General features: G+C 45.6%; 1 protein-coding gene across 1 annotated transcript; it reads left to right on the top strand.

Moving 5' to 3' along the window:
* Positions 1–50,567: 50,567 nt before the first annotated feature.
* On the top strand, positions 50,568–116,731 carry BARX2 (BARX homeobox 2). Its single transcript, XM_060251496.1, has 4 exons — positions 50,568–50,766; positions 99,668–99,965; positions 113,467–113,551; positions 114,710–116,731. Exons 1-4 carry the CDS (start codon positions 50,595–50,597, stop codon positions 114,956–114,958), a joined length of 804 nt encoding a protein of 267 aa, XP_060107479.1. The 5' UTR covers positions 50,568–50,594; the 3' UTR covers positions 114,959–116,731.
* Positions 116,732–144,179: the final 27,448 nt, after the last annotated feature.

Raw genomic sequence — 144,179 nt, 5'->3', positions numbered from 1 at the left:
GTTCACCTTTCTCAGTAGGCATTCTGCCTCCAACAAAAATGCCAAACCATCTGTCTGAGCTAACTCTTCCATAGTATAGAAGGGCATTCAGAGATAAAGATACACAAACTTCCTTGTGTGTGGCAAGATTTGTGGCGGCTGTTGTTAAGCTACATGATAACTTTTGTAGTAATTTTTAGGATCTCCTTTTGTGGGGTGAGGGTTTGCTGTTTGTGACTCTGGTTGTGAAAACAGGAATCAAGAAGTAAGTAAATAAGGCTGTTTTTGGACTTTTAATGGGGTTTGAGCTGCAGACATTATCTTGGGGAGGCAGAGTAATTTTTTATTGTATTATCTGTTGTTTTAAGGAGGGCTTTTTTTGATCAGGAATGCACAGGAACACAGTTCTGGCTGGCTTGGCATCAAGGGTTTGGCCTAATATGCAAATGAGTTCCTGCTGGACTTTTTCTACCAAAAAAAAGGCCCTGGTTTTAACTTAGAATTGTAAGCCATCTTGATTCTGAAGGGAAAAGTGGGATATGCTTTATGCCATGAGGCAAGGGATCTCAATCTTTTTGAGCCTGCAGGTACCTTTGGAACTCTAACACACAGCAGTGGGCAGAATCACAAAATGGCTTCCACAGGAGATGGAGCCATTCACAAAATGTCTGCCACAGAAGGTGGCACCAACCACAAAATGTCAGGGAGTGCGGCTATATATGACTGTAATAGTACGTCTTCAGCTTTTCAGGTACAACCTCTGTTTAATAGGATGCCTTTTAATCTGCAAGGCCAATCTTCACCTAGCCCTGCCCGCTTTCTAAAAGTAATTGGCAGGTGCCAGTAAAGGCATCAGCAGGCACACTGGTACCCATGGGCACCACATTGCAGACCCTTGTCATAAGGATGAGAAGCTTGGCTTTAAAAAAAAAAGAAAAAAGGTAAAAGACACAGAAAAGCAGATTCCCACGACCAGTACATATCTGGGCCTTTTCTCTACATTCCTCAGCATTGCAGCGTCTGGCCATGCCTTTGTTACTCCTGAGCTCTTTGATAGCTGGGGGAGAGACAAATGCGCTCATCTGACCGGTCAGCGCACTGGAACGAGCTGGCTTCCGTTCCGCACAGAGTGAATGAACAAAGACAAATTTCCAGTGGCAAAGGCCATCGCAGATGGACACAGCCTGATTAAATAATTGTGGTTTCCTCTAACGCTCTCTAACAGCTTCCAGATGCTGCCGTAAATAGTCTCAGATGTGTTCTTCCGGCACCATGGGCTGAGCTGAGCATCTGTACTTTGGAAGGGAAAGAAAAATATCCTGATCATCACCCGGCATGTTCTCCTTCAGGTGTCCCGCATCACCAGGGTCTCTGTCTTAGTGATGGTGTGGGAGGGGTAGGGCTACCAACCCTGGTTTGAGAAATTCCTGGAGATTTGGAGGCAGAGTTTGGGAAGGGGAGGGAGCTCAGCAGGGATTTGATGCCATAGAGCAGGGGGTGGCCAAACTGTGGCTCGAGAGCCATATGTGACTCTTTCACACATATTTAGTGGCTCTCGAAACTCCCACTGCCCCATTGGCCAGCTTGGAGAAGGCATTTGTTTCTTGAAATCACTTTGAGCCAAGCCAGCTGGCAGCTTGGAGAATGCATTTAAAGTTAAAGTTGCTTTCTTTCTGCCTCCTTCTCCCATCTATTTGCCTTCCACCCTCCCCCCCAGCATCTGACATTCATGTCTTGTGGCTCTCAAACATCTGACATTTATTCTATGTAGCTCTTGCATTAAGCAAGTTTGGCCACCCCTGCCATAGAGTCTACCTTCTGATGCTGCCATTTTCTTCAAGAAAACTGGTTCATGTAGTCTGGAGATCAGCTGTAATGCTGGGAAGACACCAGTCCCCACCTGGAGGTTGGTAACCCTAGGTGAGGGGAGAAATGACTCCGTCTAATTTGTAGCAGGCCAAATGTACACAACAACACCTGAAAGACTAACAGCATTTGTTTTGGTCTGAGCTTTCAGGAATCAGAGTGCCTGCTCATCTGTCATTTTTATGACAACATGGTTCTCTCTGTGGAAATATAACGAGGCCGTTCTCAGAGGGTGTGCTTATGGGAGCCTGTTGACATGAACGGTGTCACTTGCGAGGAAATCCTGGCTTGTTTGCAGCGAGCTTGGGTTGTTGGGGAGATTAAATCAAATACGTTGGGGTTTTTTTTCTTTTTTAAAAATTAAAACTATCCATCTCTATGGCTATGCAATTGCAGAGCACTTCATTCTGGAATTAAAGAGCGTCTCTCCTCCCTAAGGCGGAGGAGCATCGTTGCAGAGGGCTTAATTTGAGATAAGGCTCTTCAGGGCTTAGTTTTCAGTGCCGGGAACATGATCAGAGTTCGGAAACATGAAATAATGAAAGGAAAGCTCTGAGGACATAGGAATCATTTTCATTTCCTCTTCTCACTGAGCAGCCAGCCCAAAAATGTTTAGGTTTCCCTGTGAACATATAAAGCTGCCTCAAATGCGGGTTTCTGTATGCGTTCATAAAGCTGCTTTGAAACCAGTTTATGTTATTTGCTCCTATAAGACCAGTTCTGCCCAGTCTGATTGGCCTTCATGCTGTAAGCCCGTCCCTGCTGTCTCATTACTAAATTTCCAGCAAGTGCAGCTGGGATCTTCTGCTTGCTAGATCTTCTGCAACTTCTGCATGGAAGATCTTTGTCACCTTCTGCATGCAAGATCTTCTGCAACTTCTGCATGGAACAGAAGATCTTTGGCATCTTCTGCATGCAAGATCTTCTGCATCCCCTTCCAGAGCAGAGATCTGGAGTTCCTAGCAGAAACGAACCATCAGCAATTCCCAACTTTGAAAACTAAGAATGTGACACTGTTGCACCCAAGGCCCATTAGAAAGGACTGCTTTGTGCAGCAAGAGGCACCACTCTGTTGTGAGCTCTCCCATCTCGGTTTAAAACAATGTATTAATAACATATGGTAACAATGTCAAATTATATTGTTACAATCCCTAACCCATATGATATTTTTCTAATTCCCCCTCCCTCCTTTTCTAGACTTCCGCCGATGTTATATACTTAAGTTCACTTATTTTTATTTATTTATTTTTTTATTTATCTAAGATTTATATCCCGCCCTTCCCACCAGGTGGCTCAGGGCGGCTTACAACATGTAAAACTAACATAAAAATATAAAATTAAGCATTAAAAATTAACATTTCATAATTTATAGTTAAAATCTAGGCATTTGTTATGTACATAAACGTTAAAATCATACAGCGGTCTTAAAGCTACAATCAATTCAAATTCAATTTCAGGTTCAGTATTCGGTGTTCAGTGTTCAGTGTTCAGTGTTCAGTGCCGGTTAGTTGTGGGCCAGCCGGAAGAGGGCTGTCTTACAGGCCCTGCGGAATTGGGTAAGGTCCCGCAGGGCCCTTACCTCTTCCGGCAGCTGGTTCCACCAGGATGGGGCCATTACGGAGAAGGCCCTGTCCCTTGTAGCTTTCAAACGGGCTTCCTTTGGCCCGGGGACAACCAGAAGGTTTTGAGTTCCCAATCTCAGTGCTCTCTGGGGAATGTGTGGGAAGAGACGGTCCCTCAGGTAGGCAGGTCCTAGGCCATATAGGGCTTTAAAGGTAATAACCAGCACCTTGTACCGAACTCGGTAGAGTATTGGCAGCCAGTGCAGAGCCCGAAGTCCCGGCTGAATGTGCAGAGCCCGAAGGTACCCTTAACCCATCAAAGTTCAATTTCCCTTTTTCTTAAATTTTATTTATTTATTTATTTATTCGGAATTTGTATCCCGCCCTTCCCACGAGTGGCTCAGGGCGGCTTCCAACAGTTAACAATTTAACAATTTAAATATAAACAATTAAATACTTCACATTTAAACATTAAAACCAATACATTTCAATTCATAAAACAATGCAGCTTAAAACCAATAACATGTCATTTTATATAAACAGATGGCAGGCCAGTTACGTCAGGTTCCATCCCGGCTAGGTGTAAGCTAGCCGGAAGAGGGTCGTCTTACAGGCCCTGCGGAATTGAGCCAAGTCCCGCAGGGCCCTCACCTCTTCCGGCAGCTGATTCCACCAAGTGGGGGCCATAACGGAGAAAGCCCTATCTCGAGTGACTTTCAGGCGGGCTTCTTTTGGCCCGGGGATAGAGAGGAGATTTTGTGTTCCTGACCTCAGTGCTCTCTGGGGAACGTATGGGGAGAGACGGTCCTTCAGGTAGGCAGGTCCCAGGCCATATAGGGATTTAAAGGTGATAACCAGCACCTTGTACCGGACTCGATACATCACTGGAAGCCAGTGCAGAGTCCGAAGACCCGGCCGAACGTGTCCCCACTTTGGGAGACCCAATAACAGCCGGGCCGCGGCATTCTGCACCAGCTGCAGCTTTCGAGTCCGGGACAGGGGCAGCCCCATGTAGAGGGCATTGCAGTAGTCCAACCTCGAGGTGACTGTAGCATGGATCACTGTTGCTAGGTCGTTGCGCTCCAGGAAGGGGGCCAGCTGCCTTGCCCGCCTAAGATGAAAAAATGCGGACTTGGCAGCGGCTGCTATCTGAGCCTCCATCTTTAAGGAGGGCTCCAACAGCACCCCCAAGCTCCTGACTCTGTCCGCCGCCATCAGCGGCGCACCGTCAAAAGCTGGCAGCCGAGGAGCCGAGCCACGAGTCTGAACTGTGAGCCGAGGAGATAGTAACAACGCTGGGCGAGCTGTGCGTTTTATCCCCCTTACCCCCCCCCCTCTTTCCTACGCGGGAGTGGGCTTTGATCGGGGAGAGTGCGGCATTGACTGGTGACCGAAGGGTCTTGAAGAACACTGGAAGGGGCCGAATCGAGTTGCTGACGGGCGGATTAGGGCGGAGGCTGTGTGACGAAAGGGACGCGGGGGGCTTATACCCCCCGAGCCCCCCGAGTCTGCACGGGGCGTTGTCCGAGTCTGCCGGTCGGCCAGTCGGCCATACAAGTAATATAAGAACATTTCAATGACCCTTACCCAGCTATCTACCTCTCGGCATTCCCCCCCCCCCTCATCACCCTACAAGAAGCAAGCTCCATATGGATATCAGTACGCCAGAAGATAAAGATAAGGACACGGCAAAAATGAGAACATTGCACCCATAGGCACTAGCACTTTAAAATCATAGCACTTTACTCAACTGTTTACATTCCCTGTCTTATCCCCCGCCCATCAGATCTAAACTGCCAATTGAGTGACATTATTTATTATTGGTTGTGATTTATAGGCTATTTAAATTAATTAGAGATCGTCATTGGCTAAAGTGAGAGTTGGAATTATAGCAAATTAATTAAGGAAGAAGTTATTGGGAGGGTTTTTTATGATTAATGAGCTTTTGAAATTAATAATTGACTTGTGGCAAATTAACTAAGGAGGGATAATCATTGGGAGGGTTTTACAGTTAATAAGCTTTTAGATTATACTAATTTAAATTTAGCTAACAATTGGTGGGAAGTTTGGAGGAGATCTAGTTAAATAGCTGATTAGTAATTGGCAGATTGGATTAAAATAGATAGATTAGCTGGGAGGAGGGGGTGGAGGAGGGGGTAGTTTTGACGGCTCCATCAAATCGAGGTGGCATTAACAGGAGATGATTGGCCTGGGGATTCCAGTGCTCCTGGGGAGGGGAAGATATGACGGTGGGACGAGGCAGAATTATAAGGGAAGGAGGTTGAGACATAATAGCGCTCGACCCCCTTCCAGCCTTCGCCCCATCCCGAAGGTGACAGGTAGCGGGGCCAGGCTGAATCACCCGCCTCCGTCACTGGTGTTATGCAATGCCAGGTCCATTAATAATAAGACCTCTGTCCTACAGGAGTTCCTGACCGAACAGGACATGGACCTGGCTTGCGTGACCGAGACCTGGGTGCGTGAAGGGGAGACGGTAGCTCTCTCTCAGACCGTTCCCCCAGGATACTCGGTCTTTCATCAGTCACGGACTAGCGGGCGGGGGGGTGGGGTGGCACTTTTCATACGAGAGGCTTACTCCTTTAGGGCACTTCCGGCTCCAGAGATTCCGGGCGTTGAATGTGTTGGCCTGATGTGGGATGTTGGGGAGGGGTTGGCGATCTGGCTGGTGTACCGACCGCCTAACGCACCGGCCGGCGCCTTACCATCCCTGGTGGAGGCCGCGGCGGGCTGGGCGCTGGAGCACCCAAGGCTTTTGGTCTTGGGTGACTTCAATGTCCATGCCGACGACGCGGCGTCCAGCCAGGCGATGGACCTGGTGTCATCCATGGCGACACTAGGACTCTCCCAGGTTGTTACAACACCCACTCATCAGGCGGGACACATGTTAGACCTGGTCTTTGTGGCCGGAATATCAGTGACTGATATTGCAACGGAAGCAGTGCCATGGTCAGATCACTTTGCCCTTAAGGCCCGTATGGAGGTGTCACCCAAAACCTGTTTAGGCGGAGAGCGTATTTTAGCTCACCCGCGGAGCCTGATGGACCCGGAACGGTTCCTAACGGCTCTACGGGATACCTGGCCCGCTGGCGATTCCCTGGATGATCTGGTAGAGTCCTGGAACAATGGGCTCTCCAGGGCCATTGAGGAGATCGCACCCAGGCGCCCTCTGCGCCCCCGCCCGAAACCGTCGCCTTGGTTTAACCGGGAGCTGCGGCAACAAAAGCGGGGGCTCAGACGACTAGAGAGGCAATGGCGGCGTACTCGAGACGAAGTGACCCGAACATCTTATAGAGAGAGTTTGAAGGCCTATGAGATGGCAATCAAATCCGCAAAGAGAGTATTCTTTGCGGCTAAGATTGCGTCCGCAACTTCGCGCCCGGCACAATTATTTGATATAATTAGAGGACTTACAACGCTGCCACAAGGCAGGTTAAATTCTATTGAATTGGAAATCGGCTGTGAGGCTTTTGCGAAATTTTTTGCGGATAAAATCGCGTCACTCCGCCCCGACCCCCCTGCCAGTTTGGAGACAGTTAGCGAACCTGAGGCCCCGAGCCTGTCTTCGGATTATACTCTGGATGGCTTTAGACCCCTCAGCCTGGAGGAAGTTGACAGGATTCTCTTATTGGCTCGCCCAACAACTTGTAAATTGGACCCATGCCCTTCCTGGCTTATTAAATCTTGCCAGGGGGATCTTAGATATCCTGTGCGGGATATCATAAATAGATCCCTAACGGAAGGGCACTTTCCAACGCCACTCAAAGAGGCCGTGGTCCGTCCCCTCCTAAAAAAACCATCCTTAGATCCGGCCCAATTGGCACATTATCGGCCGGTTTCTAATTTGCCCTTTTTGGGTAAACTTATTGAGAGGGCAGTGGCGATGCAATTACAGAATTTCCTGGAGGACGCTTCCATCCTTGACCCATTTCAGTCCGGCTTTCGCCCGGGACATGGGACGGAGACAGTGTTGGTCGCCCTAGTAGATGACCTTCAACGGCATCTGGATCGGGGTGGCTCGGCGGTGCTGATGCTGTTAGACCTGTCGGCGGCGTTCGACACGGTCGACCATCGGCTACTGATGTGCCGCCTCGCCGACGCGGGGATTCAGGGGTTGGCCTTACAGTGGCTTTCCTCTTTCCTGGAAGGTCGGGGACAAAAGGTTGCAGTAGGGGGGGAGCTATCCCAGAGGCGCACACTTGATTGTGGTGTGCCCCAGGGGGCGGTTCTCTCCCCGATGTTATTCAATATCTACATGCGGCCTCTTGCCCAGATAGCCCGAAGGTATGGGCTGGGGTGTCACCAGTATGCTGATGACACCCAGCTCTATCTACTGATGGACGGCTGGCCGGTCTGCGCCCCGGAAAATCTTGACCGGGCATTACAGGCCGTGGCTGAGTGGCTCAGACTGAGTGGGCTGAAGCTAAATCCTACGAAGACAGAGGTCCTTTGCTTGGGTCGCTGAGTGGGCTGAAGCTAAATCCTACGAAGACAGAGGTCCTTTGCTTTAATCATTGTTAAAAGATTGCCCAATGTCCTTTCAAATGCCACTCTTTTTCTATATATCCTCTAAATTTCTTCCATTCCCTCTTAAACACTTCCAAATCATAGACTCTTAAAATTCTTGTTAGTTTATCCATCTCACTCCATGATAAAACTTTCACAATCCAGTCTCATTTCTCTGGTATTTTTTCTTGTTTCCATAACTGCGCATATAATGTCCTAGCAGCTGAGAGCAAGTACCAAATTAAAGTTCTATCTTCTTTTGGAAATTTTTCCATTTGTAGTCCCAATAAAAAAGTCTCTGCTACTTTCTTAAAATCATATCCCAAAATTTGCAATATTTCTTGTTGTATCATCTGCCAAAACTTTTTCGCTTTTCCACAAGTCCACCACATATGGTAAAAAGAACCTTCATGTTTCTTACATTTCCAACATCTATCCGACATCTTTTTTCGGAGTTTTTCGGAGTTATATTCCACCTATACATCATCTTGAAACAGTTCTTTTTAATACTCTGACATGTTGATATTTTCATCGAGTTCTTCCAAAGATATTCCCATGTATCCATTTGTATTTCCTTGTTTATATTAATTGCCCATTTAATCATTTGAGATTTTACTACTTCTTCTGTAGACCATTTCAACAATAATTTATATATTTTCGATATTAATTTTTCATTATCTCCAAGCAGAACCCTTTCCAATTCCGTTTGCTCACGTCTAATTCCAACAGATTTAATATCATTTTCCATCAAGCTTTTTATTTGTTGCATTTGAAACCAGTCATACTTGTTGTTTAACTCTTCTGCAGATTTTAATTCAACTTTATCACCTTGAATCTTTAGCAGTTGGTTATATGACATCCCTCTCTCTTCATCAGATTCAGCTGTTATTTTTATTACTTTTGCTGGCACTATCCAAAGCGGCTTTCTTTCATCACCATATTTCTTATATTTTATCCATGTATTTAGTAAATTATTTCTAATATAATGCTGAGAAAAAAGACTGTCCATCTTATTTTTCCCATAGTACATATAAGCATGCCAGCTGAATTTGTTCCCATGAGCTTCTAACAATAAAAGTTTTTTATTTAACAGCATTATCCAATCCTTTATCCATGTCAAACAAACTGCATCATGGTACAGTCTTAAATCTGGAAGTTGAAAACCTCCCCTCTCCTTAGCATCTGTTAAAATTTTCATCTTAATCCTTGGTTTCTTCCCAGCCCATACAAATTCAGAAATCTTCCTTTGCCATTTGTTAAATTGTTTGCTATGTTTCACAATCGGAATAGTTTGGAACAAATACATTATTCTTGGCAAAATATTCATCTTAATTGCAGCAATCCTACCCAACAAAGACAAATTAAATCTATTCCATTTCATCATATCTTTGTCCATCTTGCACCATAACTTTTCATAATTGTTTTTATACAAATCGATATTCTTCATAGTTATTTCTAGACCTAAATATTTAACTTTAGGAGTAACTTCACATCCCATCAAAATCTGCAATTCTTTCTGTCTATTTGGTTGCATATTTTTGCATAAAAATTTCGACTTCTCTTTATTTATATATAGTCCTACCATTTCTCCGTATTCCTTTATCTTCGCTATCAACAAAGGTATCACTTGGATCGGATTCTCAGTTATGAACACAATGTCATCTGCAAATGCTTTATATTTATAAGAAAATCCTCTAATTTTCAATCCTTCTATCTCTTTGTCATCTTGTATTTGCCTTAACAAAATTTCAAGAGTCATTATAAACAACAATGGTGAAAGCAGACATCCTTGTCTTATACCTTTGCTCACCTTCATTTCTTTTGTAAGGTCTGCATTTATACACAATTTTGCGTGAGCTCCCCAATCTCATCAGTGAAAGGTAAAAGAACTGGTTACATGTCTCACCCAGATCACATGGGTATGTCCAATGGTAGTTTCAGTGACCCCGATGGAGGCTGGGCATCCCAGAAGATCTGTACTTTAGCAGATGTGTCCTGGGAACTGAAATGTGTTAGCAATAGGGTTGCCAAGACCAATTCAAGAAATATCTGGGGAATTTGGGGGTGGAGCCAGAAGACTTTGAGGTGCAGCCAGAAGCAAGGTTGTGACAAGTATAACTGAACTCCAAAGGGAGTGCTGGCCGTAACATTTAAAGGAACTGCACACCTTCCCTCCACTGGAAATAATGAAGAATAGGGGCACCTTTTGGGGGGCTCATAGAATTGGACCCCCTGGTCCAATCTTTTTGATACTTGGAGGGTCTTTTGAGGAGAGGCATTGGATTCTATGCTGCAAATTTAGTGCCTCTACCTAAACAAACAGCCCCCCCGAGCCCCAAATACTTGGAAATCAATTTTCCATTATACCCTATGGGAATTGGTCTCCATAGGGAATAATAGAGTGCCCAGCAGACAGTTCCCTCCCCCCGCCTGTTTTCTAATGACCCTGAAGTGGGGGGAGGGCTTCCAAACCAGGGAATCCCCTGCCCCCACCTGGGGATTGGCAACCCTAGTTATCAACCAAGTGGCAGAAGCATTGTGTAAACCTGACCAGGGAAGTGAGAGTGTAAGGGGGGGGGGGGAGTAGAGATTAGCAGAACATCAGGCAGGACTATAAGTAGGTTTAAAACCAGGAGTGGGGGTGTAATTTGTCTAGGGAATGCATATGCCACTTCTCCAGAGTCCTGCTTCAGATGATTAAAAACATAGATTATCAGCATAAAAACAAGCCATCCAAAGCCAGGATTTTAAAAGTCAGGGACCTTTTTAAAAGGTTTGGGGGCATACTTTTCCATCCACTGTGGGGCCTGCCATTTCTCAGAAGCTTCCTGGGGTTGGGGCAAAAGCTGGAGGCTCTGACGGTGGCCAAGTCAAGACAGTCAACCGTAAAACTTTGGAGTCCAGGAGGGACTGCACCTTGCGTGCAAGCAGGGGGGGTGTAGTGGTTAAGTGTGCGGACTCTTATCTGGGAAAACCAGGTTTGATTCCCCACTCCTCCACTTGCAGCTGCTGGAATGGCCATGGGTCAGCCATAGCTCTCACAGAGTTGTCCTTGAAAGGGCAGCTTCTGGAAGAGCTCTCTCATCCCCACCTACCTCACAGGTGTCTGTTGTTTGTGTGTGTGTGTGTGGGGGGGGAAAGGTAAAGGAGATTGTGAGCCACTCTGAGATTCAGAGTATAGGGCGGGATATAAATCCAATGTCATTGTCGTCTTCTTCTTCCTTCCACCTCCCTCTCCCCCACCCCAGCACTTTGCAGCCAGCAGCTCCATCCGCCCCCCCCCTCCCTGGCCCATTCCATGTGGCTTCCTCTGCCTCCCTCCTCTCCGCCTGCTGCTTTTGCTGCTGCAGTGCCCTGTGCCCTGCTCAGCTCTCCTGGCTCTGGCTGCCACTGGTGATGCTTCACTGGCTCAGCCATGGCAAAAAAGAAGAAGAAAAGCAGGCTGCATCCTGGAGGCACCCTTGGAAGCTGGAAGTCAGGGGGCAAACCCTCCACGGCTAGAGGCCTGTCCAAAACCATCCAGGGCCATAAAAACACCACAAACAACCATTCAATGTGTGTGTGTGAAGAGCCATCAAGCCTCTTCTGACTTCTGGCAGTGGCAACCCTATGCATTTACATTTCCCCCCCACCTCCCATTGTTAACAGTAGGTGTCGAGTCCTCCCTGGCCGCTGGTGGGGGTGGAGTTGCCAGATCCAGGTTGGGAAACTCCTAGAGATTTGGGGATGGAGTCTGGGGAAGACAGGGGCCACAGTGGGGTACAATGCCAGAAAGTCCACCCTCCAAAGCATCCCTTTACCCCAGGAAAAATGATTCTGTGGTCTGGAGATGAGCTGTAATTCCAGGGGATCACCTGGAGGCTGGCATCCCTAGTTAGCAGCCTTGTTCAGATCTTGCAAACTGAAGGCTGAGGCTTCCTTGACTGAGTCAATCCATCTCCTGTTGGGTCTTCATCAGAAGGCTGCTATCTGCTGGGCAACCTAGGGGATCTGCACTTTAGCAGATGTGTCCTGGGAACAGAAGTAGTTTTGTGTGGCTTCCTTGGCTGGGGCAACCCATCTCATGTTGGGTCTTCCTCTTGTTCTGCTGCCTTCAACTTTTCGTAGCATGATTGTCAGTGCCCTTAAAAGAAGGTGGGAAAAGAAAACCAGAAGTGGGCCATAAAGCTGCTAAAAAAAAGGTTGAACCCCTTTGGTTAAAAACCGAAGTTAAAAAATGTTTTGGCCTGGCACCTGGAAACATTTTGGTAAGCACCAGGTGAACCTCAAGGTATGGGGGATTGGTTATCCTTTCTTAGGGACTGCTGAGACTCCAGCCATTACAATGATACAATCTGTTGGTAGATCCAGGTGGGCGGCTATGTTCGTCTGAAGCAGGAGTGGCCAAACTTGCTTAACGCAAGAGCCGCATAGAAAAAATGTCAGATGTTTGAGAGCCACAAGACAGGGAGTGAGGGAAATAGTTGGGGGAGGGGAGGTGGAAAGAAAGCAACTTTAACTTTATATGCCTTCTCCAGGCTGCCAGCTGGCTTGGCTTTGTTAAGTGATTTAAAGAGAAAAATGCCTTCTCCAAGCCGGCTGACAGGGCAGTGGGGGCTTCAAGAGCCACACAATATGTATGAACGAGCCACATGTGGTTCCTGAGCCACAGTTTGGCTACCCCTGGTCTGAAGCAATAGAACAAAATTGGATTCCAGTGGCACCTTTAATCAAGCTTTGACGACAAAGCTTTAATCAAGGGAGCTTTTATGTGCATGCACACTTCCTCAGACACATTGAAGTGGAGGTTAACAGTTCATATATATGATCTTAAAGGCACCACTGGAGTTCCACCATCTATTGATGACATTTCAGATAATAATCTTTCTTTGCCATAACTGATGAGATTGCATGCATGTATGTTGAAGAATCAGGAAGAGGGGGGGGGGGTCTGTATAACAAGTTTCTTAAGTTTCCAGTTAACAAGTTTCTTTATTTCTCCCCAAAGAAATAATGCCCAGGCTCTGCTTACAATTAAATCCTTCTTGAACCCTCACCCTACCGTATTTGAAGATGCATTCACAGTTCAGGGTTTTCAAAGGAATCTTCCGTGGTCCCCGCTGGCAGCTCATCTCCAGACCACAGAAATCAGTTTTCCTGGGGAAAAGGGATGCTTTGGAGGGTGGACTTTTGGCATTGTACCCCACTGTGGCCCCTGTCTTCCCCAGACTCCATCCCCAACTTTATATCTTCCTTCTTTTTTACTGGGCAGCCGCTCCATCTTTCCTGAGGCATTGCGAGTTTCTCCCTCTGATACACTGCCACCTGGTGGCTCTTTTCAACCCCAGGAAGCAATTTCCACAATTTGCAAAGAATTCCTTATTTTTGTAAGCATTCCTTATTTTGGAATTAGGAATCCTTACCAAAGAAGGAAGGATTATTTTGGAAGGATTCTTTATTTTGTACCTTCATGGAGAACAGCGATGTCAAAAATGTAGAGGGCCCGCATTTTTCTTGGTCAGTTTCCTCTCCGGGGATGAGTGTTGTGAAGCCCTGAAGAAAGATTCTGAAAGGAGTGGGGCAGGGTGGGGTTACAGGGCCAACTTAAGAGGAAGGTGGGGACAGAAAAATCAGGATGTTGGGGCCAGAGGTCTGGATTCCTTGGGAGGTGGGATTTGCTTGTGGCATCAGTGAAAGGGAGAACTGGATCTCTGTGCTTCTTTTGTGGAGAAGAAAGCAGCTATTACTTTCGTCTCCCCTGAGGAGCAAACTGTAAAAAAAGGTAAAGGTAGCCCCCTGTGCAAGCACCAGTAATTTCTGACTCTGAGGTGACGTTACTTTCACGTTTTCATGGCAGACTTTTTACGGAGTGGTTTGCCATTGCCTTCCCCAGTCATCTACACTTCCTGCCACCCCCCTTCCCCCACAACAAGCAGGGTACTCATTTTACCGACCTCAGAAGGATGAAAGGCTGAGTCAACCTCGAGCTGGCTACCTGAACCCAGCTTCCATCAGGATCAAACTCAGGTTGTGAGCAGAGTTTAGGACTGAAGTACTGCCGCTTTACCACTCTGTGCCATGGGCTCTTGTGGAACAAACTGTACTTGCTCCTAAAATTCGCTTTTCTATGTAACTACTTAAAAGTTCAGGCTCTCCCATCTTCTTCTAAATCTGAAGACTTTGTAGAGGCTGGCAACCGCAGAATGCATCTAGGGTTGCCAGCCTCCAGGTGGGGCCTGGAGATCTCCTGCCTTTTCAACTGATCTCCAGCTGTTAGAGATCAGCTCCCCTGGAGAAAATGGCATTTTGCCCTGCTGAACTCCCACCCATCTCCAAACCCACCTTCCTTGGTCTCCCCCTCCAAAAACTCCAGGCATTTCCCACCTAGGGTTTGGCAAAGCTATAATCTGACCATGCTTATCCACACAGAAAGCTCCATTTTGGGCAAGAAGAAAGTGATAGCACTTGATATAACTGAGTCGTGACATCTGATGTTGGCCTGAGGGAAAGCAAAGCATGTAGACTCAAGAGCAGTGTTGCCAACTGACCAGGACAAAAATTGCCCAACCTGAACTTTTTAGACAGCAGTTAAGAATGTCAGACTAGTATCTAGGCAAGCCAACTTTGGATCTCCACTTGTACTATAGAAACCGGCTGGGTGACCTGGGGCCAGTCACACCCTCTCAGCTTAATCTACCTCACAGGGTTGTTGTGAGGATAAAAAGGAGGAGAGGGGAAATGATGTGAGCCACCAGGGGCCCCCGCTGGGAAGAAAAGTGGGATGCAATGGAACTTTTCAAACTTTTCACAGCTTGAAGGTAAACATTATAACTTACCTTATATCAATTAATTCCAAAACTGGGGTTAGAGTTAGCTCTGTCACAACTGTGCTGCTTTACCTTGGATACTCATCTTTCTGGAAAGTGTTTCTCTGCTCTCAAAGTTTAATAGCCCCAATGTCATGTGACAAAAGTGGCTAGACTAGTCTCTAGGGCAGGGGTCCCCAACCACTGGTCCGTGGACCAGTACCAGTCCTTGGCCTGCTAGCAACCGGGCTGCGGAACAAGACAGAGGCGATGTACTGACCCCACCCATGTGTGACCTGGGCAGACGAAAGAGGCAGTGCCGCCTCGGGCAGGAGTCTTTAAATGGGAGGGGGAGGCAGATTGGCCATCTAGTGGGAACGCAGCAGAAACAACCCCGGTCTCTCCCCCACCCCCGCATTTAAAGACCCCTATGGGGGACAGGGATGAGGTGCTGGGGCAGAAAAACCCCCAGCACCACCTCTCCACTGGTCCATGGGAAAATTGTCTTCCATGAAACTGGTCCCTGGTGCCGAAAAGGTTGGGAGCCACTGCTCTAGGGGACCCACATTCAAAGTCTGCTAGGTGACCTTCAGCCGGTTACTCTTGCTCTCCAAGGTGGTTGTGACGATAAAGTCAGGAAGGTAGAAGCACATACACTACCTTATCTTTTTGGAGAGAAGGTGAGATAAAGCTGCACTGGACAGATAGAGGCAAAAGGCTCATAGCAAGTTTGTGAATCATGCTCTCTTTCTCCCTGTGTATTTATAGTGAAAGGACAGCTTGAAACAGGGTGTCAACAGCGACGCCGGGCACATTGCATGGACCCAAGACGAGATGGAAAAGGGCACAGAAGGATCTGTTCATTGCCCAAACTGCTCTTGGCAAGACATAAGCATCTCTTTTCAAGGAGCGATCCTTTTGTTACAAAAGGTTCATCAGCAGAGGGCGCTGGGGCTCCATCTTCAGAAGGAATCGGAAAATGCGGCTGGAAGGGTGTCCTGTGAGACTCTCAGTAGCATTTGTCACATGGAGTATTTTGGAGTTTGTTGCTTTCTGGACAAGGCTGGATCTTGCCATTCTCTGCAAGAGAGTCACTCTTGATTCAAAGAGAATCTGAATCAGCCACTTAAGGAGGCAATTTCTGGTAGCTTTATGCACTTTTCAATTTACACTGTATGCAGCCTCAGGAGTGTATAAGAAGAGTCCTGTAAGAACAAGCCATCTAGTCCAGCTTCAGCCTTTCCTCATAAGGAACGTGCACCAACTTTGATGATGTAGAATGCCTCCCCTGTTCCTTTTCTGTCCTAGCAAACTATTGATATTGTAGATTGGAGTCCGGTAGTACTTTAGAGACCAACAAGATGTTTTGAATATAAGCTTTCAAGAACCAAAGCTCCCTTCATCAGATATGAATATGCTGATATCATTTTCCTCTCCTGCATGCCTTTAGAATTGTAGGCAGGGCTTTTTTTGGTAGAAAAAGTCCAACATGAACCTATTTGCATGATAGGCCACCCCCCCCCCCCGAGATCACTATTGTTTCACACAGGTCTCTAAACAAAAAAACTCAGCAGGAACTCATTTGCATATTAGACCACACCCTCTGACATCACCATTGTTTCACACAGGGGTGGTTTTTTTGTAGAAAAAGCTCAGCAGGGACTCATTTGCCTATTAGGCCCCACCCCCTGACACCAAGCCAACCGGAACTGTGTTCCTGTGCGTTCCCTCTATAGAAAAGCCTCGATTGTAGGAAAACAATAATTGCTGCATGGACTTTTGAGCAGATTGTAGGACACAGCTTTAGTTGGGATGCTATGATACATTTTTACAGGTCTTCTGTCTTCAACAGAAGCCCAGTGCACTGGATTTTATTGTCAAAACTCTTCCTGGCTCTTATTTAGGACATCACATTCATGTACAATCCAACATTTTGCCGGAGAGGGCATCTTAACTCTCAGATAGTTCATTTATTGAGAAATGTGTCTTCTCTCCTTGAGAAGCATTGTGCTCGAGGAGAAGCAAAATAGTACAAAAGTCTGGGTTTTATTTTAATTTTGACTTAGCATATGTTTACAATGAGATGTGTTACCTGCCTCGAAGACCCCTATGGGTTAAAAGGGTATTATATAAGCATTCTAAATAAATACATTCCTTTGTCTCCTCAGATGTGCAATATTTCGATCTTTGAAGCAAAAAGTGTGCATGTGTGAATTAGCCTAAAGTTAGTACCTTGCAGGGGGGTTTTGGTAGAAAAATCCCAACAGGAACTCATTTGCATATTAGGCCACACCCATGACATCACCATTGTTTCAAACAGGGCTTTTGTAGAAAAAGCCCAGCATGAACTCATTTGCATATTAGGCCACACACCCCTGGTGCCAAGCCAACTGGAACTGCGTTCCTGGGCATTCCTGTTAAAAAAAAAAAGCCCTAGCGCCTTGTATCCTACTGGTCTGCTAAGCAGAGCTTCAAACCGTCACATGGACACATGAAGCTGCTTTATACAGAACCAGATCATGGGTCCATCAAGGTCAATATTGCCTACTCAGACTGGTAGCAGTTCTCCAGCATCTCATGCTGAGGTCTTTCGCATCACTTACTGCCTGATATCTTTTAACTGGAGATACTGGGGATTGAACCTGGGGCCTTCTGCATGCCGAGCAGATGCTCTGCCACTCAGCCACCGGCCTCTCCCCAAGCCCGCACACAACTTCAGTGGCTCCTTTTGCAGTTCTAGTGGTTATGATGCTGCTTCCATAGAACCCTGACTGTTCTATGGAATGTCAGATGCTGAAGCTGAAGTTCAAATACTTTGGTCACCAAGTGAGAAGGGAGCATTCCCTGGAGAAGACCCTGATGCTGGGAAAGACAGAAGGCATAAGAAGAAGGGAATGGCAAAAGATGAGAAGCCTGGACAGTGTTACTGATATAACTAGCATGAATTTGAGCAGACTTCACAGGATGGTGGAAGACAGGAGAGCCTGGCATGACTAGGTCCCTGGGGTTGCAAAGAGTCGGACTTGACTGTGTGACTGAACAACAACAAATTTATTGGATATCTTTTAGATTCTGCTGTGATCTGCCCAGAACCCGCTTGCAGGGAGGGTGGAATATAAATTGAAACAAACAAATAAATAAAAATTAAAGTAAGGATTAAATTAGGACTTTCCAAATGCAAACCAGATGCTCTGCCATTGAGCCACAGCATCACACACACACACACACACACACACACACACACCCAAAATTAAACCATTCTCCTCCACTGTTTTTCCATCCTCAAATGTCTCCCTGGTGCTGTATTCCTCATTGGTAGACATGTGGATTGCCCTTAGGTTTTCTCCCAAAGGATAAATTGCAGCTCTGGAGGTCCATTTAACAATGGGTCCCTTTCAGGATAACTCTGGAGAAAAGGGTTAAACCTCTTTCCCCTCTGAGCAATTGCCCCATGTATTTGGTCCAGTATGGCCTTTAAATACCTCCCAATGGTCAGGAAGGAGCTGTGGTTTAGTGTAAGAGCATCTGCTTGGTATGCAGAAAGTCCCAGGTTCAGTCCCTGGTATCACCATTTAAAAGGACCAAGCAGTCGGTGATGTATAACACTCCTTGGAGAGCTGCTGCCAGTCTGAGCAGACAATACTGATCTTGATGGACCAAGGGTCAGATTCAGTGTAAGGAACCCTTTTGATTGTAAAAATTGTTTACCTCCAGTTTTGCTTCATAAAATAATATATGAGAGCTGCCAGAAGTGTAGGCAGCTTTAGATTATGAGTCCAAAAATAGTGTGAATCATATATGACTTTCTGGACCTGATATTTCCCCCCCTTCTGTCTCCATTGGCTGAACAGATGACCCACAAGGAAGATTCTCACCTTAAATGTAATGGAAACATTTGCTAACGAACAAGCCCTCATTACAACTGTTACGAGGAAATGCTTAATTCACAATAGGCACCAGATAACTGAGTTTAATTAATAAATCTGGGTGGCGTCTCCTAAACCACAGGAAGGGATTACTGGGAGTTAAGGCATCTGTCTGGCGGACTTTTATGGAAGAATTTTGCAGCCTGCCTTCACACTTCATTCAGGCATTTGCAAACGGGTGGGTCAATTGGTTACAAAAACACAAGATGCCCTTCTGAAGGTCTTATTCTGGACACCCCAAAACCGACTCTGACATCACTCACTAGTTGGTCAGGATGTTCAGACAACCTCCCTCATGGATGAATTGGTAAGTTGTCTGCAATATAATAGGTCCCAAATCACTCCAGTGTATTCACATTCACATCAAAACTCCATAGTAAACAACCTGTGCTTGATGTGAATGTGAATACACTGGAGTGATTTGGGACCTATTACATTGTGGACAATAAACACCAATCCCTACATGAGGAAGGTTGTCTGAAACATCCTGACCAGCTAGCGAGCAATGTCTGAGGCAATTTTGGGGTGTCCAGTATAAGACTTTGGTATTGGACATCAATTATAAATGAGAGATGACATTGCCCAAGCACTTCATTAAACTGGATGAGTTTATTTATCAATATACAGGAAACCATTATGTCAATTGTATGAGCTGGCTATTGATACATCATTAACTTTGTATAAAGTGATTGCCTATTTCAAATATATTGTATAAAATCTGTTAGTTATCTTACCATGGCCCATTTTCACCACTGCACGGAGGTTAAAAAAACAAATTATCTTGTTAGGAAGTGATTTCTGGGAGTTCAGCTCTTCCTGAGAGATATTGGCTGAAAACATTCCACCAGTATATATATGCCATTGTGAATATAAAATCTGAAGTTGTCCTCACTGCAAGAATTCAAGACAGAGTGAATAGTTATCCAGTTGCATAGCAACGCAACACTCGCAAGGGTAGCTATTTTTCATTACAACGATGCTTCCTTAACAAAGGAAGACCATCTCTTTCTCCCTCTGTCTTGGTCTCTCTCTCTTCTGCCAAAGGAATTATTATGGTTCTGTACAGCAGTCCTTTGATTTCTCTAGTTTCCTAAAATGCAGAGTTACAAACATATCACTGCATGACACATACATTGCTGTAATTTCATTGCAGGCTTTAAGTAGGCAAATTCCAGGCCAAGCACCCGTGTTCCCCACTCAATGGACTGGCAGGGGGGTGGGGTGGCATCCAGTGATGCCAAACATCATTTCTAGCTGAGTAACTGAAAGTGACATTAGCGCGCCACTAGGTGCACTAGTATTTCCCTGAAACTCTATGGTTTTACCAGAAGTTACATCACTGCATTGCTAAATGTTCTAGCATTCCCCTGAAATTCAATGGTTTTCAGGGAAATGCTAGAGCATCTAGAAATGCAGTGACATCATTTCTTAAGGGAAGGGTGGGATATAAATTGAATAATAATAAAAAAAATACATTTCTGTTTCTGCAGCTGGAAATGATGTGAAGCACAGCTGAATGTCATTCATGTGAGTCTCCCCCTCCCCCCCCCCAGATTGCCAGGAATTTCCAGCGAAGGGCTGGTGACCAGACTTTTCTTACTTACTTCATTTATACCCCACCTTTCTCCCCAGTGGGGACCCAAAGTGGCTTACATCATTCTCCTCTCTTCCATGTTATCCTCACAACAATCACCCTGTGGGGTAGGTTAGGCTGAGAGAGTATAACTGGCCCAACGTCACCCAGTGAGCTTCCATGGCACAAGTAGGAATTTAAACCTGGGTCTCCCAGATAACAGTCCAACACTCTTAACCACTACTACACTCTTGCACATACTCCCTCCCTTCCTATCTTGTCTGTATTTTGAGACACCTATTATTGATTTGATTGAAAGGTCAATCAACTAAAACCAGGGGTGTCAAACGTGCAGCCTGAAGCCAGATCAGGCCCCTGGAGGGCTCTTATCAAGCCCATGAGCAACTCACTGTCATCTGCTTCCTTCTCTTTCTCTTGCTTCCTTCTGCATCACAGCTTGTTTGCCAGGCTTGCTCAGTCAAACTACAGTGCAAAGCTTTTATTTTCTGATTGACTGACCAGCACATAAAGCAACATATGTACAAAAGTTCACAATGCCCAGCAATTTCATGTTTCCCCCTGGGTCTTAGGCTCAAAGCATTGACTGTGACATTTGTGTAATGAATATCAATAAATCAAAAATAGGTCTGCAATTTACAGACACAAACCTGAACAGCATACTCAGGATTGCTACAGCACAGACATTGTCTCCAGATTTTGATGCAATAATTTAGAGCAAGAGGTGCCAGTTATCAGAAACTGTTAAAAAAGCAAAATATTGCAAGAGTGCTAATCTTTTAAGCATATTTTAAGCTGTTAAAAAAAACTTAAATTGTGTTTGTCTGTGTCTTTTACAAAGTTTATATCTCCACTACCTGGCGTTACATTTTATGACACATGTGGACTGGCCCGACAAGGTCTCATTTATGTCAGATCCGGCCCTCATTACAAATGAGTTTGACACCCCTGGCTAAAACTGCATTTCAATACTATGCAATGTTGGGGGAAGGGGAACTGTGTCAGAGGGACTCCTCAATGCGTCAGAGGGACTCCTCCTAAAAACCTGCAGCAGTCCTGCCTGCATTGGTGAACCAGTGTGCACGCTGACCTCAAATCATTGTGGTTGAGATGGAAAGGCCTCCTACCTTTTGAAGAAGACTGCAGATTTATATCCTGCCCTTCTGTCTGAATCAGGGACTCAGAGCGGCTTACAACCTCCTTATCTTCTCCCCTCTCAACAGATACCCTGTGAGGTGGGTGGGGCTGAGAGGGCTCTCCCAGAAGCTGCCCTTTCAAGGACAACTCCTAGGAGGGCTATGGCTGACCCAAGGCCATTCCAGCAGCTGTGAATAAAAGAGTGAGTAATTGAACCCGGTTCTCCCAGATAAGAGTCCACACACTTAACCACTACACCAAACTGGCTCTCTACACCAAACTGATCCATATCACTACCAAAGTGATCCATATTGACTCTGCTTTATTCCTGTTCATGGGAACGAAAAAAGAAAATCCCTCCACTGGCCTGTTCTCAAGGGCTGACCCTGTTCGGAGGCAACTGCCCAAGTTGGCATTTTTTGGTCTGCTGTTAACAACTGGAAAGTTGCCTGTTGCTAATATAGATGAATGTAGGCAGTCTTTGAGCGTTCCCTCCCAGGTGCCAAAATGTCTATTCTAGTACTAATAATCACAAAAGTTATCCTTCGCTTCCTTCAGTGCCTCTAAAAAGTATCTGAGTTGTGTTTGCCATGGTATGTGCATTTAAATAAACTTAATAGGCTAATCAGCCACAGATCTTTAATCAGCGGGTAGCCCTAATATTTCATGTTATGTTATACACGCTAGCAGTTTCCGGAGATGAAATTGAGGAAGTGTTTGCCTCATTACTAACTCAGGATCTCTCTTTCCCCTATACTTATTCATTCTACTTAACCCAGTGATTGCTTGGTTCACAATTAGTGTTGATTGGTATAGATTACTTAGGAAACCATAACATTCTATCCAGGGTAGAATATATATATAGAGAGAGAAGCAATATATATAGAGAGAGAAGCAATAATTTTCATATCCTGTTTTATAACTTCTGAGATCTGGAGGTAGAGGGGCAGATTGGATGAGAGATGGTACTTTCTCCTGAGATTTGGCTGAGATTGGAAAGAAAAGCAGGCCAGAATCAGAAACTTTATAGGAGCAAGAAAAATCCTGTTGGCTCCGATTGTCATCTGGCCGAGTGGAGCTACTAGCTGCAGTACCACCTTTTGGCCATCTTCTATGGTAGTGCTAGAGCATAACAGAAAGCAGGCATAAGAACATGAGAAAAGCCATGTTGGATCAGGCCAATGGCCCATCCAGTCCAACACTCTGGGTCACATAAGAACATAAGAGAAGCCATGTTGGATCAGGCCAACGGCCCATCCAGTCCAACACTCTGTGTCACACAGTGGCCAAAAAACCCAGGTGCCACCCGGAGGTCCATCAATGGGGCCAGGACACTAGAAGTCCTCACACTGTTGTCCCTCCCAAGCACCAAACAGTTCCTTGGAAAGCTGCCCACGAGTAAGATGCTTAGCAGACCTACTGCCAGAATCCTTGTCTCAATTTACTTATTTTACTTCATTTATACCTGTTATACACTTCTCCCCAACAGGGATCCGTGACACCTTACAGTGTTCTCTTTGCCCTCCTTGCATCTCCACAACAACCCTGTGATGTAAGTTAGGCTGAGAGAAAGCAACTAGCCCAAGGTCACCCAGCAAGCTTCCATGGCAGAGTGGGGATTTGAACCTGGGTCTCCCAGAACTCCAAGCACCACACCACATTCAAGATCTCCCAGTACTGCGCTGCTTACTCTATAGAAGGACATCATGAGTTTTCTTTTCGCTGTCAAGCTAAGCTGCTTTATGGTCACCCTATGGGGTTTGCAAAGCAAGAGATGTTCAGCTGTGGTTTGGCATTGCCTGCCTTTGCAGCACAACTCTGCAAAACTTCTGAGATCTGATGAGATCAGGCTAGCCAACTGAAATAAAGCACAGGTCTTGGAAGGTATAATATTTGGGTGTAATTTGGGAGGAGGACATTCAGACAGGGAGAATGCCAACACTGCAGAAACGGAATGCACATTAAACAATTGAATGAAAATAAAAGGGGCAGAGAACAATTTTAGAGGATGCACTTTAAACACACGGGAGCTTAGACAGTTGTTGTGTGTAATACTCCAAGGGTTAGCTCAGCATAATGCCGTAAAACTCTCCGGCTTAACCAATGGCACCAGAACTCAAATAAGTGCCTTTACATCTACATCTGTTTTAATTTTGTAATTATCCTCAGTGACAATTGAATTAGTCTTCTCACTGATAACGTGCATTCTTTCTCTGAAAGAGCCCAGAGCGAGGGGGAGACAGCGGAAACAACATGGGACGGCATTAAATTGGGATGAAAACATTCTTCATCTGAGAATACATATGAGAATACTTTCTGTGGGGGACAGGCTGATTAACAATAGAGCCAACTCTTTTTTTGTAGATTCTTGCTCTGCATAGAAGCTGGGTTCAGGTAGCTCAATCGGAGTAAACACTCTCATGGCAAACTACCCCATAAAAAGTCTGCTGTGAAAATGTCATGATGCGACGTCACCCCAGAGTCAGAAATGGCTGGTGCTTGCACAGGGGACCAACTTTACTTTACCCCCCCCCCTTCTGATATGTTTTATTTTGAGGTATAGATATTCAAGTACAATACACATAATTCGGTTTTTCAAATTTACACCTTGATTTTCTGGCCATCTAGCCCAGGCTAGCTCAATCTCATCAGATCTTGGAAACTAAGCAGGGTCAGTCCTCATTGGTATTGACACAGAAGCAGGTGATGGCAAACCACCTCTAGCTGGGGTCAAGTGTGGATGACTAAGGAAAGTAATGGCCAACCGCCCTGTTAAAAGTCTGCCAAGAAAATGTTGTGATGTGACATCACCCCATGGGTTGGTAATGACTTGGTGCAAGTACAGGGGACTTCCTTTACCTCTGCATAGAAATGTACTGGGTTGCAAACTCTGAATGGGGACATTGCTGGAGAATTGGGGCTGGAGCCTGTTCTGATGAGATCTGATGAGATTAGGCTAGCCTAGGCCTTCTAGGTAAATATAGAAGTGGGAGAGACGAAGGGGAAGAGAGAAGGAAGGGCAAAGGAAGATAAATATGTGCTGATGGAACTATACCCAGCTATGATTTGGTTCAATTGGAAGTGAGGACTAAAGGAAGAGGAGACCGAAGGCCTCACAGAAGAGGTGGGTTTTGCATGTGTGAAGAAAAAGAAACAAAGAAGTGAAATTCAGGAGTTCAAGGCATAGGGGATAGAGAGAGAGAGCAAAAAGGGAGCTTTACTAAGGATGAGGAGATCTGGGGCTTGTTGAAGGTGGTAGAGTTGGAGGAAAGCCATGGGAAGGAACAGATGGTTCTCCTCAACCTACTGGTGGACATCCATACATATGTAGCTGCCTTATACTGAATTAGTCCATTAAGGACAATATTGCCTACTCAGGCTGGCAGCAGCTGTCCAAGGACTCAAACAGAAGCCTTTCACATCACCTACTGCCCGGTGTTTTAAACTAGAGATGCCAGGGATTAAACCTTCTGCATGCCAAGCAGATGTTCTACCAGTGAGCCACAAGCTTTGCTGATAGGCTGTCTCTGTGGGCGTCTTCTGCCAACACGTGCCTGAGCAGCTGCTGAATGTACCCAGCATGTGCCTGCTTGGCTGGCACATTCAGATGCCTGTCCAGAAACCAGTTATAAAAACTGATGTCGGAGGGTGTTGGTTAAACCTCTCTGGGCTGCTTCTCGTTGACAGAAGGAGTGGCAGACTGTCAAACACCACTTCAGCTTTTGAGATGCCACCTGCTCAAACACTATAAATAGATTTCTTGTGAAAATCCAAGGACAGGGCAGGTCTCTCTCTGGATATCAGGGACAAGCCGATGGACCCTCTGACTCTCCAAAAGCCACAATAAAGTGAATGGCAGGCCTTTGGCAATGAGAACAGCAGACACCTGATCTTTTCTGTACTGAAGATATTGGATTTATAGCCTGCCCTACACTTTGAATCTTGGGCTGAAACCAGATGGCTGGTTTGGAGCAGCTTGCAGCTGCCCCAAAGAAAGCTGGCCGGAAGGAGAGCGCCCCGGAGCTTCTGGATGGCACTGGAAGAAGGGATGGGCCTTGGGCGGCCGGGGAGCATCTGTAATGCTCACGCATTCTGCTTGTAAGGTGCTCTCCAGGCGCTCGTAAGGTGCCCTCCAGCCTTCCGGATGGTCAGGCGCCGTCTGGGAGCCGCCCCAGTGAAAAGGGACCACCTTCCAAGTGGTGCCTTTTTGAGGTGGTTGGACCATCCTTGAGGATGGGGTAAGTGCAGGACAGAGTCGGGCGGCAGATGTTGCTGTCTGGACGGATTTTTTGGGTCGACTTCAGAGGTGTCTGTGAGTCGACCCAAAGTGCTGGTCTGTAATCAGCCTTGGAGTCTCAAAGTATCACAACCTCCTTTACCTCCCCCACCCCCACAACAGATACCCTGTGAGGTAGGTGGAGCTGAGAGAGCTCTCACAGAAGCTGCCCTTTCAAGGCTATAGCTATGGCTAACCCAAGGCCATTCCAGCAGCTGCAAGTGGAGGAGTGGGGTATCAAACCCGGTTCTCCCAGATAAGAGTCCACACACTTAACCACTACACCAAACTGGCTCTCTGGGGTTCAGATAGCCTGTAGCTGGTATCATGACAGAAGTATGGAGGCCATATTAGAAAATATTCTACTCAGAATGATACTGAAGAGGACTCCGTAAATAATTTAAAGTAAGCCATAGGTTACAAAAAAAACTAAAATAGGAACTTACCTTAGGTGACCTATTGATGCAATTATTGGTTCACTGATGAAGACATAATTGAAACAGGATATATCTAGAATTCCTATGTGAACTCTGAACTTGAACCATTGGGTTTAAAATTTAATTTTGATTGAAATTATATAGTTGGAATTTATTTTTCTGATTGAACTTATACTTTCAGAATGAATGATTATTGGAATTGTGGAAATAAATATTGAATACTGTGTCTGTGAACCCAACTGATTATTGTATTGTAAATGGGATTTCTTATTGCTTTTGTATTATAATTTATCTCTGGGAATTGAAAAGAAAGAAATAAGAAATAGAGAACAGGAAATTGGTAGGCCTATCCGTCTGCTTTCCAAATGTAAAATTAATGGCTTAGCCAGTCACAGATTACAAAGGTTTAAAGATCTAACTGCTTCACTGACTCCTCTGCTTTTATCAAGATATTTCCAGCATCCTAAAGATTTGAATTTGTAGTACAGACTCTGATCTGGTTATCTTCAGCTTACCGAAACCATAGGCTTTGTGATGTCAAGCAAGCTTTTCCTGCAGTTCCAGATTAGTTCAAGTTGATCGTTCAGGCTGCAGAGGAAGGCAGGATGTCATTCTTCTGCTCTGGAGACTCACCAAAGCCTGAGCCTGTGCATCTTCCAACAGCACTGCAAGACATTTTGGTCTGAGTGATCAGCAACACAAAGGGATAGAATAAAATGCAGTTAACCTGCCATCTCAACTCCTTGGCGGTAAGAATGAGACCGATTCCCCTCTAGCCTTATGCCGCGCTCACACTCCTCTTCTCTGCGGGGCTTCCATCGGATTTTACACTATCTGCCTTGGGGCCAGGCCCGTAGCCACAGAGGGGCCAGTGGGGGCACTGCCCCTTGACTTCCAGGCAGGGCCCCCTGGCTCCCATGAGCCCTCTGGGGTACAGCCTGCTTTCTTTTTCTTTTAGCCATGACTGAGCTGGCAAAGCGTTAGCAGCAGCACCCAGACCTGGGAGAGCTTAGCTGGGCACAGTGCACTGCAGCAGCAAAGCAGCAGGCGGAGAGGAGGAAGGCAGAGGAGCAGAAGGCATAGGCATGGGCTGGGGAGAGGGGGATAGATGGAACAGCTGGCTGCAAAGCACCAGGGTGGGGGAGAGGGCGGTGGAAGGAAACCCCCACTTCTTGCACGGAAGGTTTTAGGATTGGCTGCCTCAACCTGGCTGCATTCAGAGCCTCCAGCTTTTGCCCCTACCCAGAAAGCTTCTGAGAAGCGTCAGGTCTTGCAGTGGGTTGGAAAGGGTGCCCCCTGACTTTTCAAAAAGCCCCCCATCTTTTAAAATCCTGGCTTTGGCCCTGCCCGGGGCTGCAACTCACTTCACCTTTTTCACACAGCAAAGAGAAATTGGGTTTTAGAGGACCTTGTTTGTTGCACAGAAGAGGTGGAGCTAGTTGCAGCCCAGGGCAGATAGTGTGAAATCTGACAGAAGCCCCGCGGAGAAGAGCAGAGTGAATGCGGCATAAGGCTAGAGGGGAATCGGTTTGAGTTTAATCTTGAGTAAAGAAGAGCCAGGCGATGTCATATGTTGTGATGTTGCTCTTCTGTATGCACAAATATACTTACTGAAATATTCAGGAAGACAAAAAAAAAAGGTACAAATTCAATTCCAGCAGTGAAGAGGAGGAGGCGAAGAAGAAGAAGAGGAGGAGGAAGAGATTGGATGTATACTTTGCCCTTCACTTGGAGTCTCAGAATGGCTTACAATCTCCTTCCCTTCCTCTCCCCACAACAGATACCCTGTGAGGTAAGTGAGGCTGAGAGAGTTCTCCAAGAACTGCTCTTGAGCAGAACAGCTCTGTGAGAACTTGTGGCTGACCCAAGGTCACCCAGCAACTGTATGTGGAAGAGTGGGGAATCAAGCCCAGTTCTCCAGATTAGAGTCCACTGCTCTTCACCACTATACCACACTGGCTCTAACCACTACATCAAACTACACCAGAGTCATCACACGGAGGCAGGCAATGGCAAACCACCTCTGAATGTCTCTTGCCTCGAAAACCCTATGGTGTAGCCATAAGTCAGCTGTGATTCAATGGCAAAAACAACCACCACCACAAAGCACCCTACGAACCAAGGAAGTTTTCCAGATACCATAAGAATTGGTATCAAATGAAATAGCTTTGAAGCATGAAAACTTATACAATGGAAAATTTTATTGATTACCAAAGTGCTACTGTACTGGACTCAGATTTTGTTCTTGCTGATATAAACTGGCATGTCTGTTCACCTGAAACCAGAACACAATAACAACAAAAACACCTGTGTTCAAGCGTGCTCTAAAACAAGAAAAAAACCATACAAACAACGGGGGGGGGGGAAGCAATGCAAACAAACAGAAAGCTCAATGGATTTAGACTGGATTAAACTCTGCATAGAATTGCACTGATGGAGAGTTAGAAATGAGGACCCTGCAACTTTGTGGGAATGCAGAAACAGGGTAAAGGTCCGGCCAGGTTCATATTCTGCACCCTCCAATTCCAAATATCATTGCTAGACCTGCCTTTCATTTTTGTCACTGCACCATCTGGTTGGTTGGTGAGTCAAAATCAAATTCGGTTTCCCTTCTGTGTCCCTTCCCCAAGACCTTGTGTGATATCAGAGTGATTCCATTTTAGCCATTACTAACATGGCCTCTTTGTACATGCACACACTTTAAAATAAGTGTGGGTTGTCAAACTGTAACCTTCTCATGGTGATCGCAGGACCTAGGGGCTTTTAAGGCAAAAATTTGTTTGCTGTGGTCTAGCTCTGTGTAGCAACCCAGGTCTTCCTTTGGGGTGAATGCCTAGCAAGGAGACCTCTGGGAAACTTCTCTACACATGCCTCCTCAAGTTCCATCATCAAAGAAAAGCAGAATCTAAAATGTAACAAACCAATACATAAAGGTTCTCCAGATCTCTCACGAGCCGAGCTTTACAGCTAAGAAAAAGAATCTTGAAGTCTGTCAATTCAGTGAACCTCCTGACTCCATACTTGGCAAATAAAAAGACAAATTCTGCCTGCTGATTTATTTTGGAGACCCCAAAGCAGCAACTGCATTATTGGAAAGCACATCTTGTGCGCACCCAGCTGCGCAACGCCCTGATGGAGCCATGAGGCTGCTGCCGTTGCAGAAATGTCCTCCAGGGCAGGGTTGGCATCTAAGGACTGGCCATGTCTGACCCTGCTTAGCTTCCCAGCTCCAATGAGATCAGTCTAGTCTAGGCAATGAGGCTTTAGGAGAGGCTTCATGAATTCTTGAGTCCAAAGCGGAGTGAGACGGCGCACAGTCAATTGTACAGTTGGAAAGTGTTCATTACGGTAATTAGGTCTTTCTGATGACGCTGATTTATGGAGCTGCTGCCTGCCTCCATTTTCTGATATGATAAGGAGTCAAACCTGCACAGCAAGTGGCTGATCTGGATCTCCCTCATTCACAGCAGCTCTAAACCACTCATTAATTCCACAAAAATCTTGAACAACCTCCATCAGGGGTCAGAGCAGGACAAGGTGCCAGGCGACAGCAACCCCAACAAGTGCCGCTTAGAATGAACCTCCAACTGTGACATTCCAGCCCAAAGCTGCCATTGGGCTATTTTAAACCCATCAGTGTCACTGGGGAATGATTTTTTTTTTTAAAGTCATTCTCTACTGCTTTTCTGCCATATTATTATTTTCAAACTCTTTATCCTGCCTTTCTAAGGGCTACAAGTGCAGCTAATGATTTACAACATGTAAGATAAAATTAGACGATTAAGAAGAAGACCACAGATTTATACCCCACCCTTCTCTCTGAATCAGAGTCTCAGAGTGGCTTACAATCTCTTTTATCTTCTTCCCCCACAACAAACATCCTGTGAGGTAGGTGGGGCTGAGAGAGCTCTCTCAGAAGCTGCCCTTTCAAGGACAACTCTGCAAGAGCTGTGACCATTCCAACAGCTGGAAGTGGAGGAGTGGGGAATCAAACCTGGTTCTTCCAGATAAAAGCCCGCACACTTAACCACTACACCAAACTGGCTCTCAAATTTAAGCATTAAAATCAACCTCCCTCCCAAACATACTTCGTTAAAGCAATTTTAGAGGGTGAAAAAACAGAGTTAAAATACATACAAGAACATAAAAATGGTGGTAAGGAAGGAGGGAACATTGAAGGAATGCCAAATGAAAAAACAAACAAAAAAGGTTTCATCTAATGGAAGAAGACAGCAACAGAAGAGGAAAGATGAAAACCTGCTGGGGAAGAGACTTGCAGAACCAAGAAAGCCTCCTCCTGATCTCTGCTTACACTCCCAAGTTGTTTCCATATATTTTGGGTCCCAAAAGCATTGAAACCCCCAACTACAGGTTCTTCGTCAGCACAAGGAGGAGGAGGTGGAGGAGGAGCTGGTTTTATACTCTGCGCTTCGCTACCTGGAGTCTCAAAATGGCTTACAATCTGCAGAGGAAGGCAATGGCAACGCACCTCTGCTTCTCACTTGCCATGAAAGCCCCTTGCTGGGGTCACCATGAATGACTTGTGACTAGACTTGATAGCACTTTTATACACACACCAATTTCTAGTCTTTATGGCTGCAAAGATGTGCATGCAAGTGAATGGGAAATATCTGCTGACATCTCTGAACCAGATTCCTTGTGGCCGTGGACAGAGCATCAATGATCTACAGAGCTCCTTGCCTCCCTCCCTTTAGCAAACCCATCATTATGCAAATTAAGGTAAATTATGCAAATATATACACAACTTGGAGACTTCCCTTGACATGGTATTTGAATAACCCAGGCATAACCTCCTGGTTATAACTAATTAATTGTTAGCTAACCCTTCTTTTAAGGAGCTTAGGCTGACATCCATGGGTAGATTAGGCTCAGAAAGAGTGACTGATGATTACCGTAATTCTATAACTTGCAGTTGCCAGAAAGAGAGGACTCGTCACCTCACAGTTCTAAGTACAAGAAGAAGAACATGCTGTCCATTCACAACCAACTCAGGGATGACCCAGGCAACAGACACACAGAGGGGGTTTGCCATTGCCTTTCTTGGAGTATCAGAGAGGTAAAGCTGCAGTACTGGTAGAGCTGCAGCTCAGGACCTGAGTTCGATCCTGGTGGAAGCTGGGATCAGGTAGCTGGCTCAAGTTGACTCAGCCTTCCATCCTTCCAAGGTCAGTAAAATGAGTATCCAGCTTGCTGGGGGGAAAGCATAGATGACTGGCAAAGGCAATGGCAAACCATCCCGTAAAAAAGTCTGCCGTGAAAAAGTCGTGATGCGACATCACCCCAGAGTTGGAAATGACTGGTGCTTGCACAGGGGACTACTCTTTTTCCCCCCTTGGAGTATCAACCTCAGTCATCTCCCATCCACATACAGACCAGAGCCAACCCAGTTTAGCTTCTGAGATCTGAAAGGCTTGGGGTAGCCTGGGCTATTCAGGCTGCATGCAGTTCTAAAGGAGAGTGGGAAATCCCTCCTATTATAGAATTCAACAAAATACATGCTATTTCAAGGACTTTTTTTTTTTGAGCAGGAATGCACAGGAATGCAGTTCTGGCCAACTTGGCATCAGGGGTGTGGCCTAATATGCAAATGAGCTCCTGCTGGGCTTTTTCTACCAAAAAAGCCCTGTGTATTTCACTCCCTAACAAGATGTTGCTTGAGAACGTGTGCTGCTAAACAGTAACTTTTTGGTGCTGTACCAGGAAAATGTCACTTCTTTTCTCCTTCCTTACATTCTTACTCTCCTGTTTTGTTGAGATTCAGAATCTTCCACTTCTATTTTCTATGCTTCATTTATACTTCACCTTTCTCTCTAATGGAGACCCAAGGGGGCTCACATCTTTCCCCTTTCCTTCATTTTATCCTCATAACAACCCTGGGAGATAGGTTGGGCTGAGAATATATGACTAATTCAGGGACATCCAGCAAGCTTCCATTGCAGAGTGGGATTTCAAACCTGGGTCTCCCAAATCCTAGTAGGACACTCTAATCACTCATGGTGACCATATTTCCTATGCTCCTAACCCTAGGGTTGCCAATCTCCAGGTGGATCCTGGAGATCTCCTAGAATTACAACTGACCACCAAACTACAGAGATCAGTCCCCCTGGAGAAAAAGGCTGCTTTGAAGGACAGAATCTGTGGTTTTATACCCAAATGAGAACCCTCCCCTCCAAATCTCCAAGAATTTTTCAGCCTAGACTTGGCAACTGTTGGGAAATGCATATAAAATTCAGAGGTGTGGAGATGGCAATAAATGGAGACGAGACTTATAAAAACAAAGTTTACTAGAACAAAACATTAGGAAAGGTACTTGGGATAAAAGAAATAAAACTTAGCTTTCTAGCATGACTATCTACGTCTTATCTGCTACATGGCTACTTTACAACTTTCTATTAGCTGGCTTCTTGCTCCCAGAGAACTTTGAGACAGGAAGTTTCAGGCACAAGGTGCCAACTGACCAATACAGTGTTTACATTTTCCCCATATTTAGAAAAGCCAGGACCTAATCAGGTTTAAGCTACAATATATCACTTCCTCTTTTAGGTAAAAAACAACAGTTAACTCTATAATGGCTGGAATGTAAATAATTTGTATTCCAACAGCAACCCCATAATGGTAAGCACAAAAGGTACTGAGTACCAGAGGTCTCACAAAAGGAGAAGGCACCCTTTAATGGTGCCTGTTGACAGCTATGAGTTTTAGCATCCTTTTCATTGTTGTTGCAATTCAAGAGTTCACTGCGGGTCCCAGCTCAGCATTATTTAAAGTTCCCAGGAGCATGAGAAATTGGATAAACTAGAATTGCAAATTGGACTGATTGGAGCAAGAACACTGGCATACCTGAAAAATATTTAGAGAAGATGTTGCTGGGGCGGAGCACCCTTTTTCCGATGGGCGTTTCTGCTGTGCGGCTGCATATTCCTGACTCCCTGCCAAGAAAGGTCATCTCCCTTTGGCAGGTGCAAATTAGATTCTTTTTTTTCTCACACTGCGGAGGAGGTGGTGAAGAGTTCCAGCAAGCAGAGACAAACGAGAACACAAGCACTTTTATGGCAATGCGGGAATTAGAACTGACAAAGTGGTACCCATTGTCAAACAGAGCCATAACTGCCGCGTCAGCCCACATCGTGCATCAGGATGAAAAGCACCTGGCAAAGAAAGCTGCTTGCATGAACAATCTCCTGTAAGACAGCTGCTCCTTTGTCCTCCTCCCCCACAATAGCTCTTGCCACCCTATTTATGGTGTGAAAGTGGAGAGCATGAAGCAAGCAGAGTTGCAGATTTTTGGCAACATTCGCTTCATCTTTAGAGATTGCCACACTCATGCCCTGTCAGCAGCTTTGGACTTTTAGACAGGGTTCCCCAACTACTGGTCCATGGATCTGTACCAGTCCATGGCCTGTTAGCAACCAGGCTGTGAATTGTATCATTATTTCATTATATATTACAATGTAAGAAGAAGAAGACAACATTGGATTTATATCGAGCCCTCCACTCCAAATCTCAGAGTGGCTTACAATCTCCTTTACCTTCCTCCCTCACAACAGACACCCTGTGAGGTAGATGGGGCTGAGAGTGCTCTCACAGAAACTGCCCTTACAAGGACAGCTCTGCAAGAGTTATGACTAACCCAAGGCCATTCCAGCAGCTGCAAGTGGAGGAGTGGGGCATCAAACCGGTTTCTCCCAGATAACAGTCTGTTAACCACTACACCAAACTAATAGAAATAAAGGGCACAATTGTATCATCTCAAAACCATCATGCTCCTCCCCGCCCCCCCCGGGTCAGTGGAAAAATTGTCTTCCACAAAACCGGTCCCTGGTGCCAAAAAGGTTGGGGACCACTATTTTAGACCACTGTACCACTATTTTACCATGGGCACAAAGACCAGAAGGCAAAGTCAAGAGCTATCCAAGCAGTTTCTTCACCTGCAGAGTGAAGCTGGGCATGCTGTTTGCATGTTGGTGGTGGAAAGGCCTGTTGAGTTACAGCTGACTTAGGCGACCTAGCAGGGTTCTCAGGCCAAGAGACCTTCAGAGGTGGTTTGTGTTGGATATTCTTAGAGGAAAATATTATTTAGCAAAGTTTGAAATTAGCAGCGCAGCAAAGAATATGCAGAGAACATGTGTGTGTTTAAAACAGGGGTGGCCAAACTGTGACTCGGGAGCCACATGTGGCTCTTTCACACATATTGTGTAGCTCTCAAAGCTCCCATTGCCCCATCGGCCAGCTTGGAGAAGGCATTTCTCTCTTTAAATCACTTCTCCAAGCCAAGTCAGATGGTGGCTTGGACTGCATTTAAAGTTGCTTTATTTCCACCTCTCCTTTCCTCCCCATCCATTTTCTTTCCTTCTTTCCGTCTTTCCTTCTTTCCTTCCTTCCTTCCTTCCTTCCTTCCTTCCTTCCTTCCTTCCTTCCTTCCTTCCTTCCTTCCTTCCTTCCTTCCTTCCTTCCTTCCTTCCTTCCTTCCTCTGATGTTGATGTCATGTGGCTCTCAAATATCTGACATTTATTCTCTGTGGCTCTTATGTTAAGCAAGTTTGGCCACTCCTAGTTTAAAAGAATATGATTGCTTTGCTTGAAACTACAAGGGAAGGGTAAACTGGGAAGAAAATATCAGACACTAAGATTTACATCTTTGCAGCTAGAGAACAAAACTAGGAATGGCTTCTCTTTTCCAAACATAGACAAAGAGGGAAAGAGAACTATAAAATGCAGAATAGGCAATACATTGATTTCCAATCACAACACTCAATTCCAGGTGATTTAACTAAGACCTACAGACATTCACGGGCTTTCTTTTTGGACTGGATCTACATGTTTTTTGAGGGGGGGGGGCAAAATTAAAAAATGATGCCCCCTTATGGGTGATTCTATCTTATGGTCCCATAGAATACAATGGACTCCATACCCAATTTAGCGCCCCTCCTTCGTCAGCACCTGGGGCAAGCACCCCCCTCTGCCCCCCTTAGATCCGGCCCTGTTTTTAGCTAACAGATTGGTTACAGTAAATACATGTGACTTCCTGTTGATTAACAAAGTTAACTCTAGAATTATTAAAGTGTTGCTAACCTGTTAATTCCAACAGTTTTTATCCTCTGTTGGCATGACTCTGGACTTCACTGGAGATCTCCCATCCAAGTCCTAAAGAGGGCCAACCCTGCTTAGCTTGCAAGATCTTGACAAAATCAGACTAGCCTAGGCCATCCAGTACAGCTGTACATTCCCAGCTACCATTCTCAGTCTGTTGGATCAGCTTTGTCCCACCCATCAGGCAACAAGCAGGTTGTCCACTTTTCAAAAATCAGCCCGTATACATACCTGTCCCTTATTTACCTTACCCCAAATCCCAACTATTTACAGAACAATTGTGATGCTGTTCTGGATATTAGGGCAGGAGAGTTTTGGTGATGTTACAGATACTGGCCAATAGGTGTTCTCCTTAGCCAGTTTTCCTAGTTCAGGCTGATGAAACTGGGAATTTTGCTGAGCTGGTTTTTCAGAGCCTGCCCTGGGAGGGGGTAAGAAGCATTTGGATTCAACAGAAAAGTGCTTCCAGACTCACCTCTGCTCTGAAAATGTTACCCCTCTCTTAGCTTTTACAGTTAGATCTTGAAAACCAACAAATTTTAAATGCCAGTTCTGATATAAAAGGAGCCCCATGGCACAGAGTGGTAAGCTGCAGTATTGCAGTCCAAGCTCTGCTCGTGACCTGTGGAGAGCCAGTTTGGTGTAGTCGTTAAGTGTGCGGACTCTTATCTGGGAGAACCGGGTTTGATTCCCCACTCCTCCACTTGCACCTGCTGAAATGGCCTTGGGTCAGCCATAGCTCTGGCAGAGGTTGTCCTTGAAAGGGCAGCTGCTGTGAGAGCCCTCTCCAGCCCCACCTACCTCACAGGGTGTCTGTTGTGGGGGAGGAAGGTAAAGGAGATTGTGAGCCGCTCTGAGACTCTTCGGAGTGGAGGGCGGGATATAAATCCAATATCTTCTTCTTCTTCTTCAATCCTGGCAGAAGCTGGGTTCAGGTAGCCGGCTCAAGGTCGACTCAACCTTCCATCCTTCTGAGGTTGGTAAATGAGCACCCAGCTTGCTGGGGGAGGGGAGTGTAGATGACTGGGGAAGGCAATGGCAAACCACCCCGTAAAATGCCTGCTGTCAAAACGTGATGCGATGTCACCCCAGAGTTGGAAACGACTGGTGCTTGCACAGGGGACTACCTTTACCTTTTTTTCCCTGATATGTTTTATTTTGAGGTATAGATACTCAAGTACAATACATGTAATTAGGTTTTTCAAATGTACACCTTGATTTTCTGGCCGTCATGCCCAGGCTAGCCCAATCTCGTCAGAACTTGGAAGCTAAGCAGGGTCAGTCCCCATCAGTATTTGCATGGGAGAGCACCAAGGAATGGCAGGGTTGTGACACAAAAGCAGGTGATGGCAAACCACCTCTGAATGCCTTTTGCCTTGAAAACCCAATGGCATTGCCATGCCAGCTGTGACTTAGGAGGACCCCCAAAGTGGCTTATCCAACCAAACCCCCTTAAGCATATTTTGAAGTTCAATCCCAGATTCATTTAGAGCAGGGGTGTCAAACATGCGACCTGGGGGTCAAATCAGGCCCCCGGAGGGCTCCTATGAGGACCTCGAGCCACTGGCTGTCGTCTGCTTCCTTCTCCCTATCTCCTGCTTCCTTCTGCATAACAGCTTGCTTTGTAAGGCTTGCTCAATCACACAGGAGCCACAGAGCAAAAACTCTATTTTCTCAATTGGCTGAAGCTCCTCCCTTGGGAAGGAAGAGGGGAAGGCAGAGTTGCTTTTCCTGGCTTTCTCAATCACACAGCAGAGGTACTGAGCCAAGCCTCTCTTCCTTCTATTGGCTGATGCTCCTCCCCCTCCTGGTCCCCTGGAGAATGAAGGAAAGAGCCAGAGCTTCCTTGGCCAAGTTCCCTGGATCCCATGGGAGAGATACAAAGAAAGCACCTTTAAGACCAACCAGTGCTAATGTTTTATGCATGTTTTATGCATGTTTTAAGTTGGGTTTCTAAAAAAAATTAATTGTGTTTGTCTGTGTACTTTATAAAGTTTATATTTCTGCTACCTAATCTTCAATTGGTACACACATGGCCTGGCCCAACATGGCCTGGCCCAACTTGACCTGGCCCGGCCCAACAAGGTCTTATTTATGTCAGATCCGGCCCTCATAACAAATGAGTTTGACACCCTTGATTTAGAGCAAGCTCAGCAAGCAAGCAAGAAAATAAGAAGATGGGGGCAAGATCTGCACCTTAAACTAGCTTCCACCCTGCCTCAAAAGCCAGGCAAAATTGTCTATTAACTTTCTTTTAAAAATACAATAAAAAAAATTAAGAATTTTTACAAAGCGGTGCCTTTACAAATAGACAGCCAGATGGATCCAGGTGGGCAGGCATGTTGGTCAGAAACAGCAAAACAAAGCTCTAGTCCAGCAGCACCTTTAAGACCCATCAAGCTTTATTTGAGGTATAAGTTTTCATGTGTATGCCCACTTCTTCAGATACATTGAAATGGAAATTACCCATCCATACATAGAGGCAGCAAATTAGCATAAGCAGCAAATTAGCATAAGCATAATAAATGGAATTTAGCAGAAGAAAGGACCAAACTGGAATAACAAGCTTGGTTTATATGGTCACCATTTGTTGGGGTTTAATGCCAGGGGGAAACATAGTGAGGAGAATAAATATATCAGAACCAGAGGTTTCCCCGTCCCCGTATCTCATGTTGCAGAAGAAATCCTGTGATATGTTTTACCAGACAGGGAGGCCTTTGGTGACTCCGGCAGCTGTACAAGATTTTGAGACCTCTTGGCAGATGTTTGCTATTCAAGCCACTTCATTACCCTTGGAAACAAATCCTCTGATTCTTCCTGACCAAAGAGGACTCTGCTTGATTGACAGCCGGTGTGTGTTTTATGCAACATAAACTGTATTATTACACAAGGATTTTTTTAAAAAACACTATCTCCCTATTATTCTTAGAAACTTTTACAGCATATTAAATTTCTGTGTGCGTGCAACTGAACTCCCCCCCTCCTTTCTCCATTTCTAAAAGGCTGGCTGAAGAAGACTTCAAACGGAGTGTGCGGGGCTCAAAGCTTAAAATATGTGTTAGCTACAGATCTCTCAGAAAAGTTCCATCAAACCATCTGCCCTGCTGGCTCTAGTCCTGATTTCAGAAGTGCAAGAGCTTGCTGCCATTACTCTGAGGAAATGTACATACACATAGGAAACCACCGCAGATGGATTGAACAACACGGATTACTGGTGAAATAGTCTTAAAGACAACTTAAATCCTTTGCAAACCAAATTCTATCCTATTCATAGAACACATCAAAAGAGCATGTTATGCTTCTCATATATTACATTCATTTTTCATATCATTGCATAATCACATAATCTACTGCCTCATCACAACAACCCTGTGAGGTAGGTTAAGCTAAGAGCATGCGACTGGCCCAAGATCAATCAGCAAGCTTCCATGGCATGTGTGAGGATTTGAACATGGATATCCCAGACTATAGCTGGACCCGCTAACCGCTATCACTCCTTGGTCATTCGTAGAGCACATTTACTGAACGTGCAATAGTGACATCAGAAACTGCTACACTGAATGTGGGGGTTTTTTTTGGTATGTTCAAAAGCTTTTACCTTCTCTAGCTATCTTCTTTAAATAAAGAACTTTTAAAAACACCTTATTCTGACTTTTAATGACCCTACCAATTTCAGAGCCACAGAAACTAAAGTGATCCACCCTCCATATTGCATAATGTAATGACCCTGAAAAATACACACTGAGTCCAGGGGAATTCTCCAAAGCGCGGTGGATCAGATGAATAAAATCTGAATGTAAGAAAATCTCTGCTGGGATCAGACCAATGGTTCAGCTGGTCCATGTAGTCCTGTCTCACACAGTGGACAGCCAGTTCCTCTGGACAACCAACAACAGGCATAGAGGCTGAGGCCTTCCCTTGATGTTGCCTCCTGGCATTGGGGTGTCTGAATGTGGAGGATCCCTTCAACCCCCAGGACTAGCAGCCATAGATAGATTTGTCCTCCATGAACCTATCTAATCCCCTTTTAAAGCAGTTATTCCCATGGCCATCACTACATCCTCTGACACTGGCAGTGAATTCCACATTTTAGTCATGAACCTATCGCCCATCAGTTTCATTGGATGCTCTCAGGTTCTGGCATTTTGGAAGAAAGTGAAAAATTTATCTTTGTCAGCTCTCTCCACCTCGTGCATCATTTTATACACATCTATTCTGTCCACCCCTGACCACCTCTTTTCTAAACTTTCCAGCCTTTCTTCATAGGGAAGGTGCTCCAAACCCCTAATCATCTTGGTTGCCCTCCCCTGCACTTTTCCCAGCTCTGCGACGTTCTTTCTGAGATACGTGGATCAGGACTGTACACAGTATAATAGTCCTGAAGCCCCGTCACTCCTGCAAAGAGGGAAAGGGCATCTGGCACCGTTGATTTAAAACAAGAGAATGCAGAACATTTTCTATGCTAGAATCTTTCTTTCTTTCTTTCTTTCTCTTTCTTTCTTTCTTTCTTTCTTTCTTTCTTTCTTTCTTTCTTTCTTTCTTTCTTTCTTTCTTTCTTTCTTTCTTTCTTTCTTTCTTTCTTTCTTTCTTTCTTTCTTTCTTTCTTTCTTTCTTTCTTTCTTTCTTTCTTTCTGTAAATTAACATTAAATCATGAAACAGTACAATTATAACTTATAAATAAAACATGAATAGGCTGATATCGTCTACATGTCTGCCAAAATATATGTATGCACACACACACACTCATATATATACATATAACATGTACTTCAAAAGAAGGTTTTTGTTCTTGTTCAGTTGCACAGTCGAGTCCGACTCTTTGCGACCTCGTGGACAAAGTCACGCCAGGCCCTCCTGTCTTCCACCATCCTCTGAAGTCTGCTCAAATTCGTGTTTGTTACATCAGTAATGCTGTCCAGCCATCTCATCTTTTGCTGTCTCCTTCTTTTGCCTTCTGTCTTTCCCAGCATCAGGGTCTTCTCCAGGGAGGGCTCTCTTCTCATTTGGTGTATTTGAGCTTCAGCTTCAGCATCTGACCTTCCAGGGAACAGTCTGGGTTGATTTAAATAAACAGACAGTGCCGACATTCTACCACAGGTGTAAATCATTAACAATTTTAGGGATTTCTTGTTGAGCAGTTAGATATTCTAGTACAGGAAATCATGTAGTATTAAAATTGGAAGGTGTTTCACAGCCATCAATTGAATTAAGATTGTCAGTCAATTTTTGCCATCGTATAAAACTCCCAGATTTTGTTACTAGCTCTCATTCTTGACACATCAGCTGCCCTGTTACAAACTGAAAAGCCTTTTTTAAAAATCAAGGTAGGCTGGCACAACCGTCTCAGCACAAATGAATCCTTGAGAACCCTGCATTTGCACAGGCAAGGTCTGAACTGTTCCTTCATGTGCAAGAGGAAGCGGAAACTATGTTTTAATAATAATTCTCATATATGATCTCCATAATGCAGCTAACAGCGCTTTAAGGTAGGCCGGTGCTAATCACACCCGTATTGTAGTGGGGGAAGACCGGCCTTGAGAAAGGGCAGCTTCTGAACGCGTTCATTGTGGAGGAATTATAAGAACTCGGCACACTTGTTGAAGGGAGACATTTGTAAGGAGAAAGGACATTCTGGTCAAGCCAAGGTTTTACACTTGCATGGCCAAAAGTGTTTTGAGAATGCATGCCTGCAAAGGCAAACGGTGAAAGATTTGTCAGCTGTAAGTGGACTCAGATGCAAGGAAGCTCCAATATGCAGCAGTCTGACAAACCAGCTGGTGTCTGGGCCCTTCAACGCAACCCCTTTATCAGTTGCATGAGGCTCCAGATCAATGATATGGTAAATCATTGATACAAAGCCTGTTTCTATGATTGTCTACACTGTAGACCAGGGGAATCAAACATGCAGTCTGGAAGCTGAATCAGGCCCCCAGAGGGCTCCTATCAGGCCCCCAAGCAACTGGCTGTCATCTGCTTCCTTTCCCCTCTCTCTTGCTTCCTTCTGCATCACAGCTTGCTTTGCAAGGCTTGCTTAATTGCACAGCAGAGCTACTGAGCCAAGCCTCTCTTCCTTCTATTGGCTGAGGCTCCTTACCCCCTCTCAGTCCCCTGGGGAAGGAAGGAAAGAGCCAGAGTTTCCTTTGCCCAGTTCCCTGGATCCTATGGGAAAAATACAAGAAAGCACTCTTAAGAACAAGTGCTAACGTTTTAAGCATGTTTTAAGTTTTTAAAAATATATATTTAATTGTGACCTTTTAAAAGTTCATATATCTGCTACCTAATCTTAAACAGGTACATGGCCTGGCCCAACAAGGTCTCAGCTATGTCAGAGTCGGCCCTCATAACAAATGAGTTTGACACCCCCGCTGTAGACTATACATTACTCCGGGTGACAACAGCTCCCCAGGTCTCAGGCAGTCGTCTTTCCCATCATTTACCACGCCTGATCTGGAGATGCCGGGGAATGAGCCTAGGACCTTCTGCATAGAAAACCATCACAATAAATTGATGCCACCCGCCCTGAGTACAGGTGGGGGGGACGGGAGAGAAGAGTGGAAGAAGGAAAAAAGGAATAAACAACAAATAAAGGCTCATGAGAGCCCGGCAGTCTTCCCCACTGCATTCTGTTTCAGTTTTTGCTAGAGCGGATATTAGCTCCCATGCAATTGACAAGCCGGCCAATTGAGGCTTGTCAATTTCATGCGGCGGTCCTCCCCCTCTTCCTCTGCCGCCGCCGAAGTACCTCCGCAAAACAGAGCTAGAACCAAACACGAGAATCACTCGGAGATCCATCCAGGCAGCCGCCGATTTATGGCACCCCCTCCCCCCAATCGGGTTTTCAAAGCAAAAGACGTCCAGAGATGGTTTGCCGTGTCTTGCCTCTGCGTCACAACCCGAGATCTCTTTCCTCGCGGTCTCCCATCCAAACAGATCCAGGTGGGCAGGTAGCCGTCTGGGCCTGAAGCAGTAGAACAGATTAGGAGTCCAGGAGACCTTTAAGACCAACGAAGTTTTATTCAGCATGTAAGCCTTCGTGTGTAGGCACACTTCTGCAGGCAATGGCATGGGGTATTTTACATCCCATCCAAACACAAACCAGAGCCGACCCTACTTAGCAGTCCGAGATCTGTAGAGAATGTAGCCCAGGTCTCTCTCTTCAACCTATTCCTTGGCTATATTTCCAACGAACTGGGCGCGGGGCTCGAGTCGCCGCGACCCTCGGAGCAATGGGTTGATATTTGATCCCCCCACCAGGCCCGTCCTTCAAGAAAACCAGTCCCGCTTCTTGGGCATTTCACCGCCTTGGACCCAATGGGACTCCAACAGAAGTATAAACCAGCAGCGTCTGCTTTTACTGTGCCGCCTCGAGGCGTTTGATCAGGCGGAGAATTCTTAGGGAACAATTTGCAGAGAAGTTTTCTTCTCCTCGTAAGAGCCCCGTGGCGCAGAGTGTTAAAGCTACAGTACTGCAGTCTTAAGCTCTGCTCACGACCTGAGTTCGATCCTCGGTGGAAGCTGGGTTTTCAGATAGCCGGCTTGAGGTTCACTCAACCTTCCATCCTTCCGAGGTCGGTAAAATGAGTACCCAGCTTGTTGGGGATGGGGGGGGGGGAGAGTGTAGATGACTGGGAAAGGCAATGGCAAACTACCCCGTAAAAAGTCTGCCGTGAAAACGTTGTGAAAGCAACGTCACACCAGAGTCGGAAACGACCGGTGCTTGCACAGGGGACCTTTCCTTTCCTTCTCTTCTCCTATGGATTTCATTCCTTCGTCCCCTGCCTTTCTCCCCAGCGGGGAAGAAGACCGCAGATTTATACCCCGCCCTTCTCTCTGAATCAGACTCCAAGCGGCTCACAATCTCCTATATCTTCTCCCCCCCACCCTCCCCCCACAACAGACACCCTGTGGAGCTAAGAGAGCTCACAGAGAACTCTGTGGCTGACCCAAGGCCATGCCAGCAGGTGCAAGAGGAGGAGTGGAGAATCAGACCCGGTTCTCCCAGATAAGAGTCCCCACACTTAACCACTACACCAACCTGGACCCAAGCCGCCTTAACACTGTTCTCCTCTCCTCCGTGTTATCCTCACAACAACCCTGCGAGGGAGGGTTGAGAGAGTGTGACTCACCCCAAAGTCACCCAGCCGGCTTCTATGGCACGAACGAGGATTCGAACCCGGGTCTACCCCTTAGAACCACTGTAACACGCAGACTCAGTCCCGCTTGACGCGATTCTTTCCAACCGGATCTATGCTGCAGCCTGCAGAACTTTTAAAATGTGTTCCCCACGATATCCTCGGGTGCTGGAATACCGGGAGGGGGGACGCCCCCGCTCCCAACGCACTGAGGACTCCAACCTGCTGCCTTTGCGGCTCCGGTGGCTTGCAATCCGATCCTTCATGGCTCATTAACAATCTCGCGTGGACTTTAATTAATCTTAGCTGCAGTTTCGCAGCCGGAGGAATTGCCCAGATAAGAGAGAATGCACGCTTTGCCCTTGAACTGCGCTGCTGCAAACAACCTCCGCTTCGGTTGTCACAAAACTCGCCTCCAGTGGCTTCCTCGGGATGGAATCGATAATAGGTTCGGAGGCTAAACGGAGAGGCGGACCTCACTCGGATTCATTTGGACTTGTATTCGCTGCCTGGCTCTCTTTTTCGAAGGCGCTGGAGGGTACTCAACCAAAGCAACGCTTCATCAAAGCAACTAAGTATAGTACTATGTATAGTAAATTAGCTGGTAAAGAACATCACTAGGAAATACACGTCCTTTTGTTTTACCTAGATTTTCAGCAACAGCAATTAAAAGGCAACTTTTATTACCTTTTATTGCTCTCCGGACCAAACGGTCTTCCAATTTATTACACTATTTCGCCATTTGATTCTAACTGCGTAGCAGTTTACACTCTTAACCCACCAGCTACGTGCATTTCTGCCCACTGTCCCCTGTGCCCTCGTCTGAAGAAGAAGTAGGCATGCACACGAAAGCGCACATTCTGAATAAAACTTTGTTGGTCTTAAAGGTGCCACTTGACTCCTACTTCGTTCTACTGCTGCAGACCAACGCGGCTGCCCGCCTGGATCGATGTATGATACGCGCAGCAGGGAAACTTGAGAGTGGGGCAGGCTTCCCCTCCGATTTCCCCAGATACAACGGGGTTGCAACCGGCATCCAACGGCTCCGAAAGATGCCTTGGCAAAGGTCAAAACGGGCAGCCGGCTTAGTCTGACTTTAACGGCAGAAATTGTCGCGGGGCGAGGACAGTCCCCAGCCCCTGACTAGCTGTGTCTGAAGAAAGGCCCAGGCGGGCAGCCCTGTCGGTCTGAAGCAACACAACAAAGGCCGTGATCACACACTAAACGATGCACTTTCGATCCACTTTCAACGCACTTTCCAGTTGGATTTTTCTGCGTTGAACTGGCAAAATTCCGTTGGGAAGTGCATTGAATGCGGATCGAAAGTGCATCGTTTAGTGTGCCCGACCGCAGCCAAAGTTCGAGTCCAGGGGCACTTTTAAGACTAACAGACCTCGAATAAAACTTTGCTGGTCTTAACGGAGCCGCTGGACTCGAACTTCGTTCTAGCGCTTCAGACCGACACGGCTGCCCCCCCCCCCTCCACTCTTGCTTCAGATGCAGCTAGGCAGGGGTTGGGGACTATCCTACTATGTACAGTAGACCTATCTGTTGCCCTATGTAGGGTTCTGTTATGTAATCTCAGCATCGTTTAACCTGTTATGTTAATGCTGAGGCTTTGTTTCAGCTTCCTGCAATCCTATTGCACCCGAGACCGACTGCCCCATCCTATTACTCACGCGAGACTCACCCTGTGCGCAATCCGCCCAGTCTCGCGGAGAAAGGCGGGAGATAAAGAACGTAAATCCATGCAGTGCATAACACTTGTGAGTAAGTCATATCGATCTCACTAGACCTTCGGTCCAAGTCACTGCGCTTCTGGAGAAGTTAGTTCAACGCTGGTTAGTTCCAAGTAAACACAACACACTTTCACACTAGACCTTTAATCCTGATTTAACTCTGTCCCCAAACTGACGTACACTAGAATCAGAGAATCAGAGAAACCATCTCTATGATTCTATCATTTTAGTGTAGAATGTCAGTTTGGGGACACCGCTAAACCGGGATTAAAAATCTAGTGAGATTTTAACCTGGACTTTATTGCAAGTTTTGTGTGCCTCTCCTGTGAGATTTGATAGCGTCATTATAGTACAACTGCAGTTCTTTTAAAAAAAAAAATAATGCACGTGACATGGTTCCTCAGGAATCAAAGGGGGGGGTCAGTTCAGGAAAAAAAAGGTTACTCGACGCTTTGAAATCAGCGAGATACACACACACACACACACACACACACACAAATAATATAGGATCACAATCCTGTGCGCATTTATTGGGAAGTAGATCCTGTCTGATTTTTAATGCCTTTAACGATGCTTCGTTTCGGGCACATCTTTCACGCTTCATTTTGTCGGTTCCAAAAAAGGTTTGGTTGAGGTTCGTTTCTGCTGGATTTCACTCCGTCTTCTGGTTTGCCCGCTCATCCTTCGTATCTTGCATAGTATTTTATGACCCTCTTTGCATTTTAGTTGCAGAACAGAGGTAGTCTCGAGCTAGTAACGGTGCATTTGTAAAAGCTGGGGCGGCGGGGGATAAAATCAAAACGGGTTTGCATTGGAAGAAACAGGATCAGTCCCGAACTAGTTCAAGTATAGTATCTTTAACAATCGTCCTCCTCCCCGCCCGCCAGGTTCCTTTTTGTTTGATGGGGGTTCCAGGAGGGGGTGGGGGGGAAGGAAGGAAGGAAAGAAAGAAAGAAAGAAAGAAAGAAAGAAAGAAAGAAAGAAAGAAAGAAAGAAAGAAAGAAAGAAAGAAAGAAAGAAAGAAAGAAAGAAAGAAAGCTTCAGGAGTGAATGGGAACTAACTATTGGCCGAATTGAAAAAAAGGCTGTATGGGATTTAGGATTAAGGATTAGGGAATATGCCATGAACAATCTTTTCTGTAAACCAACGAATCTGTGAAGATTCAGCTCCTCTAAACCACCACCAGTGAAGAAAATCGCAACCAATCTAGTATCCAACGGCTGCTGAATCCTCCCCCCACGCGCTAAAAATGTAAAGTCAATATGGATTTTTTAAAACTATACTTTACAAAGTATAGTATCTGGTTCTTTGCAGACAGATCAAGATGGGTCCTCGTATTAGTCTGTCTGTAGCGAAAGGAGCAAGAATCCAGGAGCAGTGAAAGACTCGACACAATTCGTGGCAGGAGAGGGGCTTTCGGGACCCACGGCTGCTCACTCACTTCCTCAGATACTTCTTCCAGTCCTTGAGGAGAAATTTAATATAATCGTCTCATTCAGAAATACACCGGCGCCCTGCTTTAATTAATGCATCTGCTTAATGAACTTATTTCACTGACTTGTTGCGTCTGGAGAGCTCAGCGTTGTGCTACAGACAGACATCTACTGCTGACCTGGCTCGGGGACTTCCCTAAACCAAGCCGACACATTCCAGCCAGGTAGTCATGCAGTCCTATGCAGAGTTGCTCCAGTCGAAGCCCGTTCAAGTCAACTGCGCTGGAAACCTGTTGGCTCAAAAAGGCCTCTTGTGGCGTTTTACAATCCGATTTTTTTTTCTTTTTCAGTTTTCCTCATTTATTGTCCACCTTTCTCACACGGACGCAAGGCGGGTAACAATAGAATCGACAGGGCGGGACATTCAGTAAACAGATTGTAGAACCTTTCAGATGTCTAAAAGCAGAACTGAAGGCAGCAAAACATGAATCTTAACATGAGCCGTTAATGATATAAACATTGCATAGTAAGATCCTCGATTCAGGCATTGGTCTAAAGCAGCAGAACAAAATTGGAGTCCTGTAGCACCAACATTGCGCATGCACACTTCCCTCAGAGACATCAGAATTCCTCAGAGTATTCCTCAGAGTAAAACTTCATTGATCTTAAAGATGCCCCTTATAGTAGGATCCTAGTTTCAGTACGCTACACACAGTAGTATCGACCACAGGCCTATCCATACAAGCTTATACATTTATCGAAGTAACTTTTTGAATACTATAGTTCAGAAGGAGTCTTTAGCCTGCATGGAAAAAGCTCTCTTGAATAATTCAGTTTTGTATAGTTTTGCACACCCTTTATTTCAAAGTCAAAATCCCTACACGAGCCCTCCGAGAACTTATTGTAGGGGGCTCGCTTCGGCCTCAAAGCGCAAAGGATTCGGGACTGTAAATGGAGGAGAAAAGAAAGCAAATGAGTGGAGGATAATATTCCAGAGATCCATGATTTAATTTAATATAATTGTTGAATTTATATCCCGCCCTATCCCGCAAGCGGACTCAGGCCGGCTTACAACATTTAAAATGGGATGAAGGAGCTTATTTCTCCTCCTCCCGGGGAAAGGTGGATCAGAACGAAAAGGAGGCGGCACGCGATGCGTTTAATGTAGAGCCAGTTCACTCTTCCTTGGGAGGATGAAGGCTTCCATACGCCAAGGAAGACGGAATTGGCTCTGCAGGAGCAACAGGACTTATGGGGTCGTTTGGCACCTGCAGAGAACAGGGCTGGGCCCGCTGTTGGCCCTGGAGAAATCCCAAGGAAAAAGTAACAGCCCAACCTTGGTGTGTGTGTGTGTGTGTGTGTTTGCGCGTGTGATCTCAGGAGTGAAGAGAATTTCTCAAGGTTATTTATTTATTTTGGGGGGGGGGGGAGGATAAACAAAGCCGTGATAGAAGCAATTGAAAGCGAAGAGTAAGTAGAGAACCAGGTGCGGTTCGCAAGCCGAGGAGCGCTGAACCGGAAAAGGACGCGGCAGCGAAGAGATTCAGAGAATCTGCTGCGGACAAGATTTTTTTTTTTTAAAAAAAAAGTTCTCGAGCTAGTCTGCAAATCAGGTGAATTGCCAGACAGTCCCAGCAGGCCTTCGGCGCGATTCGGTTTTCTTGAGGGGGATGGGGTGGGGTGCGCGCTTGTGAACACCTTCTTCCCCCTTCAAACAAACCCAAAGGGCTCCAGCGGCGCCCCCAAGGAAGAAATCCGAAAAGTTCAAACAGGTTTGACAAATGGTTTTAAAGACTGCCGCCGAAAAGCGGGCCAAGGAGCTTCGCCCGCGTTACCAAAGGAAGGAAGAGAGGAATGGATGAACCGGAGCTGTTCAACACGCAGGGCGCAGACTCAAGCAGAGAGACGCCCTTCCAAACCCATCGACTGCGACAGATTTAGAACGACGTAGCTCTGTCTGGGATTGCAGCCGCCAGTCTGCCCTCCAGGAAGGCTGGGTGTGCGTGTGTGTGTGTGTGTGGAAAGGTCGGTTTTCGGCAACTGGGAACGTCCCTTGCCCAAATGAAAGCACTGCGCTTCAGACAGTGAGAGATGGCTAAACTGCGAGGGCGAAATGCGATTGAGAGTTTTTGTTTCTTATTCTAAATTGGGGCTTTGGGGGTCCCTTAAAAATCGGGGTGGGGGGGGGAGAGGGCAGCTATCTTTGGGGACCCTCCCGAAAACGGAGCTGACTGTCCCCAGGGAATCGCTGCAGCCAACATCTGGCTGTGAGCGAACGCACCTTGCTACAGATGCGAGAGAGCACATCCCGGCCCTGCCCTGCTCTCCGCAGAAGCAGAGGTCACCACCGGGGCCTCCTTTCTTTCAGGCCAGGTTTCCACACCCTGCAGCTGAACCCCATGGATTTCAGCAGGGGGGATTCTAGACATAAATCCGGCGTGGAGTTTTAGGCGCTCACCCGGTGAGACTTACTCCAGAGGAGGCGCGCTTAGGAGCGGCCTGTCTGAGAGACCCTTGAGAGCGCTTCTCTTTGGCCGGCTCGAGTCGGCGCCCCCGCTTGTTATTCTTCACAGAGCTGGTTTCTCTGATTCTCGTGTCGAATGCCAGCATGGCGACAGGGCTGAACCAGGATTAAAGGTCTAGCGCGAAATTGGTCTGGGACGAGCGACTGGCTTCGTTCGGGATGAAACCCCAGCTTTGCGTTCTTTCGGGTGAACATTCGGATGCAACAGTGGGAGGGGAGGGGCGGAAGGGCTCCTCAGACTTTTGCTGCCGCAGACCCCACGAAAGCTATTCCGTCTGGGATTCACCCTGATTTCCGTAGGGGTGAAACCTCCCCTTCGTTATTTCCGGGGGGAGGGGGGGATTCGGACGACTTCCTACACTGAGAGAGCCCCAAGTCTTGAGTCCCACCAAGTCTTATTCAAGGTCTAAGCTTTGGTGAGCAGGCACGCAACTTCTTCCAGATCCCTTGCCCAAGAAAGCTCATACTCAGAATCAAACTTGGTGGGTCTTCAACGGGCCCCTGTTGGACTCGAACCTTTGTCCTGTCGCTTCAGAGACCAACACGGCTGTATCCACTGAACAGATCTCAGTCCAGCAGGAGTACCAGTCCCCCTGCTGCAGCCTCCCCTCTGAAACGTCCCCCAGGGAGTCCAGCGAGGACCCCTTTCGCTCCCTGTCTCCTCCCCGTCTAGAAGGCCTCCAGAAGTTCTCTAGAACTTGTTGATGCGGCAGCTTTGCGGGGGAGACTCCCATCTCAGCCCCCCGACGCCACTCCGGAGGAGAAGGGCAAGAGGAGGCGGGGAAGGAATGGCTTCGTTCCCCAAACCTCAAACTCTTATGGGGAGAAGAAGATGATGTTGGATTTATATCCCGCCCTCTACTCCGAATTTCAGAGTCTCAGAGCGGCTCCCAATCTCCTTCACCTTCCCTCCCCCACAACAGATACCGTGGGAGGTAGGTGGGGCTGAGAGAGCTCTCACAGCAGCTGCCCTTTCAAGGACAGCCTCTGCCAGAGCTATGGCTGACCCAAGGCCATTCCAGCAGGTGCAAGTGGAGGAGTGGGGAATCAAACCCGGTTCTCCCAGAGAAGCGACCGCTCACTTAATCACTACACCAAACCGCCCCCACCCCGCAGCCCCGATCCGGCGCGCCCTTCCTTCTTTCCTTCCCTCCCCGGGCCTGGCTGCCTTCCAGAGGCCAACCTGCGCCCCGCCAGGAGTTGGCAAGAGCGCCCCCGCGCGGGCTTCAGCAGCCTCCTCCGGGGAACGGGGTGCGGGGAGGATGAGCGCTTGATTGACAGGCGCCGGAGCCTCAAAAGGGCCGGGCGCCGCGCCACCGCCGGGCGGTTCAGCTGGAGACAGGCAGGCAGGGAAGGAAGGCAGGAACGGCGAAGCGCACAGCCCCGCAGACGGGCAGGCAGGCGGGCGGGCGGGCGGGCGAGCAGCGCACTGCACTGCACTGCACTGCACGGGGGAAGGGGGGTCCGTGGCCTGGCTGAGCAGCCTCTGGCGGATCTCCCCCGGGCAGCCTCTCCCCCTCCGCGGGGTGCCCGTGCGCCCCCCTCCCCAGCCCGGCCGGCTCCTCCGGCCATGCACTGCCAAGGCGAGATGCGGCAGCTGAAGGCAGCCAGGCGGCGCTACAAGACCTTCATGATCGACGAGATCCTCTCCCGGGAGACCTGCGACTACTTCGAGAAGCTCTCCCTCTACTCCGTCTGCCCCTCGCTCGTCGTCCGGCCCAAACCGCTCCACTCCTGCACCGGTAAGCCCTTCGCAGCGGAGGGGCCGGGAGCGGGGGAGGGTGTCTCTCCCTCTCCCCCGCCCCCGCTTCTCAAGCTCTTCGAGGTTCCCAAAAACACCCCCCTCCCCGGAGATTCTCTGCTGGGACCAAAGAACCGAATCCGTCGGGTGTTGGAAACGTGAGAAACCGAAGGCTGGCCTCCCCCGAGGAAGGAAGGAAGGAAGGAAGGAAGGAAGGAAGGAAGGAAGGAAGGAAGGAAGGAAGGAAGGAAGGAAGGAAGGAAGGAAGGAAAGGAAGGAAGGAAGGAGGCCAGGGGTGTGGTGTATCAGGGATCAGGGCCAAATCCAGACCCGGATCGAGTGCCATTAAACCTCCTTCTCATGTTTATGTGAACCCAGATGCAAGGGAGGGTGTGCTGACTCCAAGGCAGGCAAGGGGACCTGCTGGCTGAGACAGCCCAGCAGCGCCTCTGCCTCCACAAACGGCCTTCCAGTAAAAATGGTGACTGACGAGGGTCGCAGTGCAATCCTGACTTTCTGGTGGCCTTCATTTCTTAGCACCTTAGGCAAACAGTTGGTTGTCCAACTAACATTTGCCCCTAGAACCAGAATGTCCCTCTGGGGGCATAAAGCAAGCCTCAGAGTAAGTTTAACATAACATACCAATTCCACACTTAGCACCTGCCTCCCTTCTGTGCGGGGTCCTCAGGGTGGCTCCCCCCCCCCTCCCTGGATTCTGCGTTGGCATCTCTGGAGCGGGGCTGAGTGTTCCCTGCTTGCTTCCTGCCCTGCACAAACCCAAGAACCGAGAATGAGACCGGGACAAAGGCTAATGCGGAATTGGTCTATAGACACGTCTGAGACTTCAGAATGCATATCCAAGTGCAGTTTTGCCCAGCCGATCTCCTGCTTCTTGTCTCATATCAACAACACAAACATTGGGAAATATGATGAACTTTTACAAGGGGTAAAAGACACCCTACACACTCAGGAAGGAAAGGAGGTGATCAGAGAGTCATATCGATCCATCTCCTTTGCAGAGTTCCAGGATGAATGGTTGAAAGCCTTCCTGCACACACACATGCACGCACGCACACAAATTGGCTAGAAAATGACTTGGGGGTTGATTCCGTCCTGCGCGGGCAATTGTTAGAAGAGGGCAGAAATTATCCTGGAGTAAAATGATCAGGTGACGCGTGTGCATATACATGGAGGATTTAACCGTGAGTGGAGCGGGCTGTGTGGAAAGAACTCTCCACTGGGAAGTGTTGTTGGAGGTGGGACAAATCACTGTGTTTAATAAGGAGGATCAAGCGGTGTTGCCTTCCCAGGGCCATCTTCTAAGTCTTTTCTAGTAAACACTCCCTTTCCTGATCCTAAACCTTGAGAATGTGTCTCTTCCCATTTTTGAGATGTGTGTGTTGGTGTGGTTTGGAATAAGGTCCTTAGTACCAGAATTAAGTTGGCCTAGGATGGGCAGAGACTTTCTTTGAACATGGCTTCAGAAATTCCAGTACTTCTGTTCTAGTGGATTCTTGATTTTGGCGTAGAGTCTTAGAATGCTGCACTTGCAATAGGGAAGCCGAAAGTGAAATTCCCACTGAGCTGGCTGGTTGATCTTGGGGAAATCATTATCTCACACAGTTGCTCTGGAGCTAAAATGAGATAACCCCTATCATGCCTCTGGCAGAAAGACCAATAATAATAAAGTGTCCCTCAGGATTCCATACAACCCAAGAGAATGGAGCCTATTGCCTTGTTAGGAAAGTTCCCCTGTGATTCCATCAAGTAAAAGAGCTGTCAAGGGTTTTCAGCTTTAAATACTCCTGTTCACTAATGCAAAAGCGTGTACAGTTAAGGTCTGTGAATGAAGGCTTCTTGGATATAAATGGAGTATTCTCTGGAAGCAGCAAAACACACACTGGAGTCTTAAGCATGTTGGATTGCACAGGAATTGTGATTCACCACTGAGGAATATCCTGGTAGGTCAGTCTCTGTGAACTTTGCAGGACGGAGATTTTAAAAATCTTGTGATCCATTTTTGTTGCACTAAAACATCTTACAGAGACGTGTGTGTGAGAGAGTGTATATGTACATACTGATATACATACAGAAGTCCAGCTCTGATTGAATTAAAATATTTTTTTCTAAAAAATAAGATGCAACCTGATCAGAATTAAATTATAAAGTTACTGCTATGATACGTTATTAGGGATTGTGGCCTATACTACTGTGTTTAGCTTACTGAAACTAGGATATTATTATTATTATTATTATTATTATTATTATTATTATTATTATTATTATTATTATTATTATTATTATTATTATTATTATTATTATTATTATTATTATTATTTTCACCCCATCCCAGCTTGCACAAGGCTCTGATCAATGTACAGGGCATTATTTTATTTCTATATCATTCGGTTGTATCATGTTAAGACTTATGCTTTCCTTCCATTTTGTTTTTAGATTTCTAATTTGTTCTATGACCCTAATCCTCCGGTACAGTTCATTGAGTACCCCATCCAGTGGATTGTATTGACTCCCTTTGCCTTGAGTCCAAGTGAGAAAGGCAGACTATAAATGACATAAAATCAAATAAAAGAATTAAGCACTGGGGAGTCCAATGGGTGTGAGAGATATGTGTCTTTAGAAGTGATGAACTCGGCTGGTTAATACTTGCAGAGGGCTTATTGTTTGTACAGGGGATTCCCATTCAAAATGTTCATTTGCCCACAACACGGTCTGCGAATGTGGCTATTGACACATTTGTTTAGTTGGGAATTATCGAGGATTTCTGCTGAAGTAAAACAAGGATGGTAGTAAATTGTAGACCCCCTTCTTCCCACAGCCCACAGATTCTTAAATTGGTACCAGGTACTATTCTAGTCGCAGAGACATGTCACGCTAGGTGAGGAGAACGGTCTGTCCCTCTGAGATCTTTTTGAATTCACTCCTTTTCATAGCATTGATAGCCCATTTTATGATTTCTGATGCATGATCTGTGTGCATGATTTATCACTGTTGTAGAAGACAATAGCTGAGCATTTTGTTCATATGGGTTTGCTACTAATTTCAGGATGTTGGTTTTTATGGGATCGATGATATCATGGTTACTCAGCTGTGCTCTGTTTCTTGGATAGACTCTGACGTTTAACTCTTCATGATTTTAAAAAAATTCACCACAAACAATGTGATACTGGACAAAGTCACTGACCTTAAAGTGAAGATGAACTGTCTGAACGATGGGGTTGGATAACTGAGCAGATAGCCCATGCCTGGCATTCCTCCCCCCTCCTCCTCCAGGCAGCTTCTAGCTTCTAAATTCAGCCTTCTTATAGAAATTAGTACCTTGATCTGGATAGCTGGGCTAGCCCTATCTCATCAGTTTTTGGCTGCTAAGCAGGGTCAGTCCTATTAATATTTAGGTTTGCTGTAAGTTGGCTGTGATTTGGTGGCAGAAAGGAAGGGAAGGGAAGGGAAAGGAAGGGAAGGGAAAGGAGAAGGGAGGGAGGGAGGAAAAAAAAGAAAGAAAGAAAGAAAGAAAAAAAGAAAGAAAGAAAGAAAGAAAGAAAGAAAGAAAGAAAGAAAGAAAGAAAGAAAGAAAGAAATTAGTAGCAAAAGTCTAATTGATTTCATTTAGAGGAAACATTGTGTCTTTTATCCCAGTATTATAAAGCTGGTGTTTTGCTGCTTGGGACAACCAACTTTCTTATTTTTCTAAATAGTTAAAAAGCAGCAATTCAACAGAAAGACATGTTGCCATTTCAAGTCCTGAGAGCTCTGTTAGGCCAATGTTTTATTTAGTTTTACAATTAAGGAAACAAAATCCTTCTGCAATCCCAGTTGCCTAAGAAACAAATGTGATGGCTGTTACATTAATCTGTTGAATTAATATGGACTTGTGTAACTGTACACAAAAATTAGGCACCATTCATTTGCATGAAACATCACAGGGCTTGAACTATATTCCTTTGAAAATAGAAAAAAAGGGGTTTTGGTGGTTTATTAAGTGGTATCATCAAATCCTGTTGTGGCTTTACCGGAAACCCATCTGTGCATCTTTCCATTGATCTGCAACATTTGCTTTACTTGATTCTGACTGATGGATAGTGGCCAGAAAGGGAAAGGGATATGTGCGGATCAAAACTGAAGGCCCATTAAAATAAAATATTCCAGAGCGTGCTGAGTTCATTTCCAAGCAGAAGTCCTAAACCTCCTGGCAAAACTTTCCCCAAATCTTGCTTACACTGTACAAAGACAAATGGTCCCTTATAATGGCATTCTAAGCAGAGTCACACCCTTATTAGCCCATTGACTTCAATGGATGCAGAAGGGTGTCACTGTTTGGGACTGCATTGTTAGAGAAGGCATTTGTTCTTTGTTCTCTTTCTACTTTGTGTGGACCCCTTGTCCCCTATCCAGGAGGGTCAAAGGGGAATCATGGCAGCAATCTGATTGAACTCTGTCTAATCTGTCCCCAAACATATTCACACACACCTATTCCATATGAGTAATTTGAAAAAAGATCCACAGAGGTGCGGTAGAAATACAATCTTTATGCTGTCACTTTTTTGGGTGTGTGTGTGTGTGTATGGAATCTTTAAATAAAAAGGAATATTTTAATGAGTTCTGCCAAATATCACAAAGCTCCTTCATGATCATCCTTGCTCCATGGGCTACCCACGTCAGTTTTGCAAGCATGAGGTCGTTTTGTAGTAAAATGAGATGATTCACTTGACGCTCGTGGATGGTGCTATTATGAACGCTTACACATTTCTGTTTGCTCAAGCCCTAATTCAGCTGGTGCTCAAAAAAAAACAATAAATCAGTATTCCTCAGAAGTTGTTCCAGTAACCTCAGTTATTCTTCCCCCTAGGTTGCTCTGGCCGAATTAGCTGTGGATTGGCAGCTGGTAGAATATAATTCTTAGAGCTGTCTGCAATACGAAAACTGTGGACTTGCTGGTGGGATTTGTAAACAACTCCTCACTGAATCACTAGCATTATTTTATACAAGGACACTCATGTACATCCATTTCATGCATAAGCCTAAGAAACAAAGACCAATTCTCTGTGTCCACGAGCTTGTAATCTAAAGTTTGTGCAGAGAAAAGAGACTGGCATGGAAAAGTAAAGAAGTGTGAATGCAAGAAAGATGGGGATGCAGTTAAATGAGGCCTTTGCAAAAGGGTGGATGTATTTTAAAAACTATGCATTGGAACATTTCAAAACAATATATAAGCAAGAACAATATGGTCAAATCGTAATAAAAGGGAGAGGTGACAGAAGGCATGGGGAAGGAGAATGAGGTTGGTGTAATATTACATTATATAATATATAATAGCCCTGACTGATTTCATAAAGGAGAGACAAAATCTTGGAAAGAGCAATTGTAATTTAACTACATTCCTAGAATGTTTTGAAATTGTTTTAATGATCTGCTTTTGGGAAGGGGGGGTGCTTTTAATGGCTTTATAATGTGATTTGATCACGTATGTTTTAAATTCTCAGCCATTGTACAGGAAGAAAAGCAAGATGCATATTTTGTAAATAATTATAGTAATATAATAGAATGGTAGAACAGTGATTTGGAAAGCATTGGCTATAAGGACAAACAATTGGATACCAAACGCTGGAAAAATAATCTGCCTTCCCTTGACATATCTGGGGGATAGTTTTGTTCCTGAAAGCATAGTCCCAGATTCTAGTCTGGATTCAAAAAGAGGTTTTTAAAGGAGTGGAAAGGGGGGAGTGAACATGGGTTTTGAGGGGGGTGTTTCAGGTCAAAGGTGCAACTCAGCTACATAGTCCGCACCATTGCAAAGTCAAAGGTTTGGGCAAAAGTTTAAGCTTCACAGTTAAAGCTTGACCCTGGCTTTTGCCTTGATTCATGCCTGCTTTCTAAAGAAACTAACAAGGCCTTTTTTTGTAATTAGAGCTGAATTCCCCAATGGTCCTACATTCCTAAGAAGGCACTGAGAAATTCACACCAGTGGTGCCAAAAATGAGTACGGCATCAAATTAATTTTTTTTAAAAGCCTCCATATTTTACAACAGCAAATAGTCTGCATGATTTTTTCACTTCCAGAACTTAAATTATCTCCTTTGATCTCTCCCCCCCCCTTCACTGGAAGCTGCAAGATTGGGGATGAAGGCCCACCATAACACTACCCAAGCATGACCGCCCTTAATTGAGACTGTGCAAAATTTGCCCAGATATGACAGGAGAGGCGGCTTCTCGAGCGCTTGAAATAATAATCTTCAAAATTAATCTCTCCATCTTTGCAGCTGTGTCGTTACAACGGATCTTTTCTCGTGGCGGGACTAAAATCTCCTTGTATTTGTGTTGGCCGGAGTGGCGACCGTCTTTTTTGTTTAATCTTGGGAGTCTTAGGGTCAAATGTGCCTATCAAATATTCTCAGCGATCCCGTTGCAGCTGGATCGAGATAAGACCTAAACAGCCCAGCAATCTAATACCATCCCTTTATGAAAGAGTAGAAATGTTAAAAGGCACAGGCTGCTCAGATTGCCAAGTCTCTTGACACCATTTTGCATCTTCCAAGTGTTTGCCACAGACTCCTAAGTGTTTCTGTATTAGTTTTACCTCTGTGGTGTTCAGACTTTGACTCATCCTAGCCTTGAGGGTTTGCATAGCAAAACATGAGAATATGTCTTTGGCATTTAAGAGCCCATGCGCTGTAGTAAGTAAGAGTGGTAGACTAGTATCTGGGAGATCCAAGTTGCAATCCCTGCTCACGGCTTGGGTGCTCACTGGGTGACCTTCGGCCAGTCACAATCTCTCAGCGTAGCCTACATCACAAGTTTGTTATGAGGTTAAAACATTGGAAAATTACATAAGCCACTTGGGATCCCCCTTGGGGAGAATGATGGGACATAAAAGCAATAAATTAATAAATTTAATAATCAGCAGTGGTGTCACTGTTCATCAATTGTCCTTTCCCATGCTGCTGCTGGTTTTCTAGGTGCTAATGCCCATTGTTTGCATGGCTGAGCTGAGGGACTCTTACAGAACTAGCTTGTAGCACCACAAGGGATACTCGACTTAGATTGTTCTAGAGCCATCTTACTTCCCAGTCGGCTCATGCTAGCAAAGAAGATATATATTAAGGTAGAGGATGATTCTTCTAAACTAGGGGTGTTGAACTCATTTGTTATGAGGGCCGGATCTGACATAAATGAGACCTTGTGGGGCTGGGCCATGTGTGTCATAAAATGTAAGGCTAGGTAGTAGAGACATAAACTTTATAAAGGGCACAGACAAACACAATTAAAGTCTTTTTAAAAAAAAGCTTTAAATAAAACATGCTTAAAAGATTAGCACCTTTGTAATATTTTGTTTAACAATTTCCATTAACTGAAGGAAGCATGAGAGAGGGAGAAGGAAGAAGACTTGCGGGCCTGATAGGAACTCTCCAGGGGCTTGATTTGGCCCTCAGGCCGCATGTTTGACACCCATGTACTAAACATTCTTATAGACGGATTCATCACTAGGTTGGGTTGCAATATGAAAATTTCAGTTGATTTGGTGCCACACTGATACTGATGGGAATAAATGGATTAAAAACTTGGGTTGATATTTTCAAACACAGAGCCTCAGTGTCTTTCCTATGTCCATTTTTCTTTGGATACTGAGTAGAATAAGAAAGGCATATTTCTACAGTTTGTAGATATCGGTTTGGTTTTCTTGCCCTCAATTCACAGATGATTTAGAGCAAACCTGAGGTGTTTTCAAGGCAAGAGATGTTCGGAGCTGGTTTGCCATTGCCCACCACCACATCCTGATCCCGGAATTCCTTGGTGGGCTTCCATCCAAAAACTGACCCAGGGCCAACCCTGCTTAACTTCCAAGATCTGGCAAGATCAGGCTAGCCTGAGCTATTTAGGTCAGGGCAAGTAACAGGTAGCAGCTATACATATTCCCCCCTCTCCCAAAATGTTATTTGTTACAGACACTTGAAAAAGTTTCACATTAGGAAAGGGTAGACGGTTACACTGAATGCACATACAAGCAGATGTTTCTGGTCACTGGCACAGAACCCAAATGAAGGTTTTTCGGCTCAACATTAGGAAGAACTTCCTGACAGAGCAGTTCCTCAGTGGAACAGGCTTCCTTGGGAGGTGGTGGGCTCTCCTTCCATGGAGGTTTTTAAACAGAGGCTAGATGGCCATCTGACAGCAATGAGGATCCTGTGAATTGAGGGGGAGGCATTTGTGCATTCCTGCATTGTGCAGGAGGTTGGACTAGATGACCCTGGGGCGTCCTTCCAGCGCTATGATTCTATGAAACTGATTACCCTAACATCTAGGGGTATATTTATAATGTTAAAGTCATGAAATAAACATAGATTTAATTGCCCTGATGATTTACATTGCTGATTTATATCTTCAATTTCAGTTAATTTAGGAGATCAGATGATATGAACAATGAATTTTTTTTTTCATTCTTCAGATTTTGCAGAATACCACAAGTACACTCTCTTCCAACCACAGCTGGTGGATGGGGAGTTTTGAATGAGAAGAACAAACATTGCAAGCTCACAAATCTACACATTACACAGGGGAAGAAAACAGGGGCCAAACAAGCAATCAGCCCTTCATGCATGTAATCAAGCATGTGATTTAACTATACATAGATCCATATGCAATGAGGGTAGAAATTACCATGTTGTATCTATTCTGTGCTTAAGTAAGCTTCAGTAATCCAGTTTCTCTAAGTGCTAACTCGGAACAAGAAGGAAGGGAAGACTCCATATTACCTCTCAGGTGTGGGTTGTCTCCCCAATTCATACACGAGAACAGCATACTTAATTGCATCTTCTTTTTCTATAATCTGCAAACAGTTTTCTGTCCCATGATCTGGATGCCAATGTATAACCCCAGCACCCTATGAAATCCTACATATGGACTGTTGCATGTGTTTTTCTGGATCAAACCCATTCTGGGATTTCAGGTCTTAATTCTTTGTCGGCATGTTCCACTGAAGCTACTGGGACATACTTGCGCGTGAATGCATACAGGGTCGAGTTGCTAGTTTGTCAGAGTCAGTCTTCTTGGCATTTTTGACGTATTCATGATAATGCACTTCAGAGGTTCTCCACTTATAACTTTACAATTGCTTACTAAGTCTCTTAGGAACTCTTACTTTTTGATCTCAACAATATTTTCTCTGTATATCTGAGTCTGCTTTTCGAACCAGTTTCTACCTGTGATATCACATTTGAAGTCATATTTTCTAGAAATAATAACAATTAGCTTTATAGACTTCTTAGAGCATTATAAAGGTGCTTCACATACATTGTCCATCTCCTTCTGTACATCCTGGTGTGTCAACTATGGTTAGCTGGCAGTATCCACTGGCTACCCCAACTACAAGGTGGTCTATCTGGCATTGACAAGAGCCTGGGCCCTTTCACTGCAGTTCCAGCTCTGTGGAATGGACTACATGAAGAGGTGGGGAAGGGAAGCCTCCTCAGAGATCTTCAGGAGGTACTGCAAGGGCCACATGTTTGCCAGAGTTTTTGAGGGAACTTAAATGGCAAGTATCTTGAGAGCCAGTTTGGTGTAGCGGTTAAGTGCGCAGACTCTTATCTGAGTGAACTGGGTTTGATTCCCCACTCCCCCATTTGCAGCTGCTGGAATGGCCGTGGGTCAGCCATAGCTCTCTCAGGAGTTGTCCTTGAAAGGGCAGCTGCGGTAAGAGCTCTTTCAGCCCCACCTACCTCACAGGGTGTTTGTTGTGAGGGGAGGGGAGAAGGTAAAGGAGATTGTAAGCCACTCTGAGACACTGAGATTCATAGTGAAGGGCAGGATATAAATCCAATATCTTCTTCTTCCAAGGAGGGAAAGAGAGAAGGGACAGATTTGGGATTTGCTAGTTTATTTTTGATTTTAACTGAAAATGTTTTTAACTACTATTGTAAGTCTCCCTGAACCATGGGAAAAGTGGAGAAGAAAGAAAGAAATCATGAGTCAACCTGACAAGAGCCTCGTCAGTATTACTACCCTCGTGCTCACAAATGTAGCATCGATACTGAACAACCACTGCCAATTTTCCAGCATGCGCAACCAATCACAGTGATCCCCACCCACCATATCCTGTCCTTTTTAGCTGCCAGGAGTCAGGCTGGCCCCACCTAGCAGGCAGATCAGATAGAGATGGATGCATTTCTCAAATCCAACTGGAAACCCAGTTGGCAGTTGGGTGTGTGTTTTTCTCGCACATCTCTGTGCTCGTTCCCACACTCTGCATCCAAACTTCGCTCTGAATCTCAAAGCCAGATGTCATTGGGAGAAGCCCAGTCAGGTGGGGGTAACTACAAGCACTTGTGTGTGTGTGTGTGGGGGGGGTTTAAACCACAATGCAGCAGAAATGTTTTCTGGTGCAACACTATCATAAGCTGTCACCCTGTGCACATGGCCATGTTATAGATGCCATTTTGAGGAGATAAGATCACCTAAAGACTTCATCACACAGGTGCAATTTGAACCTGGGACCTCCTGGCTCGCAGCTTAGCCTTTCAGCCTCTGCAGTGCAGTGAGGGGCCCATAAATACACCAACCTGTCAGGCAGCAGGGCCCTTGTATCTTATGTGAAACTTCCAATTATTACCTTTCCCCTCTTCATTTTAAAAATGACACACCAAAACAAATGGGGTTTTAGAGACACGGAAATAAATCGGCATGCATCCTCCAGGAACCTGCGACCCAGAAAACCCCTCACTTCACTTTGTAGTAAGGTTGGGCCCAATTTATTAGCTATGTTGTATGTTACCGCTTCAAAAGCAAAAAGGGGAGAAGCATCCTCTTATCTATGTCCCTTCTGCGCAGGGACCACAACAACAAGTGCTTCGTAGACAGAACTGCAACAGCCTTTGAAAATGTAGACACTTATGAGAGGTTATGAGGTTATACAATAGAAATGTGAGCTTTGATACTTCCAAGCTCAATGAGGCCTGTCAGTTCTGTGAAAAACAAGGAGAGGAAACTGATTTATGGTATTATAAAACAGTCCAGTTGTTATATTGGTGACCCCACAGCACCACATGGAATTCCTTGCGGGGGGGATGCGGACGAAAGAGTCCCAGTATGGAATATCTAGCTCCATTTTAAATTTGATCTGAGACGTTCTTCCAAATCTGGGTGGAAACCATTTCTGCTGGGAAATATTTAGCCGGATCCTTTCCTCCTTTTAATTGAAGGGATACAGTTACGGCATTCCTGAGGGACAGCCTGGAGTGGTGGGAAAGGAGGAGGGGACTGGATAGAGCGAATATCAAAGTCTGGAGGAATACAAGATACCCTTCTGTCCAGAGCTTATTATCTGAAACGTAACAGCTGTATTAATCCAGTTAAGCCAAACAAACACAATATTGCGGGTAATACCTTTTATCTGGCTAATTTACACTTGAATCCTGGAAGGTTGTGTCTTGCCAGTCACATATTGAACTGCTGTTGGGTTGAGGGCTAGAAATGCAGTTTCCTTCACAAAGTATATTTGTTTGGAGCAAAAATCGGACAGCATTTCACATTTTTAAAATTAGAATTTAAGATGGAACGATACACTGATCTCTTTCTGGAACATAACCAGTTGAGAACTTATTGACAGGCATCTTTAATGATTTTTTTTTAAAAAAATAGGTTTTAGTAGTGCTATTTATTTATTCTATATTAATTATGTGAATTCTATTGTAAAGAAGAAAAGTGCAAAGGTCATTCAGAACAGTGGCAGTTGGTTTAGGGCCAATAGGAGTCTGCCACCAAAAACAAAACTAGTTCTGTACCAGCTTCTCCTTTCTCTGCCTTAGCATCTTTGCATCTTCTCAGCTCACGCTGTGAATTTTATCTTCTACGCTCAGTGCCAATGGCTGCCACATGTGGAAACCCACAGTATGGTGATTCCATATCCTGCATATCTCTAGACATCGCAAGGGACAGGGTAGTGGATGAAATATGGGGCTGCCATTTTCCACAGCACCTCTGTGGTGATCTGATTTTCCCAATATACCTTCTGGTGAATACAGTGCATTTGTCTGGCAGTCCACTCTGGCAATGGTTTAGTCCAGTCTGGCAGTGGTTTAGTCCTGTCCGATGTCGTGTTCCAGTTCCAGGTTTTGTGAGGCTAAATTTAGAACCGTCGTATGTACTCATCTTAAATCCAAAAATCCCAGAATAGATACTACCCAGAGACACTTAGAGGAATGTTTTGCAGCTCCTTCCTTCTTAGAAACCTCTCCTCCTCTGCTTTTAACCAAGGTTTTAAATCTTTTTTTGTTGTTTTCATTAATCCAATTGTCCATATTTCCACCTACTCACAGTTAGTCAGAAATGCAAAGAAGCCATCTGCTATGAGGATTACAGGTTATGTGTGAGACGGAATCAGGAGAAGAATACAACATTGACTATAGCAGCGGTTTAGTAATGATGAAGCAATGTCCTGGATCCAACAGCATTACAAAAATTAACATGCACTTAAGTTTTCTTAAGAAAGGGGTGACAATCACTGCAGTGCAGTTCTCTCACTGAAGGTCCACTGATACCCCCCTGCTCCCCTCCCCACCCCCACCCCCCAATACTCCCTCTAAGCTGTGGAGTCTTGTGAGCAAAAACTCTGCTTTGTGAGCTACTGGCATTAAAGTTGTGAGCTACTGCATAAATTAGTTTACTCTGAGCAGGGCTGCTTTTTGTAGAAAAAGCCCTGCAGGAACTCATTTGCATATTAGGCCACACCCCCTGATGCCAAGTCAGCCAGAACTGTATTCCTGTGCATTCCTGCTAAAAAAAACCAAAACCCTGGCTCTGGGGCCATTTTTCCTGAGTTAAGACAAAAATGTGTGAGCCAGAGGCTAAAGAATGGTGAGCTAGCTCACACTAATTCAGCTTAGAGGGAATACTGCCCCCAACACAATTTCAGGGTTCTAAGCGGGTTGTGTGGGGCAGGAGGCATCTGTGCAATTCCCCACCTCCTCTTAAGACAATTTAAGGGCACTTAAGTTTCCTTAATTGTGTGGCTGGATCCAGGCCAAAGTGTGGGAGGCGCATAACATAGTTTCTTCATTTACGTTGTAAAAAAACAAGCAGAGATATTGCGGTTAGATTTGAAAAAGAAAAACATTAGAACAATTGTAAGGAAAGGAAAATAGCCCGAATGAATCATGCATGAGCTTATAGAAAGGTGTTGAGAGCTCTGTGTCATAGAATAAATCTAACATGCTGGTTTTTAAAAATTATCCATCCAGTATGAGACATGCAGACAAATGCTGTGCTTGTTACCAGAAGTAAATCCCACTCAATTCCATAGACCTCGGTGAGAGTGAAGAGTGATAAGATTGCTGTTAATAATCACCAGTGTTTATTATGCAAACAGCATGTCACTGAGATACACAGTAACGCTTGTAAAAAAAAAAAATCAAATTTGCACAGATGTGTACATCCAAACAGAATGCTCGATGCTGTAACTCTTCACATCTTTTATAAATCACGCTATTCTAAATCTATGGAAGTCAATGGGCTTAGAGGAACATTTATTTATTTCCAGTTCCAGTAGGGTTGCCAAGTCCAATTCAAGAAATTTCTAGGGACTTTGGGGTCGGAGCCAGGAGACTTTGGGGGTGGAGCCAGGAGACATTGGAGGCAGAGCAAGGGTGTGACAAGCATTATTGAACTCCAAGGGAGTTCTGGCCATCACTTTTAAAGGGACAGCACACCTTTTTAAATGCCTTCCTTCCATAGGAAATCATGAAGGATAGGGGCACCTTCTTTTGTGGCTCATAATCATGAAGGATAGGGGCACCTTCTTTTGTGGCTTATTAGACCCCCCTGGTCTAATATTTTTGAAACCTGGGGGGTATTTTGGGGAGAGGCACTGGATGCTGTACTGCAAATTTGGTGCCTCAAATTTGATGACCCTGAAGTGGGGGGAGGGCCTCCAAACCGGGGGATCCCTTGCACCCACCTGGGGATTGTGCAGTCCACAAAGAGAATCAATTATAGGCAGAGAAATCCAAAGCACAAGGCTTTCCGTGAAAACCAGCCTCCGTACAACCAACTAACTCACCCAACAATTCAACGATTACAAAATATTAGTTCATGATAGACCGTACAATTAGTCCTTAGCAAAATAGGGAACGTGTTCACCAAGAATCAATCCAGTCTTTATAGCAATCATTGCTCAGTTCATTCCAAGGAATCCTGGTGAAATAGTTGTGCAATTGATCAATGTCTCTCAATATATGCAGCCAGCAATCCGAAAGGTTGAAAAGAACAAGGTCGTACTGGAGCCCTTGTTTCCCACAGGCTTCTTCGAGCTGCAAAAATCCTTTTTACAACATTTTCATATCCTGGTCAAAAAACGCCATTCCATTACAACATTGAAAGGCACTTGAATAGTGAGTTTGTTGGTTGTACGGAGGCTGGTTGTCACGGAAAGCCTTGTGCTTTGGATTTCTCTGCTCGCCTGGGGATTGGCAACCCTAAGTTCCAGCAACCTTTAATGGCATAGATTTATTTATTTATTATTTAAAACATTTACATGCTGCCTTTCCACCCAAGTAGGGTTCCCAAAGTGACAACCATCAAAACATCAAGAGGGGAAAAAGCACATAAAATACAACTACATAAAAAATAATGAAACCTGTGTGCAAAGTGTGTGTCAAGTCGTGGCCGACTTATGGTGTCTACAGCAAGAGGCTTTTAAGGCCTGAGAGAAACAGAGGCAGTTTGCCATGGCCTTCCTCTTCAGAGCCTTCCTTGGGGGACTCCTAGCCAAGTGCTAACCCTACTTAGCTTCAGAGATCTGATGAGATCAGGCTATGCCAGGAGTGACCAAACTTGCTTAACGTAAGAGCCCCATAGAATAAACAACAGATGTTTGAAAGCTACAAGACAAGAATGTTGGGTGTTTGAGAGCCACAAGACAGGAACGCAGGCAGGCAAACAGATGGGGGAGGGAGGAGGGAGAGGTGGAAAGAAAGCAACTTTAACTTTAAATGCATTCTGCAAGCCACCAGCTGGCTTGGCTTGAAGAAGTGATTTAAATGCTTTCACCCAGCTGGCCAATGGGGCGGTGGGAGCTTTGAGAGCCACACAGTATGTGTGAAAGAGCAGCATGTGCCTCCCGAGCTGTGGTTTGGCCACCCCTGGGCTATACTATGCCAATATTTATTCTCTCCTAAAATAAATAATAAAAACATATACGTGTGCAGAACAACACAGACAGGAGATCTCCTGGAATTACAACTCATGTCTAGACAACAGAGTTCAGTTTCCCTGGAGAAAATGGCTGCTGTAATATAGTGGGTTCAATGGATCGATGAGGCGAGGTGGTAGTGAAACAGTAAGGCTAAGCATAAGATTGAAGACTGGGCCATCAGGGCCAACTATATATACACATCAAGGTTCCCGTGCAAGCATTCTATTGGTCCATTCAGACCAGCTAGGGGCCCGTGATCGGAGCGAGGCAGCAGGGATTAGGATCCTGCTGCCCATTGTTACCAAGTCCCCAAGCTCTGGTCGTCTGGCTCCAATGAGCCAGGCAAGAACACCCAATTCAGTTCTCCCTTGAGTCCACATACATAACAAGACAACAGAGTTCAGTTTCCCTGGAGAAAATGGCTGCTTTGGAAGGAGGGCTCTATGGCACTATATCCTGCAGAGCTCCCCAACTTCCCCATACCCACCCTCTTCAGGCTCCACCCCCAAAATCTCACATGACCAGCCTTCATCACTTGACATATCTCTTTCAGTTTAGTTTTGTAATCCTGCCCGACCAATTAGGGTGGATGCAGTGAAGATGTGTTGAGTCAGCAGCAGCCCTCGTGCCTTCCTGGTGGCCCATGGAGAAGGTGGTCTAGCTGCAGAAATGGACACTGCCCAGGGCTCTTCTTTTTTTTAGCAGGAATGCACAGGAACGCAGTTCTGGCTTGCTTGGCATCAGGGTGTGTGGCCAAATATGCAAATAAGGTCCTGCTGGGCCTTTTCCACAAAAGGCCAATGTGCAACAATAATGACACCAGGGGGTGTGGCTTAAAATGCAAATGAATTCCTGCTGGGCCTTTTCTAAAAAAAATGCCCTGTGCAAAAAATGGTGACATCAGGGGGTGAGGCCTAATATGCAAATGAGTTCCTGTTGGGCTTTTTCTTAAAAAAAAAAAGCCCTGACATTGCCTCTTCACAAGGAGGCAGAGGCTGCCCTGGTGCCTGAACCACTCCTCTTTAAAAAAAAAATTCCCATTTTTTTTTAATTTCTTACTTTATTAAAGAAACATATAAACAGTACAAAAGAAAGTTTACCCAAAAGGTAAATAGGTAAGTATACATTTTTGGCAGCTTACTCAAATCGAAGATACATAAAAAGTAAAAGATAACTTAATATTAGTTAAAAATATAACATTTTAGCATAAAGAGGATTTTTTGGAATTGTGCCGCATGATGCTGAATATTCTACTATGGGAAACCAGATAGGTACAAAATATTTTTCATATTTATCTACTGAAGAAATAACCATTGTGTTAGAAATTTTAGCCATAATAAATTTTATTGATGGTTAAAGGCATATTCAATATAAGTTTTTTAAACAAGTCTTAAGAATGGATATTACATAAAGAACAGAAATCTCAGTCTAATGTTCTAGCTAGACTAGTAAGTTAAATACGATGTGCAATAAAAGATTCAACAATAGATAAACATTTTAAAGATATAATTAGAATTTTTGGTATCGGTTATATATTCAGAGTGAATAATACAACCTTCCGCCATCCCACGCCTAGAAGCGATAAAGAAAAAGGGAAAGAGCAGAGGACGTTGGAGAAGACTAATGAAAATAGGACTAGAATAAGAGAAATTTTTGGTAAGTCGTGTTGCATTTTAGGAAGAAAGATGTAGTTCTTGGATATATTTCAGATGAAGAAATTTGATCTGCCATTTTTTTCAAGAGGCTGCACTGGTGTCTGAACCACTCCTCTTGCAAGCAAGAAGGGTTGGCCGATTCCTCCCTCTTTCTGAAGATGCCCAAGAACAGGCATGGAGGTTCCTCTGTCCCTCCAGTTTCTCAGGCGGCAGTAGTGGCTCACTTGTTACGTTTTCAGCACTGCTCCCAGCCAGGTCTGAGTCAGCAGCCCTTGTAGGGCAGCATTGTAGGAACTGCTTGGCTTGTATCTGGCCAGAGTTGGCTCAGGAGGATAGAAGACATGAGCCAGTTCTGTCACTGCAGGCTGGATCTGAACCACACAGCCCTAGTGGTACAATGCAGCTTGGGTTAAGTTCAGGTTGCCTCCAGATGGAGCCTTAAAGTTCCTCCAGAATTACAACTGATCTCCAGACTACAGAGATCAGTTCCCTGGAGGAAATGGTATCAGCTGCCCTTGCTAAACTGCACCCATCCCAGGCTTGCTAAACTGCACCCATCCCCCAACCCCACCCCTCCGATCTCTAGGAATTTCCCAACCTGGATCTGGCAACTCTAGTAGCTTGCCAGAAGAGAAACTTGCTAGGCACTTTCCCAGTTAGCTAAAGGGCTGGTCTGCCTGAATGGGAACCATGGTCTGATCAAAATTAATATTAGACAAGTAGATTGATGCGGAGCAATGTCAGGGTGATAGACTTGGGAAACACATTGGTCGTTTTCGCACTCACCTTAATCAGCAGCGACGACCCTCTTCACCGCGCAGGATCTGCGCGGATTTCGCACTAATTGCCGTGGAGCACCCAGAAGAGCCGGAAAGTCCCGGCGCTTTTGCGGCGCAAACGGAAACTGGTTTTTGGCGGTTTCCGTTTGCGCCGCAAAAGCGCCGGGACTTTCCGGCTCTTCTGGGTGCTCCGCAGCAATTAGTGCGAAATCCGCGCAGATCCTGCGCGGTGAAGAGGGTCGTCGCTGCTGATTAAGGTGAGTGCGAAAACGACCATTCTCTCTGCTCCTGACCTCTGCTCCTTTCTGAAGTGCTCGTTATTGGGATATTTAGTTAATAGGGTTGCCAAGTCCAATTCAAGAAATATCTGGGGACTTTGGGGGTGGAGCCAGGAGACATGGGGGTGGAGTCAGGAGAAAGGTTGTGACAAGCATAAGTGAACCCCAAGGGGAATTCTGGCCACCACATTTAAAGGAACTGTGCTCCTTTTAAATGCCTTCTCTCCATTGGAAATAATAAAGGCTAGGGGCACCTTTTTGGGGGGCTCATAGAATTGGACCCCTGGGTCTAATCTTTTTGAAACTTGGAAGATCTTTTGAGGAAAGGCACTGGATGCTATGCTGCAAATTTCGTGCCTCTACTTCAACAAACAGCCCCCCCCCCAGAGCCCCAGATACCTGCAGATCAATTTTCTGTTAATCCCTATGGGAATTGGTCTCCATAGGGCAGGGGTGGGGAACTTTTTTTTTTGCCAAGGGCCATATGGATATTTATAACATCATTCACAGGCCATAAAAATTATCAACTTAAAAAACAGTGCTCCACTGAGGGAGAATGATTCAGGCCAGCAAAATTAATGCAAATAATTGTTTTTCCATTTGAAGTCATGTGGGGAGAGCCTAATCTGGCACACACACAAACACACACACCCAGCCCGCTGCCCTAGGCAAATGACTAGGCCCAGGCCTTTTTTGTAGAAAAAGCCCAGCCGGAACTCAGTAGAATATTAGGCCACATCCCCTAATATTAGCATATTAGGCCACACCATCTGGGATGATCAAGTGCAAACTGAACCGTGGCAGTAACTTTTCCAGGCCCTGCAGCAATTCTGGCCGGCCAGCCAGGCCCCAAGGAGGCTGCCACACGGTACATCTGGGCCATGTGATCCCTGCCTGGCCCTGAGGAGACTGCTGCACAGCGCGACTGGGCCCCATGATCCTCGCTGGCCAGCCAGGCCCCAGAGAGGCTGCCACGTGGCTCAGTTTGACCCAATAATCCCCAAGAGCCACACCAAGTAACCTCGAGGGCTGTATACGGCCCTTGGGATGGAGGTTCCCCACCCCTGCCATAGGGAATAATGGAGTGCCCTGCAGACATTTCCCTCCCCGCCCCCGCTTTCTGATGATCCTGAAGTGGGGGGAAGGTCTCCAAACCATTATAGAAGCATGATACTAAGTGCAATAAATAAATCTCCCAATAAGTATATTGCAAAAAAGCTAAACTTACATTTATTCATGTAGACCCAGTTCACATTCAGGTTGCATGAAAGAAGCCTAACCTAAAGAGTTTTTTCATCACAAATTGCCTGCTTGTCTGTAGGGTTCCCATTCCCCCACCTGGGGGCGGGGTTCCCCTCAATTTTGGGCCCCCAACCCTACACTATGGAACTGGCCAGTGGGGGGAGTCCCACCCCCAAAGAGCACCAGCCCAGCACAATAATGTCACCTGCAAGTGATGTCATCATGCAGGGCACGTTGCACTGGCAACACTCTAGGATTTGTGGTAAATACTCTATGGTACCATGGTACATCATGTGACAATGGGGCTCTTTGTGGGCGGGGATCCCCCCAGCAGCCTGCTGTGTGATGGCGGGTTGGGTGCCCCCAAATAGGTGGATCCCTCTTTCTCAGTGGGAACTTGGCAGCCCTACAGGCTGCTGGAGAGTAAAAGGAAAAAGCCCCTTCAGGGAGTTGGGAACCCCCTAGGAGGGCAGGGTGGAATGGGGCCTGAAGGCCAGAGCAGGCATGTTCTGCCACAGTCCCCAACATGGTGACCACGCCAATATCTTTAATGTTGCTCACCGAATGTTTTTAGGAAGTGGGTGGGGCCCCAGTTGGGCGCTTTACCCAGCATGGCTTCTGTTCTGACTGGCCACTAGTGATCCAATAGACTGAGCATATTAAAATAACACTATTTCAGTGGCTACTATCTACACATGTGTTGGTTTTATTCCCAGGGATGAGGATGAGAGGAGGATCCTTCTTCTCCCCTGCTCTTATGCTTCCACAGTGTGGTTGGCTCAAACACCCAAAATCTTCTCGTTATCCCCGGGCCAAAGGAAGCCCGCCTGCAATCTACCAGGGATAGGGCTTTCTCTGTAATGGCCCCTTCCTGGTGGAACCAGCTGCCAGAAGAGGTGAGGGCCCTGCAGGACCCTGCTCAGTTCTGCAGGGCCTGTAAGACAACCCTCTTCCGGCTGGCCTGTAACTAACCAGCATAGGAAACTAAGTGTAGCTCTATTAGACTTCTGCTTTGTTTTAATGTTTTTATATTTTAAATGTTTTTAATTGTGTAAATGCCTAAACTTAATATTGTTATGTTGGATTTCATGTGTTGTGAGCCGCCCTGAGCCACCTTGGTGGGAAGGGCGGCATACAAATCATAAATAAAATAAAATAAAATAAATAAACACCTGCAGCAGTTATTTTGTGGTTGAGTCCACCACCCTGTATCAGAATTCCGAAGGTTCTTACAGGGTCATAAATGTTGGCAAGCCTTTGCTCCAAAAGAGAGCTAGTTTGGTGTAGTGGTTAACTGTGTGGAGTTTTATCTGGGAAAACCAGGTTTGATTCCCCACTCCTCTTCATACACCTGCTGATGTGACCTTGAGTCAGCCACAAGTTCTCCCACAGCTGTTCTCTCAAGAGCAGTTTCTGTCACAGCCTTCTCAGCCCCACCTACCTCACAGGATGTCTGTTGTGGGGAGGGGAAGGGAAAAGAGATTGTAAGTTGCTCTGAGACTCCTTCGGGTAGTGAAGGTTGGGGTATAAATCCAGTCTCTTCTTTTCTTCTTAAAAAGTGTTTAGTTCTCCAAGTGCAGAAAAGATGGCGAAAGAGGTAGGAAAAGGGCCCTGTTTTCTTATAAACCTATCACCTCTTGTTGAACACCTGTAATAAAGTAGGTAGAGTCTACTTCAAGGAAAACTATTTAGATGTAGCGATTGGATGAGGCCATTTATTGGTGTACTATATCAGTCATTTATCAGGGCAGTTCTGACAATATGTTAATGTCTCAACAACCTGTTTATTTCATAATTAAATGATTAAATGAAAGACGATCAGCACAGGGACTGAAGCAGTCGAAAACAGATTCCTTGTTTTGCTCCTCTGATCACAAAAAGGATCAAATTATTATGATGCCTTAGGAGGGGAATATGCTTGTTTCTAGTTTTAAAGCTAGTGGAAAAAATTGCATATAGGTAACATGGTGGCAACAAAATGAATCTTATGCAATTAGTTAAAAAATCCAATCTGCTTTTCACAGTTGAGGATGAACAATAAAAACAATACATAACAATGTTAATACTAATAGTTTTGAGTTCAGCTTGTGTCGCCGGGTCTGCCTCGGCCACTGGCAGGGAGGGAATGGGGAAGAGGGTGGTCAGCTTGAAACTGGAAAATGCCTGGAGATATGGGGGCAGAGCCTGGGAAAGCCAGGGACTTGAGTGAGGTACTAACCCATTTTCTAAAAACACTTGGCGGGCACCAGCAGGGCTTTTTTTGTAGCAGGAACTCCTTTGCATATTAGGCCACAACCCCCTGATGTAGCCAATCCTCCAAGAGCTTTCAGTAGGCCCTGGAATAAGAGCCCAGTAAACTCCAGGAGGATTGGCTACATCAGGGGTTTGTGGCCTAATATGCAAAAGAGTTCCTGCTACAAAAAAAAGCTCTGGGCACCAGGAAATGTGTGGATGGGTGCCTGTTGGAGACCCCTGGCTTGTACCCCCGGAGACCTTGTTATTTAGGGTGCTGGTGGACTTGAGTCTTGCCCTGGTATATGTGCAATTTCATGAACAAAAGTTACCCTCCCACCAGACCCTTCGGATACATTGGGATGGTCTGTGTATATTTTGTGCATGGAAGGGAGACTTTTCTGCCTCTCATCTTCCACTGAAGCTCAAAATACCCCCTGGAATGCTGCTCTTGTGCATCAGGGCCCCCCACCCCGACAGGAACAGCATTCAGGGAAGCTGGCAACAGTCGCTCCACACCCTTGCACACAGTGAGCTTTTTGACAGGACCCAACCCATTGTTTTTTCAGTGGTGGCAGTTCACGTGTACAGCCGTGAGTCAGCGGTTACAAGGTGTTGGAGGGACAACCCATTGATGGGAATCAGTCCTTACTTGCTGATTCAGCTACATATGGTTTACTAAGTGATGAGCCTTCTTTTCTAAAGGAATTAATGCTGAATGCTCTTGGAGGTTCATCATGAACACTGTGTGGAAACTGGCTGGAATGGAATCTAAACTGTAATGGATTTATGGCAGGGGCCCTCAACCTTTTTGAGCCTGCGGGCACCTTTGGAATTCAGTCAGGGCTGCAAAATGGCTGCCATGGGAGGTGGAGCTAGCCACAAAATGGCGGTGGCTGCTGCTTACCTTCAGTTGGAGATCTGATTGGCCACTGGGGATCTGACTGGTGGTGCTTTACGGTTGCCAGGTCTGTGTTGGAAAATACCTGGAGACTTTAGGGGTGGGTCCAGGCGTGGGTGGAATTTGGGGAGGGGAGGGGCCTTAGCATGGCACAAGGCCACAGAATCCACTCTTCAAAGCAGCCATTTTCTCCAGGGGAGCTGATCTCTGTCAGATGGAGATCAGATATAAAGGCAGATCTCCAGGCCCCACCTGGAGGCTACAACAAGGACTACAGTACACAGAATGTACAAATTCAGAAGGAAAATTACCATAATAGCACTCAGTAATTCAACCTATATATTACAAAAAATTCATAGAGTAATATATGCAAAAGACTCAAAATCCAACCCTATGCGATGCATACAAATATAATGTCTATGATACATGCTGCATTAATCCACAAGTCAAAGTGCACACACAATGAAAATTCACAATAAAGTGTAGCCTTCATAATTTGCATATGTCAGAAGAATCAAGACAAGAATTCTGGAGGGTCGGTTCTCCTCAAATGATTCTTCTGACATATGCAAATTATGAAGACTACACTCTATTGCGAATTTTCATTGTATACACTTTGACTTATGGATTAATGCAGCGTGTAGAGTTGGATTTAGAGCAGCTATGTCTTTTGCACATATTACTCCATTAATTTTTTTGTAATTTTTTAATATATGGATTGAATTATTGGGTACTATTCCAGTAATTTTTCATGTGAGCTTTTAGTCACCTGGAGGCTGGCAACCCTACTGTGCATATTATGCTGCCATCACAGTGTTGGTTTTATTCTCTCTCACATTTCTCTCTCCCAGTGTATTTTTTAAAAAGTTACTCATCTCGTCCCCTGCACATGAGCTTCATTTGTGTACCGTGGGAAGGGGCTGTGCCTTCTGTACTGGCCATTCTGTGGTTGGCTCCACCACCTCTTGTGGCCATTTTGTGGTTGGCTCCACCTCCTCTTGTGGCCATTTTGTGGTTGGCTCCACCTCCTCTTGTGGCCATTTTGTGGTTGGCTCCACCTCCTCTTGTGGCCATTTTGTGGTTGCATCCACCCATCCTGTATCAGAATCCCAAAGGTGTCCATAGTCTCAAAAAGGTTGGGGACCCCTCATTTAGGTCAGCCATAGGTTGAGGAACGCTTAATGGAAAGTGTTTTAGAGCTCTAAAGATCACTACCTTCCTTTGTGCAGGTATTCAGAATGCTAGCTCTCTTGAACACTTGGAGTTGGTGTGCCACATTGGAGCTGGTGCTGCATTTGAACAAGCAAGCCCAGACTCAAATCTTTGCATAGCTATACATCTACCTGCTATTATCACTTAATTGTCCAATTTCCTTGTAATGTTGTGTTCAGGATAATTATGGAACATCTCAATGCAAGGCCATAAAAGTTTAAGGTAAATATGAAATGTAGGAGTGAGACCCTTGGTCCATCCAGTTCAGTGTTGTATGTTATGCCCAGCAGGGGCTCTCCGAGATTCCAGTCTGGGAAAGAGCTGCGATAAAGTATTGTGGAGGACTTTGTGCGCTTGAAAACTGCTACACAAATGATGTGATTTTTCTTGATAGAGATGCAGTGAAAAGCTAAAAGAAGCAAGAAAAAATTGACGAGACATGAGCCAGATAAAAATATTTCCAGAGAGGCTCAAGTTGTTAGCTTTTTAATTAGGGTGCAAATGCATGACCTCTTTGGACCATCTTGATCTGTAATTATCATGGACTTGTGAAACACAGTGAGTGAAACACATGATTAGCATGCATAAATTGCTAGATGCAATCTCTAGCATCGACAGTTACAGGATCTCAGATGACAAGAAAGATCTTTTTCTGCTTGCGATCCCGGAGAACTACCAGTCGAAGTAGTTAGATCACCCAATGGTTTGAGTCCATAGCTATCTCATACACTGATGCTTTTTGCAGTGTCCTGCCCTTCCATAATGACTCTCAGCAAAGCACTGATCAAGTAATTCAATTACAGCAACACTTGCCCAAGAGCATGCTGCAAGATTCAGGGCTGAGCCAAGATTTAAGCCAATTCCATCAGTTGTTGAGTACGTGCTTTGACACATGTCTAAACCCCAGTGTTGCAAGTGTTATTGATTGAACACTAAATGGGTTATCCAGGGGTGTGTAACAGAGTAACAGAGTGATGGGCTATGTTCCAGGTGGTGACATGTTGACTCGATAGGATCAGGTGTGCACGTGCTCTCTCACACACACAAACGCAGTTCCTCAACATCAAGCGTAGATAAGTCCCAATTTCATCCTTGTGCATTCATGCAAATAGTGTCTGTGGTCATCATGTGTCTCTGCAAAAGGAGTTGTATAAGAATGAACTTGCATGACCAGCTGGCCCAACATGTACATTGCTGGAGAGAGATGGGGCATAGCAAATTGTGAATATTAAAATAGCAGTCAGAAGGCTCTGACATGTCAAAGACAATCGGTGCACTTTGCAGACTGTAACAAAGACTAACACTTCAGTACAGGGTACATATTTGGTTGCATATTTGCAGGGATGGAATTCTAGCAGGAGCTCCTTTGCATATTAGGCCAATTCTCCAAGAGCTTACAAAAAAAGAGCCTTGGCTGCATCATGGGCCTAATATGCTCCTGCTAGAATTCCACCCCTGCATATTTGTAATGCTGCTCCAGCTCTGCTGAGAGAGATGGTAGCAGCATCCAAGTAGGATCTCCGAAGCCCACATTAAAATCCCCATGAATGAGCTAGCATGGGGCAGTGGTTAGAATGTGAGACTAGGATCTGGAAGACCCAGGTTTGAATCCCCACTCTGTCTTGGGGATGACCTTGGGCCACTCACACCTACCTCACAGTGTTGTTGTGAGGATAAAAAAAGAGGCGAGGAGAACAACACAAGCTGCTTTGGGTCTCATTGGTGAGAAAGGCAAGGTGTAAAGGAACTAAGTAGATAAATAAATAGATGATCTCTCTTAAGCTAACCTACCTCACAGGATTGTTGCAAGGATAAAATGGGGAAGGGAGAACCATAGGGTTGCCAAGTCCCTCCTGGCAACTGGCAGGGGATTTGTGGGGGGCTTCTGATGCATGGCGTGTGCCTGTGTCACTGCCCACATGACCTGGAAGTGATGTCTTCAATCCCAAGATGTTGGGGCCATGCTCTGGAATGTGAGCAAAAACTCTATGGTAAATTTGGCTTCTACTATAGAGTTTTTGCCCAAATACCAGATCATCGTCCTGATGTCCCTGAAGTGATGATGTTATTTCTGGATCATGTGAGCAGCGATATGGCCATGTTGCTCCATCTCAACAGAGCCTCCTCCTTTGAGGGCGAATTCCCCCTGCTGGCCACCTGATCGGTGGCTGGACAGTGGGGGACCCTCATCCCCACTTGTGGGGGGGAGGGTGGTCTGGCCACCCTAAAGAACCATGTACACGATCTCGAGCAGGAAGAAAGTATGAGAGAGGTGTCAAACTCATTTGTTATGAGGGCTGAATCTGACATGAATGAGACCTTGTCGGGCCAAGCCATATTGGGCTAGACCAGGTCATGCCAGACTGGACCATGTGTGTACCTATTAAAGATTAGGTAGCAGAGACATCGACTTTATAAAGGACACAGATAAACACAATTAAAGGTTTGTTTTTTAAAAAAAACATTAAAAACATTAACACTCATTGGTCTTAATGGTGCTTTCTTTGTAGCTCTCCCATGGGAACCAGGGAACTGAGCAAAGGAAGCTCTGGCTTTTTCCTTCCTTCCCCAGGGGATGAGGAGGGGGAGGAGCCTCAGCCAATAGAAGAAAGAGAGGCTTGGGTCAGTAGCTCTGCTGTGCAATTGAGAGAGCCTGGCAAAGCAAGCTATCCCTCCTTTCCTTCCTCCCCAAGGAAGGAGCTTCAGCTTATGGAGAAAATAGAGTCTTTGCTCTGTAGTTCCTGTGCAACTGAGCAAGTCTTGCAAGGCAAGCTGTAGTGCAGAAGGAAGCAAGAGAGAGGGGGAAGGAAGCAGATGACAGCCAGTTACTCCCCCAGGCTGCATATTTGACACCCCTGGTTTACAGCTTAGAAAACAATTAACAACAACCTGCACATGCTCCTCCTCCACCAGTGATGTCAGCAGCCATTCTTAGAATCTCTGGTTGATGGAAGCAGCACAGCAACCCCTTCTAGTACGTGCAAGTCCCCAGGACTGATTCATCGGCCAAGCAGAGAGCAGCTTCCATGCCTGAGCCTCTCCTGCCACACAATTTTTCCTATAGACAGCAGAGACGAGCTTTCTTGAAGATGTTCTATCAAAGTGATGGAGTCATTCACCTCCATAGGTGACCTTCACTGACCTGGTTCCCATGAAAACCATTGCCGGCCAACTGAGAAGTCGTTGGGCAAGAGCTGGATGGCCACATCATTCCATTATCAACAGACGTAACTGGCACACAAAGAGATTTCCTAACTTAACCCTGTGAAAGAATAAAGGAGAACTTGCAGTGTCAAACCATCCCTGCAATCTATGAATGGGAAATTGCTCGCTGAATGGTTCCTTCTATCCTGTTCACCATTACCTTCCATCTTGGGAAGGTTATGTTCTTGTTTTCAGTGCCAGAGAGTTAGCTCTTGTGACATCGGGGTGTGTGGGAAGCCACAGTATCTTCATTACATACAGAGAGGAAACAAAGCCCAGGGCCATTGACAAAGCAAGGAATCTTAGTCACCCTGAACCGCAATTCAGTTTAAACGTATTATCTGAACTGAAACAGATTTAGTCACACTAAAGTCAAGAGGATTAAAATTGGCCTCTCTTAGGCAAGTCTTCTGCCTTAACTAGTTTTGGAGAAGGAGTTGCATGTCTGTGAACTGAGCTCTTCCACTAGGAAGAAACCATTGGGTTGGATCCAGCCAACATGTTTGTTCCATCTCACCCAATTCCCCCGCCATTTCTATAGCCTCCACTTCACATGGCTTTTTTCCATGCAGGTCCCATAATCACCAGCATAGACTTCTGCAGGGCTTTTTAAAGTAGAAAAAGCCCAGCAGGAACTCATTTGCATATTAGACCACACCCCCTGACATCACCATTGTTTCACACAGGGCTTTTATGTAGAAAAAGTCCAGTAGGAGCTCATTTGCATATTAGGTCACACCCTATGATACCAAGTCAGCCAGAACTGTGTTCCTGTGCACTCCTGCTAAGAAAAAAAAGCCCTGGTCTTCTGTGTGATCAAAAGGAACCTATTCATCTTCTTTCTACAGTAGAAAAGCTGCTTAGATCCAATCAGTGGAATCATTCCTCCCTTTCTCATCTTTTTTTTGTTTTGTTTTATGGATTTAAACTTCATTTAAACCTCACCGATCCAATCCCATCCCTCAACACACCATTCTGGAGCACAGGGGACAGAAAAGGCACTGATCCTAGAAGATGGAAGTCTAGCTTTTACAACCATTAGGTGATTGAGTATATCGAAGAAAGGTACCCTATCCAAGTCCCTAATGGGTTTTAAAGGTTAAGAGCAGCACCTTGAACAGATAAAACAGACTTCTGGCTTATGATGATGGTGGGCAAGAAGAACATGTGCCTTCATATGCTACACATGCAGTTTTAGCAGACTAGACACCTAGAGTCTGGGCAGACATTGCACTGATGTGCTAACCTCACATGTGTCTGGTTTAAACATGACTCTATGCAAAACCTCTTAGGCAAGTTCTTTCTACCAGTAGAAAAGCTGGTCAAATCCAATCAGTGGGATCATCCCTCACTTTCTCATCCTTTTTTTGTAATGGATTTCATGTGGGATACTATGGTATAGCCTGATCTTGTCTGATCTTGTAAGCTAAGCAGGGTTTGTATGAGGATGGGGGACCACCAAAGGCAACTCTGTAGAGGAAGGCAATGACAATCCACCTCTGCTGCCAATTTGCCTTGAAAGCCCCTTGCTGGGTTACCATAAATTGGTTGTGAGATGATGGCACATACAAACATAAGTTCTTCCTATGGCAGCTGCCATGTTTAAATCAGGCCTAACTTGCAGCCAAACAGGTAGACTTATCAGTCCAAGCTTGAAATCTCTGGATAGGAGCTCAGAGACTAGAAAAGACATGTTTATTCCTTTTCCTCCTCTTTCTTTCATCTTATTTTTGCTTAATGCAGCTTCTGGGCTTTTATCAGATGCATAACAGGTGCATCGAGACCCCCCCCCCCCATCATGGCATCATCATACCTGGAGATGTCACACTGGTTGTATTGCAAGTGTCCAATGGAGTTGTACAAGTCAAAGAGTATCTGGTAGGAGATTGGGCAGCCACATTAGATGCCTAGTTGCTGCTAAGGTGCAAGACAGAAGTTCCAAGAGGACTTTGGTGAGCAAGCTGCATAAGTACTCCAGCTGAAAGTGTTATGGAATCTTGTCATCTCACTCTTCCATAGGGTTGCCAGTTCTGGGTTGGGAAATTCCTGGAGATTTTGGAGGGGTGGAGTCTGAGGAGGGCAGGGTTTGGGGATGGGAGGGAAGGGACCTCAGCTGAGTGTAATACCATAGAGTCCACCATCCAAAGCAGCCATTTTCTCCAGGGGAATTGACCTTGGTCATCTGAAGATCAACTGTAATAGAGGGATCAGGCTTTTTTAAAAGAAAAGGCCCAGCAGGAACTCATTTGCATATTAAGCCACACCCCTTGACACCAAGCCAGCCGGAATTGCATTCCTGTGCATTCCTGCTGAAAAAAAGCTCTGGGAGGGATATTTCTATTTGCGACCTGAAAGTTGGCAACTCTACTGTCCCTGACATGGCTTGCTTGGTCCTCACTTGTAACTGGATCCAACAGGATTGCCTGAAGAGCATTCAACCAAACCTGAAATTAGAATGTTAAAATCTAAGGTGCGTAGCCTAGTTTTGCTGGAGCTGCAGATTCTCTATGGACTGCCAATGAGTACCAGTCCTAATGAGATAATAAGCAGCCATCTGAATGAAAGAAGGTGGCAGAGTCCCCATCTCTGTATCTCTGTAGCCCTCCTGAGGACATTATGTTCACCATATGGTGATATAAGACTGACACATCAGAAATGATAATGTCCCAAGCAAATGGGTCACCTGTTTGTTACCCCTCATGGTATCCATTGAGCTTTGGTTTGCAAAAATGTATAACTGTTTTTCATGTACTGTGTCTTAAGAATTAACCAGCCTGAATAGCCTAGTCAGAGCTTGAAAGCTAAGCAGGGTTAGCCATGGTTGGTACTTGAATGGGAGACCACCATTAGTCAACTAAACTTTCTTTGCTAGCCTGATGGGGATTCATCAGCGAGGAATGCATTCAAGCAGTCTATTTAGTAAGGGGAGTGTTCCTTCCACCCACAGTTTGGAAGGGGAATGCATTCCCTTTTTATGATATCTCTGATCCTCTGGGCTCTTTGGCTGGGGTTTATTATTAGCGCAGGGTTTTTTCTCTTCATAGCCCAATAAGCTGAGCTAGCATTATAGTCGTCAAAGGGCCCCTGGGGAACTTTGCGGCAATTTGAAGCAGGGTCTGTCCATTAAGTCCAACACTATAGCCGCTGCATGGGCACTTGACTCTTCCAGCTCAGGGCTCAGCCAGACAAGCCTTGCAGTTGGCTGTCCTTGCCTTGTAATCTCCTTTCTGTGCACTGTTCCCTCCTCATTACCAAGCCACAGGAGATTTGTCTCTGCTAATTGACAAAAACAAAGGTGGAGAAGGCAAGCCAAAAATTCTTTTGTGTGTCATTTATGCTTCCTTCTAAATTGCATTGTTTGTGCAGCTGTTCTGCAAAGCCGGCCATGGGGTTTATTTTTGGCCCATCGAGGGGGATGGAGGGAAGAGAGAAGGGTATTCTTTGTGTTGAAGCAGGTCCGAGATCAAAGAATTAAAATAATGCAGCTCGGGACAAATCTTGGCATAATGATGTCGGTGCGTTCTTGGAGATTCAAGGAACCTTGCCCGCGCAAATCCAATCAGAACGGATCTGCGGTATGTTGCAGGATCAGGACCAAGGAGCATAATAGGGAGAGTTTGCATTGGAACTTCTGGAGTCCAACTGTAGCCAGATTTAAATAAGCACCTGTTTAGCAGTGTAGCCCTCATAATGCAATCCTTGGCAGAGTTAATCCAGTCGAAAGCCATTGGTTTCAATAGGTGGGAGTCACTCCGCGTGGGATTTCACTGTCATATTCTTTAATGAACAGCTGTCATAATTATCCTTGCTTTATAATGTTGTTCTACAAACTGGAAGCAACAGCTAAGATCCTAAAGGATGAAGATTGAGGGCCAGTTTATTACTACAAGTAGAATCCCCAGTCCCTTTCCCAGAAATTGCACCAACTTCATTTCAAAAATGAAATAAAAACATAGAGAAGATTTCCATGTTTGGGGAAAGCACTCTCATTTCTGCGCCATTTTTGAAAATTTAGACTGCAGATAGTTTTCGTGTATGGAACACTGAAACACGCACTGGCATCCCTGCGGCCTCCACTAGTACGGTCTAGAGAAAAGTTTCTCCTCATTGTGTAACTTACCTTCATTCATGTTTTTGCCTGATGACAACCAGGGTCTGGGCTGTACCACTTCAGAGGTCAGTCGGGGTTTTTACAGAACAGAATGTTATTGAGCGGGGGGAAGAAATTCCTACTCATAGAAAACTAGCACTTCAAGGAGAAGGCTTGAGAAGTCCCTTCTTCCCGACTTCAGGTGTTCTTAGAGTTGCCAGTTCCAAGTTGGGAAATCCCTGGTGATTTTGAAGGTGGAGCCGGGGGGTGGGCTTTGGGTTAGGGAGGGAATTTAGCAGAGAGGTGATTCGGTGGAGTCTACCTTCTAACGCTGCGGTTTTCCTCGGGGAAACTGGTCCCTGTAGTCTGCAGATCAATTGTAATTCCAGGAGATCTCCAGGTTTCACTGGGGGGTTGGTAGGGTTGCCAGCATCCAGGTGGGGCCTGGAGATCTCCCGCTTTTAATCTCCAGTTGGCAGAGATCAGCTCCCCTAGTGAAAACGGTTGCTTTGAAGGGTGGACTCCATGGCATTCTACCATGCTGAGGCCCAGGGGTGGAATTCTATCAGGAGCTCCTTTGCATATTAGGCCACACACTCTTGATGTAGCCAAGCCTCCAAGCGCTTACAAAAAGAGCCTTGTAAACTCTCGGAGGATTGGCTACATCAGGGATGTGTGGCCCAATATGCAAAGGAGCTCCTGCTAGAATTCCACCCCTACTGAGGCCCCTCCCCAAACCCCGCCCTCTCCCAGCTCCACTCCCAAAGTCTCCAGGTATTTTCTAACACTGATCTGGCAACCCTAGGGGTTGGCAACCCTGAGTGTTCTATTTGGAGGGAAGGTTTTAAATATATATATGTATAGATATATGAACATTCCATCACATGACCCAATGGTACCACTCTAAACTGCTTAGCACATACATGAACACGCATGAAGTTGCCTTATCCTGAAGCAGACCCTTGGTCCATCATGGTTAATATCATCTACTCAGACTGGCAGTGCCCCTGTAAGGTTTCAGACAGAGGTCTTTCCCATCACCTGTTGCCTGGTCCCTTTTAACTGGAGATGCCAGGGATTGAACTTGAAACCTTTTGTGTGCCAAGCAGGATCTCTACTACTTCCTGTCAGAGAAATTGTGATTTTTTTTTTCATATGGCTGAGATTTGAGGGCTTGTTTCTTCTTCATTGTGCTGAGTCAGGAAAGCAGCCTTGCTGGAATCCAGACAGTAATGAATTCATGCAATTTATCTCAGGGTTGGAAAAGTGTGTCGGGTGCCAAGTGAAAGGAGTTTTTCTGGATTATCCAATAATAGCAGGTAGAACCCAAGGTAGTTTCGATGACAAGCCGGCTCTGTGCGTGGTTCTGAGTGAGAGAAGGGAGAGAACATCTTATCGCAACACCCCCCCGTGTGTCAGTCTTGTTCCTGACTTCAGCACTCAGCTACTAGTTGCTTGCTTTGATGTGTGTAGGTGCCGTACACACAAATCCTAAATTAAGTATAGATTTCAACCATGTGGGTTGAACCAGCAGGAGGGTTGGGATGTGTGTGTACAACCATAGAGTTTCCAGTGAGTCTTAGAGCTACCCGTTGTCATTTCTGGTTTGTACCCGGAAGTGACGTACTAGTGAAGTCAATGCCAGAAGGTTTGAAAAATATTTTTCTTCCACTTGGAATGGCAGCAGACACCAGAGGCAATTGATGGGACATCTCCTGTTCAGGGCTGGTGCATCCCAGGTGGCCGCCTGGGGTACTACTGGCCTCAGGCGCAGCCGCTGGGTGCCCCCTCCCTGCGTGCACCCCACTGCCTCTGGTGCCCCTTTCCTGCCACCGCCACACTTGCTGCCCACCTCTCTGCCACCCTCCTCCACCCTGCCGCCTACCTGCGGAAGGGTGGGCAGCAGTAGGGAAGGGGTACCAATGGCAGCAGGGTGGTGGCGGGTGTGCTCATAGGCATTCAAAGCCAGGCTCTGAGCACCTCTTGAGTGCATGCACTGCCCCTGCTCAACCTTCCCAGGTCTGTGCTTCTGGCGGAAGTACAGACCTGGGAAGGCTGAGTGGGAGCAGTGCATCGGCAGGTGGACTCAGAGGCACTCAGTGCCACACCACCTGCTGCTGCCATGTTTGCCATCACCCCTGCAGGGGCAGGGGCCTAGGGTGCCAGAAACCCTGGCACTGGCCCTGCTCTTCTTGGGAGCATGATCACTCTACAGCAAGAGGCCTGGCAACTCTAGAGGGACTGGTTCAACTGGTGGTGCATCAGAAAGCTTTCTGCAGCATTGTGGCTCCAAAGTGAAAAAAATCCAAAAACCCTGGGGTATCTAGTACCTTAAGAAGAGGTGCCAATGTCCATGGCAACCATCAATGAGAAATAGCTTTGCAGTTGGGGGCGTGGCTTTCATGCAGATTGTGGGAACAATCATAGAGACACACACACTACAACAACTCTTGGTTTCTAATTAGTATTGAGGGAGCCATCGATCACTGATCAGTGTGCTTCTGGACAGGAACAGGCCTGGTGCCAGCAATGATAAAATAAAATTAAAACTGTCCAATGTGGTGAGAGGGGCCAGTTGTGGTTGGTGGCGCAGGATGTAAAGGTGGCAGTACAAGGACACTGCTGTGAACAAAGGATATGCCCAGTCATGTGTAGCGGCCAGTATAACATCCAGTCCAAAGCAAGTGATTCTTACTTTGGGAAAGTGATCCTTAACTTTTCACACAACCAGTTTCCTATTCGGTTGCCACTTTCAGATGCAGAAGAATTTTAATTGCTTGGGGGAAAGAACTGTGTTTCCTGAAAGGTTTGCAAGGCCTGCGTTAAGAGTTCTTGGTTTGCAAATGATTAATATAATTTCACTTTCCTTCCTTACGTGTCAATTATCAAATGATTCTATGCGCTGGGAGAAGGACAAGGCAACGGCATTCATAGCAAGCATTTTCTTGGCACCAGTCACAGGGGTGGGCTCTTGAAACCGAAGAGTCCTTTATGTATGTTGTGAGTCAGCGGTCCAGAATGCATGTTTGCTTGTGGGTGTTCTGATAATTAAAGGAACAGGAAGCCAATGACTGATTGATTTATACTTAATGCGTGCATTCACACAAGCACAGGTTTATCACACCTTTGCAAGGCACTTTGTAAATCACAGGTTTGCAGCACAATCCCGTGCACATTTATCTGGAAGCTCAGCTGGCTATGCATGGGATTGAAGCTGGGCAATTCTCTCCTAAATAGGTTCATTTGAAAGAATTCCTTGTAAGCGTGCATTGGATTGCCACCTGTGTTTTTCTCCCTGAGTACAGTACCACCTTAAAGACTACACTTGCCAGTCTCCAGGTCCTGGGGGAGCATTTCCCTGGTTTTGCAGGCTCCTCCCCACCACCAGCAAGCTGGCCAGTGGGGGGAACCGCACCCCAACCACCACAATGTGCCTTTCCACATCGGAAGGCTTAGAAGAAGAAATCTAAAATAATTTTTTTGCCAACTTCTAATCAAATTCTTTGGCATCCTTATAGGAAGAGCAGTTAATATCAGTTGCTAGAACTTTACTTGCCTTTTAATGAAAAAAAAAATAAAACAACCCCAACTTTACAACAATGGGGTAAAAAAATGTGGGATCATTTTATTCTAGAGAGAATAGCGGAAAACCCTTATATGACTCAATGAGTAAAGCAACAAGAGGTTTTTATTGTCACCATTTGGCACCCAAGCACAGACTATTTATTTCAACAGGGTGTATTACCAGCTAATGGATATTACAAATCTTTGTTGTACTTTTTTTAAAAAGGAAAAAAAGGGAAGGGGGTAATACACTTACCTTAGAACGTGCATAGATGTTGTTATTCATTGTTGAGCAAACTTACCTAAATTTGACACAAAATACTGAGCTTTGATTGAAATAAGACATTGTACTGTTTTGTTGATTATTTGTAATGGTTTATTTATTACTTGCTCTTCGTATGTAAAGACGTTATTGTACTTTGTTTTTTATCATTTAGTTTTTGTAAAATAAAAATTATATTTGGAAAGTTTAGAATGAGTTTGGAAGCTTAGATGAAGCTTGGAAACTAGGAAGGTGTGTGTGCCTTTAAATCTCAGTAGAAGCAAGGCTGAATGGGGGGATGGGGTGAGCCGGCGGAGCCATGTGGCTGTTCGCAGTGAGTCTGTGAAGCTGTGACAAAGGAAGAGAAGCCAGCACAGTCCCTCCGTTTGTTTTACATTCTTCTCAGAAGTTGTGTGCACAGTAAAAAGTAAACTAGAACCTTTCATTTTCTGTGTTAGTCTGGAGTTACTGTCCTTTGATAAGTACACAAGTTACTGTTCCTCAACAATTCATTTCAAACAGGACATACAGTCATTTTACATTGGTATGCATTAAGTGTAGATGAATTGAACTGAATGGAATAGATATGGCTGATATCAGGAAAACTTTGGTAATGACCCACCTAGCTGTGGTTGGAATGTTCCTGTACAGAGAGACAAGATTTGGAGAGATATTGGAGAACTTCAGGAAGGGGTACCCTTAAGTGGTGCTGCGTTTCTGAACTTTTCCTGAAGACCCTCAGAGTCACCTTGAAGATTTCCCTTGAATGACAAGTTCATTTTAACTTGCATTTATCTTCTATGAAGTTTGAAGTGCTTGTCTCCATCTCCTCGCTAATTCCTCCCCCTCATCCTATGCCAACCTGTGTCCGAGGTGTAGTGTATCCAGAAATGTCATGCGACCCGACGGGGGGGGCAACTGGGCAGTCCCAGGAGCCCCAGCGCCGGGAGCCTGTCCCCGCCTATCTCCAGCTGTGGCGGGAAGTTCAACGGGGCTGGATTGGCCCAACCAACCCAGTAGGCTGTGCCCGGGATTGTACATAAGCGGGACCCGGCCCGCGTGTTCCCTCTCTTGCAACGTGCTCCTAATAAACCATGTTGCCCTACTCTCGTCTCCGCCTCGAGTACGTTACACTGGCGACGAGGATGGGATACTAGCCTCAGCGGCTACGACGGAGATCTGGGCAACAAGCGACTGTCGCCGCCATCATGGCCAACCAAGGCGGAATCACCGGCTACCTCGAGCCCTTCGACCCAACCAATCCAGAAGGATGGGAGTCCTACGCGGAGCGGGTCGAGTTCTACCTCCGGGCCAACAAGATCACTGACGCCGGAGCAAAGAGGGACGTTCTCATGAGCGTCTGCGGGCCTGCCACGTTCGAGATCGCCAAGGGTCTCTCGGCACCCGCCCGTCTGGCAGAGAAATCCTACGACGAGATCATCCGACTCCTCACGGGACACTTCTCACCACAGCCTTCGCGGGTGGCTCGCAGGTTCCTGTTCCACAAACGGGACCAGATCGCGGGCGAGTCCGCCACAGACTACCTGGCGGCCCTCCGCAAACTCGCCGGGAACTGCAACCTCCCCCAACTGGAGGAAGCCCTGGCGGACAGATTCACGTGGGGCCTCCGCAACGAGAGGCTCCAGCAGAAGCTCTTCGCCAAAGAAGAGCTTACTCTCCAGGCCGCCTTCAGCGAAGCGGTGGCATGGGAACGAACCGCACGAACGTTTCCCCGGGCCAAGATGGAAGCTGCCCACCACGGAGAGCTGGACCAAGACGGCCCCGAGGAGGAGGAAGCCCATCAGCTACGCCGCCCAGCCGGGCCACCCAACAGAGCGACCCAACGCCCCCGAGCGACCGACCGACCACCAGCGTCGGAGAGAGCCCCGGCCACCAAGTGCGCCAGCTGCGGCGGCCCCCACGAGCGGAGAGACTGCCAATACCGGACCTGGGACTGCAGGAGCTGCGGAAAGACCGGCCACATTGCCAGGGCTTGCAGAGCCAAGCCCAACCGCAGGAAGCCGACCACGTACCACGAGTCCGCAGAGTCCCACGCGGTAGACTCCACGTCCCTACAGGTACTGAACTTGCCCCACGATTCCCCCGATAAAATCAAAGTGGCGGTCCTTATAGAGGGGAACCCCTGCCAAATGGAGGTGGACTCAGGGTCCTCCATTTCCCTTATTGCGGAAGAAACCCTAAGAGAACTGTGTCCCCGCCAGCGGCTGCAACTTCGGCCGGCAGACTTCATACTCCGGGACTTCCAGAAGAACCCGGTGCAAATTGCGGGGTGGGCGCGGGTACAAGTCGAGCGGGGGTCCTTCCACGGCCCGCTGGACATCCTGGTGGTTAAGCGCCAGCTGGCCACCCTGCTAGGTCTGGCCTGGTTCAAACCCTTGGGAATCCGCGTGGAGGGGGTGGGCCAGACCATAACGCCCCGGGGGTTCGGGGAGATTTGCAAGGAATTCCCCGAGGTATTCGATGGGTCCCTAGGGAGCTACCGGGGGCCGCCCATCTCCCTGCCCCTAGACCCCACGGTCAGACCGATTCGGCTCAAGGCCAGGAGGGTTCCGTTCGCCTTGAAACCTAAGATCGAGGCAGAGTTAGACCGCCTCACGGCACAAGGCGTCCTGGAGCCGGTGGACTACGCCACCTGGGAAACCCCCATCGTTACCCCCATCAAGCCAAACGGGGAGGTGCGGATCTGTGCCGATTATAAATGCACCATAAACAAGGCACTACAGGACAACCCCTATCCAGTGCCGGTGGTGAGCCATGTCCTGGCCGCCCTAGCGGGGGCTAGGATATTTGGGAAGCTAGACCTGGCCCAGGCCTACCAGCAGCTCCCAGTAGACAATAAGACGGCGGAGGCCCAAACGATCGTGACCCACAGGGGGGCTTTCCGGGTAAAGAGGCTTCAGTTTGGGGTTAGCGTCGCTCCGGGGATTTTCCAGAGCCTAATGGACGCTCTCCTTAAAGGGATCCCAGGAGTCCAGCCGTTTTTCGACGACGTTTTAGTCGCCGCCCCGGACCCCGATGAATTCGGCAACCGCCTTCGAGAGGTGCTCCGCCGGTTCCAGGCAGCGGGGCTCAAGGTCAAGAGAGAGAAATGCTTGCTGGGGGTTCCACGGGTGGAGTTTCTGGGGTTCGCCGTTGACGCAGCAGGAATCCACCCCACGGAAGAAAAGACCCGAGCCATCGTGCAAGCCCCGGCTCCCACTTGTAAAGCGGAGCTCCAAAGCTTCTTGGGGGTGCTCAACTTTTACCACTCCTTCCTCCCCCACAAGGCAGCCCTGGCGGAGCCCCTTCACCGGCTGCTGGACAAAAAAGCCCCTTGGGTTTGGGGCAAACGACAGGCCGCGGCGTTTCAGGCGGTCAAGGACGTCCTGGTGTCCAATGCGGTGCTCCACCATTTTGACGAGGCCCTCCCCGTCATCCTGGCCTGCGATGCGTCGCCGTATGGGGTGGGAGCAGTCCTGGGGCACCAGCTTCCGGACGGGAGGGAGGTACCGGTCGCATATTACTCCCGCACGCTCACTTCAGCCGAGCGCAACTACGCGCAGATAGATAAAGAGGCCCTGGCAATCGTGGCAGGGGTCCGAAAGTTCCATGAGTATCTATATGGGAGAAGGTTCACCATTGCCACGGACCACAAGCCCCTCTTAGGTCTACTGGCCCCAGACCGACAAACCCCCCAAATACTCTCACAGCGCGTGTTGAGGTGGAACCAATTCCTCAACTCATACACGTGCACACTGGTTCATAGGGCCGGCAAGGCTATGGGACACGCGGATGCGCTTAGCCGTTTGCCGCTTCCGGAGACGGGTCCGGACCCCGCACCCGCACACCAGGTCATGATGATAGAGAGCCTCCCAGAGCCGCCCCTCCACGCAACGGAGGTGGCCAAGGCCACCCAGAAACACAAGACACTGGCACGGGTGCTCGACTGGGTGGTGAGGGGGTGGCCAGAGGGAAACATGGGGGAAGAATTCAAGCCTTACAAGGCGAGGAGGGAGGAATTAGCCGCACACAAGGGCTGCATACTTTGGGGCAGTAGGGTAGTGATTCCACCTCCGCTCCAAAAGCGTGTTCTAGAATCCCTACACGAGACGCATCCCGGCATAGTGCGAATGAAGGCTCTGGCCAGGAGCTACGTCTGGTGGCCGGGAATGGACGGGGAGATCGAGGGCTGGGTCCGCGGGTGCCAGACCTGCCAGGAATCCCGGCCCGAGCCGCCCAGCGCCCCCGTCACTAGGTGGGAGTCCACCCGGAAACCATGGTCGAGACTCCATATCGACTTTGCGGGCCCATTCCAGGGGCAGACCTTCATCATAATGGTGGACTCCTACACCAAATGGCTGGAGGTCATCCCCGTAGGGTCCACCTCGTCCACAGCCGCGATCAGAGCTCTGCGCAGGGTCCTATGCACACATGGCATCCCGGACACCATAGTCTCTGATAACGGGGCCGCCTTCACCTCAGCCGACTTCCAGGCGTTCCTGCAAAGATATCTGATCAGGCACATAAGGTCGGCTCCCTTCCATCCGGCCACCAACGGCCAGGCGGAGCGGATGGTCCGCACAACAAAGGAGGCCCTCGGCCGAATTGTACAGGGGGACTGGGACCACAGGCTGGCCGCGTTCCTCTTCGATAATCGGATCACCCCCAACCCGGTCACAGGAGTCAGCCCGGCTGAGCTCCTCATGGGACGCAAACTCATAACCCGGCTGGACCGGCTGCATCCCGACCGAGCTTCAGACACCCGCGGGAGCCCCGAAGTCCGAGACGCCGCCCGGGGCTTCTTCGCGGGCGACCCAGTTTTCGCCCGAAACTATGCAAGGGGCCCCGATTGGGTGGCGGGGCGGGTACTGAGGGTAACCGGGTCCCGCCACTACGACATATCAACGGAGGGGGGCCAGGTACTACGGCGGCACATTGATCAGTTGAGGCGCCGCACCCTTCCGGAGGCCCCCACAGACACGGACGAGGCTATATCCAGCGAGGAGCCTAACGGAGACCGCCCAGATGACGCGATCCCAACATCCGTGATGCGGGCGCCGGAGGTACCGGAACCGACCGAAACCGAGGGATCCGCTGAACCGGACGGGCCGCCCCCGTCCACTCCAGGACCTACCGAGGCACCATCCTCGGCGGCCGCGCCGCCGCCACCGGGACCCCCCAGACGGTCCACTCGTGAGCGCCGGCCCCCCGCATACTTACAGGACTTTGTACATTAACCAGGGGGGGAGGGGTGTAGTGTATCCAGAAATGTCATGCGACCCGACGGGGGGGGGCAACTGGGCAGTCCCAGGAGCCCCAGCGCCGGGAGCCTGTCCCCGCCTATCTCCAGCTGTGGCGGGAAGTTCAACGGGGCTGGATTGGCCCAACCAACCCAGTAGGCTGTGCCCGGGATTGTACATAAGCGGGACCCGGCCCGCGTGTTCCCTCTCTTGCAACGTGCTCCTAATAAACCATGTTGCCCTACTCTCGTCTCCGCCTCGAGTACGTTACACGAGGTTTGCCAGTCTTTCATAGGTGAAAATCATACAAACATATAAACCTGCTTCATACATGTCAGATCAGTGGTCCATGTAGACCTTTTGCATGTAGGCCTTTTGTATGCAAAGCATGTGCTTTCCTACTGAATTATGACCTCTCCCCTCCAATCCACAGCTCAAGCTATTCATAGCATGGAGTGAAACATCCTTGCTTGCAGTTAGCTGCAAATTTATCCAATGGCTATACACGTGGAAGGGCTGGCTGAAAAGCTGGCAAACTTACTGGTTTCTGCTAATCAAGCTCTTAGATCGGGATCCTCAATGTCTGCCAGCACCTTTTCTGGTGCTCGCTGAGCAGTTTTAGAAAACGGGTGGGGTGAAGTGGAGCTCTTTCCAATCAGGGCTTCCAACTGGCCACTGGAGATCAGATTGGCTGTGCAAATTGAAATGACATTATTTTGATGCCGGCTGTCAAAAGAGTGTTGATTTTATTCTCTTGCACACTTCTCTTTCCCAATGTCTTTTTAAAAAAAATTCTACTCATCCCCTGCACTTGGGTTTCCTCCTGCAGTGGCCATTTTGTGGCTGGCCCCACCTCCCATGGCAGCCATTTTGGGGTTGTAACCACCATCCTGTATTTGAATTCTAAAGGTGCCCACAGTCTCTTAAATGCTGGAGATCCCTGTCTTAGATGTTCATTAGTACAGAACATTTTCTTCTTGCATTTCCATTACGATAGGCCTTGCACCAGAAAACATTACTGAGTTCCAAGCCACAGGCAGCAGTTTGCAGAGTGAATTTTAAATTGTGTTTATAAATTACTTTTGCACTGAGGGCTATGTGCATTTCTTCAAGGAAGCCAAGCAAGCTGCCCTTACTAAACTGAATCCTCTTGCTTTTTGAGGGGTTACAGATTGTCACATATTTAGGAGCTAATTAGTTACTGTCAGTTGTTCTTGACGATGTAAATAGCAGTAAAGAGGCTTCATAAGTAAGTGTTAATTATCTTCCTGATTAGTCTTTGCCGAGGCCTCCAAAGGCCTTGGGGCAAGGGAGCTCTGCAATGCAGTCAAATGTATTAATTACTATTATTATATCCAAATTATACCATAATGTTGAGTTGACGGGATCCTTATAAGGATAGGCTTTGCTACCACTTAGGGTGGTGCAATTAAACCGAATATTCTGATGTTGAAAATATTAGAAATCATGAACTGGAGAATTTGGTGGTTTGGTACTGCAGCTAGCCGATGGAAAAGCAAACAGAGCTGGCCTCCTCTCCTTTATCGATCAGGACTTGCTTAATTAGTCCTGGTTAATTATTCCCGAAACAATTTGAAAATGAAATGGTGTTCCATAATTGCTGGGTTGTGATTATAATCATCATCATCGCAGCAGCTTAGTTAGTGATTAAAGTTCTGTTCTCTGCTCACAAGGAAGGACTCAAAATAGTTTTCCCAAGTTGTTTGTTTCCTCTGCTAAGGAGAGACGGAAGGCACTTGAGGGCAGGCGGGGCAATTGGTTGAGCTCCGGCAGCTTTGTTTGAAGTCTGCAGCTAGAAGATCTGGGGCTGCCTCCGGTCTGTTCGTTGCAGTTATAAGTCGATAACGAAAATTACATCTGATAATGGTGGCAGTTCCTTTGGCTGTATCCTTCTAACAAAGCTCCCTGAAAAACAGCGTGAAGCCTGCCTTGTCTAGAAAGATAGGCACGATTGGTGACGGTGACATAAAGCACTGACAAGGCCCAGCTGACTTATGGGGTTTTCAAGGCAAGAGACATTCAGAGATGGTTTGCCATTGCCTGCCTCCGCACAGCAACCCTACAGATCTCCTTAGTGGTCTTCTGTCCAAGCATTAAACAGGTCCGATCCTGTTTAGTTTCTGCGATCTGATGAGATCAGCATGTGCCTGGGCCATCTGGATTAGATAGGGTTGCTTGCCAGCCTCTGGGTGGTAGAAGCAAAGCTCACGGCAAAATGCTGTAAAATAAGACTGGTTTCCTTTGATTTTCACATGATCAAGGAGAAAGAGGAACGCGTGTGTTACAATCAGCTGCTCCGTGGACTTTGGATTTCCGATCATAAGATAATGTTTATACTGTAAAATGTGAATTCCATATAAGTGAACGTCATTTTTCAAGTCTGCATAGAGTGTTCCTAGGCTGTTCTTATACAGTTTATGTTGATATATATTTTTGTAAGAATACCATTTTATTGTATACTTAGGTGAAAATAGATTATATGTTTTACAGTATTTTGCTGTGAGCTTTGCTTCTGTTTTTCACACAGCTTCCTCTTTGTATCGTTTTTCTAGTTGAGCCTCTAGATGGTGGCTGGAGATCTCCTGGGATTATAACTGATCTTCATATGTTCATATGAACATTTGAAGCTGCCTTATACTGAAGCCGACAGAGATCAGTTCATCTTGAGAAAATGGCCGCTTTGGAAGTTAGGCTCTATGGCATTAAACACCATCGAAGTCCCTCCCATTCCCAAACCCTGCCCTGCTTAGGCTCCACACCCAAAACCTCCAGGTATTTGCCAACCCAGAGCTGGCAACCCCATTAGAAAGACAGGTGTGAATAGGGGGATCTCTTTTATTTGCTTTCTCATATTTAAATAGTTGTTAGGATGACATCACATCACCCTGCATAAAGCAGCTTCATGCTAATAACCTTTCAAACATTCAAACTAAAATTTGACAGCACTGGTTGATGGACCAGACTAATTTCCACCATTCAGCGCTCAATTATATTCCAGATCCACCATATGCAGAGAAAGTAGTGGAGGGGCACATTCAAAGAGCTCACTGGAGATCCATTTCCCTTCCTGCTCCAGGTCAAACTGGAGAGGGGATTAAACCTTCTTTGGTTTCTCTTTTTTTGTTTTGGCAGTCCCAAGCCAGCAGATTTATGGATCTTCTCACATCGCAGGGCTCATCCATTTTCTTCTGTTATTTACCTTGCACGTTTGCACAGTGTTCTCGGCAAAGATCTCGCTCTGCCTCCAAGCAGAGCTGAATGTGCCAAGAAGGAGCTGATCCATAAATCTTTCCTTCCTTTTTTCTTTTTATTCCAAAAGAGATTTAGCTAAGGTTTTTTTTTTTTGCCTGGGAGGAAGAACTGTCCTGCTGTTCCTGGCATCCAGACAGTGCAATTAATTAGAGCTTGCCCTGGTTTTCCCCTTCTTGTCTCTCCTTTCCCCTTGTTATAACATCTGCCATGTGGATCCGGGTTGAGCTCTGAAGACGGGGGAAAGATGGGGGGGGGGGAGGAGAAAGAGAAAAGGGATTTGTTTGAAGTATTTAATTTTAATTAAAACAGCTGAAATGCGATCTGCTAGAAGACTGTATGTCTATCGTGTCCTGTCCAATAATCTTGAAAAGTTTTTATTTTTTAAAAAAACCAAAAACTCAACAGATTTTATGGCTAATTGGTGCGATATAAAGCTGGCAGATGATTCAGAGTTTATCAACATGTTAAGAACATAAGAGAAGCCATGTTGGATCAGGCCAATGGCCCATCCAGTCCAACACTCTGTGTCACATAAGAACATAAGAGAAGCCCTGTTGGATCAGGCCAGTGGCCCATCCAGTCCAACACTCTGTGTCACATAAGAACATAAGAGAAGCCCTGTTGGATCAGGCCAGTGGCCCCTCCAGTCCAACACTCTGTGTCACATAAGAACATAAGAGAAGCCCTGTTGGATCAGGCCAGTGGCCCATCCAGTCCAACACTCTGTGTCACATAAGAACAGAAGAGAAGCCCTGTTGGATCAGGCCAGTGGCCCATCCAGTCCAACATTCTGTGTCACATAAGAACATAACAGAAGCCATGTTGGATCAGGCCAATGGCCCATCCAGTCCAACACTCTGCGTCACATAAGAACATAAGAGAAGCCCTGTTGGATCAGGCCAGTGGCTCATCCAGTCCAACACTCTGCGTCACATAAGAACATAACAGAAGCCCTGTTGGATCAGGCCAGTGGCCCATCCAGTCCAACACTCTGTGTCACATAAGAACATAAGAGAAGCCCTGTTGGATCAGGCCAGTGGCCCATCCAGTCCAACACTCTGTGTCACATAAGAACAGAAGAGAAGCCCTGTTGGATCAGGCCAGTGGCCCATCCAGTCCAACACTCTGTGTCACATAAGAACAGAAGAGAAGCCATGTTGGATCAGGCCAATGGCCCCTCCAGTCCAACACTCTGTGTCACATAAGAACATAAGAGAAGCCCTGTTGGATCAGGCCAGTGGCCCATCCAGTCCAACACTCTGTGTCACATAAGAACAGAAGAGAAGCCATGTTGGATCAGGCCAATGGCCCCTCCAGTCCAACACTGTATCACACAGTGGCCAAAAAACAACAACAACCCAAGTGCCATCAGGAGATTCACAAGTGGGGCTAGAAGCCCTTCCACTCTGTGTCCCCCAAGCACCAAGAATACAGAGCATCACTGTCCCATACAGTTCCAACAATATGCTGTGGCTAATAGCCACTGATGGACCTCTGCTCCATATTTTGACCCAATCCCCTCTTGAAGCTGGCTATGCTTGTAGCTGCTGCCACCTCCTGTTGCAGTGAATTCCACATTAATCACCCTTGGGGTGAAGAAGTACTTCCTTTTATCCGTTCTGTTGAGAAGTCTTCACCCATATACTTTGCAAAGGAGAATCTGTTGCTATCCTGGACTGGACTATGCCTGAGCTAAGACTTTGCTTGAGGATTTAAAAAAAAAAATGGATTGAAAATAGGATCAGCCAAACTGTGTTTTTGTTTGTTTCTACTCTGAGTCATTTTCAAAGCATGCTAATGGATGCAGAGGAAATGGAGCATGTGAATGAGTTGTGGCAAACTATCAAATGCTATCTTTTGAATCCCTCCCTTGAAGAACTATACATAATTGGCGCATTTTCTCCTTACAACTACCTTGAGAGGTAGTTCATATGAACACATGAAGCTGCCTTATACTGAATCAGACTATCAACCAAGGGACCATTTTGCAAGCCAGCTGGTACTCTACCACTGAGCCAAGCCCCTTGTTATAAAGTCCTTGTGGTTCCCCTCCCCACAAAAAATGTGTGCTTGGAGTTCTCCACTTAGAAGTGAATTCCCAGGCATGTGGGGTCCTGACTTGGGCTGGGGGTGTGGTATGCATGGTGAGGGAGCTTAAGCCATCACCCTGTATGGTTTTCTAGACCTGAAATTGACCCAGGGAGCTGCTATGTGTCCTGTTAGGGAAACTTACTTGTATTGATGGGCAATGTGTCGGTAGGATGCCAGGTCTGTGCTGGAAAATACCTGGAGACTTTGAGGGTGGAGCTGGGAGAGGGCAGGGTTTGGGGAGGCGAGGGGCCTCAGCATGGTACAATGCCATAGAGTCCACCCTCCAAAGCAGCCATTTCCTCCAGGGGAGCTGATCTCTGCCAGCTGGAGAACAGTTGTGAAAGCAGGAGATTTCCAGGCTCCACATGGAGGCTGGCAACCCTATGTGCAGGTTTACCAACTCTGGGTTTGGGAGATTCCTGATGTTTTAGGAGTGGAGCCTGGGGAAGTCAGGGGATCTCCCAAGGGAGGAGAGGGGCCTCAGTGGGAAATAATGCCAGAGAGACCAAAGCTGCCATTTTCTTCTGGGGAAGTGACCCCTTGGTAGTTCAGTTGCAATTCCAGGAGATCTCTAAACTCCAACTGGAGATTGTCAACCCTAGTGGCAAGAAGTTTCCCAATGAGGCAAAAGGTATTTTTTTTAGGGGAGGTCAGGAAATAACCACAGAATACCCAGAGAACATATCTTGAGCAGACTTGGGGAGGGCACAAGGACTTTGTAACATGTGGACCGGTCCCGAGAAAGAGAGAGAAAGACTGGGAAATATGAGCCCAAGACTGGCCACAGGTTGCTTCAGAACAGACTGAGAATCTGAATCCAGCTCTCTCCAGCTGTAGACCAACCCTTAACCTCTACACACACTGCTTTGGTTCTTGCAGTGGAACGGTGAAGTTTTCAGATCAAATCTTAGCCTTGACTTTATTTCAAGGTTTTAAGGCAATTCCGCCCCCCTCCTCCTATTCTCAGCTCTTTATCTGTAAATGTGGGGATAAATAATACTGGCCTACTTACTATTTATCTATTTATTAGACTTAATTAATCACCCCATCCCAGCTCACATTGGGCTCTGGGCAATGCACATCAGAATACAAAGTACATACTTTTAAAATAATAAAAACATTCAAGCTAAAACATCTTATAGACTCCCCGATGGTGTCTTATTAATTTATTCTGATCCATGCGATATGATCGCCATGTGATATGATCACTTATTATTTTATTCTGTTCCATGTGATATGATCACCATCTTCTAGTAATATAGAGGATGATGTGGAGTTGTCGTCTATGGCCCCAGAAGGTTAGACAAGAACCAACAGGTTGAAATTAAATCAGAAGAGTTTTCAACCAAACATTAGGAAGAACTTACTGACAGAGCAGTTCTTCAGTGGAACAGGCTTCCTTGGGAGGTGGTGAGTTCTCTTTCTTTGGAGGTTTTAAAACAGAGGCTAGATGGCCATCTGACATCAGTGCTGATTCTGTGAACTTAGGCAGACCATGAGGAGGAGGGCAGGAAGGGATGCATCAGTTTTTAGTTCTCGTGGCCCTTTCTTACACGCCCAGGGAAATGTTGATCACCACTTAGGGGTCAGGCAGCCATTTTTCCACAGGCCAGTTTGACCAGGGATCCTGGAGGGTTTTGAGGGTTTTTTTTGCCATCTTCTGGGTTTGGAGCAGGTATCACTGGGTGTGTGTGTGTGGGGGGGGAAGGTATTTGTGAATTTCCTGGATTGTGTGGGGGTTGGACTAGATGACCCTGGAGGTACCTTCCAGCTCTATGTATGTTGTTGCAATTACTGAGAACATGGTTCATGAAACCCTTCAGGGAAGTGCTATTGAAATCAATGGGGCTTGCTTCCAAGTAAATATTTTTAGGGTTGGGGGGTGCCAATAAATGAAATGGAGATGGAGACAGAGAGAGACTGACTTGTTAAAGGTCACAAAGTGAGTCAGGACTCAGAATAGAACTTGAGTCATTTGAGGTTCCTGCCAATGACTTGTGTCTCCAACTCCATTAATCGTTTCGGTTTTTTAGCTATAACGTTTGTTGTTGTTGTTTAAATGTAAATTTGCAGCTTTCGTGGGGTGAGGGAAGAACCAGTTTCTGTGGCTAAATGGAGGAGGACTTTCTGATTATGAAAGTGGCATGTCAATCTGTATTTATATATGGATATTTACAAATATATAATGTCCTTTTGATCTGGATGGCCCAGGCTACCTTGATCTTTTTGGATCTGTGAAGCTCAGCAGGGTCAGCCCTGGTTAGGACTTGCATGGAAGACCACCAAAGGGCATTGGTGGAACTCTCTGGGGCAGTGATGCTCTGTATTCTTGGTGCTTGGGGAAGGGGCAACAGTGGAAGGACTTCTAGTATCCTTGCCCCACTGATGGACCTCCTGATGGCACCTGTTTTTTTGGCCACTGTGTGACATAGAGTGTTGGACGGGATGGGCCATTGTCCTGATCCAACATGGTTTCATTTATGTTCTTATGTTCTTAAGCCCATGGTTGCCACATAGAGGCAGGCGATGACAAACCACCTCTGTTCACCTCTTACCTTGAAAACTCTTGTGGGATTGCTCTAAGTCAGTGGTGACTTGATGGCACCTTCTACCACTACATATTGATATTTTATGGCAGAGGCTCACCAGGAACTAGAAACATAGACCTCTAGCACTAGCCATTCCCTCCGCTCTATTACATTTGACAAGACATTAACAATGCAATCCTAAGAAAACTTTTCTGGGAATAAATCCCACTGAATAGGCATAAATAAGATTCTGAGCAAACCTGCATAGGATTGGTCTGTAACCCAGGCTTAGCAATACTAAGCACTCAAGAGTGGTTTGTGCTCATTTTGACCTGGTTGTCAGTATTTTAAAAGAAGCCATATCTGTGGTGGGCTGGGACTTGGCTTCTATGCCTTGTTTGCTGACCCTTCAGGACAACTGGTTGTCAGCTGTGAGAAACAAGAGGTGGATCACTGGCCTGATCCATTAAGGCAGGGCATATGTCCTATGCACTTTGTGATGCTGATGTTATGGAATTTCTTCCCTCTCCAGGGGTATTAGCTTGTCCCCTTCCATCCCTGTCTTCGGGGCGGGGGGAGGAGGGCGGGCGGAGAGACTTTTTAAAAAAAATCTAAATTTCTTCAATGACACCTCCTCCCTGCCCAATGGTTTAATCACTGCTTCTGTGTATTTTTACTGATCTGATTTTAATTTTTTAAAAGGAGGTTTTATAATATTTTACTTGTTAGCTGCCTTGGTGGCCCTGATTGGGCAAAAAGGCAGGATATATATTTTGTAAATAAATCAACAAGTAACACCAACTGATGCAGAATCCAGCCGTGTGGGTCCTCACAGGGACCTGGCACACAGCACACATTCAACCTGCACTACAGGAGCTACACTGGCTTCCAGTGGAAAACTGGATCCAGTTCAAGGTTCTGGTGTTGACCTTTAAGGCCCTTAATGGTGTGGGACCCACATTACTTCGGGACCCTTTTTTTGTAGAAAAAGCCCAGTTTCTTCCATATTTGCATATTAGGCCACACCCCCTGACATCACCATTGTTTCACACAGGGATTTTTTTGTAGGAAAACCCGGCAGGAACTCAATTGCATATTAGGCAATGTCCAAACTGGTGGTATAACCTTTTTCCTCTCTGGCTTTGTGCCTCCCAGGTTCCCCTTCTCTGAGGGCCTATCCTCTCATCTCCGTCATCACCAGGCAACCCTCTGGAGTCTCCCACTTCATCCCCGCAGCAGGCGCTTCTCGAGTCCTGTCTCCCCACCCACCTTCAGGAAGCAACTGCTCAGAGACACAGGCCAGTGAAACTCACGGGAGCAGCGAATCAGAGACGGAGCAGCCCACCCCGCGCTTGAAAAAGCCTCGCCGCAGCCGGACCATCTTTACGGAACTGCAGCTCATGGGGCTGGAGAAGAAATTTCAGAAACAGAAATATCTATCCACTCCAGACAGGTTGGTAGAGGAGAGACAGTATATCTATACGGTGGTGGTGGAAAATGCTGTCAAGTCACAGCTCACATTAAAATCCCATTGGGTTTTCAAGGCAAGAGACGTTCAGAGGTGGTCTGTTATTGCCCCCCTCCATATAGCAATCCTTGACTTTCTCAGTGGACTCCCGTCCAAGTACTAACAAGGGCCAGCCCTGCTTAGTTTCCAGGATTGGATTAGATCAGGCTAGCTTGGACATCAATTTTATACAGTTGTGTTCTGCTCATGAATTCACATAGGGTGATGGGTCTAATCCGGGTATAGAGCCAGTTCAACTGTCCTTAAGCCTATACCCAGTGGAGAGAGGAGAAGAGATAAAAACATGCCTTAACTGCCCACTAGAATTGTCAAGCTCAGCCCGGCCACTGACATGGAATAGTGTGTGTGTGTGTGTGTGGGGGGAGGTTTGCAAGATCCAGGTTGGAAATACCTGGAGATTTGAGGATGGAGCCTGTGGAGGACAGAGGTCTCCGTGGGGTACAGTGTCATAGAGCCTATTCGCCAGAGCATCCATTTCCTCCAGAGGAACTGATCTCTGTAGTCTGGAGATAAGGTGTAATTCTGGGGTATACCCAGGTCGCACCTGGATGCTGGCATTCCTACTGTCCACCCACCCAGAGCACCAGTTGCCTGTTAATGTGACTGCATATATGTTCTGCCTGTACATGAACACATCCTCTGTAAGAAATGGCCTATGCATGTTCTCTTTACTGATGAAACTGGGCACTATCAGCTGGATAAATATAGGGTTTGCAACACACATTTAGCTGCGCGTGCACTGACTGTGACATGAGAACTGCTCAACACACACACACAGAACAGTCAAATGTACGCTGCATGTAGATTGTGCATGTGCTCAGGGTAACTTGTGAACAGAGATTAGCTGTACCTCCTGTGCCATAAGCAATCCTTGTGGAGGAGGAGGAGAGGGAGAGGAGGAGATTGGATTTACACCCCATCCTTCACTATCCAAAGAAGTCTCAGAGCGGCTTTCAATCTCCTTTCCTTTCCCCTACCCACAACAGACACCCTGTGAGGTAGTGGCACTGAGAGAGCTCTGACAGAAGATGCTCTTGAGAGGAACAGTTCTGAAAGAGTTGTGACTGACCCAAGGTCTCTTTAGCAGTTGCATGCAGAGCACTGCAGAATCAAACCCAGTTCTCCCAGATAAGAGTCCATGCACTTAACCATTACAGTGTAATGATGGAATAGTGCCAGACGTTATACATAGATAGTAGATTCATCTGGTGGATCAACCTGAGATCTGAACATACATATTTAGGCATTGTGCCCCTTTGGACAGTGCATGGTTTCTAACGCAGGATGACACTCTGGTTTGGTGCAGGGCCGGATTAACAATTAAGCCAAGTAGGCACTGACCTATGGACTCCCATGCCTTTAGGGGCCCCGGGCCAACTCCCCCCCATTTTTCCCTCCCAGCCTGCATGAGCAGCCAGCAACTGAGCTGCTCTCTGCCTGACTTGCTTGGTGCAGCTGCTGCTGCTGGCAGCGCCAAGTTTGCCTCTCTCTGCCTCTCCCCTGCAGCTTTGTCAAAAGGGCTTTTGAGAAGGTGCTTGCAGGCTGCGGCAGGACGGGTGCTCTGGCTCTGAGATTATTTATGAGGGGGCCCCCAAGATTTTGACTGCCTAGGGGCCTCCACAGGGTTTAATCTGGCACTGGTTTAGTGAGGATAAAAGGCACTTTGCCACTCTCTCCCTCTCCCCACCATGGCACAAGTTGGAATTCAAACCCAAATCTCCCAGATCCCAGTCCAGCTCTTTCTAATCACGGCAGCATGCTGACTCTGAGACCTTTTCATCATGCCAAAATACCCCAGAATGTTCAGTATGGAAGTTAGTTCGCTACCCAAAACATGTTTGTAGAAATAGATTACAGTGTATGAAGCTGTCTAGAAATTCGACTTGCTCTGCTTGTGCCATTTGGGATTCAAGTCGATAACTTAATTATTTTTGGAAGCATTCTTACATGTGCTGATTGTCAAGAAGTGGAGTATAAATAAATGAAATGATAAATATTCAGCAGTACTAATGCCTACTAGTGAGAATGTTGGCAGTAATCAATCAAGAACATTTCTACAACTTGGGGAAGTCATACCCCCGCTTTTCTGTTTTGGAAAATGCAAGAATAGGTAAATAAACCCCATTTTCTGATCCACTGAGGCTGAATCTCTTCTGCCCCTTAGTTCACAGAATAAAGCTTTGTGAAAATTCACTGATGAATGAGCAAAAGAGTGTCATCTTGCCCTTTTATTATATGAAGACAAAATTAGTTTCATTTTCCTAGTTTGTACGGAAGATATTGAAAATATAGGCATATACTTTTTTTAAAAAAAATAGTTATATTTCTTTTGCAAATAATTTAAAATACCTAACAGAAAATCCAATAGTTAATCTGGCTCTCAACACAGTAGTTTAGCTCAGAATTCTGTGAGATGAGCAGATTAAAATACTTAACTTCATTGCTCCTTTTAAGACATCATGAAAAGCAGAATTAGCTGCCATCAGATTCACCATTTGTCTCCCCACATCAGTATTATTTAAAGGCTTTCTTTTAAAATAAGCCATCAGTTTAATCACACAGATCCTGTTTTTTAACTTCTCTAGTTAAAAACTTCTCTTTTTTTACTTGGAAGAGAGCTTTTCTTCCATGTAGGTTTATTCTTTTATAGCCTGCCTGTCCCACATTGGTCTTGTCAGCCACCAGCGAGCCTGCAGCAAACGTGGACTATTGCACCCTTCTTAAATCTTCGTTCGCGAAGCCAAGCCGAGAGAGAGAGAGAGAGAGAGAGAGAGAGAGCCATAGGAAACAAGGACCAGTTGACATCCAAAACAAAGCAAATGATTGCTCTCTCATGCATTTGGAGAAAGGACATGTAGGGTGATTATAGACTGGCACTTTGGGTCAACTCAGAGACGCCTCTGAAATCGACCCCAAAAGTCTTTCCAGATGTCAACATTTGCAACCCATCCTCCTCCTGTTTTCATCCCATCCTCCAGGCTCCTGATACTGGCCCAAAAAGCTTCCACTTCCAAAGTGGTAGCAAATCTTTGAGCTGGCTGCTGTTCACCTCCCTGCTGTCTGGACAGGGAAGGGTGCAAGTGAGGCAGCTTGGCGGTGTGAAACTGCCAAGCTGCCCCAAGCCATTTCTGGATTATTATTTTTTACAAAACCATTCAGAGCGTTTGTGTGCATGAGTGCTTGACCTGCAGAGAGAGAGGGAAAAAAGAGGAATCTGACTTCTGAGGCACCTTCCCATACAGAGGCTCCCAGCCACAGACAGGATGGGGGCAGCTTGTGGAGGAGCATCTGGAGGCTTCAGGACAGCTCTTTTTGAGCTGTCCTGATTTGGGACACTTCCCAACTGCCCCAAATTGCCATCAGCTTTTCTGATTCTGAACCCTTAACACTGCAATCTCTTGAGCAATGCTCCCTCTAAGCTGTGGAGTCTTGTGAGCAAAAAATCTACTTTGTGAGCTACTAGCATTAAAATTGTGAGCTACTGCATTTGTTTGCTTTGGGCCCATTTTTCCTGAGCGGAGACAAAAATGTGTGAGTAGAAGGCTAAAAACTGTGAGCTAGCACCTACTCACTCAACATAGAGGAAACACTCCTCATGAGCCCTTCTTACCTGATAGTAAGCCCCACTGACTTCAGTGAGTCCTATTTTCAAGTCAACGCACCTTGGAGAGTGCTGTGTCTCTTCTAAGACTAGTTTCTTTAGGGTCGGGTCTTAAATTTTGAAAGCAGACTCCTTGTGAGATTCAGGTCAGGGCAGAAAACTGTTCTTGGAGCTAACTTGGAGTATTGGGAACGGTGACTTGGTGTGCTCATCCCACCTGTTTGGGTGCTGAGAGCTCAGTGATGGCTTCTGAGCATGTGAAGATGAGCGTGCTGCGGGCTAAGTGCTCAGGCACATGCTCAGATTAGATTTCAAAGCTGCCTTCCCCTAGAATCAAAGGCTACATGAATAGATCATATCAGTGGAAAATACGTACCGGGCTTTGAGAGTGCTTGATACACGCTTATGCCAGCATGAGTTTATCTGGAGTGATACGGAATGGAGCGGGAGAGGGGGGCGGGATCGCTTCTTTCCTTCTTGCTAACCTTTGAAAGAGTGAGCCGTATATTTCCACAGGCTAGTATGAAAAGGGAACTGATACGGGTATGGAGCAGCGGAGAAAGAAAGGAAAAAAAAATGTGTTGAAGATCAGAAAAAGTCAAAGGGCACGGCTAGGCTTTATTTGCAGTTTTTGTGGATTTGTTTCCGTTTTTGAAATTCAAGTGGGTTCAGGTAGCCAGCTCGAGGTTGACTCAGCCTTCCATCCTTCCAAGGTCGTTCAATGAGGACCCAGCTTGCTGGGGGGGGGGGGGCGGGAAGTGTAGAGGACTGGGGAAGGCAATGGCAAACCACCCCATAAAAAGTCTGCTGTGAAAATGTTGTGATGCAACGTCACCCCAGAGTCGGAAATAAATGGTGCTTGCACAGGGGGTTACCTTTCCCTTTAACAGTGAGTGTGACACAGTGGCAGGCAATGGCAAACCACCTCTGAACATCTCTTGCCTTGAAAACCCTATGGGGTCACCATAAATCAGGTATGACTTGATGGCACTTAGTACCACCAGTAGCCTGGAGGAAAACTGCCCTATCCCTTTAACAGAGGTTTAATGGATCAGGTGATGTTTACCAGGTGATTTAAATTACCTCCATACCATGAAAAGCTCCAGCTTTCCATTTCCATGCATGAAGCCTTTGTTAAAGCAACAGGACTCTTTTTTCCCCCCAGGTTGTTGGCAGCCCTAACCTATTTGCATGCATTCCTTGCACCGATGACATTCTGAAAGATTATGAGTGAGCGATGTTTGAATCATTTGAAAAAGCTCTTCTCTATCAGTAACAACAACAAAAATAATTGTAAAAAATCCCATTCTCTTCGTTCCAAATTCCTGTGGGGGAATTTAACTCTTCCACTCCCAAATGGTTTCACCAATCAGCTTCCCCTCCCATTTGCAAGTATCAGACCTGGAAAGGAAATGCAGAGAATCAAATAGAAGCTGCCTGCACCTTTTCCTCTCTGGGGTAAATAAAGACATGGGATGAGTGTTGATTGTTGTGTCCTGAGCTTGAGGCTGAGATGATCCAAAGATCTGCATCCCGATTGGCTGCATAATTCAAACTGGCCCATTGGAAGGCAGTATCAGAGCCCCATGGCGCTGAGTGGTAAAGCTGCAGTACTGCAGTCAAAGCCCTCTGTTCACAACCTGAGTTCAATCCCAGCAGAAGCTGGGTTCAGGTAGCTGCCTCAAGGTTGACTCAGCCTTCCATCCTTCCAAGGTTGGTAAAATGAGTACCCAGCTTGCTGGGGGGGAAGTGTAGATGACTGGGGAAGGCAATGGCAAACCACCCCACAAAAAGTCTGCTGTGAAAACGTTGTGAAAGCAACGTCACCCCAGAGTCGGAAACGACTGGTGCTTGCACAGGGGACTGCCTTTACCTTTTATCAGAGGATCCTACGATCTGCCATTGAGGATGCATATTCTAATGAAGGATCCAAAAAGGGTGCAATCACAGGGTGATTTCTGCTTCACCGTATATATGGCTGCATGTTCTGAGTGCTGGGTTGTAGTTTGTAGTCACTTAATAAAGATGCTGATTCACTATGCTGGCTGAACTCACTACTTAACACTGGTGAAGAGTATGGGATGTTAGCCAGCTGAAGACCTGCACCACCAGGGAACCGTCACCCTGGCTGATGAAGAGGCCGCCCAGTACGGCAGGGCGACTACGGACATGTCTTCATGGTTGTCTGCTTTCTCCCATTTGCCACAAGCTCAAGCCAAACTGTGGTCATTTGATTCTGTTTTCACAGATGTCCCACCCAGCAACTCATCTAGTTTGATTCTAAGAAAAGCTATATGATGGGATGCAGAATCATAAATGTTTCTGGTGCACTGTTAAGCGCTGCTCGGTGCTTCGGTCCTATGGCAAGTAAATAAGGTTGCCAAAGTCCCATTACAATTCCTCTCCAGATGAGAAAGATCAGTTCCCCTGCAGAGAAAAGCTGCTTCAGAGAGTGTACTCTATGGATTTATACCACATCGAGGGCCCTCCCCTCCCCAAATCTACCCCTTCTCAGGCTCTGCCCCCGATCTCCAGATATTTCCCAACTCAGAGCAGACAATCCTACTATATAAAATAGCATGCTGTAATTTCTACACATAGATATCAACTTTGGAGTGATATCTGAGAGCTGCAGACATAATAGACAGGAGGACAGCTCTTTCTGTTTCCATCTAATATCTATACTGAGAAAACGAACCACAACTTCTAACTAGGGTTTAGGAAAGCCACGTTCAAAACACCACTCTGCCAGGGCAGCTGGCTGGATGAATTGGGGCTAGTTACACACTCTCAGCCTCTTTTACTTCCCTTGAAATCACTGAGACTTTTCCTTCAAACATGAACTGAGCATAGTTTTATTGAAGGGAAAATATAGCAGCAAGTTCTAGGACTGCCAGCTTTTAAACTGGCCCCTCTAACTGTCCCTTCAATATAATTTTTATCTGCAGCCAATACTAGGTCAGGGGTGGCCAAACTGCAGCTCAGGAGCCACACATGGCTCTTTCACACATATTGTGCGGCTCTCAAAGCCTCCACCCCATCTGCTGGATTGGAGAAGGCATCTCTTTAAATCTCTTCTCCAAGCCAAGCCAGCCAGCAGCTTGGAGAATGCATTAAAGTTAAACTTACTTTCTTTCCACCCCTCCCTCCTGTCTTACAGCTCTCAAACATCTGACGTTCATGTTTTGCAGCTCTCAAAAAGCTGACATTTATTCTATGTGGCTCTTACATTAAGCAAGTTTGGCCACCCCTGTATTAGGTGATGTCATTTACCTCCCTGCTAATAAAAGCTTCAGTTGCCCATAGGGTTGCCAACTCTGGATTGGGAAATTCCTGGAAATTTGAGGGGGAAGAGCTTGCTGAGGGCAGAGCTGAAGGAGGGAGGGACATAACACCAGAATCCACCCTCCAAAGCAGCCATTTTCTCCAGGGGAACTGAGCTCAATCATCTGCAGATCATTTGTAATGCTGGGAGATCTCTGGGGTCCACTTGGAGGTTGGTGGCTCATTGCCACACGTTCAGCCTTTGATGAAGGGACAGAACATGGTTCTCCAGGTATCCTCAGTACCAACTCTATGTTGTATCCGTGCATAGAGAATTTCATCTTTTGCCCTAAGTTCAAAACTGGACTTCTGGTGCCTGGGAGTAGGAGGTGACATCCATAGCATAGCTTTACCTACAGCCTTGATTATTTTTAATACGTCTCAGAAACTTTGCTGAGAAACATTCGCTAGACTTACTGAAACTCTTTGAGGCATCTCTCTAAATTCCAAACATGCTTCCTTAAAGTGATTTGCCTTGGCCTCTCTTTTTAGCTGAAATCCTTTGAGATAGAAGGTTACTACTGGTATTTTCAAACTCTCTTCATCACACTTCCTTCCACATGAATAAGACAGTTAACAGAACAAAGGCTATGTACTACAAATGTAAAAAATAGGAAGAGCCATGAGGGCAGATTCACAGTCAAGCACACTCTTCTAGATTTAATATCTTTTTGAGGTTAGCAAAAACACAGGCATGGAGCTTGCGTGTGTGTGAGAGAGAGAGGGAGAGGGAGAAAGTGAAGCTGAATTTTGGAGCTTCCCTATACTAACAGGAAGAGAAAAATCCAGTTATCTAAAAAATTGTAAAACTAGATCCCTGCCTGATTGTTAATTTGCCTACACACACACTTCTAAAGCAAATTTCTTCCCCCATATCCTCTAACTGAATCCCTCAAATGAAGAGGAAAAACCTCCTCACCTTACAGACACTGCATAAACCAGACAACTAGCTAGGCCTAGAAGCTTTTATAGGCTTGAGGGCTAATCACATGACCTGCTCTGGCCTATTGCTGGTTTGGCAGTGCATTTCCCTGCCTTGACCATAGAGTGGCAGTAGATAGACTGAATGCCTCCTGTCCTAGAAGCTTTAGGGACTCTTGACAAAACTTACCATTGACAGCAAGCTGTGTTGTGCATTCCAGTGGTGTGCCCTGAACTCAGCATAGTTCACTCTTTGGCACACTACAGCAGGAAAGAGCTATTTGTATAATAAGCCCTTAGTTCTTACTGAAACTTGGACTTCACAAACAATATCTTTTTTAACTCTCTATCCTCCTTTGCTTTGTGTTCTGCAAAGCGGATGCCTCCCTTTTCTTTTTTTAAACCCATGTGTGCTTTTGCCAAAGCGCGTGGTCACGCCAGTTGCATTTCAAGTGCTTGGCACCTGCGATTGAAGCCAGAGATTCAACAGCACTCCAAACACATTCAGCCCCTGAACCTGTCAGTTTTCCAGGAGCCTCAAGAGCTCAGTACAAAGAACTTCCAGGCCATTTAGACAAGCGTCCATATTCATGACAGTTCAAGCATCGGGTGGTTAGCACCATGCTCGAAAGAACCTCATATGACTGGTTGGGCGACACCATCAATCACACGCTTGGGCTGCTGCATTGATTTCTCAGCATGAATATTCCTCAACGCTGTACGTGACCGAACCCGACAAGCGAGCGCAGTTCCTGGAGCCCTTCTCTTCCCCACCCCCCAATCTCTGTTTGTTGCTTTGGTTTCCTAGGCAGCGCTAGTTGTTTTCAACAGGCACAACCAACTGTTGGTAAGCATTGCAGGTAATCTAGTTGCGATGAGGCACACGCTAGCTGGTTCAAGTAATCCAATCAGACACCGTTCCCGTGTGAACGTTGGGATTTAGTAATGCATTGGCGCAGCTTTTTCTGGATTAAAATGCGATCACTTGGCACTCAGGAAACTGCATGCAAAGGCTTGGATTCTGTGTGTATTGGATAGTTTCATGCGTGCGAGATAGTCTCTGAAGCGGAGCATACTTCCTCTTCTAAGATCCCCCTTTGTACAACATCAGTGCTTTTCAATGGGCCCTTGCGAAAATGGAAGTTTAAGAGAAAGAGCACTCCATGGCGGAGACTATCTAGCAGGCATGGAACTCATTCATAAGATCCAAGCCACTTTTTGTCAATCATTCTTCTTTCAATGGCAGGACAACCCAGTTAATATTGCCTGACCCTCCCATTTGATTGGTGCCTTTTGGTCTATGATGATGTTTCTGAACATCTCCCGTACTAATCAATGTGTCCTAATGTCTTCACTCCCTTCCACAGATATGGTGACACTGCCCATACGTTGCGAGTGAAAAGGTGGTGGTGGTAGTGGATCATTCTGAGACTAACATGAAGATCAGTTTTTCAAGGGACACTTCAGTTTTTCTCATAGCATGGTAGTCTGCATGGCCCGCAGTTTGGGAATTACTTCCATGCGTTCTGCACAAGCTCTGGTTGATTTTGGTGTGGGCTAAAACAGTGATTCTCAACCAATGGTATGTGTACCAGTGGTGGGATGCAGAAGCAGTCTAGGTGGGGGATGTTGGATATTAATAACAATTATGAAGAACCTACTGTCCCTCAATCCCTTTGTCCATCTGCTGCCCCACCTGCCACGAATTATCCATCTGTGATATTTTGGCATGCTGTTAGTAACCTTGGACTGTGTTTCTCCTCCACCCTTTTTATCTGCCCACCAACGAGTGTCTTTGATGTGCCACTTCCTGCTGTCCCTGCTTGGCAGAGATTATCCACTGGGCTTCTGCAATTTTTAATATCCTACAGGGCTTCTTTTGTAGCAGGGACTCCTTTGCATATTAGGCTACACCCCCCCCCCCCGATGTAGCCAGTCCTCCCAAGAGTTTACAGTAGGCCCTGTTAGAAGAGCCCTGTAAGCTCTTGTAAGATTGGCTACATCAGGGGCGGGGTGTGTGTAGCCTAATATGCAAAGGAGTTCCTGCTACAAAAAAAGCCCTGGTAACACCATAAATGATAAAATGATAAATATAATAAAATTATTGTACACATATAAAGGCTCTTGTTGGACAAAGTATGCTTTTTGTTTCTATCATGGTGGGATCCAGGTTCTTTCAAAGAGTGATCGGTGGGATGCAATCTAGTAAAGGCTGAGAATAACTGAGCTAAAAGTAGATCTTTAATTCACAAAGTTAACCAAATGCAACAGTAAATCTGTCAAAAACATCTTCATTATTCTGTATGTTAATTTACGGCCCACCCTCTATATGTCTGACTGTTATTTCCGTTTCCATTTCATTGTATCTGGAGAAGCATGCATATACACAAAAGCTTATACCCAGAATTAGATTTCGTTGGTCTTAAAGGTGGCACTGGACTCAAACTTTATTCTTCTGCTTCAAACCAACATGGCTGCCCACCTGGCTCTGTCTGCTCAATATGAACCACATATTAAACCCAGATTTGTGGCTCGCCATGCTCCTGGCCTGCCTCCACCCTCCCCTTCTCTGATTTTACCTCAGAGGTGGAGCGGAGCGGGCGATGCTGCTGCGCTGCTGCCACCTCTTCTCCGGTTCACCTTAGCTGCTCCTCCAAGATGGGGCGGCTTGCCACGCTCCTTGGCGCCGTTTCCCCCCCTCTCCCCGCTTCCGTTTTTTTGAGAGCGGGGGAAGAGGCTGTAAATCCTGGGGTCCCTCGCCAGGGCGGGAGGGTTGGGAAGCCTAGTACACAGTCGCTGCAGCCATCTTAGAGAAACTGATAGGAAATCTTAGAACCAAGTTTGAGTCCAGGGCTCCTTTAAGACCATTCACTCTGGGTGTAAATTTTCATGTGATTCTTCAGAAGAAATCTTAAGAGTGATTCAAAACCATTTACCATGTAACTCGTGGTGTGGGTGAGACGTGTCAGATTGCATCACATTTGGCTTATGATAACTTTGCGAATTTCTGGTTCACTGCTCATGATCATGGCAGAGGAAGAACTAAAATGTTAGACCAGTTTGTTTCATTCAGGATTCTTTCTTTGGAGAGTTTCATGCATCTTTCACTCTCTTAACCAGGAAGCTTCTTATCAAGAGACATATTACATAAAAACAGACAACTTCAAACTGGCCAAACCCCGCCTTCACTTTCCCACATCTCTTCAGAGGCCAAAAGCTGATCTGAATGAAATGTAACTGAATCTGTAGTAAACTGGGGCCTCTACAACTCCCAGTGCTTGTAAATCTGGATGTACCATTTCATGTCACACTAGACTAGTGTATAAGTAAAAGAACTCTTAAGAATGCCATCATAAAAGATGTGGAGATGATACTGTTCCCCTATCACAAAGCTTGTTGTGACTTGGATGGCACAGGCTAGTCTGATCTCTTCAGATCTCAGAAGCTAAGCAGGATTGGCCCTTGTAAGTACCTGGGATGGGAGACCATCAAGGAAGACAGGGGTTGCTGTGCAGAGGCAGGTAATGACAAACCATCTCTGTTCGTCTTTCATTTTGAAAATCTTAAGGAGTCTGCACTAGGGTTGCCAGGTCTGTCTTAGGGGTGGAGCCAGGAGACTTTGCGGGTAGAGCTGGGAGCAAGGGTGTGACAAGTGCAATCGAACTCTGAAGGGAGTTCTGGATATCACATTTAAAGGGACTACATGCCTTTTAAATGCCTTCCCTCCATTTGGAAATAATGAAGGATAGGGGCACCTTCTTGGGCGGGGGGGCTCATAGAATTGCACCCCCCGATCCAATCTTTTTGAAACTTGGAGGATGTTTTGAGGAGAGGCACCAGATGCTATGCTGAAAATTTGGTGCTGATATCTGAAGAAACAGGCCCCCTACCTCCTGATAGCCATGGAGCAATTCTCCATTATACCCTATGGGAGTCAGTCTCCATAGTGTATGATGAAGTGCCCAGCAGACATTCCCCTCCCCCCCCTTTCTGATGACCCTGAAGCAGGGGGAGGGCCTCCAAACTGGGGGATCCCCTGCCTGCAGCTGGGAACTGGCAACACTAAACAGCCAATCAGATCTTCACTGGCCAATCATAAGCCTCTCTGGGCAGCAGCTCTACCTGGCCCTGGCTTTAAAAAAAAAAAAGCACCTCTTGGTGGGCACCAGGAATAAGCCCATGAGTAGGCTATGACTCGATAGCTCTTGCCAGCATCACAAACTTTAGAATATATTTGATGATGGAAAATAGGATATAGCCAGTTATGAATTCAGATTCAAGTTTCTAAGATATGGCAGATAAATTATTATTTTCCATTCCTGGGACCTGATGTGGTCTTAAAGGTATATCTTTTTGGTTAATGGTTACCTTTTTGCCTGCAATTGTGGCTTCCTTGTTGCTAGGAAGTGCTAAAGGTAGTATTTTTAACTATAGCTGGTATTGCACAAAACTATTCACATTTGAACATGCAGTATACATGACATGATTGAGACTTGTAGGAACTATGCTATCCAGTCCTATGTACTTTAACTCGGAGTTATCTTCTACATTAGTGGATACGCTTAAGAACTACATTAAGATGTAGTTTTAAAAGTCTAACAGTCTGTTCTAAATATGTTTAGTTGGAAATAAGTCCCACTGGATTCAGTGGGATTTACTCCCAAGAAAGTATGTGTGGGATTTCTGCCTTAGGGCACAGATATACCTTAACATCTCTTCTGTTATTTTAAATTTTCCTTTTGCAGATTTAGTTGCTTAGATTATTGTATCAAGGAGAATGGAGTGGTGAGAGAGGGAGAAACTTTAACCATTTCATCCCTTACCATTTTCTTGCCAGAACCATACCAATCCAGCTGTTTTTACCCTCACTGAGAAAATCATTGCATTTTCCCCAGCTGGAGTAAGGGCTAGTCTTTTCCTAAGGGGAACAAGCAGAAAAGAAAAGGGTTAAACTTTCTCCCCATGCTATTTTCTACCTTGATAAACCAATCCCAGAGACTACAATTGGGGGGCAGAGAGGTGTTGAAAGAACATTTAATGTAAACATGGAAGAAACAGTAATGAGATCTTACCATCTCCTGTAAAAGCTTGTTAAGATAATACTAGGTGGATGATGCCATTCCAATTAAGAATTGTTAATTACACCAAAGAGGAATCATATTGTTGCTTCTCCCAGCAAGGCTAACTTAACTTTGGTTGTCTCACTTTGTGTTCTTTCTTTTATCTTTATCTCTTCCTCAGCAGGGAAAATGACAATTACAGGAAACTGGTTTTGGGCTTTCCTTGATTATCCCCTCTAGCGTATGAACAACTTGTTTGCTGTGGTACAATTCAGTGGGATCTGATCTTGGCTTAGCCAAGGCTTTTTTTAGAGCAGGAATACACAGGAATGCAGTTCTGGCTGGCTTGGTGTTGGGGGTGTGGCCTAATATGCAAATGAGTCTGCATTGGAAAAATGCTGTCAGGGGTGTGGCCTAATATGCAAATTAGATCCTGCTGGGCTTTTTCTGCAAAAAAAGTTCTGGCTGTAGGCCTTGCATCTTCTTCTTGTGCCATTCATGTGGTTATCTTGTTTTCTAGGCTGGATCTTGCCCAGTCACTGGGCTTAACTCAACTCCAGGTGAAGACTTGGTATCAGAATCGCAGGATGAAATGGAAGAAAATGGTAAGCGCCATGAGTGGATTTGTTTGGTCTATTAAGTACAAGGAGCCAGGAATGAGAAAAGTTTTTAAAAAACAAACAGCTTTAATGCAAGGACAGAACACGTCTCATTCACGTAATTGTATGGGAACAAAGTTTGAGTCCAATGGCACCTTTAAGACCAGCAAAGTTTAATTCTGGCTTTCATGCATATGCACACTTCAGATACACGCGAAAGCTTATATCCAGAATTAAACTTCATTGTATTAAAGGTGCCACTGGACTCCAACTTTGTTCTGTTGCTTCAGACCAACATGGCTGCCTCCCCACTTGAATCTATAGTTGTAACAGGTTCACTTTCCTTCATTTTTTAAACCTGGATTCTTCTCACAGTTCCTACCTTTGCCTCATAGCAATGGCCATTTTTTCCAGCAAGTGCATCATCAGTCAAGTCCAAATTATTTGATAGGGACGTTGCAGTCCATATTGCAAGCTGTTCCTTAGACTTTCCAACTCCAGTTTAGGAAATTCCAGGAGATCTGGGGATGGAGCCTGGGGAAAGTGGGGTGTGGGGAAGGGAGAGACCTCAGCAGGGTATAATGGCAGAGGTCGCCCTTCAAAGCAGCCATTGCCTCCACAGGAACTAATCTTTGTAGTCTGAAGTAAAGTGTAATTCCAGGAGTTCTCCAGGCTCCACCTGGATGTGGCAATCAAATCTTTGCAAGCTGGTGCAGTTTCCTTTTTTTGCCAAGAGAGCATGAACAGAAGACCAAGCAATGTGGGTGAGGCAGGCAAAAGCAGAGGCTTCATTCTTTGCTTGTCTTTATCTAGACACGCTACAGTCTTCTGCTATCTATGGTTATTGTGTGGTGCAAATACCAGATACAAAGTGAGACTTAAGAAAGAATGGATTTTTTTTCGTTTTATTTGTCTTTATTCGTGTAGTTTGTGTTGGAAAAAAATAATAAAAATTTAAGTGGAAAAAAAAGAGATTTTTCCTAATTTTTAATAATCTTATTATTTAGTTTCACAATAGACATTTCACAATAAACATATCCAATAGACACATTAACAAAACATCATAAGGGAGGGACCCAGTCATATATCACGTGGCAACCCCCTTCCGCCAACCTTGTAGATTTTCAAAGTGGTGTTAAATGTTTAAATATGTTTTTGGCCCAGGTTCTGAAAGGTGGCCAGGAAGCTCCCACGAAGCCCAAAGGCCGCCCCAAGAAAAACTCTATCCCCACCTCAGAAGAGATTGAAGCTGAGGAGAAGATGAACAGCCAAACTCAGAAGCAGGCCTCGGAGGGAGGCCAGGCAGTGGAAGAGCCTGACTCAACCAAGGAGCAATTAGACACCCCCTCAGAGACAGCGGAGGCCCCTGAACACACACCAGAAACCTCCCCAGAGGAGACAACATCAAGTTAAAAGAGAGAGAGAGAGAAAGTGAGCTGGGGGGAAAAGAAAGAGAACAATGTATAAACCGGAAGCGTGTATACTTTGTGCCTTACGAAATCAACCAAATGCCATGGGTCGCTGAGGAGGAGAGTGACCCAATGTAATCAGTGACAATTTCCCCCTTTCCCCAGGTTGTGTGTACAACAGATATCATGGGGCAGGGGGCCCTGAGTGCTTCTCCACATGTGACTGCATGCTTAGAAACTTGAGACTCTGGAGGCACCAGAGAAGCTGAAACCTCCCTTAGCTGTCCGAAGATGCTCTTTTGTGACAGCACTATGCCAGAGAGATTGGTTCATTGTCTTGCCATTATCATCCTGACTTTCAAAATGGGTACAGAACAGCCACTGCTGAGAAGCGAGGGCTTTCTGTTTTCTGGCAGAGTTTTCTTCTGTAACCAGCACTTAATTGGGGAAGGGACAAAGCATTTTATAGAGGGTGTCTAAAACGTGCAATGTGGGTATCTACCATTCTAAAAAAAGCTATTGAGGGGAGATAGTGTTGCCAACTTTGGGTTGAGAAGTTCCCAGAGATTTGGGGTGGAACTTGGGGAAGGGGCACAGGTTGGGATGGAAAGGAGCCTTAGCTGCTCATAATGCCATAGATTTCATCCTCCAAAGCAGCTGTTTTCTCCATGGAAACTGATCTCTGTAGTCTGGAGATCAATTGTATTTCTTGGAGGTCTCTAAGCCCTACCTGGAGAGGCTGCAAACTCTGAGTTGGGAAATTCCTGATTTTGGGGACGGGGGGGTTGGAACCTAGGGAGGCCAGGGTTTGGGTTGTGGAATGTCATAAAGCCCACCCTCCAAAGCAGCCACTTTCTCCAGGGGAACTGATCTCTGGCATCTGGAGATCAGTTGTAATTCTGGGAGATTTGAGTTGCTAGCTCTTTGTTGGGAAATACCTGGAGAATTTGGGGGGTGGAGCCTGGAGAAGGCAGGGTTTGAGGAAGTAAGGGATCTCAGCAGGGTATAATGCCATACAGTCCACCCTTCAAAACAGCCATTTCTTCCAGGGGAACTGCTCTTGGTTGTCTGGAGACCAATTATTATAGCAGGAGATCATCAGATGCCACCTGGAGGTTGGTAACCCTAGGAGATCTCTAGGCTCTATATGGAGGTTGGCATCCCTAAGAACATTTGGATTTGTGTGTTTCAGGAAGATCTACAGCTGCTGTCAGGCTTGTGGAACCCAGTGCAAGGGGGGTTGGAGACTTCCAATGGAGCAAGGAGGGCAAAGAAAACAGCAGCAGTAGAACCAACCATTAGTCGGGCTGCACTATCCAGTGTATTGGGTCCGTGGAAGCAGAGGCAGGCAATCGCAAACCACCTCTGCCCATCTGTTGCCTAGAAAACCTGCAGGGTTGCTATAATTCAGTTGTAACTTGGCAGCACTTTCTATTATCAAGTTCAGTCGAACTTGTTCTCAAACCTGAATTAATCCATGAGATATGCAGATATTTGTATATGAATAAAAACAATTGTTTGGAATGGTTCTGGGGAAATTGTTTTTTAAAGGACGTTATTATTTTAGAGTCATTATTTTTTAAAAAAATAACAAATACAGTGCTGCAACTTTTAGCTGCCATTGTGCAAGCAGGGTTATTTTTTTTACAGAAAGTTTTTCACAGTTGTATGATGTTATTTTGGGTGGGGGTTATCGGTTCTGCCGAGCTTCCACATCAGTTAATCTAAACAATCTGTGAGCTGAAAGTTGCGGCGCTTGTTTGTTGTCATTGAAAAACTGAAATGCTTTGAACCCAGGTTCACAAAGTTAGGCATGAGCAGGGCTTTTTTTTTTGCAGCAGGAACTCCTTTGCATATTAGGCCACACACCCCAATGTAGCCAATCCTCCTGGAACTTACAGTAGGCCCTGTACTAAGAGCCCTGTAAGCTCTTGGAGGATTGGCTACATCAGGGGTGTGTGGCCTAATATGTAAAGGAGTTCCTGCTACATGAGTCCTGGGCCCTGGGCATGAGTCAGCACTTTTTGAGTCCCATCAAGGCTTTTGACAGCTGCTGTTCAGAATCTCTGTCGAGCCTTTGGAACGCTTCTCGATTGGGCCGTGCTTCCTGAGTTTGCAGGGTGCTTGTTTTAAGAACGTGGGGATATCTTTAGCATCTGGGGAGAGTGAGCCACGGAATCAAGAAGAAAACTTGCATTTTGTTTCCCATCCTGTGTGCCAAGATTAGATCAGTGTCGTGTTTCCTATAGCCTTGTTGAAGGGTGCATTTTTTTTTGCCCAAAGGCTGCAAAACAGATGTATTGAGATAACCTTTATTTTTTAATTAAAAATAAAATATATAAATAAAGGAGTCAATGAAGCCTCTCTTGTCCAAAGTTTTTAAGAACTGGATTTCTTCTGTGCTTTGCTGTATCCAGGACAAAAGCCCTGGATAAAAAAAAAATCAATGTCCGAAGATCTCTATTGGCAATAACAACTTCAAAGTACTAAGAAATCATTGAGAGAGCCAGTTTGGTGTAGTGGTTAAGTGTGATTCTCCACTCCTCCAATTGCACCTGCTAGCATGGCCTTGGGTCAGCCATAACTCTGGCAGAGGTTGTCCTTGAAAGGGCAGCTGCTGTGAGAGTCCTCTCAGCTCCACTCACCTCACAGGGTGTCTGTTGTGGGGGAGGAAGATAAAGGAGATTGTGAGCTGTTCTGAGTCTCTGAGATTTGGAGTGGAGGGCAGGTTCTAAATCCAATATCATCATCATCATTAACCTCTAACTTTAGCATAAACTTCTAGTGTGGGAAGGAGAGGGGTTTCAACAGAGTAGAATGCCAAACATTCCACATTCCAAAGAAGCCCTTTTCTCCAAGAGAACTAATCTCGGTTTCCTGGATATCAGTCTTAATCCCAGGAAATCTCCAGCCGTCACCTGGAAGTTAAAAACCCTAGGAATGGGGCATACAGATGAAGAAGAAGATATTGGATTTATATCCCGCCCTCCACTCCGAAGAGTCTCAGAGCGGTTCACAATCTCCTTCTCCTTCCTCCCCCACAACAGACACCCTGTGAGGTGGGTGGGGCTGGAGAGGGCTCTCACAGCAGCTGCCCTTTCAAGGACAACCTCTGCCAGAGCTATTGCTGACCCAAGGCCATGCTAGCAGGTGCAAGTGGAGGAGTGGGGAATCAAACCTGGTTCTCCCAGATAAGAGTCCGCACACTTAACCACTACACCAAACCAGCTCTCCACACTGCTGACTCCACACTCATCCACCCCACACATGGCTGTTTCTACACAGCGGAGACAACTTTCCCACCTGCCATGAGGAAGCAGCCCATTACAATTATATATTAGAATGCCCAATTCCCTCCTACATCTGCCTTCTAAGCATGGGGAAGAAACCCATCTTTTCCACAATTGTTATTTGCTGTATATGCCAGTTATTTGCTAGCAAAGGTCCCATTTACTGGCCATCCTTCCATGCCTTTAAAAGAAGCAAAAGAGGCAGAAACGGTGGGGGAGGAATGTGAAATTGCCTGTTGGGGAAAACCTATCCTGCCGAATTTCAATTTGTCATGCAGCTGGCCTCTGGAATGCAGCCAGAAAAAAGAGATGGCTCCTCTCTTACCAACTCTTGAAAGGTAAAGACATAATCTCTCCTGTCATACTGGCGAGTGTTGACATTGTGATGCATGAGTCACAGAGCTTTTGGCTGGTGGCAAAAGGGATTATTTGATCCAAATCAGAGGAAAATTTGGGCAGAGTCAGGAACAGATCTGATAAACAATCATGTCCAATGTCTCCATCCTCATGCATTCATGTACGTGCTGAACTCTGTAAGACACCCTGTGTGCGTCCAGTGAGCCTAGGAGGTATCTCAGGAGGAAGAATTGCAACCACTGTGTGCATTTAAATACGTGCAAACTTAGAGATGCTCGTTGCCCAGCAGAGAAGCAAAGCCAGTCCATGATGAGATGCAAAAATAGACAATCACAGATAACCTTCAGATTCACCATGATATCATATGGCGCTCTCAGATGTCATCTTGCTGTTTAGAAATTAAACACGGGGTATGAGACTACAGTGGCATCTGCCAGCAAAAGTGAGGTGCTGTGGCTCAATGGCAGAGCGAAGCTGGGCATGCAGAAGGTCCCAGGTTCAATCCCTGGCATCTCCAGTTAAGAGGACCAGGTAATAGGTGATGGAATAGGCCCCAGCCTGAGACCCTGGGAAGTCACTGCCCATTAGGATAGAACTCACCTTGGTAGACCAAGAATCTGACACCGTAAAAGGCAGCTTCATGTATTTAATCCAAAAGAGTGACAGGGCAATCCTATGCAGTTATTCTAGTGCCATGTAATTGGTTTGGGGTTTAGATTAGAGTAAATCTGCATAGGATAGTACTGTACATTGGTTCAAAAGTAATGTCAATCTATGTTTTGTTTTATTTATATTAATTTAAAGCAGGGCTTTTTTGGTAGAAAACTCTGTAGAAAAATTTGTAGAAAAAGCCCAGCAGGAGCTCATTTGACGGATCACCGTCATGAGAGAAGGAAGAAAGATCCCGCCTATACGGAAGTTAAATTAGCACCATAAAATGTTTTTAAAATGTGTCTTATTGGTTTTAAAGTGTAATTATAGATATCTGAACTGATTGTTAGCCGCCCTGAGTCCACCTGCGGAGAGGGTGGGATAAAAATCGAAAGTAATAAATAAATAATAAATAAATATTAGGCCATACCCCCTGACATCACCATTGTTTCCAGAGAGCCAGTTTGGTGTAGTGGTTAAGTGTGTGGACTCTTATCTGGAAGAACCGGGTTTGATTCCCCACTCCTCCACTTGCACCTGTAGGAATGGCCTTGGGTCAGCCATAGCTCTGGCAGAGGTTGTCCTTGAAAAGGCAGCTGCTGTGAGAACCCTCTAGGCCCCACCAACCTCACAGGGTGTCTGTTGTGGGGGGAGAAGATATGGGAGATTGTAAGCTGCTCTGAGTCTCTGATTCAGAGAGAAGGGCGGGGTATAAATCTGCAATTCTTCTTCTTCTTCTTCTTGTTTCATACAGGGCATTTTTGTAGAAAAAGCCCAGGAGGAACTCATTTGCACCTCAGGGGTGCAAAAACAGGGAGAAAGCCTTACAATCCATGCTACTAGGAGACGCCAATAGGTGTGCATGGGGGGCGGACTTGGAGAGGTGCCCAATTATGAGCTCTTGGCCTGCCGGCACCCTAGGCAATCAGCTAAATTGCCTAGTGGACAGTCCAACCCTAAGGGGTAGAATGTCCAACAGTGTTCTTTGCTGAAGTGGAAGTCATCAATAGAATCACAACATATGAAGGAAAGGAGGAGGAGGAGGAAATATGCAGGCAAACAGGAGTTATTCATGTAGCAGTGTGCTTGTGTATGAAAACTTATACCTTGAATAAAACTTTGTTGGTCTTAAAGGTGCTACCGGACTCAGACTTTGTTTTAGATTTGTTACCAGTTCTAGTTCTGCTCTTTGAACTCTGTAAAATGTGCCACCAGCTGCCCAGTATGCCATCTTGAAAATAACTTTCTATAGAAGACAATTCTGTGGCTTGCTCCAATGCCTGATGAACCTACACACGTTTGCAGAGGACTAAGTAAGGACTAAGAATGAAACTTTACTAAGTGAAGCTGGGTGTAGAGTAGCAGCTTTGGATGCAACCCAAATGTTGAACAGTTGAAGGCTTGGGTTTTTCAAGTGTCACGATTCGTTCCTTGCCACATATGCAATTCCTCTTCCATGCCTCCACTGGGCATACCTTGTTCCTGCCGCAGTGCAATACACCCAACCATTATTCCCAGCATGAAGTCCATAAAGCTCTCTTTTATGCTGATGTCGGCAGTTTGATCTTCACAGTATCCTAATGCTCTGAGCCACTGTCATAAGTAGCTTGTTTTAGAATATCATATAAAGTAATGGAGGATAGATTGTCATTGCTCGGGAGAGATGGAAATGGAACCTCCATGCTTTGAAGCTAGAGTCGCCATCTTTGGCTTTGGAAATTCCTGGAGATATGGGGAAAGAGCCTGGAGACTGTGGACTTTGGGGTGGGGAGGGAGCTCAGCAGAGGTATGATGCTGTAAAGGTCACCCTTCAAAGTTGTGGCTTCCTCCAGGAGATCTGATTTCTGTAACTGGAGCTCAGATGTAATTTTGAAAGAACTACAGGCCCCACCTGGAGGCTGGCAAACCTATCCGAACTGGAATGGAGAGAGGAATCTACAAGAACAATTTGAAAAGCATGTGGAGGTCTCCCAGATCTTAGTCTGACACTCAATCTGCTGCACGATGCTGGCTCTGGCTTTTTTGTTTTTTACCTGTTATCTCCATCATAAGATGGGCCATAGCTAAAGAAATGCATCAAAATGGATTTAATTATTTTAAAGTCACATCTTATAATCACTGCTGAAGCAAATTCCTGCCAGCGTGTTTAGAAACTGTTTAACAGACATGTATTTTCTGCCGTTGCATGCCCTTGTTTTTTCAGCTTCCTTCTCCTTGTTTCCCTTCAGCATTAGCTGTTGGCTCAGGCGCCGTTTCCCCAAACATCTTGAGCTGAGAGAATTCTGCAGGTGCAGTCTTTGGCCCTAAAATATCATTTAGCCATGAAAGAAGCCTGCAGCTTTGTCATCACATGGGAACCGCCAACAAGTCTACACAAAGACGTATTGGGGGCTTTACCTTCATCCATAAAACTCCATGGTAGCAATACAATCTGTTGTTCGGTTCTTCCAGCATCGGCCTGTCTTTTTGAGCCATTTTATACAGCCAGCTGAACTGCATGATAGATCTTTCCAAAACTTCAGACTGGAGGGAGACGATGTGAGTAGGGCAGGGGCTATAGCTCAGTGGAAGAGCCTCTGCTTTGCATGCAGAAGGTTTCAAGTTCAGTTCCCGGCATCTTCAGTTGGAAGGAGCAGGCAACAAATGATGTGAAAGACCTCTACCTGAGAACTTGGAAAGCAGCTTACAGTATGAGTAGACAGTACTAACCCTGATGGTCTGATTCAGTATAACGCAGCTTCATGTGTGTTCATGTCTCCTTTATACTGCATTATAGAAAAGGCTAAGATAAAATGTTCTTTCCGAAACAGTAGTTGTGAGGGGGTGGGATTCAGTAGACCAGAGGTGTCAAACTCATTTGTTATTAGAGCCAAGTGGGCAGCCGTGTTGGTCTGAAGCAGTAGAACAAAGCAGGAATCAAGTTGCACCTTTAAGACCAACCAATTTTTATTCAGAACGTAAGCTTTCGTGCACTCTCTTAGGCACACTTCATCAGACGAGGGGATCAGGTATTGTATTAAGGGAGCGCATGAAAGCTTACGTTCTGAATAAAAATTGGTTGGTCTAAAGGTGCAACTTGATTCCTGTTTGTTCATTTGTTATTAACTAGGGTTGCCAAGTCCTCTGTGACCTCCGGCGGGGGACTTTTTTCCATGCGTGTGGCACGATGATGTCACCTGGAAGTGACATCATCATGCTGGCAATGCTGCACACCGGCCACTCAAGGCATTTCTGGGAAAACGCTATGGTTTTCCCAGGCGCTCTAGCAATTTGGGAGGGAAAAACTCCATGGTACTTTGGGGTGACATAATTGTGCCGGTGACGTTGGGGGAGGTTCCCCCCACCAGCCCAATGTGGACTGGCGGGTTGGGAACTTCCAGGGCTGGAGAATCCCCACCTGGCCCCTATTTGTTATGAGGGCTGGATCTGACATAAATGAGACCTTGTCGGGCTGGGACACATGTGTCATAAAATGTAATGTCAAGCAGTGAAGATATAAACTTTATAAAGGACACAGACAAACACGATTAAAGGTTTGTTTTTTTAAAAAAAAAAATTAAATAAATACATGCTTTAAAAATTAGCACTTTTGCAATATTTTATTTAAAAGTCAGTCTCTGATAGCTGAAGGAAGCAAGAAAGAGGGTGAAGGAAGCAGACTTGATTGTGGGCCTGATAGGAACCCTCCAGGGGCCTGATACGGCCCCCAGGCCACATGTTTGACACTCCTGAGGTAGACAATTAAGTATTCACTTTCTCCACTAGAGTGGTACAGTTCAGAATGACTTTACTATTTGCTTCTACTGGTTGTACAATCTGGTCTTTCCTGAACATTAATAATTAATTTTCTTTCTCCTGGTGATCCATGATCATTTATGAAAGCTGAAGAATAGACAGAGGGATCATTTCTATTCTTTTCAAATGCCTTTCGTTTGTTTTCCCTTTGCAAAATTGGCTCATCTTCCCAGATTAACCTTGTTCTGTTCTGTAAATTGACTCATTCCTATATAACAAGTCCTTCAGCTTCTCATAACTTGGGGAGTAGGTAGGATAGGATATTACCCAAAGGAGAATGTTTGTATTATGAAACACATAGGAAGCATGGACTAGAGAAAGACAATAGGTTTTTACAAAATTCAAAGTAGTGATGAGTGAGTCGCTTTGGCTCGATTCAGGATCGTCTCAATGTTTACGAGCTTTCTCAGTCAGGATTCAGAAAAAGCTCCTGTTTTCTGAGAGTTCCTTCACAGCTCATAATATGGTTCATGCATGCTGATGGTCATGGCCCCCTCGGAACTATAGTTTTGTTTTACCTGTCCTGGATCCAATGGTTTGTTTCTATTATTCACAGCAATCCATGACAATCTTATCAGAAACCAGCAGCTAATACTAAGGAAGTTCCGCTCATGTACTGACTTTTTAAAGTACCCATAATTGAGGAACATAAGAGAAGCCATGTTGGATCAAGCCAATGGCCCATCCAGTACAACACTCTGTGTCACACAGTGGCCAAAACCCAGGTGCCATCAGGAGGTCCACCAGTGGGGCCAGAACTCCAAAAGCCCTTCCATTGTGGTCCCCCCAGCACCAAGAATACAGAGCATCACTGCCCCTGACAGTCTTTAGCATTACCTTAAAAATCCACTTGCGTCATCTGATGTAAACATGGTTTTGTCTCAAATTCACACAACTTCATAAACATTTCAGCACACTCTTATCTTCCACATTTTCCCCACCCATTCTTAATAAAACTGGTTTCTCCTGCACTTTTTTTTTTGGGGGGGGGGACAAAATGTATTCAGAACAAAGTCTCTGCTCTGTAATCTGAACTAAGTTATTTACACTTTTTAATTTAAATTATATTTTGAGACAATTTTAATTTTATTTAGAGAAAACAAAATACATTTTACAGAAACAATAAACAACAGAAGGAGTAACTCTGTTAAACAGAAGCATCTGAATTATTCAGAGATAGAGATTAAAATTTCTAAGCCAAGTCAAACAGAGAAAATGTATAATTTTAGAAAACAAGTATAGAACTATATTCTTGTAACAAAAAGGAAGTTTATAGCATTAATAGGTTTTTTGCACTGGTGACTTCCAGCAAACCCACCACCTTGCCAAAACCCGCCCAGAAAGAGCAGGCTGGTATGCTGAAATACTTCAGCAATCAAAGGTGCCTGTGTTGGAGTAGGTTCCTTGACTCTGCCTTGAGAGTACACCTCTCTCTCTCTCTCCCTCTCTCTCTTTCTGGTCTGGTCTCTGCCACTCTCTCCAGCCTCAGCCAGGATCATGTCTCAGTTGCTATGCTTTACACAAGAGTAAATGGGGCTACTCTCATGTAAAGAAGGTTGAATGAATGAGGCTGCTGAAATGCTTCAACACTTCAATGCATGTGCAAAAAAAAAGGAGAAAAACCAGAACAGATGGAACTCCTGAGGGGAAGTCTGAATGAATCTCACCGATGGCATAATCATCAGAAGCGACACAACACACAGGGCTGGCCCTAGACTATCTGGCATCCCAGGCATGGCTAACTTCTGGTACCTCCCCCACTGATAACCATGTGGGTGGTGCCCAATTCGGTGCCCCCAGGAGGCCAGCACCCTAGGCAATCACCTAGTTTCCCTAGTGGCAGGGCCAGCCCTGACAACATGTGTGATAATGTGAAAGGCAGTTGCCGTCTGAAAACCCCCATGGTGTTCCATCTATATCTTGCGGTTAATAGCCACTGATGGACCTCTGCTCCGTATGTTTATCCAATCCTTTCTTGAAGCTGTCTATGATAATAATTTCCCAACAATAAATGAGAATTAATTTGAGAATAAGTGGTTACCATGAAAGAACTTCAGCGCATACCTCTATAAAGTATTTGAAAGTGCATGCTCAGGATTTCATCTAACATTCTGGGCTGGAGAACAAACTTCTTAGGAAGACAACACTTAGTTTGTGCTACTGCTAGGTACTAGTTGTTGGACATTAGTTGAGATAAATTCTGGTGACACAACTAGTTCAATATGGTATATCAAAGGCACCATGTGCTGTGGCATGCATACCCAAATCTTTAGTCTTACTGTGAAGTTTTGCAAGGCTTTCAAGCCCTACAAAATAATGTAAAAACTAATGAACAGTGATGACATAGGGAAGAGTATGTACATTACAGCCAACTGAAAAAAACATTGTCTCCAAACTTGAAGAAGAAAAAGAAGTAGAAGAAGAGTTGTTTTTATACCCTACTTTTCTCTACCTTAAGGAGTTCCAAAGTGGCTTACAATCACCTTCCCTTCCTTCCTCTCCCCACAACAGGCACCTTGTGAGGCAGGTGGGGCTGAAAGAACTGTGACTGGCCCAAGGTCACCCAGCAGGCTTCATGTGGAGAAGGGGGAAATCAACCCTCATTTTTCAGATTAGACATGACTGCTTAGCAAAGCTTTTCTCACATAAACTGACTCTATCCAGGGCTTTTTTTGAAGCAGAAACTCCTTTGCATATTAGGCCCTTAATGTAACCAATCCACCAAGAGCTTACAGTAGGCACTGTACTAAGAGCCCTGTAAACTCTTGGAGAATTGGCTACATCAGGGGTGTGTGGCCTAATATGCAAAGGAGTTCCTGCTACAAAAAAAAGCCCTGACTCTATCATATTGAGGCAGCAGCCCATGATCAGAGCATGGGATAGCAACCAGGTCCAAATCTTGCCTATAATCTCAAGCATACAGATCAGGATGGCTTCTGAAGCAGTGAGCAGTGACTCACAAAAACTTATCCCCTGCCACAAATTTTGTTAGTCTTTAAGGTGCTATTGGATTCTTACTTTTTTCAACTCTAGCATAAAGATTTTCAAAGTGGGGAATGTGGCATTCAAAAATATCCATCCATCAACTACTTGGGAAGATTGTTGATTGAATCAAAATTCAGGACCACTGCAGAGAATTCGCAGAAGGAAATGACCAGTTAAGTTCAACTGCTCTGAATTTCCTCTTTATTGCAAGCCCTGTGTTATAACCTAAAGGAGTCACAGCTAACCTGAATGACAGAAATAATTACATTTCTACGCTGTAGCACTCAGAGTGAACCCAGACCTGTCTTGGCTGCTGGGATGTATGAATGCTGCCAAGAGGGAAAGGTGTGCTCCCAGGTTGCTGCCAGACAAACAAGGTGAGCTAACCTCTCTGGTCTGTTCCGACACGTCCATTACCCAGTGGAAACACTGAGGCTATTGTTTGCTTGAACAATCTAGGGCAGGATGAGGCCTCTGTTCCTTCACAGGCATTTGCAAGTTACTCCCAAGCTCAGGGGGTATTATGGCAGACTTGAGGTTTTTCTGTGTCTTCTCCAATTTTTAAAGAAAACTCATTAGATGAAGGAGTTCCCCGGTACGGGTGGTTAGTTATCATGCACCGACAACTCCCTGGGTGAAATACATATTTGCATAATGCAGAAGAAACTAATCCATGGTAGACAAAATAACAATTTCCCCCGTGTGTATTGCACCACGTATACTTGTAGATTATGAAAATTCATAACAATGATTAGTTAATATTCTTCTTATTTTGTGCTAGTGTGATTTCTGGCTACTGTAGAATCGAGCGTAGCTTTACACTACACTTCAGGTTTACACCAGAATCAAAGGAAACAGCCAAAATTCTGCAATTCCTATGCATGCTGCTTTAATGGACTTAAAAGGTGTAACTCAGGGTGCAGTCAGATGACAGGCCTAGCACAGTTCGGAAGAGCTTCTAATTTCATCCGGGGTTTTTTTTTTAATGGAGAGATTTGAGCAGACATCCCACTCCAATCCTCTTTGCTATGCACTCACCTTATTGTTGATCGACCAGATGGGTGGTGGGTAGGGTGTATGTGTGTGTGTATCTTTTGTGCAGTAGCCTCTTTTTGTTGTTATTGTTTATGCATGCACTAAAAGGTGCATTCTAGTCCAATCTCCACTCTGACAGCTCACCAATCCTTCCGCCAAGTGCTGTGATCTTATTGGTTTAGGCTGAACCATGGTTGCCCACCAGAAATCATTCTTTTCCCACTCATTTTCAAATCTAGCCCAGAGAGAGATGATGGCTGGTGTTGGAAGTCATCAAAATAATTTTTCTGTGCATGATGCTCTTGTGGCATCAGCACCAGGAACTGACACATCAGGAGAAGGTGGGCAACTCTTCAATGAGGTTACTTAGCTAGCCAAAGAGCCAGCGGCTGAAACCATCTGTTCAGGTGTTCCCTAGACCTGTTCTGGCTAGCTGAAAAGTCCACTGCTGTTAGCCACTACACCACACTGTCTCTCTTAATGTAATATTTAAGATATGTTCTTATATGTATCGATTTTTTTATCTCACTTTTCCTCTTAAGAGCTCAAGGTGATGTTCAGAGGTCTTTCCTATGAGCTATGTTAGACTCAGAGATAGACAGTGACTGACATAAAAACTTTCATAGCCGAGGAAGGATATGAACCTTAGATTTTTTTGTCACTATACCACATGGGTCCATTTTGATACATTTTTTAAAATTCCTTTATCAGTTCAGCCTTGCCCCCACTGTGAGCATTCCAAATTTAGCCATGAAAAAAAAAGGAAACGGGAGGAATTTGGTCTTCCAGTGTCAACTTCCCCTCATACCTGCCAGCAATTTTATTTTTAGCTTCCTCTCTCTTTTCATGCTTTCCCTCACCTGTTCTTCTCTGTTTATTTTGCTTCAGGATTGATCAGGCTCGCAGTTGAAGTACCATTTTGATTTGCTGAACTGTCATCACTAGAATGTTATTAACAGGATAATTCACTGACAAACTATTTAAACAGCAAAAGGAAGAAGGTGAGGAGGGGGGGACTGAAGAGGAGAAAGAAGAATTTACTGCCTCAGGTCAACGAGCAGGCCAAGAACAACCGAAACTCAGCTGTGTGTACCTTGACAAATTCCATGAGGGCCATCAGAGTTTCCTTTATAATTACCCTCACTTATCAGGCAGATTGTCACTTTGCCTGAGTTGATCTTTGGTATTGAGATTGTTTCTTTGTTTCTAGTTTGAAGCAAGTTTAAAAAAAAACAAAAAACAGAACCAAATAACAGAACATAAAGGGGTAATCATGCATCTGCTAATGAGGTATGTGTCTTATTCTGTGAGCCGTCATGTGAAGATGTTTGATGTAACACCCAACCCTCTACTTAACAGTGCAGAGCCATTTGAGGAAGGAAAGATGGTTTCCTGCTCAAAATAAGGGGCCAAAACAAAAATTACTGGCAAAGGAGACGGCATCTTAAGGTGAGAACTGGACTACATGTCACAAAGAATACAAAGCAGTTGTGGGGGGGGGGGGATGAGTCCTCCAGGCCTCTCCAACATCTAGTGTCTCTCATTCTTTGGCCAGTGTAATGGTAATGCTTAGGGTATCGACATAGAACTGGGGACACCATTTTGAAACCCCCACATTTCCATGAAACTCATGGGATGCCCTTGGACATGTCGCTTTCCCTCAGCCTAACCTTCCACACAGGATTTAAAGTGAAAATAAGATGAAGGAAGGGAGAACTATACATACTGATCTTGTGAGGTATGTTAAAGGCAGGGAAATATATATATCATAATGACTTCAGGGTACTAATCAAGTTGGTTTCAAATTTTTTATTGAATTTCAGTATAAAGAGGGGGAAAATAGTGCAGGGATACAGAAGCAAAGAAAAAAAGGGTAGTTGGGGTGAGCATAAGACAAAGAAACAATAACCAAGAAAGAAAAAGAGAAGCAATTAAATTTCTACCTTTCAAACCTCATGTATAATTTTCCTACTTGTAAATTTTAAATTTTAACTCAATACAACCATAACATCCTACAGTCTTATTATTTTGTTATATATTTTAACTGTTTATTACTTATGATATAAATCTAAACTATTCATCTCAATGCCAACAGTGAGAAAAGCAAAACAAGTCAGCCGCTAAATAAAACCCTTTGTAAGTTTTTGACCTCCTTAGTAATAAGTGCTAGCTTTGTCACCAACAACAATAATCATAAGCAGGGAAGATGGCCATAGTCTTTTAACCTTAATACTTCCTTAATTATTTCAAAAGTAAGAGAGGAAAGATAAGAATAACAAAAAGCCAAAATAAAACTTAGCATAGAATAGCTTATCTATTTCAATATCAACCGAATCTGTTGTTAAAAGAAAACAAAAAACCAATATAAGAATAACCAGGAGCAGATTTTTCATCTACTTTTAGGGTATTAAACAAGTTGAACAAGGGGAGAACAAAACCAGACACAGGGCTGCCATTCCCAGCACAGAAGACCAGTGACCTTGGGAACAAGTAGTTCTGCGCACACATTAAGTTTTAGAGATATCTAAAAAGCATTGCACTCTCAAGGTGGGCGGGCTGGGGTGGGGGACAAAATCCTAGATCCTCCTTTTGTAAATGTCTGCTTATTCCTCCCCAGCGACCTCATTGATCATGTGGTTTTGGAAGCCAATCAAAAGTAAATTGGTTACATTTCAAAAAAGAGCAAAGACAGGACTGAATGTGAGGTATACCTCTGCCAAAGTTAAGCACATGTAAGTCACCCTGATCACAATCAGGAGGATTTGTCCACATACTTAATTCTCCCATTGTGATGAACGAGAGAATTAAGAATCACACAAAGTTGCCATGCAAAATTTTGCATTTGAAATTCAAATCTACATTTTCTAAAGTGAGTTTTCATCTCAAATTCTGACATTTTTAGGCTTACTGGCCTCTGTTGATGGTTTTGCTTTTGACAGTTATCAAGTACAATATTTCCGCATGCTAATAATGCACAAATATTATTGCACATAAACAGTCCATTGCAGTCAGATATACTATTGTATAGCTTATTATATAACCTCTAGTGCTGCCAGCTATCAAATAATGAAATCCAGGTTCACTGGATTTCATATGCAGTCATGGAACTTTTGGTGAATCTTTAGCAAATATTTGCACATTCATAGAACATCTGGAACATATCCAACTTTTTCAGAAGAAAATTTAGTGGGGAATTGCATGTAGCAAATCTGATCTGTCTCTGCTTGGACCCCCAATGCTAACTATAATGTTTCAAGTGTGTTTGTTTTTAAAAGGAAATGGAAACTTATTTTCAAAGACATTTGACAGCACCATGTGGTAGTTCGTAAGTCTCAATCCTATCTTGACTGAGCTGGACTTAGACGAGGTGCCCTTGGTCCAACTTCTAGGATATTATGACCCTACAAATTCCACCATCTCTCCCCCCTGCGCCCCACGCCATGAAAGTTTTCTCTTCACCTGATCCTATGGATATTGCCTGGCTTATAACTCATTATATGTGGAGGATCAAGTTGTACTGTAAAGTTGACAAAAATGACAATTTCGTCTCGTTTCCCCCTCCCCCGAAATTCCAAATCACCGTGCAAAGCCCCTCGGCTAATCCGGCCAGATTTAAAGTTAATCCTTTGCCTGCATGGTATATTTGTGTGTAGGTATTTGAGAGATTTAAATGGACACCATTAACCTCCATGAGGCCTTGCTTCTTTACATACCTTCGAAATGCAATCCCATGGAGGAAGGTGAGACCAAAGGCTGCTTTTCCAAAGCAGTGGCCTTTCATTCCGTTTTCCTAGCAGTGTGAAATCAAGGAAGGCAAGGACACTGGCTTATTATACTGCAACAAGTGCCTTAATGCACTCTATAAAGAATCAGTTACGATCAACTAGGAAATAAATATAGCTACACCATCTTAACTACTGAGAGTGTGCTGTTGCCAAGAGACTGGGCTACAAAGCAACAAGTCCCTGATTCAAATCTTGTCTTTGTGATGATCTCCCTAGGTGGTCTTGGGCATGCCTCTTTCAGTTTTAGCCCTCATCCCCATTTACAGTATGGCCTCCTTTACTGATGGTGTAAAGACTGTAACAAGATACAATATGCGAAATACTCTGAATGCCATTATTACAGTTTGGGAAAGAGATGGCACCGAGAAGTGAAATGGTGAGCCAGAATTCTAGGAATGGCAGTGTGCGCGAAGCACAAAATGTGGTCCCTGCTAGATATAAGATTGCCTTCTTGTTCATTTCAGCTTATTTAGGTTTAATAGCCCATAAGACATACACCATGACATTTTAAGAGTTCAAAAACGCTGTAAAACAAAAATTTGCTATGTCTACAATGCAATTTTGGCAGAGGCTGCTCAAAAGTAGTCTTAATCTTGCGGCATCAGGAAAAGATGGATATTTCAATAGCCATTTTTAAAGGAATCTTTCATGTTTTGGGCAGTAGAAGGAAATATGAAATGGCGAGTCAAGTTCTGCTAAAGGGCAGCCGCAATAGCGCTGGTCCTGGGGTATCTTGAGAAAATGGCCCTTCACCTGGGCTGTTGGAAGCACATTACAATGTGCAACCATCAGTGTTTTTTTGGAGCAGGATCTTATTTGCATATCAGGCCACACTGCCTGGCTAGGTAGCATGTGGCAGCTGCATGGTGGGTCAGGCCAGCTGGAGCCCTGGCCAACCCAGGTGGAGCTCTGCTCCTGGGGGCATTGGCAGAAAAAAAGCCCTGGCAATCATGTATGGCTGCCTCAGTTGCATTCTTGTTACCCAGACAGGAGCAGTCTTAATAATTCTGGGCAAAAATACAGGCTGCCTTCTGCAGCATTTCCTTTTTCCCCACCCATCCCATGCTAAACCGGAATAAGGTGCCCAGGTTTCAAATGCATATTGGTGAGTTTTTGTTTTTGTTGGGTTTTTTTGCTATCAGAGAAAAGTTAAATAGATGAAATCACTATGAGATTTTTCACTGGGTGTTGGAATGAATGGATTATTCAAGAGGTCATTTATTATATCACGACCAATGGCCTTTGCTCCTCCCCAACATGGTGCTTCGGGCAATTGCCCAGGTTGTCCCATGAGCAAGAGCACCCCATGGGCCCTTAAATCTCTCATGGATGTAGAGGATTAGTCAGTCATCCAGTCATCTCTCCCCCAACTTCACCTGAAGTACCAAGCAGAATTCCAAGGGTGTTAGATAGCAGAAATGGAAGTGGTTGTTTGAGTGAACCTGGGAAAGTCCAGATATGAGCAACTGCAACTATCTTCTCTCCTCAAAGATTTCAGGTTTTCACGGCTGGTAACATCATTAGGGTTTGTAGAATCTTTCGGGATCAAGTGCCGTGTTCTACTGGAGAAAGTTTTCCTTCCAGACGTTTCGTTCTCAGCTGCGGAGAACATCCTCAGTGGCGTTGCAGCCAGAGCAGGCGCTCAGACCTTCTTGGCTGCTGTGCATTGAGTGGGGCCAGGGCTGCTGGAGAGCTGCTATTTCTAGGCTGGAGGGGGTGTGATGAAAGGGCAATTGGTTTGTGGATGAGCCCATTGTTTGGTGGGGCTTCCTGGAAGGGTAGTGATAAGGAAACTGGCTGTTGAATGTGACCATTGTTCCGTGTTAATTGCTGGGAGGGTTGGAAGGGGTTTGAAGATAAGGAAGATGGTTGTTGACTGTGCTGATTGTTCTGTGGAATTTGCTGGTTGTTCTGAGACTTCCTGCAATTTATAGTCTGTAGGGTGTTTTGCAGAGCTGGGTACCAAGATTGGTGGATGAAAATGCCTTCTTCCTTTCTGTTAAAATTGTGCTGGTGTTTGTAAATCTCAATAGCTTCTCTGTTCAGGCGGGTATGATAGCGTGAGACCGTAGAAAGGACTTCAGTTCTTTCAAAGTGGATGACTAGAAATAGCAGCTCTCCAGCAGCCCTGACCCCACTCAATGCACAGCAGCCAAGAAGGCCTGAGCGCCTGCTCCGGCTGCAACGCCATTGAGGATGTTCTCCGCAGCTGAGAACGAAACGTCTGGAAGGAAAACTTTCTCCAGTAAAACACGGCACTTGATCCCGAAAGATTCTACAAACCCTAATATCTTCTCTCCTGTTTCAACAGGAGATATAACATCCCATTTTTGGTCTTTGGGTGGCAACTGTTGCTGTGTGTGTGCGCTAAGTAACATCAAGGTGCTTCCAACTTATGGAGACCTTATGAATTAATATCCTCCCAAACATCCTATCGATAACAGTCTTGCTCAAATCTTGTAAGCTGAGGGCCACGGCTTCCTTCCTCAATTGAGTGAACACATCTTATGTTGGGTCTTCCTCTTTTCCTGCTGCCTTCAACTTTTTCTAGAGTTTTTGTCTTTCCCAGTGACTTTTGTCTTCTCATAATGTGACCAAAGTACAATAGCCTCAGTTTAGTTATTTTAGCTTCTAGGGATAGTTCATGCTTGATTTGATATAGAATTCACTAATTTGTCTTTTTTGGCAGTCCACAGCATCCATAAAACTCTCTTCCAGCACCACATTTCAAATGAATCAACTTTCTTCCCATCACCTTTCTTCATTGTCCAACTTTCACACCTATACATAATAATGGGGAATACTATGGCATGAATTAACTTGATTTTAGTCACCCACAACATGTACTTATGCTTTTCTGGCACCTCCAGATACAGAACACAACAGATAGACCTATTTTGAATGGAAGATTTTCAATTCTGTCCTAAGTGGAGTATTTATTTATTCGTTTTTGCCCCACCTTTCTCCTTCAAAGGACCCAAAGTGGTTTGGTGGCAGAAAGGGCCCTCAATTCACAGCTGAGATATGGTGACCCTATAGGGCAGGGGTGACCAACGGTTATTCTCCAGATGTTTTTTGCCTACAACTCCCATCAGCCCCAGCCAGCATGGCCAATGGCTGGGGCTGATGGGAGTTGTAGGCAAAAACATCTGGAGAGCTACTGTTGGCCACCTCTGTTATAGAGTTTTTAAGGAAAGAGACTTAAAAAGTGGTTTGCCATTGGCTGCCTCTGTATAGCAGCCCTGGACTTTCTCCGTGGTCTCCCATTCAGCTACTAACCAGGGGCGACCCTGCTTAGCTTCTGAGAGATGTCAGGACAAAGTGGCTTACAAGAAAAACATGACATTAAAAAAAAGGTTCTATACAATCAACAACACCAAAAATCTCATGATACATGGGACAAGTACATCACAGTCTTTTCCCCAGACAAAAATTTTCTCAGAACCTCAGACGTGGAGGAAGGCAAGGCTGAGAAATTCAGCCCAATCTGGAGCCAAAGTTCTCTCTCCCCTCTGGCAGCAGCAGGCTTCTGAAGGCAGGTGTTCCATACACCCCAGGTATGGGGGGTGGGGCGAGGGGCGAGAAAGTAGTCTCTCTCACTCCTTGGTGGAGCTCTTTTATACTCTTCTTAGAAGAAGACTCACAGTGCAATCCTATGCTTTATATTCCTTATACTCTTCTAAGGCTTAGAAGACTCACAGTAATGCAGCAATGTACCCCATTCCATTGTCTGATGAAGTATGCATGTATACAAAAGTTTACATTCTGAATAAAACTTTCTTGGTCTTAAAGGTGCTACTGGACTCCTACTTTGTAGTACTAATGCAGAATTACTCCAGGCCATTGATTTCGGTGTATTTAGACTGGAATAACTGCACTGGGTTGAGAAATTGCTGGAGATTTGCAGTTGGGGCCTATGTGGAGGGAGAGTTTTGAGGAGGAGAGAGACCTCTGTTGGCGTTTAATGCCATTAAGCTCACCTTCCAAAGCAGCCATTTTGTTCAGGGCAATTGATCTCTGGAGGTCAGTTGTAATTCTGGGAGATATCCAAACCTAGGTATTGCCAGGTCCTGCCTGGCCACCTGCAGGGATGGGTGTGTGGGGGGGGGCAGGGTTGCTAGATTCAGGCCATGGAACTCCTAGAGATTTGGGGATTGAGCCTAGGGAAGAGAGGATTCTCATCAGGATACAAAGCCATAGAGTCCACTCTCCAAAGCATCCATTTTCTCCAGAACTGTTCTCTGTAGTCTAGAGATGAGCTGTAATTCCAGGGGATCCCCTAGTCCCACCTGGAGGCTGGCATCCCTAGTGGAGGCTGACAACCATAGCAGACCCCAGGGCTTTTTTTTTGCACAGGAATGAACAGGAACACAGTTCCGGCTGGCTTGGTCTCAGGGGGTGTGGTCTAATATGCAAATGAGTTACTGTGGGGCTTTTTCTACAAAAAAGTCCTGTGTGAAACAATGGCTATGTCAGAGGGTGTGGCCTAATATGCAAATGAGTTCCTGCCGGGTTTTTTTCTCCTTTTTTCCAATTAAAGTATCTTTATTGGAAAAAAAAATCAGAAAATACAAGGAAGGGCATAAACAATAAGATAAAAATTCCATCAAAACAAGATACAAAATACATTAGACATAAGATCACTAAAAACACAATTTGCTGCTGGGCTTTTTTCTACAAAAAAGCCCTGCACGCAACAATGGTGACATCAGGGGTGTGGCCTAATTAGCAAATGAGTTCCTGATGGGGTTTTTCCCTATTTAAAAAAAAAAGCCCTGGCAAACCCAGTTGGTGTTTCACATTGCTGCCTATCCATTGTCCATGGATTGCAGCTCAACAATGCAGTTACTAAATACTGAAAAGTTCACCTGATCCCAGAGATTAAAGCTATCTGGCCTTGCTTCAAACAAAGCAAGCCAAATACAAGCCAGGCAACCTCCAAGGCAGGCAGGGCTCTGTTGTTTCCCGGCTTCAATCAGCATTTATGTGTCTCGATGACGTCAAAAATGCCCCGGCCATAACAAAAGGCAATGATTTTTAAGGAGCAACCAGACCGAATGGTTGTTTTTCAGAGCGAATGACCTCAGTAGGCAAGAAACAGCAGTGCCAGGAATGAGTGCTGTGTTTAGTCTGGTCAGGTTTATTAATAAAGCCTCTATTTTAAGCTTGGCTTTTGTGAGAACGTTTGGATGGTTTGGCATAACAACTGCCTGCCTTTATTAATGTATGTTGTTTGACAAGATGCTAATAGCCTTGCTAACATCAGCTCTGTCTTTTCAAATAAGGAAAGGAAGTGAGGGAGAGAAGGAGAGAGAGATCTGTAGCCAGTACAAATAGTTTTTTTTGGGGGGGGGGCAGGGATTGGCACATGGGCCTTCTGCACAAACCATGTAGATTTCCAGGGACTATGAAACAATTTATCCCTTAGAAGCTACTAAGGTCCTCCAAGCTGTGTATAAGTTCCCAAGTTACATGAAGCTCTTCCTCAGGAAAATTCCAAAGGAAGGAAGGAAGGAAGGAAGGAAGGAAGGAAGGAAGGAAGGAAGGAAGGAAGGAAGGAAGGAAGGAAGGAAGGAAGGAAGGAAGGAAGGAAGGAAGGAAGGAAGGAAGGAAGGAGGATCTCTGACACTAGCACCTGTCTACATTTTTGTTTCTAGTGAAGGGAAGCCATTTGGGAAGGGGAGGGAACTCAGAGAGGAAGTGATGTCATAAAGTCCTTCCTCCAAAGTTGCCATTTCCTTCAGGGGAACTGATTTCTGTAGTTTGGAGGTTGCTTGTAATCCCAGGAGAACGCCATGCACCACCTTGAGATCACCAACTTGCGTTTGGCAGGATGTACCTTGGTTTAGGAGTGCACTGTAAATTAAGTAAATGGTACCATAGAGTTTTCCTCCTGAATTGCTAGAGCGTCCAGGAAACTATAGAGATTTCCTGGAAGCTCCTAGAGCAGCCAGCGACATTAGGAGAGGATCCCCCCACTGGCCACAGTGGGCTGGCAGGTTGGGGACCCCCAAAGTAGGAGAACCCCCATCCCGTCTAGGAGCTTGGCACCCCTAAATGGAGGCTCTCCCTTTTGTAGAACTGCCAGCTTCCAGTTGGGGCCTGGTGATTTCCCAGAATTACAACCGATCTTTGGACAACAGTTGCTCTGGAGGGTAGCACTGTACCTCAGGCTTCCCCTGCCCCCAAATCTCCAGGAGCTTCCAGCTCTGACTTGGTGGTAATTCTACCCTTTTGGAATACAAAGAGCAGCAACTGACACAGTCTGTCTCTGGTGGAACTCATCCATTGTAAAGGCAGCCCCCCCCCCGCTCCAGCTGTGTCTGTTTAGGGGGATAACAGTATCCCTGTTTTGCCTTATGGATACTTCATTCATTCATTCAAAGTTTCAGTATTCATATAGAAGGATTTCCCACCAGGTCTCCTCAGGATTTGGGAAAGCCCTGGCAAAGAATGTTGGTCCTTAGTACCTGTGAGTACCATCGCCAAAATAGCCCTGGATATTGGAGATGTCTCATATGCAATTAGGGTTGCCAGCCTCCACGTGGGGTCTGGATATCTCCTGCTTTTACAGCAGGCAGAGATCAGCTCCCCTGGACAAAATGGCTGCTTGAAAGGGTGGAGTCTATGGCATTGTACCACGCTGAGGCCCCTCCCCTCCCCAAACCCCGCCCTATCCTGCATCCACCCCCAAAATCTCCAAGTATTTTCCAACATAGACCTGGCAACCCTATGTGCATTTCTTCAGGTGCAATTGTCTTGGTGTGGTCAGTTTACTAACACACACTGCTTCTGAATCCATTGCACTGGCAACACAATGTATGGCAAATAAAAAACAGCTTTCATCACATTTATAATGGTGGAGAACGTGAGGAGGAATAATCTCCAAAAGCAGTCCTTGGTGGGAGGGGGGGGGGAAGTCTTAACAATGCATGCAAGAATATTCCTTTATTTCCTCTGTGTAGTGGTAGGGGGGTTACATGCATACACCAGGGAAACACCAGCGGTGGACTTGGAATATTGTTAACAATAATCCTGCTATTTTGCAAGAACTCCGCTTGTCTTTTTAGGCTTCAGAAAGAGATGAAAGTAGCATTGACTTTTCTATAAGAGGCTCCAAAGGCAAGAACAGTTGCAGCAAGGAGATTGCTTTTAAATGGTTTCCTATGGCAGCTCTCATCTCACAGCTGTTGTGTGAATCACAGGGGGAGAGAGAGAGCCAGGAAGAACATAGAAGGCATATTTGCAGGTGGCACTTATCTCCAGCCACTTCAAGGGCAAGTGGGAGGTCTGGGTGGGCAGGACCCACCCTCTAGAGGCATTTGAGCACAGACAGATTATTGTATGTGATGTGACCCTCTACAGTTTTTTGACCAGAGCCAAAATATAGACCCGAGGCAGTCAAGATAAGGGTGTCACGTTTGTATCTAAAGGAAAACTTGATAGGCTATGAAATGGAATAACAATTTGTACCTACCAAATTAGAATTGGGCTATATTTATGGTTGCCATCTCTGAGTTGAGAAATCCTTACAGATTTGGGGGAGGATCCTGGGGAGGGCAGGTTTTGGAGAAAAGAGAGACCTCAGCTGGATAGAATGCCGTTGATTCAATATTCTTCAGGGGAACTGATCTCTGTAGTCTGGAGATTAATTCCAAGAATTCCCAAGGCCCCACCTGGAGGTTGGCAACCCTAGTACAACCAAATTTTAGCTTGCTGATTGATTACCATTGAAGACAGCTTAAGGATGCATTATTGAAATCACTGAGGCTGCCTGTGCTTAAATCTTTCGTGTTTGCCATTTATTTCCAGGTCTAATTTGAGGTGGTTAAAACATTGAAACTGGTTACTCGTTTCTGGATCCAGTTCAAAATCCTGGTCTTAAGGCTGTTCACTGTCTAGGGCTCACACTCCTGAGGGACTGTTAAGGCTGCCAAGTTCCCAGGCCAGGTGGGGGTTCCCCCGCTCTGGAGGTTTCCAATCCACCGGCCCATATTATTTTCCATAGAGTTTCCCCCCCAAATTGCTAGAGCATCCAAGAAAACCATAGTTTCCCCAGAAGCTCCTAGAGTGGCTGGCATGCAATGTCGCCGGCATGATGATGTCACTTGTGCGCAAAAATAGTCCCCCACCGGAGGCTGCAGGAGACTTGGCAATCCTAGAGACTGTGTCTCCTGGAAAGAACCAGTGCCCCCTCTGAGTTCCTCCCAGTGGGGTATCCTGGCATTCCCGTTAAGGTTGGCAAGGTGGAGCCTGGGAGAGTGGGGTTTCGGGATGGGAGGGACCTCATTAGAGTCTGATGACATGCAGTGCACCTTCCAAAGCAGCCATTTTCCCCCAGGAGAAGTGGAATCATTTTAAAAAATAATGAATAATCAATCAGTAAGCGATTTATGTAGTCTAGAGGTCAGTTGTAATTTTAGGAGCTCTCCAGGCCCCACTGGGAGGTTGCCAACCCTACTTCATGTCCTGGGGAATCTACGTGCCCTGCACATCTCAGTCTTTGGTATTTTCTGTGGCAGCTCCAGCAACATGGAACAGTCTGTCAGAGGTTGTGCATCCCACCCCCCTGTCTCTTAGGCCTTCAAAATCAAAAATGGCTGCCAAGTGGAGTTGTTTCAGTGAGCCTTCAATTATGCCCATTGTTTTGCAAGTTGTTGAAGCCAGCTTGGAAGGGTGTGATTCTGCTCAGGATTGCACTAGGAGTCTACTTCTTTTTATGTTTCAGAGTCTTATAAGCAGACCCAGATCCCCTCAGGGAGACAGGCAGATTAGAAGCTTTTAAAATATGTCAATATTCATTTTTAAAAAAATTTGTGAACTCTCATCGAGTTTGGTAGTGCTTAATCCTGAGTAAGTGTAGATAGGCTTGCAGCCTTAAAATAAAATGCTTAATAGTGATTGGATTACAAGGACCATTAGCCCATTCATCTCAGTATTCTCTTTAGGGATTAGCAGTGGATATTGAGGGTCTAAGGGAGAGAAAGGTTGTTCCTACCTGCAGTCCTTTAACCGGTTTGGTGTAGACAGTGGTTAAGTGTGCAGACTCATCTGGGAGAACTGGATTTTGATTCTCCACTCCTCCACTCGCAGCTGTTGGAATTAGCCATAGCTCTCGCAGAGTTGTCCTTGAAAGGACAGCTTCTGGGAGAGCTCTCTCAGACCCACCTACTTCACAGGGTGTCTGTTGTGGGGGAAGAAGATAAAGGCGATTGTAAGCCACTCTGAGATTCTGATTCAGAGAGAAGGGCAGGGTATAAATCTATAGTCATCTTCTTAACTATTGCAAATTCTGTCACATTTTTACCGTATTCCCCTTTCAAGAACTTGGGGAAGCATTCATAATTTACCTTTTTCGTTTTTTACCTGCTCTGAATTGGGAAATACCTGGAGATTTTTGTGGGTGAGGGTGAAGCCTGGGTGGAATTTGGAGAGGGAACATAGTAGGGTGCCATGCCATACAGTCCACCCTCCAAAGCAGCCATTTTCTGCAAGGGAACTGATATCTGAGATCAGTTGTCATTCTGAGAAAACTCCAGCCCCCACTTGGAAACTGGCAACCCTAAGATGCACCTTCTACTGTCAAAGCAGTTTCTACCAGCTGTTGTAGCAAATTGGCTAGCAAAACTGAGGAGTGGGGGAAGGGAGGGAGGGAGACCATTGTTGGACCCCTGGCTGAAAAAAATTCCACTTCATTTTAAATTTGGGATGGAGTGAAAGCCGGCGGCTTATGCCAAGCGGCATCAAGTTATTCCAGAAAACACCACAAGCTCTTCCCATCCCACTTCTGCATTCTGCTACCTCTATTTATAAAGCAAAATTGCTCAGCAAAGCATGCTGGGTAATGACATGCACACAAATGCCAAGGCAGGATTAGCGTTAACTGCATTGCAGTGATACCTAGCGCTGCCAGCTGAGAACGCTTGTGCATGCTGCAAGCCAGTTCTCGAAAGAGCAGCCCCTGGCTCTACTGATCACAGTGAGTGCAGTTGGCAAATTCTAACACAGCTGTTGAATTCTCATTGTGCCCCTAATGGCATTCTGACTGATGCCCAAGTGCAGATAAAAAGAAAAGTGGAGATCTGTGCTCTTTCAGATTAAAGATTCATTTAGGCCTAATGCTGCTTACCATCCTGACGCTAGGCTACACAGTTGCCCTGTGGCATCACAATGCCTTCAACAATAATTCACTTGGATCGTTAATCATTTCAGACTTTATGGAGAACCGCTTAAAGTATAGCAAACAGTGAAGCCCTGAACAGTTACCCCCTTCTAAAGCCATTGAATTCCTTGGACTTGGAAGGGTGTAGTTCTCTTTGGATTGTGTTGGGAGCAGTGTAAGATGCCACAATCAGGAATGCTTGAGGGTCTTCTTGAGTAAACAAAATATAACTTTATTTGAAACAAAGAAAGAAAGGAATACCAAGCCTACCAGTGTCTTGCAGAGCGGTTAGCCTAGCCTGCTTACCCGGAGTCATAAGTAGGATTTCCTGGATGAGTCTCATAACTGGTTGGAGGGCTGGGGACTGGGACAGGCTGGAGAGCTGACGTTGTGAGTGGGATGATGTCACTTTCAAAGGAAACCCAGAAACAACAGCAGTAGCTCTAGGAATCACCAGAAACTCTATGATTTACCATAGAGATTTCAACAATTAAAGATTAACTCTAAAAATATAGTGTTTTAAATACACATCACAAATATGATGGGGGATGGAAATGGGTAAATTAGAATGCAGAAGATTCTAGAAACCTTAGTCTCTGTGAACATAACTTACCAGAATGAAAAAAAGCTTTCACGTGGTAAAATCTACCAAGTACAAAGGAAGTCAAATGCAAGCAATTTTTATACATTTATTTTGCAATAGCTCGAAGTACAGAAGATATAATAGGTAAACGTGTAGAGCACATGACACTTGCAGAAAGGGACAATATTTATGTGAACAAGTTTTGCAAGCATGTAAATCTCAATACAACGAGATTTCTGAAACAGATGTAGAAACTACTTCCCCTTGATAAGTTATGCAACTGTCAGAATCAACAATTACATGAAGGAATACACAAGATTACAGAGGAACCTTGGTTTATTGTGGAATGAGAAATTTAATCATACTCTTAAATAGTACAAGTAAGAGTAAAATCACATCATTCTGTCAAACCTGCTATTCCTATCAACTGGACGTTTGTCAGTTTTCTGGGTTCTTCTACTTTTTGTAGGGTGGAACAAGTTTTTGTTTTGATTCCAGCCTAGCGCACATCAAGAAGTGCCCACTCTGTGAAGTGATGTTTCCTCCTAACTATGATCAGACCAAGTTTGAAGAACATATTGAGAGTTCACTGGAAAGTGTGTCCAGTGTTCAATGAACAGCTCCTTCCGGACTATGACTGTCATGGCTTTGAAAGACAGGTTCCAACACACTTTGATCAGAATGTGAAATTTTGACTAGGTGTGGGCAGTTTTGCTTAGACAGATCTCGAATGATTGAGTTCCAAAAAGCTGCTATTATAACTCAAGTCAAGCTTCTTACTTAAGGACTACAGTCAGTAAGCAAGTGCTGTTGACACAAGGTAAATCTTTGGCTTGTTAGCAAGTATTGGGTCAGCCTTCTTACACCTAGCATACACCCAGACCTTTTGTGGTATCTCTCCATATTTATTCCCTTGCTAGCAAAATGTAGAAACCAAACTTAGAGGCAGGCAACAAAGCTGATCACCTAGGGGCGCTGTGCTAGGGGGCACTGGGCTTGAAAAAAGTTGCCATGAGGTTTCTACTTGTGTAAAGTTGTTGTTGTTGTTCAGTCACACGGTCAAGTCCGACTCTTTGCAACCCCATGGACAAAATCACACCAGACCCTCCTGTCTTCCACCATCCTTCAAAGTCTGCTCAAATTCGTGTTTGTTACATCAGTAACGCTGTCCAGCCATCTCATCTTTTGCCGTCCTCTTCTTCTTTTGCCTTCTGTCTTTCCCAGTATCAGGATCTTCTCCAGGGAGTGCTCCCTTCTCATTTGGTGGCCAAAGTATTTGAGCTTCAGCTTCAGCATCTGACCTTCCAGGGAACAGTCTGGGTTGATTTCCCTTAGGACTGACTGATTTGATCTTCTCGCAGTCCAAGGGACTCTCAAGATTCTTCTCCAGCACCACAGCTCAAAAGCATCTATTCTTCTGTTCTTGGCCTTCCTTATGGTCCAGCTCTCACAGCCATACATTACTACTGGGAATACCATCGCTTTGACTATAAGGACTTTTGTTGGCAGGGTGATGTCTCTTCATTATACTGCCCAGGTTCACCATAGCGGTGTAAAATTACTTAGATCTTTTTATTAGTGCTGTTGCTGTTGAGGAACTTGAAACAGAAGACAAAATGTAACACTTCAGCCACTTTTTAACTAGTACACTGTAACCACCCTACTTGCTTACTTTCACACCTGCAACTACTCACCAGTTGAACAAAATAGTACAAACAGTCCACATTCCTGTGTAAAGCTGGCAATGTCAACCTGCATGACATAATAGTTTTCCTAATTTGTGTGGGGAAATGTACATCAGTTCTCAGTTTTCACTTGGAGTCTCAAAGCGACCTGCAATCTCCTTTCCCTTCCTCTTCCCACAACAGACACCCTGTGAAGTAGGTAGGGCTGAGAGAGCTCAGAGAGAACTGCTCTTGAGAGAACAGCTCTGAGAGAACTGTGACTGACTCAAGGTCAACCAGCAGCTGCATGTGGAGGAGTGGGGGATCAAACCCATTTCTCCAGATTAGAGTCCACTGCTCTTAGCTACCACACCAAATGGAAAAAAGACTTCATGGAGCAAAACATTTCCCAGAAGTCTCTTGCAAAGCTTCACTTCTCTTAAAGTCATTTAGGTGACTTGCCATAAGTCGGCTGCCACTTGTTGACACTTTCCACCACTATAACAGAACAAATACAGATGTGCAGATCCTAGCATGCAATTTGCCACTTTGTAGGTCAAGGTTGCATCCAGAATGCAAATTTCAATTTCATACGACGAAATGGCCTAGGATGGGCCATGCCCGTGGTGCCAATTGGTCCAGGGCAGCCCATATGTCTAAATCAGTGGCTATCATCACATTCTTATGGCAGATAATTCCACAAGATGATCCAGTGAAGTTGTGAGTGGAATTTGGCAGCTTCCCTACACTAGACTTCAGCATGAATAAGCAGCCAGGAGGGAAAAGTGCTCTCCAGTAGACCTATTCCCCTTGGCAGCCTCTCCGAAACAAGTTAAGAGAAAAGCATTCATATTGTCTGGCAGATAATGATAGTTTAGGGTGAAGATTTATGACCTGGCTGATAGTGTTTTGCAGGTA

The sequence above is a fragment of the Heteronotia binoei genome, chromosome 12 (genome assembly GCF_032191835.1).
Source record: "Heteronotia binoei isolate CCM8104 ecotype False Entrance Well chromosome 12, APGP_CSIRO_Hbin_v1, whole genome shotgun sequence".
NCBI classification, from domain to species: domain Eukaryota; kingdom Metazoa; phylum Chordata; class Lepidosauria; order Squamata; family Gekkonidae; genus Heteronotia; species Heteronotia binoei.
The sequence above is the reverse complement of the archived record's forward strand: the minus strand, read 5'-3'. Positions and strand labels throughout refer to the sequence as shown.

Bases quoted from the DNA above. Each gene is read 5' to 3' on its own strand.
- BARX2 (XM_060251496.1), top strand. From the start codon at position 50,595: ATGCACTGCCAAGGCGAGATGCGGCAGCTGAAGGCAGCCAGGCGGCGC. The intron at 50,767-99,667 runs GTAAGCCCTTCG...TGTGCCTCCCAG, and splicing joins ACCGCTCCACTCCTGCACCG to GTTCCCCTTCTCTGAGGGCC. The intron at 113,552-114,709 runs GTAAGCGCCATG...TTTTTGGCCCAG, and splicing joins GGATGAAATGGAAGAAAATG to GTTCTGAAAGGTGGCCAGGA.